The sequence below is a fragment of the Salvelinus namaycush genome, chromosome 22 (assembly GCF_016432855.1).
Source record: "Salvelinus namaycush isolate Seneca chromosome 22, SaNama_1.0, whole genome shotgun sequence".
NCBI lineage: Eukaryota > Metazoa > Chordata > Actinopteri > Salmoniformes > Salmonidae > Salvelinus > Salvelinus namaycush.
The window spans coordinates 16,064,689-16,203,225 of NC_052328.1; the positions used below are offsets into that span (position 1 = coordinate 16,064,689).

At 42.1% G+C, this 138,537-nt stretch overlaps 3 protein-coding genes across 7 annotated transcripts; 2 read left to right on the forward strand and 1 right to left on the reverse strand.

The window, feature by feature from the left end:
• Positions 1–9,381: 9,381 nt before the first annotated feature.
• Positions 9,382–15,276, forward strand: LOC120017612 (core histone macro-H2A.2-like). Its single transcript, XM_038960494.1, has 9 exons — positions 9,382–9,562; positions 11,508–11,699; positions 11,866–11,972; positions 12,429–12,623; positions 12,744–12,854; positions 12,995–13,094; positions 13,194–13,283; positions 13,545–13,719; positions 14,689–15,276. Exons 2-9 carry the CDS (start codon positions 11,528–11,530, stop codon positions 14,852–14,854), a joined length of 1,116 nt encoding a protein of 371 aa, XP_038816422.1. The 5' UTR covers positions 9,382–9,562; positions 11,508–11,527; the 3' UTR covers positions 14,855–15,276.
• A 59-nt stretch (positions 15,277–15,335) lies between these two features.
• On the reverse strand, positions 15,336–95,677 carry LOC120017611 (Golgi-specific brefeldin A-resistance guanine nucleotide exchange factor 1-like). Of its 5 annotated transcripts, none has more exons than XM_038960493.1 (41): positions 95,415–95,677; positions 91,632–91,697; positions 91,264–91,367; positions 90,763–90,829; positions 54,512–54,643; positions 48,794–48,912; positions 48,376–48,484; positions 47,894–47,954; positions 44,635–44,689; positions 42,465–42,612; positions 41,676–41,884; positions 41,389–41,560; positions 39,080–39,291; positions 38,892–38,990; positions 38,582–38,776; positions 38,165–38,360; positions 37,882–38,022; positions 37,675–37,763; positions 37,315–37,517; positions 34,814–34,937; positions 33,543–33,668; positions 32,095–32,177; positions 31,608–31,844; positions 31,385–31,478; positions 31,121–31,297; positions 30,796–30,860; positions 30,473–30,596; positions 30,182–30,253; positions 29,961–30,055; positions 29,643–29,796; positions 27,998–28,223; positions 27,737–27,894; positions 27,268–27,514; positions 26,106–26,296; positions 22,968–23,118; positions 20,134–20,264; positions 19,699–19,800; positions 19,338–19,451; positions 18,674–18,857; positions 18,304–18,471; positions 15,336–18,198 (listed from the first exon to the last, which is right to left on the reverse strand). In XM_038960493.1, the coding sequence occupies exons 3-41, from the start codon at positions 91,357–91,359 to the stop codon at positions 17,924–17,926; spliced, it is 5,601 nt and encodes a 1,866-aa protein (XP_038816421.1). In that variant the 5' UTR covers positions 91,360–91,367; positions 91,632–91,697; positions 95,415–95,677; the 3' UTR covers positions 15,336–17,923. The 5 variants fall into 5 exon arrangements, with proteins under 5 accessions (XP_038816421.1, XP_038816418.1, XP_038816419.1 ...); XM_038960490.1 differs by having other exon boundaries at positions 26,094–26,296; XM_038960491.1 differs by having other exon boundaries at positions 41,380–41,560.
• A 16,322-nt stretch (positions 95,678–111,999) lies between these two features.
• Positions 112,000–121,593, forward strand: LOC120017918 (pituitary homeobox 3). Its single transcript, XM_038960876.1, has 3 exons — positions 112,000–112,108; positions 118,056–118,261; positions 120,173–121,593. Exons 1-3 carry the CDS (start codon positions 112,000–112,002, stop codon positions 120,737–120,739), a joined length of 882 nt encoding a protein of 293 aa, XP_038816804.1. The 3' UTR covers positions 120,740–121,593.
• The last annotated feature ends 16,944 nt before the right edge of the window (positions 121,594–138,537 follow it).

A 138,537-nucleotide genomic window follows, 5' to 3' on the forward strand; every position in this document is an offset into this window, starting at 1 on the left:
CCAAAAATGATGCAGAAAAATTAATCCATGCTTTTGTTACTTCTAGGTTAGACTACTGCAATGCTCTACTTTCCGGGTACCCGGATAAAACACTAAATAAACTTCAGTTAGTGCTAAATACGGCTGCTAGAATCCTGACTAGAACCAAAGAATTTGATCACCTTACTCCAGTGCTAGCTATGGGCTTGCTCCTACCTATCTTTCCGATTTGGTCCTGCCGTACATACCTACACGTACGCTATGGTCACAAGACGCAGGCCTCCTCATTGTCCCTAGAATTTCTACGCAAACAGCTGGAGGCAGGGTTTCTCCTATAGAGCTCCATCTTTATGGAATGGTCTGCCTACCCATGTGAGAGACGCAGACTCAGTCTCAACCTTTAAGTCATTACTGAAGACTCATCTCTTCAGTGGGTCATATGATTGAGTGTAGTCTGGCCCAGGAGTGTGAAGGTGAATGGAAAGGCTCTGGAGCAATGAACCGCCCTTGCTGTCTCTGCCTGGCCGGTTCCCCTCTCTCCACTGGGATTCTCTGCCTCTAACCCTATTACAGGGGCTGAGTCACTGGCTTACTGGTGCTCTTCCATGCCGTCCCTAGGAGGGGTGCGTCACTTGAGTGGGTTAAGTCACTGACGTGATCTTCCTGTCTGGGTTGGTGCCCCCCCTTGGGTTGTGCCGTGGCGGAGATCTTTGTGGGCTATACTCGGCTTTGTCTCAGGATGGTAAGTTGGTGGTTGAAGATATCCCTCTAGTGGTGTGGGGGCTGTGCTTTGGCAAAGTGGGTGGGTTTATATCCTGCCTGTTTGGCCCTGTCCGGGGGTATCATCGGATGGGGCCACAGTGTCTCCTGACCCCTCCTGTCTCAGCCTCCAGTATTTATGCTGCAGTAGTTTGTGTCGGGGGGCTAGGGTCAGTCTGTTATATCTGGAGTACTTCTCCTGTCTTATCCGGTGTCCTGTGTGAATTTAAGTATGCTCTCTCTAATTCTCTCTTTCGGAGGACCTGAGCCCTAGGACCATGCCTCAGGACTACCTGGCATGATGACTCCTTGCTGTCCCCAGTCCACCTGGCCGTGCTGCTGCTCCAGTTTCAACTGTTCTGCCTGCGGCTATTGAACCCTGACCTGTTCACCGGACGTGCTACCTGTCCCAGACCTGCTGTTTTCAACTCTCTAGAGACAGCAGGAGCGGTAGAGATACTCTTAATGATCGGCTATGAAAAGCCAACTGACATTTACTCCTGAGGTGCTGACTTGCTGCAACCTCGACAACTACTGTGATTATTATTTGACCATGCTGGTCATTTATGAACATTTGAACATGTTCTGTTATAATCTCCACCCGGCACAGCCAGAAGAGGACTGGCCACCCCTCATAGCCTGGTTCCTCTCTAGGTTTCGGCCTTTCTAGGGAGTTTTTCCTAGCCACCGTGCTTCTACACCTGCATTGTTTGGGGTTTTAGGCTGGGTTTCTGTACAGCACTTTGAGATATCAGCTGATGTAAGGGCTATATAAATACATTTGATTTGAGGTAGGGATCAGGAAATCTGGTCACAATGTGGACGTCTAAAGCTACATTTACACATACATCCCAATTCTGATCTTTTTTCCACTAATTGTTTTTTTTGACCAATCACATCAGATCTTTTCACATAAGATATTTTTCAGAGCTGATCTGATTGGTCAAAAGACCAATTAGTGAAAAAAGATCTGAATTGTGTAAACGCATTTCTGAAAAATGTGGGTACAGCGAGGCCACAGGCACAGGGAAGACACTTTATACAGGAATCACTATACTGTTTGACCAAATCATGGTTTTATCCACCCAACAAATAGGATGTTTTGAGTGAGGTGACAATGTAGAATGTGCTATGTTTATAGACAGCTTTCCGTTTTTTACGATCCATGATTTTGGCAGTCTAACTGATGACAGAGTTGGAGCTGGTCTCTTTGGTGATGCAGAGTTTGACTTTGAATGTAAGTTTGCGTGACCTCAGCTCATCCCATCAGAAAATCAGGCAGGCCCATCTTGGTTTAAAGGGCCGGCTGTTGCCCACTGGTCAGCCAAAGGCTCATTATAGATTAGTATAACAGAGAAATTGCGCAAAAATTGTACCAGGCTCATGGGCCATCGGCCATGTCACCTTTTTGTTTTATTTTTATATAACAAAAAATATATATTTGTGTGTCAATTTCAACCAGCCCACCCAACTAATAAATGGTCCAACACATCTGGCATTTTCCAGAATTGCTAGATGGTCAATCTGCCCCTGCACTCTGTAATTCTGTACAAAATGATAACTTTCTGGTACTACTGTACTTCATTTTAAATCAGTAAATGGGTGAAGTTTTATGGTCAATTCAGATCATTGAAATGAAACAGAGGACATGAAATTACATTTATGAATTGACCCTATCAATCAGAGGCACTCATTCGTGAAGTCTAGCCCAATGGGAACAGGTCCAGTCGTCTCATCACCAGGCACAGGGTCTGTTTGGATGGTTGCATCCAGGTGTTTTCACCATTCCTCTGGTGAACGCTGACTAAAACTGTACATGCCTCTGTTGTGCAGATACTCTGGGGCCTGTTCTCCCCCCAATGCTTCCTCTAACAGTCCAGACACACAGACCTGGGGAAACCATCTCTTCTGCTCCTCCTGAGGATGCAACAGGCATCTGGCAAACTATGGTTGTTACAGACAGGACCATCCTGTGAGCTGGCTACAGTAAAGGTTAGGTCAGGGATGGGCAACTTTGATGGAGGTGGGGGCCACAAAAAAAAATGTACCAACATCCATACCCACACATGCAGTCAGAGCCGGCCCTAGCCTTTTGGGTGCTTTAAGTGAAATTGTATTGCACCTTATGTATTGTACTATTTTTTGATACGCAGGCCTGAAAAAGGTGGCCCATCCCTGGGTTAGATCATTAAACGAGATCCAGCATCCTTTTCTGTGAATAAGGCCAATTTTAACGCACAGAAATGTCTGCATCCTCTCTGCTTCTATCCATATATCTGCCATCTGGTCCTGCTTTATTCCACAGGACCGAGGGGTAAAAAAAGGACAATCTTCTTTATCATTGTGTGACTGATTTTGGGTTGTCATTATCGACGGCAGATACAAAAATGTCCCATTCCCCTATCCTTTATACTGAATAATTCATAAGTTTAATGGCATTATACTATATTTCTCAGTTTGATGGGGGTGTGGTGTGCTGGAGGGTGCACAATTCAAATATATAAATCGTAAAAATTATGGATATTAAACATTTAGGTACATATAAGTGTCTTATATCGGTTGAAAGCTTAAATTCTTGTTAATCTAACAGCACTGTTCGATTTACAGTAGCTATTACAGCGAAAACATGCCATGCGATTGTTTGAGGACGGCGCCCCACATCAAAATATTTTTCCACCGGCACAGGTTTCATAAAATTTTCACTTACTTTTTGAAAATCTTCCTCTGATTTGTCATCAGGAAGGGTCCGAGCTATAACATTTAGTGTCGTTTTGTTAGATAACATTTTTCTTTATATCCCAACAAGTCAGTTTAGTTGGCGCCATCGATTTGAGTAATCCACTCATTCAACATGCAGAGAAAGGAACCTGAAAATCTACCCCTAAACTTTGCTTCAACAAGTCAAAATACATTTCTATTTACTCCTCAGATACCCTAAAATGTAATCAAACTATAATATTTATTGCGGAAGGATGTTCAATAGGAAACCAATTTTAGCAGGTGCATCCTGTCTTCACGGCGTGCGCAAACACGAATTTCAAAGACTGTGTCCTTCTACTAAAACTGTTATTTCTTATTCGTTTTTGAAGTTACAAGCCTGAAACCTTGAACATAGACTGCTGACACCCTGTGGAAGCTATAGGAATTGCATCCAGGGAGCTAATTTTCAGTATGACCTTATACTTGCCATTGTAAGAGGATGGTCTCAAAAAAAAAAAAAATTTTTTTTTTTTTTTTTGATTTTCTCCTACATTATTTGAACATTTCTACAAACTTCAAAGTGTTTTCTTTCCAATGGTACCAATTACATGCATATCCTGGTTTCAGGGCATGGGCTACAGGCAGTTTACTTTGGTCACGTCAATCAATTTAGAAAAAAGGGGCCTAGCCCTACTAAGTTAAGGCCAATCTAAACTATATTTCATGCTAATAACATAATGTTTTCTAAATAAGCCTGCAGCTGTGTGAGCTTGGATGTTTGGGAGTAAATTGCTCTAGGTAACACCCATTTCCCTCACAGTGATGGCATGCATGAGAAACATAATAGTGAAAGATCTATAATAAACAAATCAGGTCATCACTTAAGTGTGATTCTATTGATTGTCAAGTGTTAGACATTTTAAAAGTAACACAAAAGGTAAGACAAAAATATTTTACATTACTGTCTTATTAACCCATCAAATCTAATTTTATTTGTCACATGGCTCGTAAACAACAGGTGTGGACTAACAGTGAAATGCTTACTTACGGGACCTTCCCAAAAATGCAGAGTGAAAGAAAATAGAGATATCATAGAAATGTAAGACACGTAATTACAAAAGTAATGCACAATGGGTAACGATAACTATGCCTATACAAGGGGTACCAGAACCGAGTTGATGTGCAGGGGTACGAGCTAATTGAGGTAGGTATGTACATATAACTAGGAATAAAGTGACAGATGGTAAACAGTAGCATGAGTAAAAAAAGTTTGTGCAAAAAGGATCAATGCAGATAGTTAAATAGTTAACCAAATGGCTACCCGGACTAACTATTTAGAAGGCTTATGGTTTGGGGATAGTAGCTGTTCAGGGTCCTGTTGGTTCCAGACTTGGTGCATCGGTAATGCTTACTGTGTGGTAGCAGACAGAACAGTCTATGACTTGGGTGGCTGGAGTTTGACAATGTTTAGGGCCTTCCTCTGACACTGCCTGGTATAGAGGTCCTGGATGGCAGGGAGCTCGGCCCCAGTGATGTACTGGGCCATCCGCACTACCCTCTGTAGCGCCTTGCCAAGCAGTTGCCATACCAAGCGGTGATGCAGCCAGTCAAGATGCTCTCAATGGGGCAGCAGAATAACTTTTGGAGGATCTGTGGGCCCAAGCAAAATCTTTCAAGCCTCCTGAGGGGGGAAGAGGCATTGTCGTGCCCTCTTCATGACTGTGTTGGTGTGTGTTGACCATAATAGATCCTTCGTGATGTGCACACCGAGGAACTTAAAGCTCGACCCACTCCGGACCCGTCGATGTGAATGGGGGCGTGCTCGGCCCTCCGTTCCCTGTAGTCCACAATCAGCTGCTTTGTCTTGCTGACGTTGAGGGAGAGGTTGTCCTGGAACCACATAGCCTATTGGGAGGTCAGAGACCTGGCAATCTCATCATCGTCGGTGATTAGGCCTACCACCGTTGTGTCGTCGGCAAACTTAATGATGGTGTTGGAGTGGTGCGCGGCCACGCAGTCGTGGGTAAACAGGGAGTACATGTCTATGTAAGACATTTAAAATATAAATACATTAATAAAGCCTGTGTAATGTGCATATCAGATCAAAATTTCCATCACAATCTCAAGGCCTTATATCAATAGATTAATTTGAGAGTTTAACTAGTCTGCTGTGACCCAATGCCTGAAACAATTACATTGAATGAATCAAAAGTAGACATGCAGGTGCTGACCTCTACTGGGTAGCAAGCGAGATACAACAGGACAAGAAGAGAGACAAAAGCATTCTTTCCATCTGTATGTGAATCTCTTGCAAGCTCTTATTCACAACATCATCACTTTACACTACCGGAGATTATTTTTACATAAAACTGTATCAATAACAAAACCATTACTTCCTTAACCGTTATATAGCATAAGAGGAATAGGAATGATGGGCCAAATAATGGTCCGATAGATAAAACATTTTATTTTACTGCCCTCTGTTGAAGGATAAGTAATGGGCACTGCAAAGGGAAGTCGTTTCTCCAAACGTAATTTGTGATGACTATATTGACTGCTATAATAGCTCAGGGATTGTGCATTGAGATGCATCAACTCTAAGCAATAAGGACATATGGTGAACATGTGTAAATTAAAATAATGAAATAGTGGCAATAGAAGGTCCCTTAGATATTTAGAATGAGGAAGAAGGTAATAATTTAATATAGGTAACTGGTATAGTATCACCATACGAATTAACTATATTATAACAGGCCAGGGCGGAAGATGCACTCTGAGGATGGCAGGGCTGATGAGTTTAAAGGTTTGCATCCATCCATCCATCCATCCAATTGATGGTAAATTGACATGCGGTAGCTCAAGGCGGCTGCGGGGCATTGGTCTTTGGACAGACACAGGCCTAATCTTGACCTTGGGAACAAGAGGAAATATCATTAGAATAAGGCTGGCGCTGTTCAGGATCACAGACAAGCAAAGTTGCAGATGATGGAGACAACAATTATCAGTGGTATACCCTCACTAAAACATTTCCAGTTTTATTTGAACATACAGTGTGTGAAAACCTTGTGAAGACTTACAGAAAACGTTTGACCTCTGTCATTGCCAACAAAGGGTATATAACAAAGTATTGAGATCAACTTTTGTTATTGACCAAATACTTATTTTCCACCATAATTTGCAAATAAATTCATTAAAAATCCTACAATGTGATTTTCTGGATTTTTTTTTCTCATTTTGTCTGTCATAGTTGAAGTGTACCTATGATGAAAATTACAGGCCTCTCTCATCTTTTTAAGTGGGAGAACTTGCACAATTGGTGGCTGACTAAATACTTTTTTGCCCCACTGTATACAGTATTGACACTTTCTAACTCAAGAACTTGTAAGGTGTCAGTGTGTCAAGGTATTATGAGATTTGACAAATCAAGCCTGGGAGTTGTTTGGAAGTTAATTCAGACATGGCTCCATTTAGCAATTGACTTTGGCAGATCAAAGATGGAGTCACAGATTCTGATTGGTTCATCTGACAACCTAGTCCCATGTGATTAGCCTTGATGCATAAAATAGCTAGTCATACAGGCTGTAATAGGTTTTCAACTGCCTTCATTTCATTTTTAATGAACTGAAACTCTCTCTCATACATACACCTTAGCCAAATACATTTAAACTCAGTTTTTCACAATTCCTGACTTAGGTCAGTTAGGATGACCACTTTATCTGAAGAATGTGAAATGTCAGAATAATAGTAGAGAATGATTTATTTCAAGCTTTTATTTCTTTCATCACATTCCCAGTGGGTCAGAAGTTTACATGCTACCAAATACTAACTTAGTGTATTGCCTTTAAATTGCTTAACTTGGATCAAATGTTTCGGGTAGCCTTCCACAAGCTTCCCACAATAAGTTGGGTGAATTTTGGCCCATTCCTCCTGACAGAGCTGGTGTAACTGCGTCAGGTTTGTAGGCCTCCTTGCTCGCCCACGCTTTTTCAGTTCTGAACACACATTTTCTATAGGATTGAGGTCAGGGCTTTGTGATGGCCACTCCAATACCTTGACTTTGTTGTCCTTAAGCCATTTTGCCACAACTTTGGAAGTATGCTTGGGGTCATTGTCCATTTGGAAGACCCATTTGCGACCAAGCTTTAACTTCCTGACTGATGTCTTGAGATGTTGCTTCAATATATCCACATAATTTTCTTTCCTCATGATGCCATCTATTTTGTAAAGTGCACCAGTCCCTCCTGCAGCAAAGCACCCCCACAACATGATGCTGCCACCCCCGTGCTTCACGGTTGGGATGGTGTTCTTCAGCTTGCAAGCCTCCCCCTTTTTCCTCCAAACATAACGACGGTCATTATGGCCAAACAGTTGTATTTTTGTTTCATCAGACGAGAGGACATTTCTCCAAAAAGTACGATATTTGCCCCCATGTGCAGTTGCAAACCGTAGTCTGGCTTTTTTATGGCGGTTTTGGAGCAGTGGCTTCTTCCTTGCTGAGCGGCCTTTCAGGTTCTGTCAATATAGGACTCGTTTTACTGTGGATATAGATACTTTTGTACTCGTTTCCTCCAGCATCTTCACAAGGTCCTTTGCTGTTGTTCTGGGATTGATTTGCACTTTTCGCACCAAAGTACGTTAATCTCTAGGAGACGGAACGCGTCTCCTTCCTGAGCAGTATGGCAGCTGCGTGGTCCCATGGTGTTTATACTTGCGTACTATTATTTGTACAGATGAACGTGGTACCTTCTGCTCCCAAGATTTAACCAGACTTGTGGAGGTCCACAATTTGTTTTCTGAGGTCTTGGCTGATTTCTTTTGATTTTCCCACGATGTCAAGCAAAGAGGCACTGAGTTTGAAGGTAGGCCTTGAAATACATCCACTGTTACACCTCCAATTGACTCAAATGATTTCACTTAGCCTATCAGGAGCTTCTAAAGCCATGACACAATTTTCTGGAATTTTCCAAGCTGTTTAAAGGCACAGTCAACAGTGTATGTAAACTTCTGACCCACAGGAATTGTGATTTTGTGAATTATAAGTGAAATAATCTGTCTGTAAACAATTGTTGGAAAAATGACATGTCATGTACAAAGTAGTTGTCCTAACTTGCCAAAATGATAGTTTGTTTACAAGCAATTTGTGGAGTGGTTGAAAGGGGAGTTTTAATGACTCCAACCTTAGTGTATGTAAACCCCCGACTTCAACTGTATTTTCACAGTTTCAATAGCCTGTAAATGTCAATTTAACATATGTTTTATGACTATTGCCTAATTATTTTAGGAATATGAGATTTTGCAACATTATGGCAACATGGGATTACACAGAATAACCAAATGGCCAATATTTAGATATAGTACTTTATTAATCCCCATGGGGAGATTTGATTGCACCAGCCAAAACACATTGCTAATAAATACACCACAAAAACACAACAAGGACACACAGACACTAAAAGCGGAATATCAATAAATAAACAAGTGTTTGTGTTAAAAAGCCTATAATATGGTAAAAAGGATCTGCGGAAACGTTCAGTTTTGGACCTGGGGAAAATAAATGTATGCCATTGCACTGCGATGCTCATGGCAGGTAGACCTGTGGAGGGGGTGGCTAGTGTCGGCCTCTACAGTATACTCCTGAGGGTTTTTTTGCCTGCTGTGCAGAATTTACACAATGAAGGTGGGCAACCATGATGCATATTTCTTGGTCTACTACACAGTAGCCTTTACACTAGGATGGACTGGAGTGTCTATGTATTCATCCACAATTTATGTTGTACACATAGCCCAAACGTATCTCTAGGTATCTATAGGTATACAAAGCCAAATCCTGTCATATATTTAAGCACATCGAGTTCATTTCAACCAACATTCTTCTCCCCTGGAAGCCATGTTAAGGGGGCGTTTCATTCTATTTTCCCCTGGAATGATTTTTTTTCCACTTTGCAGCATCAGTAGTAGCGTTGAGCCAGCCTCCTATGAATGTACGGTGGTTGTGGCTGTAGTTTTTTTTTAGGAACAGGATACGCATAAGGACAGCGAAGAAAAAAAAACATATCAATTCCTCGGGGGATTTGTGAAAGGGAAACTCAGGTCTGCATTTATTCGTGTAAAGGACGACAAACAGGTACAAATTTCACGCTCACGCATATCCGGCTTATTTCGTTTTGTGGCGAGCTGCGTCTCCGAAAGAATTTCTTTCCATGTCTGATGAGATTACACATCCAATGCAATGAAAACAAAATGGGGGTTGCGCTGTAGCATGTGAGCAACATAATTACAAGAAAGGTTACGGCCCGATGTCCCAGACCTTTCTATTTGAGAACAGCCGCGTATTTATAGTGGACAGGCGACCAACTGAAGCGAGGCCCTTGATTAGATAGGTGTCCATAATGCTTTTTCAATACGCGTACCCTATCCGAAAAATACACGTAGGCCTACCAGCATGTGAATTTTTATTCCTGCAGAATATGTATACACATGTATTTAAATTTGTCCTATATTCATGGCGATTTGTACATTGTTTTGTTATGTCGGTTAGGATCAAATTTTAAACGTCACATTTGACGAAAAACATGAATTAAATGACATACGTCGAGTATTGTAGGTTACAGTAGGTGTCACGATCTTTTCCCTGTTCTTTTATTTTGCCCTTTCATGGGAGCAATCGAGGATACAAAACGCATTCAAGATGCACAAGAAAATGTAATGCATTCAATGCAATAGGGCCTAGCTATCCGAAATAATATATCGGTTCTCAGATTGCAAATGGAATTTCTAAATCTGTGACTCTACTGTAGGCCGCCGCGGACCTCTTCTGTACCAGTATTATTGAGTTTGTTTACAACCTCTGGCAAAGTAACCTTCCCATCTTGAAAATCAAACTAATACTAATGCACAACTTTACAATTCCTCTGAACAATGCTTCGTATTTGGCAATTTAATTGAATTCTTAAAAGTTCCAATGCAGCCGTTTTTATCTCAATATCAATTCATTTCTGGGTAACAATTAAGTACTATAGTGTGATTGTTTTCAATTCAAATGTAATTAAAAATAATTTTTTTTTAAACCTTCGCAAAGAGCAATTTTTCAAGCAAGAATTTTGCTAGGAAGGTCTGGGAGTGATTTGAGAGGGGACGGGAAACCTGAAAATCAGCTCGTTATTGGCAGAGAGGTTTGGAACTCTTTCTTATTGGCTTAACTAATTTGCCGGGTAGTGATGTCACCATGGAAGGCCAAAACTCTTCTCCCCCCACGGTCTTTTCAAACGGCTCTTGCATTATAATTTTCACAGTATTATTCAACCTCAGTGTTTTAAATGTTGTAGGCCTTTTATTCCTTCATATTTTGGAATAATATGCTAATCTAGTGTGCTTTGCTTGTTTTATTCATTCTCTGTTCTTATCAACTTTCCAAAGTCAAGGTATAGGTATTTTCTTGCCTACATGAGGACAATATGATGCCCCTGATAGACCTCTACATCTCAATCTTTGTTCTTCAAGTGTTTATGCATGTTTTATCAGTTTAAAGAATGATAAGTCATATAGCCTGCGGACACGTTGGTTTACTTTTCACACCCAGACTTCATATCTTGATTTTGCTACCTGTCAAAAACACCTGCCTCTAGTCATTCTGCTCCCACCACAAACCCTTACCATTTCAATGCATAGAAGCTTCAAAATGGCACAATTATAGGCTTCTGCAGGAGTAAATCAGTGGAGGCTGGTGGAGTAGCTATAGGAGTACGGGCTCATTGTAATGGCTGGAATGGAATAAAAGGAACAGAGTCAAACGTCTTCCATTTGTTTGATACCGTTCCATTAATTTCCTTTCAGCCATTACGGTGAACCTGTCCTGCTATAGCTCCTCCCACCAGCCTCCACTGGAGTAAATGTAGTCTTTACTAAATTCCTTTTGGCATGTGGGCATTATAAAAACAGTTTTGCACAATAGGGTCTAGTGTATTTCAATTGGTTCATTGTTGCATGTATAGTACAAATAACCAATTGAATGTAGTTGCAATCTCCATCCTGAACACTAACCATGGTAATATGACTGCTGTCCTCCCCAGGTAGACATAGCTGAGGCAAGATGTCAGCCCGAGGAGGAAAGAAGAAGAGCACCAAACTGTCCCGCTCCGCCAGAGCAGGGGTCATCTTTCCTGTGGGGAGGATGATGAGGTATCTACGCACAGGGACGCACAAGTACCGCATCGGCATGGGGGCACCCGTCTACATGGCAGCCGTCATAGAGTACCTGGCAGGTTGGTATCTCGCCTGAGGGAAAACACACACCAATGTCGTCAAACACAAAAACAATGTTCATAAATTCACTTGTGTATTAATTACAGGATTATGTAAAATATGAAAATGTATATTTTATTGGTAAACGGTGGCAGAACATTTTTCTAATGACCATTTCTTGTTTAGCTGAGATTTTGGAGTTGGCAGGGAATGCAGCAAGGGACAACAAAAAAGGCAGAATAACTCCTCGGCACATTAAACTGGCTGTCGCCAACGATGAGGAGCTCAACCAGGTACAGTATTATTCCCCTTGAAATTGACATTAAAAAAAAAAAACTCAGCAGAGTACATTTTTCATGTTGTTCCACTTCACTTGCACAATCGTTACACCATATTATATTACAGTATATTAGTGCCCAATAGGGATCCATAAAACTTTATGATGAAGGTAGTCCCTTTGTCTAAGTGTTCAGGAAGGTGCAGTTGATGCCAAATGGCATCTGTACCAGGTAGGATTTCATCAGGCATGAACTGCCACCGCTTCGTGGTTAACCTTTTTTTAGACAGTGGGGACATTCCGCCTGTATTCAAATAAGTGGGGATCAAATAATGATGAAATAATTACACTTAGACAATGATCTTTATTATTTTAGCAGGATTTTTACCACTTGCCTAGTATTTCTCAGAGGGAAGAAATTGACCAATGAGACGGAATAGTCAACTGATTCACCTGTTCTGTGGCCTCTCAGCTTCTCAGAGGGGTGACCATATCAAACGGAGGGGTCCTGCCTCGCATCCACCCTGAGCTGCTGTCCAAGAAGAGGGGCAGCCGAGTGAAAGTGGACACTCAGGTGACTGTGCCAGAGAAGAGGGCGGAACGCGTCAAGAGCATCAAGAAACCTACCACCAAAAAAGGCAAAGGCAAACCAGGCCGAAAGCAGAGGGTAAGTACACATGATTGGGCATCGTGAATGACAGCAAACATCTCAATATTTGTCAATGTGTTTGTTATAGTGCTATAAGAAGCATGAGTGTGTTCTGTTTTTCATTGATTCTATTCAAAGAAAAACACGGAAAACGACAAAGAGGCTGTTGTAGCTAACTCAACAGTGGAAGATGGGCCAGGTGATGGATTCACTATCCTCTCAGCGAAAAGCCTGTTCCTTGGACAAAAGGTATCATTAAATGTAGGCTCATGTCAGCAATGACGTGTCATTCTATGACACCTTTTATAAAGATACCTCAGAAATAAGTGACACGAGTCAAGTTTCTAAGTGATTTTGTTATAACTTCAACTCTACATCCCCTAAAACAGCTTTCACTAACAGAGAGTGAAATTAGCAAAATTGGAACCATCAAGGTGGAGGGAATCATCAACCCCACAAATGCAGAGATGGACCTCAAAGAGGGAGTGGGTGAGAATGCCAGACCTGCTGGTCTTTTCTTCTTAGACGTGTGAAAGGCCCACGGCCCATTATAATTATCCCTCTTACCTGTTGTGTGCTCGTCTGCAGGCAGTGCCCTGGAGAAGGCAGGGGGGCGAGACTTCTTGGAGGCAGTGAAAGAACTGCGGAAAGCACAGGGACCTTTGGAGGTAGCATCAGGTATGGCGATCTGGAAACTAGAGTAAAATCTGCTGAATGAGAGGTTTGAGAAGTTTCGCATGCAATGGTAATGAAATTGTTATTACCAAATGTGTTTATCCAAAGACCCACATTCAGCATGCACATAATAAACATCATTGACACATGATAGTCTCGCCCTCACTCACCTGTCTAGCCTCAAGTACACTGTCAATGCGTATATTTAAACCTACAAAGAAAGAGGGAAACATCAGTGTGTGTTTCCGTGTCTTCCTCCTGTAGTTGCGGTGAGCCAGGCCAGTGGGATGCCAGCTCGTTTTGTCATCCACTGTAACATCCCTCAATGGGGCTCAGAGAAGTGTGAGGACCAGCTGGAGAAGACTGTCAAGGCCTGCCTCTCTGCTGCAGAGGAGAAGAAACTCAAGTCTGTTGCCTTCCCCTCACTTCCTGCTGGCCGGTGAGACTACTCAACTACAGCTTTAAATCTATACCAGTAACAAGAAAAACAGTGATACGACTAAAATACCTTTTAGTCTTAGTCACAATTTAATAATTTCATCCTTCTTTGTTATCAGTCGACTAAAACTCTGAACAATGTCACATATTAGTCAGTGAATTTAATAATTAGTGTACACCTATAACTTCCATGTGTACATTGAGATAGTCTTGTCCAACTAGGCCTACTATCCCCTCATATAGCTGGCACATTGTTATTGTGGCAGATTGTAACCAATGCCAGCAATGATTTACAACAGGCTACAAAGCCTTGGCTACATGTTAAACAATTTAGGCATTCAGCTTTTATCTCCCCTTCATAACCTTGGGGTGGGGGTAAATAACAGTGATTCCCATAAAAATGGAAGAATCTGAGCTTTCCACAGCAATGCCAGAAATATTACTGTACTACTAATATTCAGCAAATAGTATGAGAGAGTTTAAAAAAAAGTCTACTTTAGGTTACTTACAATTGAAGTGTCCTTGCTGCCAGTTAAAAAGATTGATGAGTGACTGAAGTGACCACCTGGGCAGATCAGCTCAATCAGACTGTGCTTAAAAAAACGTTAATTCTGCCAATGAGAGGATTGCATTAAATATTCTGCAAAGGCATGCATGCTTATAATTAGACGTGGAATTTTCATCCACTAAAATTAAAACTCAGTAGTTATGGTCATTTTCATGGCATCTCGTCAGGAAAAAATGGTTGTTGACATTTTTTGTCAGTTATTGTTGACTAAATTAACATAGCTCAACATTCTGAACCAGGGCTCTTAATCTTTCCTTGATTCCTTCTCAAAATGCATTGAAGAAGGTCAAAGGAGGGAAGGACCTTGAACCTATCTCCTCCAATAAAGGAGATAAGGTGTGAGGAATTGTAGAAAGTCAAATTGAGATTGAGCCCACGTCTGTGTATCTCTCCTGGTTGTAGGAATGGATTCCCAAAGCAAACAGCCGCCCAGCTGATCCTCAAGGCCATCTCCAACCATTTTGTCTCTGCGACGACCTCCTCCCTGAAAAACATTTACTTTGTACTGTTTGACAGCGAGAGCATCGGAATATACCTTCAGGAAATGGCCAAGCTGGATGCCAAGTGAAGAGATGCTTGATTTGAGGTGTTTTTTTTAACAGTTGTATTTCAGATGGATCTTTGTTTTTTGCAGCTGATATAGTGTGATCAAAAGGTGCTGTAAGTAGGCGTTTTTGACATTGGATAGCCCTTGGAAGGCGTAAAAAAATATATGTTTGTGAGTGAAGTACTGTACGCATTTATGTTACACTGTCTTCCTTTTACAGGATTGCATTCTTTCTTTTTAGACTAGACTCAATGAATAATCCCATGGCTTGTCATTCTTATCCCTCATTTACTGATATTGTTTTCACATTCCATGTACAAAGACAATTTTGACGGTTGTTTTTTTCTGCTAGAATCCCTCTGTAGTTTCTGATACAGTTAGTTTACTAAGAAAAGTGTTTCTCATTCTGCTTTGAAATAAAAATCCAGATGTTTTACACCACAGATCCAGTTCTGATTTGATTAATGCATCATTTACCAACACCCATGAATAGCACAGCAACCCAGTTTCATTATATTTATTACATTGTAAAAAGTACATGACCTTTTATTTATATATACACATGTAATTTCCTGTTCACTCAAGAATTAGCGCCTGGTATACCTAACAATGCAGTACAACAAATGAACAGCTTACAAAAAGACTTAACAACCCTGCGAAAGAGGGGCTCCACTTCATTGTATTGTATAGTGTTGGTGCAGACAGACAGACTAATGCGTTTCTAATTTCTCTGACATAAGGCAGTGGATTAGGAGAGTAATATAACCTGACCTGAAAGCAGTTGCTCCCAACTGTACTTCAACAAGAGTATTCATTCCCCAACAGCCCATTCCTAGCGGAATAAATAAGATTACAATTTTAAACTGATAACGGCCGAGAAATAAACTGCACTGAAGGTTATGCAAATCACAAGGTTGGGCATTGGAAATAGACACCACAGGGATATTACTACAAAGCAGCATCAACGAGTTAGCCAGCTAACTTTAATAAACAACCAGATATAACTATTCATTTTCTGTTTTATTCATTTAATAAACCTATACTTACATATGCATTTTTTGGTTGTTGAGTTAATTAGACCATGCCCATTTCGAATAAAGTTATTTCCGAATATTTTGGTAAGTTAGCTGTCCAGGTCATTGATCTTGCTTTGTAGTATACCGCTCTGAAATGATGGGGGTGGGGGCCACAAAAAATCTTAACTCATCATGAGGCGATGCAGTTGCTCTTAACAACCCCCCTCCCATTGCGAGCAAAACATTTTAGTGGCCCCCGTCTTGACAGTGGAGATCATTTTAGTTTGAGTTAATTTAGTGCAATTCTACATATTTTAAAGCACGTTTGCTGTAATTCTACAGATTTCTGCCATGGGGTGGAGAGAAGATTTAGCTTTTTATAACTAATTTCATGCAATTCTACACATTTTGCCATAGGGTGGAGAGAAATGTTTGCAGTTGTTAATATGATATCCGAGTGAGACTGACTAACAAAATCAATGGGGGCCCCCCAGCCTGTAATTTGACCGTGATAACAAGTCTGGGTAGCTGGCCGCTAAATTAACTTGGCAATCAAACATTTTAGCTGACATGGGCTAATTGACTTACTATCAGGAGATAGAAAAACAGCTGATGCACAACCAAATTTTGAAATTGCACCTTGTGTATTCTACTATTCTAACCCACAACAGTAAGTTGAGAACCCGACTGTGGCGGGGGGCAGTGATCCGAGGGCCTTTCAAACAGGGGCCACGGGCCGCCGTCAGTTGCCCATCCCTGTTCTAAGTGGTTGATGCTTTTGAAAACATTCTTCTTCCATCATCACATGCAGCGAGGTGTCTGGTTTGGGTATAATTTGACAGAAGATCAAGACTCTAACTTCAACCTACCAATATCTGAACTCCTCTGCAATCAATAAATAAGCAGTACAGACAGGGACATGCAAGAATACTTTCAGTGTCAAGTGGGATAAAGTAGTCCCAAATGAAAACTTGCAAAGATGATCCGGACCATTCATCTCATCACTTGAAAATGAAAACTGAATTTAATATCAGCTTGTCCCAGATTTACTGATGGCTGTCTATGCTCAATCTGCTAGTCAATACTGCACTCGTTTAAATAATCTCATTAAGACCTTCCTATAAAACTCCCCTAACCTGACCGATAAAAGCGGACACGCCCAGGCCAGACCAGTCGCCACATTCGGAATGTTCTAGGTGCTGTCCTTGTTAGCAATGGCAGCATCTCAAATCCATCTTTCCAAGGCAAACCATGCACACCTCTGTCCCTCTTGGGTATAACAGTGTTTAGAGGACTTAAGAAAACATATTTTTGTTATTTTGGGCATTGTAATCAACTTTTTGCGAACAAGCTTGTGACATGTTGGCAAATTTCTCCCTCTTTGGAAATCTCAGGATATCATATAATATAATTATTTTCAAAAACCTCTGACACTATTTTATAATGGAAATATATAAACTGTATGCTTTATATTACTGTACACTTATATTTCGACCTTCAGATACAAGAGTTATGATATAGCTAGTATTTCACTCTTTTGTTTTAAGACACAGTGCCCTGATACTTTGACTGGAGTAAATTAATCTCTGTACATCCTATTCAGTAAACAACATGCAGCACCTAAAACCAAATAAGTTATTCACTATGATTTATTTCTGGCAGGACCTCTAGATGAATGTTAAGCACAGGCATACTAACAACGTACTTAACTTTGTAGGTCTCAAGTTGAAACTGACTCAGTAGGAAAAGTGGGAAAGACCGAAGCGAGTCAAATAGGTGCTGTCCTTAACATCCATGCAGCATCGTATATGTATATTATAAATATGTATTTTCTGATGAATACGTGAATATTGAAGGACAGCAGGCCCCAGGATGTTAGATAAGACCAAAGCTAGATGTGTCTGTGGTTGTTTAGTGTTGTCTGAGAGGTGACCATGCATGCCAGGGTATCTCTGTCAGAGTTGGTCTATCCCCTCCTGTGAAGGGGTGCAGAGCCTAAGGAAAGCTATGTTGTTTAGGGGACAGGTGGGGGACAGTGTCCCCCTGTGAGAGTAGGCATAGGGCTATGGTGGCTCTATTTTACCTCCGGGGTGTCACTAAGGTCGGTGGGCCTGGGGGCAGGGAGCAGGGGGACAGGGGAGCTGGCCTCAATGAGGGCGGGGTTGAGGATGATGGGGAGGGCCATGGGGGGCACGCCCCCCACCTGCAGATGGGAGGCCAGGGGCTGCAGGATGAGGGGGGACTGACTCATGTGTGAGTGACTCAGGGGGGTAGAGATCTGGGGGGACATCTTCACTGGGGTGCGCATGGGGGGAGTCGATGGGGGCACTGGAGATGATCTGTCAGTTCCTGGAAGAGAAGAGGACATTGATTCGTTCATTTATTGTTGGCTATGAAACTGATAATGACCATTGGCCAGATTTCATAAATGACTGGCCATGTTAACATGGTTACCATTGGCACTAGGTGGTGGGGGATCTTGGGGCGACGCTGGTCTGCTGGAGGTCTTTGGCTCTGTGGGGGCAGCTGGCACTGGAGATGGGGCCTGAGCTGGGGGTGGCGAGGCTGGGGGGGAGGGGGCAGCCGGCTGGGCAAGTTCCACTGGGGGACTGGGAGCAGGATCTATGGACACAGAGCACCATTGCATTTCAGTGATCTGGCTTTATGTAGCTATATAGCAGAAATAACACTGAAGGTTAAGTACACATGAAAAACATGTAGGAAGTGTATTCTAACTAACCTACATTCATATATTGTTAATATTCAAAGCATATTGGAGAAAACAAGGCCTTAATAGATGCAGGTATAGTGTGTGGTCCTCTACCTGGTTGGGGTATGACTGTCTGTTTAAAGAGCTCTTCCCGGAGGTTAGGCAGGAAGCAGTTGATGCGTTCCCAGGTGATCTCCCACAGGTCAGAGTATCCCGTACGGGAGTCAACGCTGTGGAAGATTCCTGCTGTGTCCATCACCAGCAGCATGTTCTTCAGAGACTCTGGAATGGCTTCCAGCTGGGGTCGGGGGGAGGTAAAAAGAAAACCCAGCCCATCAGCCGTGCAATCACACACAGAAGGAAAAAACACGGAATGGAGCTGAATAGGAATGAACATGAACTGTTATTTTTCTTGTGTGCCCTCCTTTGCGTTTGACCACTCGTTGTTGTAAAGTGATGGACTTTTTAGACTAGCTATAGGTAACTGCCAAAATAAAGGAAACACCAACATAAAATGTCTTAATTAGGACGTTGGGCCACCACGAGCCAGAACAGCTTCAATGAGCCTTGGCATAGATTCTACAAGTGTAGAATCTCCCGTAAGGCATGGAATGTTAACTGCTTAATTAACTCAGGAACCACACCTGTGCTTTCAATATACTGTGTATCCCTCATTTACTCAAGTGTTTCCATTATTTTGGCAGTTACTCGTAGAAACACCTGAGCTAATAGGAGTTGAAGTCGACATGTGATACTGTGCAATATTAGGCATCTTCACCAGTAGGTCACTGGAACCAGCGTGCATGTACTTGTCCATGAAGTCCAGGATGGTGAGCCACAGGGCAGCGAAGGTGGGCAGAGACAACAGGGGAGAGAGGTGCTGCAGGAACACCTGGTGTAGAACAAAGCAATAGAAAACAGTGAGATATTCAGATATGACATGGGTAGGACAGGCACTACCTGACACAGCATATTATACTATCGCTCTTCAGATGGATAAGCAATGCTAGACAGCGGATTTAGCAACTTTGTCAATTTCTCAACCCCCAAAAAACACCAAAGTGAACCCTACGGTCTGAACACATAACAGATTTCACACTTTGAAATGGCTGCCTGTTGTGTGTTGACTGAACTCTGACCTTTGACAGCAGGGTGCAGGCCCTCATCCTGGTCTCCTCCATGCCTCCCACATCTGCAGGGCTAATATTGTCCAGCAGCTTGGTCAGCAGAGGGAACAGGACCTGGCAACACAGTACACAGTAATTAGAATACAGTTAACACTGATTTTAAAAAATCCCACTTATTTTCGAACTTGAGATTGTTTTGCATAATACTGCATTGTATTCAATGGGATATTTGCCATAAAATTCTAAATAAATGCCCATGGCAAGCTAGGATTTGGCCCCAAGTGCCTACTCTTTTAATTAATCATATATTTTACTATATATTTCAGAGGAACCATTCAGCAGCCATTCTCATGACCCACCACTCTCCTTACACACACACACACACACAACCACCATTTCACAGTAATCCTCCTATAATGTAAAAGATGTTCAGCATCCTCCTCTCACCTTGTTGAAGCAGGACTCCCACTCCACAGCATCTAGTGTCTGCAGGTCATGAACCAACAGTGCCCTCTGGAGGTAGGTCAGGGCCTGCATTCGCACCTGCCGCCTGGCATCACAGCACAGCCAGGCTATCCCTATGGGATTCACACAATGTATGGATACTTATGTCAGATATAAAGCGTTAAGACCGGCAAGAGTGTGAAGTGGAATGCTATATAGTGGAGTGAGAACAAGACAACTAAGTCCACTCTCTCAAGGGTCATCTCAGTGAATTACAGGGCCTTCAGAAAAGTATTCACACCCCTTGAATTTTTCCAATTTGTTTTTGCATTACAAAGTGGGATTAAAATGGATGTCATTTTTTGCCACACAAAATACTCAAGTGTTAAAGTGGAAGAAAAATGTAACTTTTGTTTAAAAAAAATACAAAAGAAAAATTAAAACACTAATATAATCTTTATTACATAAGTTTTCAACCCCGAGTCAATACATGTTAGAATCACCTTTGGCAGCAATTACAGCTGAGTCTTACTGTTTAAATCTCGAAGAGCTTTCCACACCTGGATTGTGCATCATTTGCCTATTATTCGTTTAAAAATTCTTCCAGCCCTGTCAAATTTGTTGTTGATCATTGCTAGACAACCATATTCAGGTCTTGACATAGCTGCTTGAAAATCTATGTCAAAACTAACTCGGCAACATTCACTGTCTCTTAGTGAGCAAACCGAGTGTAGATTATTGTCCTGCTGAAAGGTGAATTAATTTCCCAGTGTCTAATGGAAAGCTGAGTGAACCAGGTTTTCCTCTAGGATTTGGTCTGTGCTTAGCTCCATTCCGTTTAACTCCCCAGTCCTTGCTGATGAAAAGCATACCCATTAGATGATGCAGCCACCACTATGCTTGAAAATATGGAGAGTGGTATTCAGTAATGTGTTGTATTTGCCCCAAACATAACACTTCATATTCAGGACATAAATGTAATTTTATTTTTTGCAGTTTTACTTTAGTGCCTTGTTTCAAACAGGATGCATGTTTTGTAATATCTTTATTCTGTACAGGCTTCCTTCTTTTTACTCTGTCAATTATGTTAGTATTGTGGAGTAACTACAATGTTGATTTATCCTCAGTTTTCTTCTATCCCAACCATTCAACTCTGCAACTGTTTTAAAGTCACCATTGGCCTCATGGTAAAATCCCTGAGCGGTTTCGTTCCTCCGCGGCAACTTAGTTTGGAAGGACGCCTGTATCTTTGTACCAATCTACCAATAGGTACCGCCCTTTGCGAGGCATTAGAAAACCTCCCTGGTCTTTGTGGTTGAATCTGTGTTTGAAATTCACTGCTCGACTGAGGGGACCTTACAGATAATTGTATGTATGGGGTACAGAGATGAGGTAGTCATTCCAAAATAATGTTAAACACTATTATTGCACACAGTGAGTCAATGCAACTTGTGTGACTTGAAGCAAATTGTTACTCCTGAACTTAGTCTTGCCATAAAGGGGTTGAATACTTATTGATTCAAGACATTTCAGCTTTTCATTTTTTTATTAATTTGTACTAATTTCGAAAAACAGAATTCCAGTTTGACATTATGGGGTACTGTGTGTAGACCATTGACAAAAAAATCTCAATTTAATCCATTTTAAATTCAGGCTGTAACAACAAAATGTGTAATAAGTCAAGGGGACCGTGTGAATATTTTACTGAGTTAGTTCATATGAGAAAATCAGTCAATTGAAATAAATTCATTAGGCCCTAATCTATGGATTTCACATGACTGGGAATACAGATATGTATCTGTTGGTCACAAGTATCTTAAGAAAAATGAATCTCACAATGGGCCTCAGGATCTCTTCACGGTATTTCCGTGCATAAAAAAAATTGCCTAATCTTCAAGACTAATGTTCAAACTTAGACGTCCAACAGTATCAAGGTAAATGACCAGGATAAAGGACATCACTAGGTTAAATGACCAGTGTAAAGGACATCAGTAGATTAAACCCATTGCCCAGTGTCCTTCCTGTCCCAACAGACCGAACAGAAAAAGAAGACTGTGCCTAAGAAAATAACGATAGCTCAAATCCCCCGCGCCAAGAAGAAATACGTCACTCTAGTCTGTGGAATGAACACCTTTGACATTGATAACACTCAGATTTATGAACATTATGTTTGGGATTCTGTGTTTTTATATATATTGATTACTATTCTAATGTTACTATACTTTTGTACCCATTGTTTTCAATGCATGTTCAGTAGTACCAGGAGAGGTCATGTTCAGTAGCTCCTACTATAACAGCCTCTACTCTTCTGGCAACGCTTTCCACTTGACGCCAGATTTTTTTTGTCCCCAGCACAAGGTGCACCTGTGTAATGATCATGCTATTTAATCAGCTTTTTGATATGCCACACCTGTCAGGTGGATGGATTATCTTGGCAAAGGAGAAATGCTCGCTAACAGGGACGTAAACAAATTTGTGCACAACATTTGAGAGAAATAAGCTTTTTGTGCGTATGGAACATTTCTGGAATCTTATTTCAGCTCATGAAACATGTGAACAAAAATCTAAATGCAACATGTAAAGTTTTGTTCAGTGTATATGACTCTCCTCTAAATACTAGTCATTAGTTCCAATATAAGCAAAAAAGCATTAACATGTAAAAACCTTATTGTCCACGAAAACAGGAAACGTGCCTTTGGGTCCGCACAATGACATTGAAAACATTCCTCAAATGACTAGGAAACAATTATGAATTGTGTTTAACCCCTATTAATAAACACAGAGTTGAATGGTACCTATATGCAAATATGTTTTATAGATAGCTAGGGGTCTCTGACCTTGGAGAAGTGGGCACCAGCAGCTGGTCCACAGTGTCTGGGAGTCAGCCTCAATCTTCTTCCCTGCGACCTCCAGGTGGCGCTGTTCCTGTGCCCAGGAGCTGTAGATGCTGGCGGCCCTCGTGTGCAGCGTGTGCATCAGGTCTAACAGCTGAGCCAGGGGAACTTCATGTCATTATGATGTGGTCATAGATATTCTAATCACAATACAGCTTGATTCTAAACATGAGTATGACATAATGTCTGTATTGGCTGCAAGACATTTCCTCAATAACATTTACATGTCTAAGTACTTTATTCTCATGCTGACAATATATTTAGGTAATGATCTGTGATAAGAGTATTGATATTTATGTCATTTTGAAACGCTGATGGAGAAGAGGGGTATATTGTATAGTACAGTATTTTCCATGTCTAAATTATTTCATTTATGTTACACAGACGTAAGGTTGCAAAACTCCCTGTAATTTACCAAAGACATTTAGGAAATTTGGGAAATCTATAAATGTATTTAATATTCTTAATATACGTGTCCATCTGATCCGTTCCATGAGTTTCTAGTAGATATCCCATATGGTTCTGGAGAAAACATCTTATGATATAATTTGAAATTAACTCTGCAGCTCTTCCAACTGACTTTTTTCACAACCGGCACCAGTTTGACCCCAAAACATTTACAACAAATACACTGCTCAAAAAAATAAAGGGAACACTTAAACAACACAATGTAACTCCAAGTCAATCACACTTCTGTGAAATCAAACTGTACACTTAGGAAGCAACACTGATTGACAATAAATTTCACATGCTGTTGTGCAAATGGAATAGACAAAAGGTGGAAATTATAGGCAATTAGCAAGACACCCCCAAAAAAGGAGTGATTCTGCAGGTGGTGACCACAGACCACTTCTCAGTTCCTATGCTTCCTGGCTGATGTTTTGGTCACTTTTGAATGCTGGCGGTGCTCTCACTCTAGTGGTAGCATGAGACGGAGTCTACAACCCACACAAGTGGCTCAGGTAGTGCAGTTCATCCAGGATGGCACATCAATGCGAGCTGTGGCAAAAAGGTTTGCTGTGTCTGTCAGCGTAGTGTCCAGAGCATGGAGGCGCTACCAGGAGACAGGCCAGTACATCAGGAGACGTGGAGGAGGCCGTAGGAGGGCAACAACCCAGCAGCAGGACCGCTACCTCCGCCTTTGTGCAAGGAGGTGCACTGCCAGCGCCCTGCAAAATGACCTCCAGCAGGCCACAAATGTGCATGTGTCAGCATATGGTCTCACAAGGGGTCTGAGGATCTCATCTCGGTACCTAATGGCAGTCAGGCTACCTCTGGCGAGCACATGGAGGGCTGTGCGGCCCCACAAAGAAATGCCACCCCACACCATGACTGACCCATCGCCAAACCGGTCATGCTGGAGGATGTTGCAGGCAGCAGAACGTTCTCCACGGCGTCTCCAGACTCTGTCACGTCTGTCACATGTGCTCATGTGCTCAGTGTGAACCTGCTTTCATCTGTGAAGAGCACAGGGCGCCAGTGGCGAATTTGCCAATCTTGGTGTTCTCTGGCAAATGCCAAACGTCCTGCACGGTGTTGGGCTGTAAGCACAACCCCCACCTGTGGACGTCGGGCCCTCGTACCACCCTCATGGAGTCTGTTTCTGACCGTTTGAGCAGACACATGCACATTTGTGGCCTGCTGGAGGTCATTTTGCAGGGCGCTGGCAGTGCACCTCCTTGCACAAAGGCGGAGGTAGCGGTCCTGCTGCTGGGTTGTTGCCCTCCTACGGCCTCCTCCACGTCTCCTGATGTACTGGCCTGTCTCCTGGTAGCGCCTCCATGCTCTGGACACTACGCTGACAGACACAGCAAACCTTTTTGCCACAGCTCGCATTGATGTGCCATCCTGGATGAACTGCACTACCTGAGCCACTTGTGTGGGTTGTAGACTCCGTCTCATGCTACCACTAGAGTGAGAGCACCGCCAGCATTCAAAAGTGACCAAAACATCAGCCAGGAAGCATAGGAACTGAGAAGTGGTCTGTGGTCACCACCTGCAGAATCACTCCTTTTTTGGGGGTGTCTTGCTAATTGCCTATAATTTCCACCTTTTGTCTATTCCATTTGCACAACAGCATGTGAAATGTATTGTCAATCAGTGTTGCTTCCTAAGTGTACAGTTTGATTTCACAGAAGTGTGATTGACTTGGAGTTACATTGTGTTGTTTAAGTGTTCCCTTTATTTTTTTGAGCAGTGTATATATTGACATGGAAAACCCAAAAATATATTTTTTTAAATAAATAAATGAAGGATTTTCCATACTCATATTAAAACAGCAACAGTTTTAACTATGTTGATGGGTTACATTTAGCATAATGTTTTACAGCCTTATGATTCTATTTTTATATTATAAACATGTTCTTTTTGGGGGGGGAAATCTTTTACATTTCATGAAAATTCCCTAAAAGTCTTGAGTTTCCAAAATTCCTAAAGTTACTGGTAATATTCCCGCTCTTTGCAACCCTACAACAGCCCTAAATATCTAATATACCTATCCAAGCAATTAATTAGTCAAGGTTTGAAAGTTTAATTTCATTTAGAGTAGCTAGAGCAATGAGCATTGAGAATTCCCTATTCAGCCTTTCCAAAAGTTAATTTGTGAATAGGCAATACAAGAGGTGAATATTAGCATTAGTCGACTGAGCATGAATGCCTGATTAGTGCCAAATTAGTTCTGAAAAGAGATGGCAGACAATGTAACTTCTTAATCACACCTCAGGAAATGAGAATAGTAGTTCAAGAAGAAGAGGACTAAACACCGCCACAACATTGCTTAATTGCCATGACAACCATAATGTGCCAAGAGAGGGGAAGAAAAAGCTGAAATCTCCCCAAAACCCCACCTTCCCTCCGCAACCCCACCTCCCACCCACACACACACACACCTGAGGCAGAGGACACCTGGGGCATATTCAGGAGGGTACAACATTACAGGACCTTCAGATAGAGAAATATATTGTGTAGAACAGACATGGTCATGTAGTTCGGAACGTTTCACCCAACTGAACAGAGCCCCTGAGCAGCACAGGGACCAAGGTAGAAGGGAAAGAGGGCTGCGGTACTTACGTCCTGACTAACCTGTAATGACACCGTGTGGTAGCTGGCCGGGACTCCCTCGTCCTCCTCGTCGTCGCTATGGGAACGGGAGGGCCTCTGGCTGGAGGCCTTGGCGCGGCGGGATGCCCCCTCTTTCTCCCGAGGCTTCCTCCTCACACGGGACTTCTGGGAGTCGTACTTGTGGTTCTTCTTCTTCTCATGGGTCCTGTAGCCTGTAGGTTAGGGACTGTTTTTAGCCATTGTTACAGATATATCCTGAGGGTGAAATTTCCTCCTAATAGTTGACTGATATCTCTGAACAGAGAATGAATGCCCACTGTTTGCTGCTCCCAAAGGTAATCCATTTTAGCAGTACAGAGATCATGAGACCATGCCTTTACCCTAAGGCTGCGTACAGTACCAAGACCTGAATGAGTTCAGGACTGGCCATTCTAGTGTAAGACATTGTGCAGTATGATAGTAATTATCTTAATTGATAGGTCTATAGGGTATGACTTAGCGCTTAGGAAACTCTCCAGGAAAAAATACATTCCTTTCACGTAAACCCCAAAGGCTATATCAACTCTAATTGAGTAATAGCAGGTTTTAGGGCTGTGCGGTTTCCATTTGCTTCCCATATAGATTAGAGTGGTGCTTAGCGTGAAGTCTTTGATCAACCAAACATTATTGTTAAGTGTGTAAAGCAGTGTTGACAGCAGGTATCTAAGGGTCTGGAGCACTGGGAGGAATTAAAATGCTCTCAGTGGTGCCAGGCTTGCACAGTGCACCAGCACCATCTCCCACTGTAATCCCTGCTTTACTCTAGAGTCTGGATCACTAACAGACTGCTGTTGCTGAATGAATGGGGAGAAGGGCAGCCGAGTGACACAGTCCTCAATTAGGGTTGGTGTGGGAGAGGCAGGGAACCCGGAGTCAGGTTAGTCACTATATAGACATGCCTTGAGATCCCCTTCCAAAGGCTTTTAAGAGTAACCACCCAAAATGCCAAACTATCAAAGCTTAATTTAGAAATTACTCAAACATAGTTTGATGACATGTGTTAGCTTGGAAAACAGCATTGATGTAAGGCAAATACAATGCCGAATTCATTGTTGGAAGATTAAGAAACACTTTGGAAAAAGACTGAATATAAAATGGAATTGATTTGTCAGTCAACAGGAAGTGATGAAAGAGGAAGTCGTACCTCCGTTAAGGCTGGCCTCCACAAACACCCGGATGGCCTTGACACACAGCTCAAAGTTTTCAGGGGTGACATGTGCAGCATCGCGTACTATGAAGGAGAGGGACTCCACACACTTGATGAGGGACTTGGTGTCGTGGAAGCCCATGTCTTGGCCCAGGGTCAGGCTGTACTGGTTCACTAGAGGGTTGAGCAGGGGCTTGGAGCCAGAGACCGGTACCTTGTTGATGTCCAGGTCATCTTTACCAACCTGCCAATTTAAACACCGTGTGAGATGTGCCGTATGTTGAGGCATTAACTGACATTGATATGACAAAATAACACAAGCTTAGCTTTACTATTATAGTGGGGCGTTCCACAATAAACAGTGTAAAATAGTATTAACGCTATGAAGATCTCTGGAGTTGATCATCTGAGCACTCGAAAGAAAAGTGTGTGCAGGTGACGTGAGTGTGTGTGTGTGGGCTCTTACCACCAGCCATCCGCTGCTGGCCACGTCCACATCAGTGACAGAGCGGGGCATCCTGGACTTTCCGTGCTCCGTGTAGACCTCAGAGTCGGAGGTGTAGCCCCGGTCCAGACTCACTTCGCTGTGGTGGTGGGACGACAGCTCACTGTCCGACTGGGCACCTGGAACAAAGGTGGAAACAGGACATAGATTATTTATTTTTTTACCAGGCATGAAAAAAGTAGGCTACCATTCCACGTGATGCTGTACATGTAAGAGGCTGACCTGTGTCGATGTCGGGACTGGTGGAGGTGACCTGGAAGGAGGCGGGCGGTTTGATCCCGGCCCCGATGCACTCGATTAGGGAGAAGAGGGTGAACCAGTCGTCTGCGCAGTGGATGTTGGCAGCATTGGTCTTGAGCAGCTCATGGAGGCCGTAGGCCACCTCCCGGCTAACCCGGGCCAGGACGTGTGATTTCATCATCAGCAGGAGACGCAGGGACAGCAGCACCTAGAGATAGGGTGGCAGAGGGGTTAAGTGGACGCCAACGTTGTATAAGACCAATTGCTTGAACTGCCGGTGACCTCGATCTCACTGATTAGGGAATTGAAGTACGTTCCCGACATTCGGCTCACAATTCCTAATACAGTTCACTGTATATACTGCGCTAGGTTTCACAGTTCTTGGTCTCACTGCACATTTGAAAGGAAAAGATTAGAAAAACAAATGTGGGATTTGTGGATTCAAGTCCCTGCAACATAAGATGTTTACCCTGATCGCCACGGTTCACAGAAAAGGAAGAAAACACTATTAGTTGGCTGTAACAACATCCATCTGGGTTAGAGATCAGATTGAAAGCCAATTAAAGACCTTACAGAAGAAATGGGACCAAAAGTTGATGCTCCATTTACAGTTTTCCTCCATTTCTTAAACACAGTGAAGGAAACTGAGATCCATGTGAGTGAAACTGGGATCCGCGTGGCCAAGACTATAACCTGTTTTGCACAACAGTCATTTGTCATTGGTTAAACACCAATGCAAATGCTAAACACTTTTTTGCAAAGCAGTAGACGGAACTCTTTATCACAAGACACTTTTTGCAAAACAGCAGATAACTCCGTAAATAAGACAAAATAAATAAATAATTAACCTTAAAAAAAAAAAGATTCCCCCCCCATGGTTAATAACAATCACTCTCAAAACAGTAGGGTTTTTACAACCAACATGTAAACCCCCTTTACATAACTGGGAGCTTTTAACTCCTTCACAATCAATCCATAAATACATATGAAAGTGTTCACTAGGGACTTGTTTGGTTTTCCAATGGGTTATAAAGTAGAGCACATTTCTATTTCCTTTACATTGCCGAGAAACTGTAATGATATAATAGTTCAAGGTCAATAGGACAGTCACATAATAAACGCTATTTAGGTTACAGGCCAGGTCACCAAGAAACCAGGTCCCTCTCGGAAAAAAGATTAGATCAGTAAAAACTTGGCTAATTAAATTGTCCCACTGATCAACACAGACTAAGAATACTGATAGGTAGTTCATCCTGTGCCTTTAAGCCAGAACAAATTAAACATCTGATACCAGTCTGATAGCATGAAACATCCTTCTTTTTTTAAACTTGTTATACAACAAATTTAAGCCTCCTTTATGATTGCTGTTAAGCTCAGGCCAGATAAGACCGATTGCAATGGCTAAAGGACACTGACCTAACAAAGTTGGGTGTGTATGTGTGTGTGTGTGTGACCATCAAATGTAAATCCCATTGGATCAACAGTCCAATCATCCAATCACTCAGTGCTATCACTTGTCAGAAAACCTGCGTCATCTCTGCATTATCTGTTTGACAGCACAAAACATGCATTAATGCAATGATGCACGCCTAGATAGTTTGGTTTCCCCTCTCGTGTGTGTGTGTACCTGTGAGCTGATGTCCTCTCTGCGCAGCAGGCGGATGGCCAGTCTGATGAGGCCCACCACGGCCCTCTCCACCAGGAAGCAGCTCTCTGTAGCCTGGACACACAAGTGGCACAGGTGGTCCCGCACCGTCTGCCATACACACGACACGCGGTCCCTAAACACACACACAAAATATAAGGACTCAATAGCATAACAAAGCCTGATGTTCAAACAGCTGATTTGACTGATGTAATTCCTACTGGACTTGGGACAAAACATAAAACGGGCGATCACACGGTCCCTGACTCAAAGCAAACACCGCACCGTTTCCTGCCGTACCTGTTCTCCATGACGATGCGTAGCAGCATCTCCAGGCAGAAAGCCGCGTCCTCCTCATCATACGTCTCCTCGTCAGGTGTGACTGAGATCAGAGCCTGTCCACAAGAAACAGCTCTTAGTAAACAACACCAGAACATTCTATACTTCCTGCATATCAGAAATTCATATTCAGCCAATCACATGTTAAGATGGACAATATTTGCCTGGACTCTTATGATTACCTTCATCAGCTCCTGTAGAGACTCCAGCTGCAGGAATTTACTCTCTGTGATCAGCTTCTCTGGGTCACATTGCTGGCGCGGGAGTGACAGGTAACAAATCAATATACCAGACTGACCGTGTATACAAAAAGCCACAAAAATGTATTAATAATTTAAAAAAATAAAAAACGGCACTATATGAACCATACAGTTGAACTAGAACGTACAGTATACTGGTCACCAGAGGCAATTTGAATGAGTGTGACAGAGACAAAGCAGTAGGATGAGGGATGATTGGTTTAGTTCTGGTACCTTGATACAGAGCATTGCTGCCTGCTTGGCCTCCTGGTTCTCAGTAGAGGGCCCACGTAGACCAGACTGCTCCGCTCCACTCAGAGTCAGCCAGTTCACAAAGCTCAGCACCGCAGACTCGCCCCTGGGAGAGAGAGAGGAAGATGGAGAGGAGATGTCAAACTCTTAAAACACATTTCATGCTTAATGATAGCCACCCATTTCACAATATTACTGGAACTGGGTTTAAAATGTCTGAAAAACTCAGAGGTTTCACAAGTGAAAGAGCTCAGCCTGCTATTCGAGCGTAACAGATTGTGTGACAGGATTGTGAGGTGACTTACCGATTTGAAGGCGTCTCTTCTCTTTGAAGCGAAATCTTTCCATTTGGCTCCACAAAATCCTCCACCTGTATGGACATAAGCAAACAAACGCCACAAGGAAGTTATTTCTGGTTTTATACCAGCAGGTGGCAGTATAACACCCAAATTCAAAAAGACCCATTTAACCCAACAAAATGAATGGAAGGTTTCTGTGTTCCATAGATACTCAAAACATGATTGAGGCCATTTGTTTTTCCCGGACCATAAATTAAAAAAAATAAAAACTCAGTCTTTCCTGATTATGCCTGTCCCTGACCATTGCTAGTTATAAAGAAACAGTTCTGACCTCCACCATGGCCTTGGGCAGCAGCTCGGCTCTGAACAGCTGCAGCATGGAGTCCATGATGTTCTTCCAGCCCTCCCTCAGGATGTCACCGTGCCGGTGGGCCAGGTGGAACACGGTCTTAGCAGCTACCTGGGCCTTCCCGTTACTCCCAAACACCGTGGGCAGGTTCTCCGCCGACTGTATTGAACACACCCAGTGGAACATGTTAGAAAACTCCAGTAGGTGTAATGCTAAAGGTTCCCACATTTGAAATTAAGCACTTACCTCGCTGCTGAGCGTTGTAAACTTGCAGAGGGAGATGATCAAATTATCAAACACGTCACTGAATCCATAATGAGCTGATATCATGGCACATTTCCTAAAAAGAGAGAGACAAGCAGATTATCATCGCGACTCGCTCTCATTGCTTTCCCCAATATATGCTTCGTCAGCATCTCCTCAGAACCACAGTGCTGGGTCCAGAAACCCCTGGGGATGCCTAGTGTACCGGAAGCCAGCGATGGCCTTCTGGACGATGGCGTCATCTAGGCTCTTGTCGAAGACGTAGGAGAGGGCAGCGATGGTGGGCCCCCAGGTCATGGTGAACAGGTCGTGGTCATAGCTGCCGGCGGGCACGTGGAGGAAGACCCCCTCGGAGGTGGCCCCCCGGTGGAGCAGCACGCTCCACACGTAATTCTCTTTCACCAGGCCTGACTGCTCGTCTGGCATCACTATCTCGTCATTCCTACAGGACAGAGAATACCACGGAGTGTGTGAACGCTAAAACAACCTTGATCATCTGGGGTGGATTGTTTGACATAACTTACCGTCAAAGCTCAAACGCTGATACAAATATATCCTTTTGAAATTAGATAGATTTACTTAATCTTTGTGTGTGTGTGTGTGTGTGTGTGTGTGTGTGTGTGTGTGTGTGTGTGTGTGTGTGTGTGTGTGTGTACACGTCACAAACATTTCTATATAAGACTACGGCTTACTTGATTGCATTGTAGATGTCCTCCAGCATATCCTGATCGAAGTCTGTATTTCCATTCACACCCTTCAGATTCTTCTTGAATTGCTACATGAACGAGAAGGGGGCGGACATTAATACTGAATCAGGGCACCATCAACACATCAATCATTGCGGAGCTCTGCCAGCTGGCCTGGCTCTGGCATCCAACCCTTAGGCATGCAATGCGCTTGCTAATTGAGCATCCAACAATTAAGGGGGTGGGGGGGCCAAGGAGCTTTACCAACATATGTGTCACTTAATACGGTTAGGTGTGATGTTAGACAAACAGGATCGAGGCCAAGAGCCACAGCAAATAAACAGATCCGCCGTGTGTTGACGGATCGAGTCAAGGCTCCTGGTGGGCTGCGTGCTTTGGCTAATAGCAGGTAAAACAGAGGGGAAACACGAGATGCTTTGCAGTGGGATGGACAGACAGAGAAATGAACACAATGAAGGCTCAGGGTTGTGTTTGTCATACCAGTCCCCCTCCACCCGAGCGGAGCAGACGACGGTAATAATAGCCACCACAGACACAAAGCAGCTGGCCGTGTTGCCTGCCAAGTCATCATAGGACTGACATCCAGAGAGCAGAGCTGTTCCACACTTATGGATTTGTTGGGGAGCTACAATGTGCTATGCGGTAGCTGATAGTACAATTCAGAGCAATAGAATCTTGCCATGATGCCCCGAATCCATTTTATCCCACATAATATCGTATCATGGCATTTGTATGACACTTGGAGACGTCCCATCGTAAGGACTTTAATCTGTAATTATATACTGTGCCGTAAACAGTCAGCAAATTGAACAGTAGGAATTTCATTGCCCTCTAGAAAAATATAAGGTAAAACAAATCAGTTGCTCTCATTGCAGCTTAGAATTTCATAATGGCAACTTGGAATACTTCAAACAAAATTGTGTGTGTGTGTTTGTGGCCCACCCGCGCTCTCTTCAGAGCCCTGCCCATGGGACTTGTGTTTAGTCTTCAGGCGCTGTCACTCACACAGAGAGAGGGAGCCAGGACAGCAGAGGACGCCCCCCCCCCGTCCTCTCCTCGCTCACTTCTTCCACCCCTGCCGCCTGTTCACATGACTAACCAGGATGATCTCATCCCACAGACCACCACTGGGCACAGCTGTTACAGGAGGTCTGTCAGACCATCAGAGGGTCTGAAAGAACCAGTATAACATACTAATGTAGGGTGTCTAAAAGGGTCTTAACAGGGTCTCTGGCAAAACCCATCACTGCCCGGCACAAGTGTTCATAAGAAGTGATTGAAATCAGATCTAACATATGTGGTTGATGAGTGCATTTCTAAGACAATTTGTAGAAGTAGTAGAAAACTTACTATACTTACGAATTGAAGTTACTTTCTTTGAAATATAAAACATTGTGATGCATCTTCATGGGAAATAAATAGTGCGCGTTTACCTCAACAGTCATGGGGATGTTCTGCTTGCGCACGTTGTTGTTGTGCTGGTCCGTGTTGAGCATGATGACAGCGTAGGCCAGGGCGAAGCCCGCGTCGTTGGTCATGAAGGGAGAGCCGTTCACTTTCTACACACACACACACACACACACACACACACACACACACACACACACACACGCAGAGGAACACAGACTAAAATAACCCTCTGTCCATCCATATATACATCAACAGCTGAGTTGCAGGCACTATTTCAGGTATAGTTCCAGATACATATTATAATATAACTACCTTCGGCATAACGTTCAAATATCTATACTGAACAAAAATATAAAACGCAACATGTAAAGTGTTGGTCCCATGTTCCATGAGCTGAAATAAAAGATCCCAACAGCCCTCACAACCGCAGACCACGTGTAACCACGCCAGCTCAGGACCTCCACATCCGGCTTCTTCACCTGAGGGATCGTCTGAGTCCAGTCACCTGGACAGCTGATGAAACTGAGTAGTATTTGTCTGTAATAAAACCCTTGTGGGGAAAAACTTATTCTGATTGGCTGGGCCTGACTCCCCAGTGGGTGGGCCTATGCCCTCCCAGGCCCACCCATGGCTGCGCCGCTGCCCAGTCAAGTGAAATCCATAGATTAGGGCCTAATGAAATTATTATAATTGACCGATTACCTTATATAAACTCAGTAAAATCGTTGAAATTGTTGCATTTCGATTTTTGTTCAGTATATATTTGTGCTGCTGAAAGTGCAGTCACGACGTATGACTGCTCTATAGTGGAAAAAGCCAAGTGTGTATTAAGAATATCTGTAAAGTCATTCAAGGCGATTGTGTATGGAGAGAGACTATGAAAAGACATTACTAGGAATACACTCCAAGGTCACGAGGACGACCCTCTCCGGTTATTTAAGGAGCAGCCAGTGGCACCATTGGTTTGTCCCCCTGCCTTTGATCAACAGGCCGGCTCTGTTATGCCAACCTTGCCGTTGGCACTGCTACATTTTACTATTCCCCTAATTACTTGAGTGATTAATGTCCCTGTCCTTGATTCAGATCTGGGTCGGCGTTCCACAGGAAGTAATTACCTGATGATAGGGACAGTTGGTGACAAGGATAGGGACAGTTGGTGGCAAGGATTGCCTTGCCATGCGGTAATGGAAGAAGTGTGTGAGTCCCTCCGGGTGCCCCGTGCGTGTGTGTGAGAGAGAGAGAGAGAGAGAGAGAGCGAGAACGCATTTCAAGGGGGGTAAGGCAGCTGACTTACATGCCAGGTGTCTGTGAAGGTTTCCAAAAGTCGATGGATGACCGGAGCCTCTCCTGGCAGTCTGAAGGCCTCCAGATACAGACGCAGCGCCTCGTCAATACGCAGTCCTTGGAAAGTGAACGTGCTGCACGTGGGAAGGGGAGAATGAGTATAAAGCACTAATATGTAGCGTACCAGTCAAAAGTCTGGACACCTACTCACTCAAGATTTTTTTTAATAGTGAAGACATCAAAACTATGAAATAACACATATGGAATCATGTAGTTACCAAAAAAAGTGTTATATCAAAATATATTTTAGATTTTAGATTCTTCAAAGTAGCCACCCTTTGCCTTGATGACATCTTTGCACACTCTTGGCATTCTCTCAACCAGCTTCATGAGGTACTGTAGTCACCTGGAATGCATTTCAATTAACAGGTGTGCCTTGTTAAAAGTTCCTTTGTGGAATGTATTTCCTTCTTAATGAGTTTGAGCCAATCAGTTGTGTTGTGACAAGGTAGGGGTGGGTATACAGAAGTTAGCCCTATTTGGTAAAAGACCAAGTCCATATTATGGCAAGAACAGCTAAAATAAGCAAAGAGAAATGACAGTCCTTCATTACTTTAAGATATTAAGGTCAGTCAATTCTGAAAATGTCAAGAACTTTGAAAGTTTCTTCAAGTGCAGTCACAAAAACCATCAAGCGATATGATGAAACTGGCTTTCATGAGGACCGCCCCAGGAAAGGAAGACCCAGAGTTACCTCTGCTGCAGAGGATCAGTTCATCAGAGTTAACTGCACATCAGATTGCAGCCCAAATAAATGCTTCACATAGTTCAAGTAACAGACACATCTCAACATCAACTGTTCAGAGGAGACTGCGTGAAATCAGCCCTTCATGGTCAAATTGCTGCAAAAAAACACTAGTAAAAGGACACCAATAAGAAGAAGAGATTTTGCTTGGGCCAAGAAACAGGAGCAATGGACATTAGACTGGTGGAAATCTGTCCTTTGGTCTGATGACTCCAAATTTGAGATTTTTGGTTCCAACAGACGTGTCTTTGTGAGACGCCGAGTAGGTGAACGAATGATCTCCGTATGTGTGGTTCCCAACGGGAAGCATGGAGGTGGTGGTGTGATGGTGGTGTGATGGTGACACCGTCTGATTTATTTAGAATTCAAGGCACACTTAACCAGCATAGCTACTACAGCATTCTGCAGTGATACGCCATCCCATCTGGTTTGCGCTTAGTGGGACTATCATTTGTTTTTCAACAGGACAATGACCCAACACACCTCCAGGCTGTGTAAGGGCTATTTGACCAAGAAGGAGAGTGATGGAGTGCTGCATCAGGTGACCTGACCTCCACAATCACCCAACCTCAACCCAATTGAGATGGTTTGGGATGAGTTGGACCGCAGAGTGAAGGAAAAGCAGCCAACAAGTGCTGAGCATATGTGGGAACTCCTTCAAGACTGTTGGAAAAGCATTCCTCATGAAGCTGGTTAAGAGAATGCCAAGAGTGTGCGAAGCTGTCATCAAGGCAAAGGGTGGCTACTTTGAAGAATCTAAAATATATTTAGATTTGTTTAACACTTTTTTTGGTTACTACATGATTCCATGTGTGTTATTTCATTGTTTTGAAATGCAGAAAATAGTAAAAATATAGAAAAACCCTTAAATGAGTAGGTGTGTCCAAACTTCTGACTGGTACTGTATATTTTGAAGTATATTCTTAAATTTCCTGTCAGGTCTTTTTTTTACACAACTATACATACACTGAGTATACCAAACATTAGGAACACCTTCCTAATATTGACTTGCACCTTCCCATTTTGTCCTCAGAACAGCTTCAATTCGTTGTGGCATGGACTCTACAAGGTGTTGAAAGCGTTCCACAAGGATGCTGACCCAAGTTGACGCCAATGCTTCCCACAGTTGTGTCAAGTTGGCTGGATGTCCTTTGGGTGGTGGACCATTCTTGATACACACGGGAAACTGTTGAGTGTGAAAATCCCAGCATCGTTGCAGTTTTTAACACACTCAAACCGGTGTGCCTGGCACCTACTACCATACCCCACTCAAAGGCACTTAAATATTTTTTCTTGCCCATTCACCCTCTGAATGGCACACATACACAATCCATGTCTCAATTGTCTCAAGACTTAAAAATCCTTCTTTAACCCCTCTCCTCCACTTCATCTACACTGATTGAAGTGGATTTAACAAGTGACATCAATAAGGGACCATAGCTTTCACCTGGTCAGTCTATGTCATGGCGTTCTTAATGTTTTGTATACAGTTGTGTACTGTATTTGATCATTGTTAGGGATTGAAGACAAATCAACTCCTAGGGTTCAAGTAAATAAACTTCACTGCTTCACTATTCATTGCTTCACTAGTAACTGACAAAACCAAGCTTCAGTACAATTAAATGAAGGAGAAGATCCAGAAAAGGTCTTCTTTTAAAACCAACTGGTTGTACAGCACGCTGCCAGGAAATGATAAAGACTCGTACTTGACGAAGCTGTCCAGTAGCTCCATGTGCTTGCGGTCACTGATGAACTCTCCGATCTGCTTCTTGTCGAGGCGGGGGTTCTCCCGGAGCCACTGGGCCACCTCGTTGTTGTCCATGGGGCTGCTGAGGAGACCCTTTTCCTGCAGGAACTGGATGCCTTTCTTAGGCTTCTGGTTGAACTGCTCTGTGCCGCTGTTCAGCAGCTGTAATCATACAAATAAATACTATCACTTCACTTTAGAGAGACAAACCCCATTGGCATCAATGCATGATTCATGTAAAAGTCAGCGTTTACAGTATGTGTTCGACTGCCATGAAAGTTATTTAAAACAGATATACAACAAAATGATAAAAACCTACCTTCTTTTTATTTCTGATGTCCAACAGCTCTTGAGAATCAGGTAAACAAGACGAGAAGCGTTGAGGCTTTGTCGATTCTTTCTTCTCAGCTAACAAAAATAAAATAAAGACAATTTTCACTTTTAATTCAATTTCATTCATGGCTATAGACCGGAATTCAAACCCAGTTCTCGAGACCTGACCACTGGTTAGTAAAACCAAACCTACCAGATGGCTCTGTCTCTTCCTGGTCTTGTCTGCCCAGTATCATCTTCTCTGCCATTAGGTGCCCGCTGGTAGGTGGAAGGGGCACGCTGTCAGCCTCTGGAACATTCTGACCGTTGGCACGGTTCACCTGCCTGCCTGCTTCTACAACCACATGACAAATATATTCATAACTACCCCTCTATACACATCTGATACAACTGTAGTCAATGTTGAACAAAGCCCATTAAAGTATGAGACTATCATAGCAGAAAGTACATCAAATGTTTGATAGAAATCCGCATACCTGTGGTTGTGTCTACACGGTCATTGGTTGAGCCCTCTCCTCCCGCCAACACAGTTTCTGCTGATTGGTCCTGCTGAGCTGTGCTGTTGAGCACCTTAGCCTGGCAGTGGGCCTCAGTGCTGTCAATAACAGTCAGTAGGGCCTCTAGTGAGAGGAGGTGAGTTGTGTAGAGCTGTCCGGACACAGGGAAGGCATTCTGCAAGACAAAATGATACAAACACACCATAGGTCAACAAAAGAGAACAATGTTCCCCATAAAATGTAAATTGTGGAGCGTGCATCAAATTGAAATAAATAAAAGTATTAAGCCCTGACTGAACGGGACAGTAGACACTCTAATGCAGATTTCAGAAAGTCAATAAAACCCTAAACTCTCTGGAGTGAGAGTGGCCAAAGAGCTGGCGCCCCAGTTCCCACCTTGGAGAGCAGCTTGGTGAGGTCTTCAAACAGGTTTGAGCAGTAGAAGTCACAGTCGTGGTTGATGTAGAGCTCGGTGACGAAGCTGGGGATCCTCCAGAGCTGCACCAGGGCCTCCAGGGCCATCTCCTTCATCTCATAAGGCATCTTCATGTTCTCTGACGTGATGATGTCCATCAGCTTCTTCAGATACATCTGCACACAACCCAGGTCATTCGGTTTAGTTGGTTATTTTACAACGACTCGTGCGGTTGTGTGAAACAATTGTGTGACAATATCGCAAACAAAAGAAAAGAAACACTCCAAATACCTCAAGCTGAAACTTCAAATGTCCTCGCATGCTCTCAAAGAGCAAGAAGCAGGCTCGTATGGAGGCGGTACACAGGTTCATACGGTCCACATTTAGCAACTGAAAAAGGAAACATGTTATGTCATATTGTGGAGACACAATAGAAGGGTCAAGTTCCCCCTCCTGAATAAGCCTGTGGTGTACAGTACCTGGAAGAGGTGTCTGCAGAGCTCGTCTTTGACCAGACCCAGCAGTGACTGGTAGGGGGCAATGTGGGCTGCTTCCAGAGCCACGGTCAGCAGCTGCAGGCCCATGTGCATCATGGCATCCGTGTTGTGGCGGTCATGGGGGTTGGTCAGCGAGATGAGGAAGCGGAAGAGCTCCCGCAGACAGGGCAGACCGTAGGGGATGAGAGCCGCACCTGGGAGGTTAGGAAGAAACACAAAACAGGAAATTATTGACAAAGCAGGATCAATGAGTTAGCCAGCTAACTTCGATAAACTTATGTTTTAGGTTGTTGAGTAAATAAGATTTGTTTTCACAATATGTATATTTCACAATATTTAGGCAACGCCTTGATCCTGCTTTGTGGTATAACCCTCTGGTGGCGTGAAACACGAGTAGAGTTGCAAAATGTTGGTAATTTTCCCAAAATTCCATGGTTTTCCAGAATCCTAGATTTCCAGCTTATTCCCTCGTAATTTGAGGAATCTTCCAACCAGGATTTCTGGAAAACCGGGGAATATTGGTACAGGTACCCGATTTTTGCAACCCTAGACATGAGATATAAAATAAGACATGGGTAAAACTGAAGGACACTCAAGCAGAGACAAGTTGTGGGACATACAGTGCATTCGGGAAATATTCAGACCCCTTGACTTTTTCCACATTTTGTTACGTTACAGTCGTATTCTAAAACGGATTAAATAAATAAATATCTACACACAATACCCCATAATGACAAAGCGAAAACAGGTTTTTAGACATTTTTGCAAATGACAAATTATAGACCCTTTGCTATGAGACTCGAAATTGAACTCAGGTGCATCCTGTTTCAATTGATCATCCATGAGATGTTTCTACAACTTGGAGTCCACCTGTAGTAAATTAAATTGATTGGACATGATTTGGAAAGGCCCCACAGTTGACAAAGCATGTCAGAGCAAAAACCAAGCCATGAGGTTGAAGGAATTGTCCGTAGAGCTCAGAGACAGGATTGTGTTGAGGCACTGATCTGGGGAAGGGTACCAAAACATTTCTGCAGCATTGAATGTCCAAGAACACAGTGGCCTCCATCATTCTTAAATTAAATAAGTTTGGAATCACCAAGACTCGTCTTAGCGCTTGCCACCCAGCTAAACTGAGCAATCTTGGTCAGGGAGGTGACCAAGAACCCGATGGTCACTCTGACAGAGCTCCAGAGTTCCTCTGTGGAGATGGGAGAACCTTCCAGAAGGACAATCATCTCTGCAGCATTCTACCAATCAGGCCTTTATGGAAGAGTGGCCAGACGGAAGCCACTCCTCAGTAAAAGGCACATGACAGTCCTTGGAGTTTGTAAAAAATGCACCGAAAGGACTATCAGACCATGAGAAACAAGATTCTCTGGTCTGATGAAACCAAGATTGAACTCTTTGGCCTGAATGCCAAGCGTCACGTCTGGAAGAAACCTGGCACCATCCCTACGGTGAAGCATGGTGGTGGCATCAACATGCTGTGGGGATGTTTTTCAGCGGCAGGGACTGGGAGACTAGTCAGGATCGAGGGAAAGATGAACGGATCCAAGTACAGAGAGATCCTTGATGAAAACCTGCTCCAGAGCACTCAGGACTTCAGACTGGGGTGAATGTTCACCTTCCAACAGGACAACGACCCAAAGCACACAGCCAAGACAACACAGGAGTGGCTTTGGGTCCTTGAGTGGCCCAGCTCGAGCTCGGACTTGAACCCAATCGAACATCTCTGGAGAGACCTGAAAATAGCTGTGCAACAACGCGCCCCATCCAACCTGACAGAGCTTGAGAGGATCTGCAGAGAAGAATGGGAGAAACTCCCCAAATACAGGTGTGACAAGCTTGTAGCGTCGTACTCAAGGAGACTCGAGGATTTAATCGCTGCCAAAAGTCCTTCAACAAAGTACAGAGTAAAGGGTTTGAATACTTGTGTAGATGGGATATATTTTTCCATCAAATTTGCAAAAATTTATTAAAATCTGTTTTTGCTTTGTCATTATGGTGTACTATGTGAGATTGATTAGGGGGGGGGGGGAAACTATTTCATCCATTTTAGAATAAGGCTGTAACGTAACAAAATGTGGAAAAAGTCAAGGGGTCTGAATACTTTCCGAATGCACTGTAGGTTGAGACATGGGGTGAGACGTGTTGAGACATTTGAACAGACATGAGACAAAGTGAGACAGAGGGCGAGATGTAAAATGGAACAGGTTGAGGCACGGTGAAACTCAAACTGAATGCTGGTTGGTAGTGGTGGTGGTGATAAGAGGGCTCACCATCCTCACCGTCTCTCTGTGTTTGCTGTGGTGTGAAGCGGACACCTCGGGGGTTGACGTAATCCATGTCGTGTATTGAGGCTGAGTCTGACTGCTCCGTCACAGAGTCTCTGTCCTCCAGGACCTCAGGGATGGACTCCACCGAAGCTGACTGGGCACGATGCACCTGCCTCCCCTCAGACTGGCAGGGGAAACAGAAACAGAGTATGAACATTGATGAGCTCCAACAGACTTAATTAAAATATGCACAAAATGACAGACAACATTGCTGCTTCCAGTGCCCCCCCCCACCCCACCTGAGCATCCAGGCATCCAGGCTCTGTGGAAGGGCTAGTTGCTGTGCCTGGGGTGGTGGCGACAGAGCTGCTCTGGTCCAGGTCTGTCAGGTCTTCTCTGGAGGTGGCCTTGGAGCAAGTGTCAAGGCCGCTGTCTGTGGGGCTAGACATGGAAGAGGCCATGCTGTCTGGGACAGACAAACTAACCTGCTCGATGAAAAGGACACCACCTGGTAGACACACACAGCGACCATGGTTAGCTACATCAGATGTTTTGTGGTTGGAGACCGCCTCTATAGACGTATTCACAATTTACATTTTTTCCACTTTAGAGTGCCTGACAGTATAAACGTTGATATATCTATGATGTTTAAATTTGATAGACATAAAATGAAGCCACCTTGGACCAAATATGATTAGATTTACAGAAGAGGCATTTGCTCATTACTAAGGAAGCGTTTGTTATTGATGTTGTGGCGTGGCATGCATTGATATCGTCGGTCAATGGTCTGTTTTCCGGTTATTGCAACGTGGTAGCAGTAATAGATGAAAAGTTCATTTAAAAGATCATAGAAGTGCTGGAGTGGGGTGCAGCAGTCCCGACCTCTGACCACTTATGTCCCCACGGCAACGGGGGTTCAAGCTTCTGCTCGGCAGACTATCCTTCCTTAATGTACCACCTCCTATGTCTATCCCCACGACCTGGTTTCTAACTCAGTCTGAAAAACCAATAAAAATGTGAAAGATGTTCTGAACTCCGATAAAAATATATATATATTTTTTAAAGCTCTTAAGAAGATGGGGTCTCACCAGTGAGGTTGTTGTTGCTAAGGGTGGCGGGAGGGGCCTGCTCCAATCCGCCCGAGGCGCTTCGTACCATGTGATGGGGGGGCCGGGGCGAGCGCTTCTGCTTCTTCCACTTTGATGACTCACTCATCCCACCAGCACGCATCTTCAGCTGGAACCAGTAGAACACACTCAGTATACATTCACACACAACCGCTGGCTATGCGCTTGGCTAGGGTGTGTTGTAATATCACATTGTACAGATGAGGGTATTGCATCAGGTTGGACTTTTAAAAGCAATAGGATCCTTCTGGATCATTTACACACTTGGACAGTGACCGTCTTAAAACGGAAAGTAACAGACAGACATCTGAAAACACAAGACAGTGACCGTACACAAAAACGCAGCCACATGCTTCATTCTGTTTAGCAAATGCTGAGACTGCATATAAGTATCCCCAATGACAAGACACAATATACCTATGAGGGTGAATTATAAGACTATACAACAAAAAGTGACAATCACAAGAAACAAATTCAAGCAACCATCAAAGAAATGCACGCAGTAAGATCGGTTTCTTTCTACAAACTAACCCCATGGCATGGCTTTGTTTGTGTACTCTACACATCTAACAAAATCAATACATCTATCATTAGATGCATCTACAATATGGTAGACAAATATTTTTACAATTTTGACCCCCATCGCATTGTGTATGAATCTTCCAAAGGGGGTGGCAAATGGGTTCTGAATAAGAAGGGAGGAGGGGCAGGGTGGATAGGAAGGAGGGATGGTCATTCTCCAACTGAGGCACCAGAGTCTCCTTACCTGCACTCGTTTGTTTTTCCACAAGATATTGTAAGCCTCAGGAGAGAAGGGGGCAGGTGCCCGTGATTAGTGATGGACGACATTTTAGCAGCAGCACACAGACAAGAGACTCAGTCAGTGATGCATGGCAGGGGGGGGGGGGGGGGGGGGGGTCCGAACAGAGCACCATGCAAACTCCCCAGGGATGGGTTTGTTTGGGGAAGGGGTGGTGGGTTAGAAGGCTCCATACGAAGACGTTCAAGAATGAGCAGACAAAACAGTGAAGGGCAGGCAATCAGACAGAATGGCAGGCTTCATATTGAAACTGCTTCAAGCCCATTGCTATTTTTATTTTACGATTTGTACATTTGGAGTCTAGTTTTGATGAGGTAGGATAGTCAAACAAAAGTCACTTGTGGAGTTTTTTTGTGGTGTGAGGCTAAAACCAGAAATGTCAGCGAAATGTCCAATCTAAGCTACACGATGCAAATATACAAAAATGGGTATGACCACAAAAACTTTAAAAAATGAAGTAACTTATTTTGTCGTACAGCCTGAAACTATTAGCCAACATTTCTTTTCCATTAAATTAAGTTGAATTAAGTTGTTAAGTGGGAAAAACTATTTGAATAATGGATGTAAAATATGTGTTATGGAAATATGAAATTCCTTGAAACCAGTTCTAAGAAGTTCCAAGAAAATGCTGAAATATCCCACAAATGCACCTTCATGCATTCACTCCAGAAAGCCATGCTATCCTGGCCCATTTCAATGCACTAGCGAGAGCCAATTGAAAGTTGTGTCTTTATCAAGTACCCTCTCTAAGCCCCTCTGATTGGTGTTTATAGGCTGTTCTGCACAAATAAGATCCTGTGTGTCCAGGATACAGGATGGGATCTGTGGGAGGGAACACAGGCAAATGAGCAGTTTGAAAGGAGGAACGCAAAGAAAATCAACAAAGGACACTTTAAAAAAAAAAAAAATGTTTTAAGGCAGCATCCGATGAGATAGAGGTGATATTGGGAAAGAAATGCCATCTTGATGGGTGGAAGCAGAGGGAGGGAAGGGCATTTAGGGTATCCAGTTTCAATCCTGTACCACAAGACAAGATATTATTATTGTGTAAAGACACTTTTCTTTTTAGCTGAGGGAGTAGAGACCCAGTAAAAAAGGTTTAATTTCTTCCCTGTTGGATACATGCACTTTAGTTTCAGAACCAATAGAGGGTTTGTTGCGGTGGCCATCCCTGCAGAGTACAATGATTATTCACAGCACCATGGGGATGACAGGAACAAGGGGGAGACAAAGGGAGGGGGTATTGCAGGCAAATTAGTCATAGCCAGAGAGTAGTGGCACATTCAACATCTAGGCCTAATTTGAGTTTACCTTCTTCATGTTAGCACCCACAAAACTTTTGGCCTCTTCTTTAAATTGGGGTAGTCTGGAAGAAAAATGGGAAATAGATGTCAATTGTCTGACAAATACAGCTACATTAATGTAGCTATGTGATCAATTGATTATTTCCTCCCTCTGTGTTGAGCCCCTGTGCCTTCTCAACTTCTGTCAATTCAAGGTAATTCATTCATCAGCCACCGTGAGGCGACAGGAAACCTGATATCCACACCAACAAAGCAGTTTGTCCATTTGCAGACAATATTTAAAGATAAGTCACTTTCATTTCAACCTGCACACTGAATATGCAGGGTGAGAGCACAGATGGTTTTAAGCCCTAGCAAACTTTGTGACGCCAAGGGAAGTAGCTACTTGCATAACACCGTTTAGGACTAACATGGAGACTACTCTGAATGTTCTTAAATACCACTCTGAAAGAAATCTATTGTGTAACCTCAATATCCATGCAGGGACAAAGAACCTGTACATTTGTTGGTAATCTTAGCTGAAATAATATGTAATCTCTCAAAGGCTTGCAGACAGAAGAAGAGAAACAGCTGGTGTACAAGTTTACAATTGCTTAACAAAGTTATTTTTTTAACTAACCAAACTTCCATGAAAATAATCATAAACAGACAGACAGACAGACAGACAGACAGACAGACAGACAGACAGACAGACAGACAGACAGACAGACAGAGACAGACAGACAGACAGACAGACAGACAGACAGAGACAGAGACAGAGACAGAGACAGAGACAGAGAGAGAGAGAGAGAGAGAGAAATGCTTATGAGGCACTAGGCTGACAGAAGCAATCTGTCTCGGAGGGCATTCATTCCCGGACCCAGATGATGAGCTTCTCAGTGGCTTGGTGAGATGAGCTGTGCAGCGTAATGTTCTCTAATGCATCACACATTGTCTGAGAGCCTTGTGCTCTGTGGACTCTTGGGCTTTGCGGCGAATGAGATGTCACTGGCTGTCTCACACACACACACACAGAGAGAGAGACGGGCCCCTGACGTTAACTCCCGCGTTAATAGTCTTGTCTTGCAAGCTCGATTATTGGATGATCTGTGGGTCCAACAGATTAACATCCCTAATACTTTCAGCAGGCGATCTAAGCCTCCTTGTGAGCACTCGATGAGATCCGCTGCTCATTACGCCCAGCCTGGGGGGGCTGCCCAAGGCGCTCACATCTTTATTATGGACGAGCTGTGGACAAGAGGGGGGGGGCCTGGCCAGCCAATAAAGACACCAACAAATGAGGGCGTGGTGTTATAGGCATCCTCAAGGTACTTGCATGTTGGGAAAAGGGCAGTAATAGGCCTACTTTTTTTTTACCATGGACACAGATGCCTCCTTTGACTGCAACGGCTGTCATTATTTTCTATTTGAATATCCAACAACCAATACACAGTGCTGTAAGAAATATGATAACAAGCTGCTACAGTGCATAACAACTCCCAGCACTGACACAAATGGACTAAGAACGTGCTGACGGTGACTTGGTGATATCAACTGGCTCTATTGTGAAAGACAACACCATGTTTTTTAACAAATCCTGCATCAAATAGCCTCGTCTGACATCCACGTGCCTCCAAGACAGAATTACACCGTGACTATATTTTGAGCTCGGTTTGTTCTCGCGATGGCGCCTAATACATTTAGAGAATGAGACGACTCTATTCCGGATTATTTTCAGATAATTTCTGGCAGGATTAATGGCCATGCTAATTCTGCATGTGTGTGTTTATGGGGGAGCCGCTCCTCTTCATCTATATGCAGATCATACAGTCTGGCGCTCTGGAGGCTCATCCCCTCGTCTGTGAGACGATGTGACTGGAAGTCTAATGTACGGGCCTCTGGGAGAGGAGGTGGGGAAGCGATGTGGAGCCACCCTATGCTAAATGCCGGTATAAAAAGCATGTTATTGCATTAGTGAACCAGTGACCTCTGAATGCAGAGGCAATTAAGATGCAAAGTGTTGCTGAGGACGTTAACGTATTTAACGATAATACCTATTGAGGCTTCCAAGGCATTATACACCATCACCAGTTGATGGTAAACCAACTTTAGTATAAAAAAAATCTTGAATGATGACCATTGTTGCTTTAACGTCAGTGGTGTAGTGGAGGGTATACACAGGTATATGTCGTATACCCACTTTCTTCCGGTGGGCATTGCGTATACTCACTTCTTAATCCCCACTGATGCGTATCAAAGTGGAGGTATACGCCTATCAATTATTTAGTACAATAGAGAAATCATGCACAAAGTAGCTAACACAAAGCACTTGAAATATATGAATGTGCTGCACACATAACGGTAGCCGAGTTTCAGCGGAATATCATCTGTGGGCAGCAAGACAGCACGCAGCTCTCAACTGGTTGTTGCATTGAGCAGCTCACACAAGAACGACATTGGTAGCCGGTAGGTAGGAAAGACGTTTCAACTTATATCTACTAGCAAATGGTAACTAAGGCAACAATGGGTATGCAAACAAGGTACTGAAAAAGTTTGGTGTGAAGTCTTGGTTGAATCTTTGCGATGTGCACGTCAGTCATCATGGGCTGTTTGAATAAACACGTCTAAAGGATTTCCCAAAAAACCTTCCCAATTAAATGTTGACTGAAGTAAGCCTACCCTGTCAAGATGCTAGTGATGATTTGTATCAATCGGGAAGGCATTTGTTTTGCAAACTCTGCAATTGGATATTGTACAACACCTAAAAAAGTGTATCCTGATGTGGTTTAAGAATTGTGGTAGAACCTTATTTTAAAAAAATAATAATTTAAAAAAGTTAGATTGAGAGTGAAAACCTGATAAATCTATAGGATTTTTTTTAATACCCTTCCTTTTTGAATTGTGGCTAAATTTGAGTATACCGACTACTCTAGGTACCACTACACCACAGTTTACCAATGTTGTTTACAAAAACATTGGTTCGCAGGTCTTATGAGGGCAGGGACTTTCATATGGAGTTTAAGTTTACTAAATTATCTTCAAATTAAAGTGTCCCATACTTGTATAATTAAACAGATTTGCAATTTAAGCAGAGCACAGTGAAGTAAGCCCTAACCCTACACCTTTCCCTCCCAGTGGTTTCTGGGTAGGTGCTCTAATCCAATAACCTAATAGAAATGGGTCTCTATAGACAAACTGGAAGTTAATTTCCTGAAGGTTTCCAGTCACAGTGTACAGTGGGGGGGGATTGAGCTTGTCACACACACACCCAACCCCACCCCGTTTACCTGGAGAACAGCAGCTGCACCATGTCTACCAGTGTGTGTTCGGCTGATTTCCTCAGGAGCTCTGTGGAGAGGGCAAAACAAACAGGGCAGGTGCCATTAGAGCCCAGAGGAAAAGAGGAGAGAGGGCAGGCTGGGACCTCCTGTCTGTATGTGTTTGGCCAGGATTAGGAGGGTGTTCTGTTAATGCACATCTCAGGGACTGGGGAGGAGGGGTAAGGGGTGTTAGTGAACTAGGGGCAGAAGGCCTGGAGGGGGTGAGAGTTGGAGTTGAGCGGTAGAACTCATATTGTTAGGCTGGTGTGATGGAGGACCCCGGAGGCCATGGAAGCTAAACGTGCGAATCAGGTTCATATCTACGAGTTCCTGATATTTTTCCCCTGGAAAAGCGTCATAGAAAGGAACGCTAAGCTGTATTTTAACACAGCATGTGGACTAGAAGTGTGTATCAATCCCTGGGAGAATTACAGAGACAGAGAACTCACCGCTGAGGCGCACCTCGAAGCAGATGCGGAAACACGACTGCATGATCTCGCACACAGACTCGTTGGTCAGGTGGGCTCCGACGGGCGTGAGCAGCAAGGTCCTCAGGACCTGTCACGGCAGACGCAGTGTGTGTGTGCGTGTGAGTGTGTGCGTAACATTGAGTGGTCATCTCAGTTATTTTACAAGGTATCATAAAGTAAATGTTCCACCTCAAAGGGAATCCAGCCAGGGTATTCATGCACGTTAGCGACTTGTATAAAATTTCAAAATGACAACATGACAGTAGTACTATGACAGAGTACTACTGTAAACAGGGTGACATTTGATATGCAGCCCTTAGGCTTGTTTGAAATAAACACGTTTGATTAATCATTTTCTGGTACACCGTTAGCTGAAAGATTTTAACTAGAAGATTACCTGTAGGATTTTCATGAGCACCACTTCATCGCTGGCGGGGTCCGTCCCTACGAATCTGGCGTGTGTGACGGCATCTGCCATGTTCTCAATGGCCTCCGCTGCCGCCTCATGGTTAGCATCTGCATAGGACAGACAACAAGAAGTCCGCTGTCGTCGTCATCGTCTTTTTCCGCAGACATTTTATAAAACAGCTTCTTTCATACACTGCTCATTAAAGCTGCCAAGTTCCCGTCAACACTTTAGCTGAATTAAAGTGACAAATTCATCTGAATCCAATCCAGGTTGTATCACAACCGGCAGTGATTGAGAGTCCCATAGGGCGGCACGCAATTGGCCCAGCATTGTCCGGGTTTGGCCGGTGTAGGCAGTCATTGTAAATAAGAATTTGTTCTTAACTGACTTGCCCAATTAAATAAAGGTTAAATAGAAATAAAATGAAGCTGTGAGAGGCACATTACACTGTTCAAATATGGATAGCAGGTAGCCTAGTGGTTGGAGTGTTGGGCCAGTAACCGAAAGGTTGCTGGATCGATTCCCTGAGCTGACAAGGTAAAAATCTGTCGATCTGCCCCTGAACAAGGCAGTTAACCCACTGTTCCCCGTTAGGCCATCATTGTAAATAAGAATTTGTTCTTAACTGACTTGCCTAGTTAAATAAAGGTTAAATAAAAAATCAAATAAAAAAAGCATTGTCCTTCAAAACAAAATAGAACGGAGAAGGGAAAAGTTGCAGTAGGTGGCCAGTTCAAAGAAGGCAGGTCGAGGACAGTATTATTGAGAGGAATGCACATTGATATTACCCTCTTTTTAACAGATGTCAGCACTGTGCAACAAGACAACCTGTGAAACGTTTGATATTCACGAAATCAGAGGCAGAAATTGTTTTCCAGACCAACTAAACCACAAATCCTCCAATATGATCAGAGGAGACACATTTTGGTCAATTGAAGCGATTGAATCATTAAAAATGGCTAAAAAGCCAAGTAAAATACCATTCTAAGGCAAGAGGGGAAACTAAACAAATCTAGGAGTGCATCATTACATGAATGCATGTTTGATGCAGAGACAGCTGCTGTCAAACAGAAAATGCAGCGAGAACACAGGTTTTCTGACAAGTGATAGCACTGCATGACTGGACTGTTGATCCAATAAGTCTTACACATCTGATGGTCACACACACACACACACACACACACACCAATCTAGCTGGTCCATCCAGAAGGTCCTTCAAAGCCTGGAGATCTAATCACCAGATGTGGCCTTTTGTGGGCAGTGCTGGCCAATTGGCTGTCTAGGCAACAGGAGCCAGTGTTTTGAAATCCAACCGGAGCCAGATAGCAGCCTGGAGCCAGCATGTTTTTCTTTCCCCATCGCTCTTAAAGGAGCATTTCATTAACTAGGCCTAATAAGTGCAGAGTATACTAGGGGAAGGAGTGGGATAATAAGTGAAAGCTTTTCCAGGTAGAGCCATGACGCCACACAACATTCCATCTATTGATATAAACAATAGGAGTGGTTTAGGCCGGGGAGGGGTTTAGCCTGACCGTCGATAATCGCTGTCATTAGCAAAATGAAGAGGGAGAAGTGACTTTCCAGTTGAGATGCTTAACAAATGATTGTGTGTAAAGTCCTGGAGCGTTTGTCGACGCTTTGAGAAAACTTGAGTGAATGATACGAGTCACCGAGTTGGGCGGACGCCGAAACGCGGTTAGCAGACTGAAACTGAGTCATGCCAACGTCCCTCAAGAGGCGAGGGCAACAACAACCGTGGAAGTTGCGCTGAAAACGTCTCTTACCCACCACAGAAACTGGAGCCACGGGCTATCCAGCAGAATGTCAGAAGTGATATAAAATACTAATCCCTCTTGGCAGAGTCTCCAGAGGATGGCCTAAGAAGGGATGGACCATTGTTAAAATAACACCAGAGACTGGCTGTGTGTGTGTGTGTTTGGAGCGAAGTGTGTGTGTGTGGTTGTAGGGGGGCTGGAAAGGCTGACTGGAAATGCTGCCGAGTGAGAGAGTGGCTTTCAGAATGCCACACACACACAAACTCCTCAACTTCTCCTCAAACCAAGCAAAAGGACTGGTGCTATCCCCTGGTCTAAGTGAAGTCAGGTTTGCTCACTTGTTCCCCTTCTGAAAGCCACTACAACCCATTGTCAGCCAGCCCAGGTAACATTTTAATAAAATACCTCTAAGATCGCCAAATGTTGCAATAATAGTTTCGCTGCATTCAAAGTTTACTTTACTGGCCTTTAGGTGAAACAAATTTGAAGTCCTATAAAATGCCTTTGATGTAAAACACTCATTAGAAAACCAGCGTGATATTTTACGCCTCTTCTAAGCGGGTAATGGTGGCAAATGCTCAGTTGAGCCGTCCTATGAGCCCTATAAGGCTGTTGTGGCCATGGCTGCTTTCGGCAGGCTGAGTGGAGCTGCCTCTGGGCTCTGAGGGATGTGGTTGAGGAGCGGAGAGGAGAAGAGACGGGTGGGGATCGGGATGTCTGTCAGTGGAGGGGCTTAGGCCAGCACTCCCTCCATGCCAGCAGACCTCAGGCCACAGATTGAGCGGAATTAGCCCTCACTAAATGAAATGTCCCCCTCTTTTCTTCTCTGGACCCCCCAGGGAGACGAGGGGGGGGGGGGGTCAGGCAGGGCCCATTGCTAACAGAGGATGGGAGACATGGGACAAAGGGACAACGTGAGGGGGAACATGTTCGGTGTGACACAGGGTTAAAGGAACAAGGCTACATGCTGTGATGTGGTTCTCCTGAGAGGAGCCTTGGAGGGGATATTAAGTAATGTGTGCAAACTTGCACAGCGCCCTCCTCACCACATCGCAGGCACAGGAGACAGCAGAGCTCTGTAATCATTCAAAGACAAAGCAAAACCACGACGTCTATACAAGAAAGCAGACAGACTAAGAGGGACGTATTTAGCATGCCCACCAGTGGCCGCATTATCCCTGTTATTAACATGTTTTGGCAATTGGACTTTATAGTCGTGATACTTGAAGGCAACTCTTCTTTGTTTCCATATATACTGTATAGTGAGGAAAAACTCAGTGAATCGATCCCTATTCAAGGTAATCTGATTTTGCAAAATGAAATGAGATTCTATTTAGTGATAGTTTTACCATACATCTAAATGGGAAAAAATATAATTTACAAATTCCCATAAAATAAATGATCAAAAACTAGTGAGTGACAGACCAGGAAATCTGAACATAATTTGCCACTGCAGCCAGCAGATGGCAGTGTTTATCAGGATCAGCCCTCTGCCTGTCTTCATGTCAGCAATTCACTACTAACAGAAGTCAATTTAAACCTCTTACCTCAACTACCCCACTTGTACAACGGAGTGACAAATGGACAATTGAGTAAAAATGACTTTATTTGAGACGTTTCCTTTGGCTGGGATTTCAAAAGCAAGAGGCGTTTTCCCAAAGTATGCTAGATGGAGTAGACCTACATGTGCAGTACTAATACATGCTACAGGTCATATCTTTAGCTAATATAGATAGCCAGCTCTCATAAATGTCTGGACTACAGAGGGATACTAAGCTGACTTTTCACTGGAGATAATCAGAATAAACTGGTGGTGCAGTCTCATTAGTATAAAAGCCCTTCGACTCTGAAAGGTCATTCATTCAATCTCATATTCCTCTATGTACATGATATAGACCGTCTCTTGTTCACCTGGTTATTAAGGTAACAGGTTGCTCTCTGACTCGGCAGTCAATTCTAAATTACTAGCTACTGGCACTTCCTCTAAATGACTGTCGTAAGTACCAGAAAACAACCTGGGTAGTATTAGGAACTTTTTGGTCTGAAATGGTAATTAAGCCGTGTAATTTGGCACTACTTACTGGCTAATCAACGAGACCTCAGAACCAACTTGATTACCAGCCTTTGAATAAGTTATTCTTGTGAATAATGTTAATATCTAAATAGATGACATTTCTAAATCAATTTCAATAGGTTACAACATTTTCAGGAAGGCGTAGAATTTATTTGACAATTTAAATCACAATACAGTATAGATAAAAATCTGTCGCAACTCTTATTTCACATTTCAGTAAAACGTTTCCAAGTATTTAACTACAGCTACACTACATTTACTGTACAGTAATATCCAGTTGAAAAACTAATGTATTGATGTCCAATACAATCAGTACCTCGTAACCATTATCAGTTTCTTAATATGTCCAACGACTGTGTGCTCCTACTAGCCACTCGCCATGTGAGCAGACTAAGATGGAGGCTAGGGGAAAACAATGCCTTTGACTTCAGTGTTAACAAGCTGGGAAAGACCTCACAGCATTTGAGGAACACGGGTTGAATTCAAACGGAAGGTAATATCTGAGTGTGTCATATCTTTCTCTTCATTCTGCGCTGGAGGGCCATTGTCTTGAGAGCCGCTGGGTCACGTTTCCATGGTTACCCGTCCCTTTGAAACCCGCTGATGAGGTGTGCGTGCGCGCGCGCTGGGGGGGTTTACAGGATTAGGAAGCAGGCGTTGGGTTTTGAGTGACGGACAGCGGCTCTGGGAGTAGGGAAGTGATTTGTGAGGGGGTGGACTGTGATGGTGTGTGCTTGTGACTGATGCATGTGAGTGCTGTGTGGTGTGTGTATGTGCGGGTTGTGTGTTTGAGTGCGTTCATGCGTGCGTGTGTCTAGATTCAGTTTGCCAGGTATTCTAAGAGCTTGTTGGATCAGTCAGAAAAAGACATCGTAGCAATGGTCATGGAGCTGAAATCAAATTACACCTAGCCTACCGTTCACATATGTTTTATTAACTGAATATTGGACAACAAAACAGCTGAATGATAAAAATACAGCTCAATAAAAAGTTCAGGACAGGGATGCGTTAAATTATGTTATTCAATGTCCCAATGGCGCTTATTTGGTTTAGAGAGGGGTTGCAGCTGTTTCAACGGTCAGAGATGTACTGTACCATCATTTATTCACCCCCTGCCATTAAGAATAACATCTGGTGATGCTTATTTCACACTTTTAACAACAACTGGCGGACACCTGCCATATTTTCACGATGATGCTAGCAAGGACAGGCTGTGCTATTTGTGTGGTAAAAAACAAGTCCATTTAGGCATTGCTAGTGAGAACTCATCATTCTTGGTTTGCCTAAAGCCAGAGGGAGTCCATGAGGACAGTTCTCATAGATTGACAACAGTGTTTCCCCAATATTCATTTAGCAGAGACGCCCTGTTGCTGCTAAATCGTTGCCGCCACTCCAAAAATAAAATAACAAATATTTTTAAATAGTTCTGCTGAGACGCGCTTTTAAAAGGATAGTGCGAGGTTTTAGCAATTAAGCCAAATGAACTCATGGAGACAATTTTTATATGTGCAGATTGATGGACGTTGCTAACTTGCGTTAGCGCAATTGCTAACTAGCGTTAGCGCAATGACGAAGTCCTGCTGGCCCCTCCCCCGCTACGTTTTCACCACTGCTGAAAATAAATCCTAGGGGAAACACTGACAATAAAACCAACTCACCCTCTTCATGGAAAGCTGTCTTTAAGAACAATGTAGTGGTCCCACACATTAATATATGTAAGTTTTACATTACTTACAATATTTAGGCTAAATAACTGACATCACCGTATGTATCATCAATGCTTACCAATAGGACAACAGTGTTGTTTTTTACCCTGACCTGTCTGTCCGTCTGTATGAGGACAGCTGTTCTGCTCACCTATGAGGCCGTAGGACAGGAACTTGTTGACAGAGGTGAGGGCCAGGCCTGTGATTGGTCCGGTGGTGTCTTCAGATCGTACCACCTCCAGGAAGGGCCGCAGGAATACGTTAGGCTCCACATCTGACAGCTCTGTGGAGACAGAGAGAGGGGACAGGTCAGTCAACATATTCAACCCTGAACACTGATACTGCATATATATAGCAGTGTACTGTACCAAATAGATGTCCTTTTTTCAGAGTTACAGATCACATATTTCTTCCCAATATCTTAATGCTCTCAGTTATCTTCCCCTATCATGGCAGTGGGATCTTCAAATCCCAAGTGTGGTAAGTCTCGGTAGGGCCTTAGCCTCAGTTCTGCTGTTGTGCACAAACATGCAGAACAGAGTAGTGAACAGCAGTGTGAGGACTTTTCTGTGCTCTCTATAAAAAGGTCTGTGTCAACAGCTCTGGTGCCCCAGGGCAGATCAATGGGGAATTAGCTGCTCAGGAGGTTGTAACCTTCTCCCACTGCTGCAGCACAGTAAGAGATGAGAACAACATGGAGCGAAGTGAGTGTGTGAGTGAGAAAAAGACAGAGGGAGTGAGAGGCATTCAAGAGCCGCCTCTTATTCACCTTGGCAGCACACGGTATCTTATTACAACTCAATTTCCAAAAGCTTTTTTTTAAGGCAGCTGTGTAGGATGTGGGATTTAGCATTAATGAAAATGACTGGAGAGTGACTGGGCTTGGTGTGGGGGTGAGGGTTGCTGGTGGCTCGGAGGGGTCACAGCGACTGGAAGAAATCCCATAACGACCGACAGTGTTTGCATATTTACATATTCCATGACAATCACAAAACATATGGACAAAAGACATGGAGTGAAAGACATTGAACAAGCATATTCTAAAGCACCCACAAGAGGCAGATTGTGGTGTATAAATGAAAGACTGAAGCCGGGTTACACCACAGACAACAAAACACAACTGGAGAGGAAGATGCCCCAAATCTTCCTCTTAAATCAAGTCACAGAGAATCAAAGATCGCTTTGCATCTTTCGCGATGGGAAACCACCTCGGGCCAATCCGAGGAGGTAACCGCTCCCTCTGAGGGTAACCAAGAGAAAGAGATGGAGGTCGAGAGGGGCTGCAAAATACAAACCAGGTAAAACAACAAACGGAAAAATTTGTGGAGTCACGAACACCGTTTGGCGTGTTGTCGAAACACTGCTTGCCGTAGTAATACCACACGGATTAGGCTTCCTCTAGAGCAGCTACTCTAAACTCCAAAAAACGACTTGTGACTTCAAAAGGCTGAGACGAGCCTTGACCAATTTCCAAGATTGCACGTGACCACCGCGCATTAGCTTGCGATATCCAATATCCCTGCGGCTTGTTTGGAAATCAAATATTTAATAATTTGGACATTTCCACAACCTTTCATCGGACGCCAGGTCGCTCTTAGACTTGCTTCTGAAAGTAATCTTCTCCCGTTTGCATTTTCTTTTTCTTCATTTTTTGGGGGATCTGATGTTTTCTTTGTATTCCCCATGAAAACCCTCAATGCTCCTTTGATGGGGAAGGTCCATTTGGTGTAAATTTAGCCACAATGCTGAAGTACCTGCCTGAACAATGGTCTCAAAACAACCACAGGGTCACCTGAACGCTTCTGAAAAGTAATCCCCACCCCCATCAGATATCAAGGCAGAAATAACAAAAACAAACTTAAAAGAAGAGGTTGTGTAAACTCCAAAAAGAGAAGGCGACCTCCGTTGTGTTCCTATCTATCAATCCATCAGCTCTTAGAAACTTTTAAAGGAGGGGGCTTAGTATCCATTACTTTACAGTTGGGAGAGGAGAAGGGAACGGGGGTGGAGGGTGCTCAAATTAATCCGTCAATAGAGGCTGATAAAGACTTCATCAGAAGCGATCACCCTGTAAGTGCCACGGCTACGTCGCAAAGACCCTCAAATTGGAGAACTCAATTGTGTTGTATTGATCTGGCTGGCCATCGGTGAGTAGGGGCTAGCCCATCAGACAGCTCTCCTGGCAGACCAGCCCAATCTTCTTAAATAAAGGCTAAATATGGCTCTGTACTTCAGCTCAATCTCCAGGGCTTGTGAAGTGAAATAAATAAAGACAGCCGCTGCACCACCACAGTGAGACAATCACACCATAACCAGGTTGACCTCTGGCTGACATTGGCCAATATAAAAAAGGGGATTAAAGTTCCTTACCCATCCATGTATGTATAGCCTATTGCCTCCCAACTCTGTGTGTGCGTTAAATATCAGCCACATTAAATACGGTATGGCATAATAGATTTTACCATTGTTTAAGTCCAATTTGTCTAATACTAAAAAGCACAGCTAGGACATTTGGCCATGTTGGAACCATAGTCCAGTGTTGCATGGTTGCTGTGAGTACATAGGGGAGAGTGAGGCTAAATGTAACATGGGTCAAATGTAGGGTAACTTAGGGTAAAACACCTCCCTACTTGGCAACCAGGGAACGTTTTTGGGGGGGAAATTGTGACATAAAGTGGTTTCTGTGAGAAGTACAGGCAGTATTACCCCGGGTGGCAGAACACCTGAAGTTACCCTAACATTGTATTCACTCCGTTTATGCAAGTTTATTGGGACATAAATGTCATCAATAGGATGCTAACTAGTTCAAAAATCACATTTGGGATCTAGCTAATGATTAGCACCATAGGGTATATGCAGATAGGCAACCCCATGCATCAGCCTATTTATTTATAGACACTATGCTACATCAGTTTGGCTACAGGTGATAATACTTATTGCTAATAGCATACCTGATAATATCGACAGAAATTAGCCAAATAACATATTGGTAAAATAATTTAAAATGTGTTTTACATATTGGACCATGCATATAGCCTATGCATGGTCCAATATGTAAAACACATTTTAAATTATTTTACCAATATGTTATTTGGCTAATTTCTGGAGGTGGAAATTATTTTAGATGGTGTCAGCTTAATTTTATTTATTCATTTATTTTGGAGTAGAATGTCCTTTTAAAAAGTCACCAGAAATGAGTTACTCAGTCCTTCTACATAAAAACCACACTGCCTGGTGTGTGCTGCCATGTGTGGCCTACCTCTGCAAACGACCACAGCAGGGAGCGCCTGAACCGTTGCCCCCAGGAGAGCACCTCAGTCCACACCATCTAACGTATGCACATCTATTGGCAGTGGAGCAGAAAGGGCTTATAACACAGGGAATACTAGGAGGGACGAGGAGCTGTGCTCCAACTGTAAACTGGCACTGTAATGTAGACTCCAGTACAAGTTATTCACAAGCCCACTAAGAGAATGTCCTGATAAACATTCATATCAGTTTGTTTTCTTTAATATATCAGTCTACCTATTTGTCGCTGATTTCATATGGTGAATCTGAATAATACTGTATATGGTGGTGAAGTCGAGTAGAAAAACTGCTATGCCTTATCAGCAGAGTGCAGCGCAAGATCAAGGCAGAACTTTATATATGAGAGGGCTGCTTCAACAGTGAAGAGCCAAAAAATGAACACACACAGGCAAATACAATAACTATTTATTTTCATACCCAATACATCAAAGCCAAAGAAGATTACATTCTTAGTGCACTGGCAGTAAACCTTGGTTAATTCCTTGACCGATTACAGTAAGTTAAAGGTCCAGCGCAGTCAAAAGAAAATCTTGTTTTATACAGTACCAGTCAAAAGAAGTTGACACCTACTCATTCAAGGGTTTTCTTCATTTTTACTATTTTCTACATAGTAGAATAATAGTGAAGACATCAAAACTATGAAATAGCACATATGGAATCATGTAAGAACCAAAACAGCGTTAAACAAATCAAAATATATTTTTTATATATTTGCGATTCTTCAAAGTAGCCATCCTTTGCACAATCTTGGCATTCTCTCAACCAGATTCATGAGGTAGTCACCTGGAATGCATTTCAGTTAACAGGTGTGCCTTGTTAAAAGTTAATTTGTGGAATTTCTTTCCTTCTTAATGCGTTTGAGCCAATCAGTTGTGTTGTGACAAGGTAGGGGTGGTATACAGAAGTTAGGCCTATTTGGTAAAAAAACAAGTCCATATTATGGCAAGAACAGCTCAAATAAGCAAAGAGAAATTACAGTCCATCATTACTTTAAGACATGAAGGTCAGTCAATTCTGAAAATGGCAAGAACTTTTAACGTTTCTTCAAGTGCAGTCACAAAAACCATCAAGTGCTATGATGAAACTGGCTCTCATGAAGACCGCCACAGGAAAGGAAGACCCAGAGTTAGCTCTGCTGCAGAGGATAAGTTCATTAAAGTTAATTGCACCTCAGATTGCAGTCCAAATAAATGCTTCACATAGTTCAAGTAACAGGCATATCAACATCAACAGCGTGAATCAGGCCTTCATGGTCGAATTGCTACAAAGAAACCACTACTAAAAGGACACCAATAAGAAGAAGAGACTTGCTTGGGCCAAGAAACTGGTGGAAATCTGTCCTTTGGTCTGATGACTCCAAATGTGAGATTTTTGGTTCCAACCGCTGTGTCTTTGTGAGACGCACAGTACATGAACAGATGATATCCGTATGTGTGGTTCCCACCGTGAAGCATGGAGGACGGTGTGATGGTGCTTTGCTGGTGACACTGTCAGTGATTTATTTAGAATTCAAGGCACACAACCAGCATGGCTACCACAGCATTCTGCAGGGATACACCATCCCATCTGGTTTGCGCTTAGTGGGACTATCATTTGTTTTTCAACAGGACAATGACCCCAACACACCTCCAGGGTATGTAAGGGCTATTTGACCAAAATGGTAGAGTGTTGGAGTGCTTCATCAGATGACCTGGCCTCCACAATCACCAGACCTCAACCAAATTGAGATGGTTTGGGATGAGTTAGACCGCAGAGTGAAGGAAAACAGCCAACAAGTGCTCAGCATATGTGGGAACTCCTTCAAGACTGTTGGAAAAGCATTCCAGGTGAAGCTGGTTGAGAGAATGTCATGAGTGTGCAAAGCTGTCATCAAGGCAAAGGTGGACTACTTTGAAGAATCTCAAATATAAAATATATTTTGATTTGTTTAACTCTTTTTTGGTTACTACATGATTCCATAGGTGTTATTTCATAGTTTTGATGTCTTCACATTATTCTACAATGTAGAAAATTGTAAAAATAAAGAAAAACCCTTGAATGAGTAGGTGTCCAAACTTTTTACTGGTACTGTATATATTTCCACACTAGAAGATTAGAATAATAATATCAAATTGTGATAATGCCCTTTTAGTGTAAAAGCTGGTTTGAAAAGACCACCTGAAATTTCAGCCTGTTTTGGTGGGATGGAGTTTTGGCCTTCCATGGTGACATCACCATGCGTTAAATAAGACAGAGTTCCAAACCTCTCTGCCAATAACAGCCAATTTCCAGTTTCCCCCTCCCAGACAATCCTTGCTTTGCTAAGACGCTATATGTTTCTTTTGACCATTTTAATTGAAAACAATCACAGGTACTTAATTGTTACCCAGAAATGATTTGAAATTGAGATGTAAAAAAAGGCTGCATTGGACCTTTAAACAAATAAATACATTGGTTATCACCTAAAGAAAATTACAAACATTTTCTGTAATATCGTATAGCTTTGGAACCGCGAGATTAAGTACTTTGGAGGATAATAGGCACGTTTCTCAATATATACACTAACTTTGAGAAGGGATTGTGTGACTATTAGCTTAGCAACCGTGGAACGCAGCATGACAACGTGAACATGATTAGTCGACAGTCTGCTGGGTGTGGCGTTATACATTCCTTCATTGGATTCCTATCTCCTTCCTATAAAATCTCTGGCAACGAGACCTTGCAATGCACCCTGGACTAAAGAGGCAGACAAATAGGAAATTACACATTCCTCGAGGTAGGAATATCGCGAAAATATGATCAACGTCTCTTTCGAGAGAATACATTCTCCCGAGTTATGACATCGGCCAGTATTGAAATCTGACATGTATGATAGATGTTTTTGCGATCTAAAAGTCATATTCCTATTAACTTCCAGTGTAGTGAGAAAGACTTTATCACACGTCATACCGGACAGATTTCTGCCTACTTGAATAGCTCAGATACACATGAAATGACCCTGGGAATTGATAGAACATCGCACAGAGATGCACAAAAACAATACAACAATCAAAATGGGTGAACCTTTACTTTAACATGCAGCTCAGTCTTTGGGATTAGGTATTTGTTCATGATTTCAACATCCAACTTCAGGTGTATAAAACACAAACTCAGAGCTCCAATAGCCATCATATCCAGTTTCATTAATTGTGCTAGATTTCCCTCTTGTTGTGCATGCCACTGAACCAACAGAGAGAAATCTGAATTCCATGAGAACTATGCATTACGCTCTACAAACACAAAGCCAATTTTCAAAAACGTGTGTGTGTATGTATGTGAGAGTGAGAGACAGAGAGTGCGAGAGACAGGCGGAGGGAGGGAGGGGGACAGCTATTCAGAGCAGCACATGATTACAACACCAGAAATACAAAGAAATACTGTGGGCACTGGGGCTGGTAGCCCCTTTGTATTTGCTTAATTTAATCACAAAAGGATGAATAACTTAATTTGTCAGACTGCTGTGTCACATATTTTATACAATCACACAGGCTTGGTGCCCTCCGCCCAGTCTAAAACAGAACCCTGTCCACCTTTCCTTTAAGACCCTCTCTGTTAGTCACTGAATTCCCAACTAAAAAGCCTTTTTGATTCATGTAAAATATTTTCTCACAAACGTATCTATTTAAATGCAAAAAAGGTTATAAAGTAACAATGGTTAAAATGTGGAAAACTGAAGACTATGACTGAATTGTGCTGACTTGAGAGAAAATGCATACTGTACATTCTAAAGGAAGTAGGATACGGAGAGTTGCCAATGGTGCCTGTTTGTGAATGGGAGAGCCAAAAACGTGAAGAGAAGAATGTGTGTATGATACGTGCTAGATTTATGACATGGGCATTGCACACATTCTGCTCTTCCCCTCCATGTCCTGACATTTTAAGACTCTTGGCTCCACAGCTAAAAATGTATTTAATTTTACGCCTTTCATGAGCTGAACAGGACCGTTGTGTGTGCGCATGTGAGTGTGTGTGTGCATGCATGCGTTTGAGCACGCACATATTGTAGTGCATGCCCTGCACACAACCTAATGCTAACGTGCCCTCACAGTAACAGACAAAGGGAGAAAAATAACTGTGCAACAGCAGACCTGTCAAATCCCTAAGATTCTACTACCCCCCCCCCCCCCCCCCCTCACACACACACACACACACACACACTCCAATTCAGACAGTCCACAATCTCACAGTGAAAATTACCTCAAAACAAAATAACACCATGGGTGCGTGAGTGAAGAGCAGGGGTGAGGGGGGGTTAGTCACCCTTGTGACCGGCGCAGCGGCCTAAAACCAAACACTGATGGTTATTGATCTTGAGCCCCGCTCCTGGAATTAGAGTCAGGGGCCTTCCAGCGGCCGGCTCTTAATGCTGGGGGAGAGGGGACGTTTTAACAAGGCCAGCAAGGCTAAATGAAATCCAGGGAGAATTTTCATCTAGCGCTGGCAAGTCCTGGACGACAGTCTTATCCATCTGTCGGGAGAAGTTTGATGCATGTCAACTTTGCAAGCCCTCCCTCCTTCGATCTTTTCCCCCCCATCGCTCCCTCCTCTTGAAGGAAATTGGCACTTGTCAAAAGGGGGGCAATTAGGATGTACCAATGTTATGAAACTCCATATGGTTGTTTCGTCCAACCCGCAGCGGTATTTTATAGATGCTTTGAACAATGCCTCGGCACAACCTAAACAGGCAATTTAAAAGCCCCAGAGAAATTAAAACTTTTCAAAGTGCTTCGGAAATAACTCACTGTAGCTTTTGCAGGGCTACAACACGAGTGTTTTCTAGTGGGGAATGGAATATAGTTTGCATTTGTATATATACACACACACACATACCTTGTCTTAGGTTGCTAAGTGGCCAGCGAAGGTAAGATAGAGCCAATATTGTTCAAATAAGGACAGATGGAAGTGACCTTCATTTCAAGAGTTTTAAATTAATTGCTACAATTGAGTGTTAATTATTTTCACTGAAAATCGATTTGTTATCCTCTTAAGGATCTACCCCTTTCTTTCCAATTATCGCCTAAAAATGACATACCCAAATCTAACTGCCTGTAGCTCAGGCCCTGAAGCAAGGATATGCATATTCTTGGTACCATTTGAAATGAAACACTTGGAAGTTTGTGGAAATGTGTAAGGAATGTAGGAGAACATAAACACAATAGATCTGATATAAGATAATACAAAAGAAAAAAGCATTTTTTTTTTGTACCATCATCTTTGCAATGCAAGAGAAAGGCCATAATGTATTATTCCAGCCCAGGTGCAATTTACATTTTGGCCACTAGAAAGCAGCAGCATATGTGCAACATTTTAGACTGATACAATTTTTTAAACATAAATGCAATGGTTCATTGTATCGAGACTGCCCAAATTTGCCTAATTTGTTTATTAATAACTTTAAGTTCAAAACGGTGCGCTCTCCTCAAACAATAGCATAGTAAATAACACCACCACAAAGTCAAAAAGCTTTCACAGAAATCAATAGGCGAATATCACAACCAATCACAACACTGGCGGGTAAGTAAGTGTGAAACTATCAGTCCACTATTAATGCAGGTATATTAGGGACATTTTCTGAAATTACAAAGCAAAAATTCAAAACAAATCCTGTGTTGAACCTTTAAACAACAAAGTTGGCCAATACATATAAAATGTTTCTCTGATATTAACAATAGAGGCTTGTTGCAGTATTTGCTGTACACTCTTGGATTCAAAAGGAATCCCTCAGTCATGTTGCACATATTTAAACACCAACATGATTATTGTGAACAGAGAAGTCAAAGCATGTGATTATTATTATCTAGTCTAGAGGGAAACCCATTGTGCCTGGTGGTGGCTTTGTCACCGCTTGCCTACTTGTCCCCTCACTGCTGGCTGGGGACAGAGGTGGAGCTACGCAGTTTGACTGTGCATACGTTTGTGTGTGTGTGTGTACGTCCGTGCATGTGTAGGGGGCTGCGAAAGAGACAGCACAGCATAAACTTTAATTCACACAGATAAACAAGAGGCCTGTTTGGTCTCCTAATCCAGGCAGTCTTTCATACGCTCTCCTCTTCATCAGTCTTTCAGCAGGTCACTGAAACTAAGGCCGCTGGCCACCAAGGCTTTGTTTGCCACATCTTGGGACAGATATTAAAAAAGGCAGTGCAAAAGACCAAGCAAACACAAACAGCCTGGCCAGCACCTCTGACCCACGGGGCTCTGTTCAAACTGCCCTCTGGATTTATAACGACCAAAAACAGGAGAGGGCCTCACTAGGGAGAAATACCCCTGTTTATATGAGAGAGAGCGAGCATGCTCAACAATGAATATTGAAGGGGCATACAGCCACAGTAATAGCCAGGCAGTGGACAAAGGCTTGAGGAATGTGGACTACTAATTAAACCACACTATTCCATTGTCAATCAAGCCCTAAACTCATATTTATAATCAAATAAAGTTGTATTGCCTTTCATCTAGGCCAAACAACCAAAAATACCTATGTTCTCAGACGACCTGTAGCTAAAAGTCTATTTAAGAGTAACTCAGCTCTGCTGATATAAAAAAGAACGCCAAGCGCATTCAAAAAGCATGACTTCATTAGTAAACCTTCCCGGCCCAGGAACCGGCGCAGCCTTGCACCTGTTATCCTGTACACAAAATGTATTTTCTATGGTGCATACTTTGCACAGAAGCAGTATTATTCCAGCCGAGGGCTGGCCAGGCTCCGGCGTCCAGTTAATGTGTTTCACAGCCTGCCGTCACCACTATGATGGATGGACATATTTTACACTCAATCAACTAATAAATAACGGATGTTTTATCATGCTGAATTAAAACATTTGAGAGAAAGAGGGGGAAGGTAGGATGAAGCACATTGAGTTCAGTTCCTGTGTTTGTGTGTCTGTCATACACCGTATTGATTGTGTAAGAAAAATCTATAAAACTCATGAAAAGATTCCTTATGTCCAACGTTTTAAGGTCTCGCGACACATCTCATTATAAATCGATGATCTTGAGTTTGGTTTTCAGGACTAAGTTGCTCTATAAACCGTTTTCTCCCAATGACATAACTCGAGGTAAATACTGTCCCCATTAACTAATCCAATCCATTTTATTTCAAAGTCATAGCGCTGTCATACGCTGCCCTTCAGAAGAGGTGGCCTGGTATTATCACCTCTATTTCCAGAAAAACAAACAGAGAGCGCAACACTGAATTTCCATCCGATCCTTCGACCATGTACCCTTGCCGATCCTGGTGCGAATCATGGGAAAGATGTGGGGGGGGGGGGGGGGGGGGTTAGGATGAGGCTCTCTGTTTGGTACAGTAAAGGGTTAAGCTGCAGATGGCGGTCAGCTCGGCAGGATAAATCGACACACATGCTCCAGCTCGGACTAGATTTCACACCCATCCTGATGAGTACTACCATCCACAACTGCATGGAAAGAATGAGGGGTGGAGGGAGAAAGAGAGCGAGAGAAACGAGGGGGGGGGGGGCTCCACTCTTTTTCACCTGCTGCATTCCTTCAGCTCCCAACTAATGGCATTCCCTGGGGTCTGAAGGAATCCTGCAACCACGCACTGTAGATTTAGACAACAGGCCCCGGCTACTGTGTTAGCAAGACACAAGACCCACCGCCACACACTAAATCAGCCGAGCAGTGCGAGCTCAGAGACCTATGCTTTATATGTGAGGAGTGCTGTTGAATAAGAGCGTCTTCAAAAGGCTCTATTTTCAACACCATTCTATTCTGAAATCAGTCCTGTACTTTACTTTTCCATTTCACATCAGTAGCAAAGAGAGAGTTTGATTATCTTAAGAAATATTCTCTACTGTGCCAAATACAGCAATTCAAAAAAAAAAAAATTACGATAAAACCATCAATGACGACAACTTCGAAATATATTGTGTCAATCTTTTTGGTCTGTTCTCAAGACGTATGGCTTTGTAAAATGCATAGCCTACATTTAGCCGGTTAGCTCTACTGGAGGCAACAAATTATTTACCAGCTGTTTAGAGAAAATCAGAGCAAGTTGACCAGTGATCCAATACATGCATTGTACTCTCACAAACGTCTCACTCTTTCTCTCCCTCTTTCTCAGTCCATAAAGGTAGATTTTAGGGCTAGAGTATAAATCGAACACCCCAAGTGGTTTCTTTACCATTCAGCCATCAGATTTGTCACCAATGCTCCTTATTAGGACACATCACTCCTCTCTATACTCCTCTGTAAACTGGTCATCTCTGTATACCTGTCACAAGACCCACTTGTTGATGCTTATTCATAAAACCCTCTTAGGCCTCACTCCCCCCTATCTAAGATACCTACTGCAGTCCTCATCCTCCACATTCAACAGCCGTTCTGCCAGTCACAGTCTTAAATGTCCCCAAAGTGCACACATCGCTGGGTCACTCGTCTTTTCAGTTCGCTGCAGCTAGTGACTGGAGCAAACTGCAAAAAAACACTCAAACTGAACAGTATTACCTCCATCTCTTCATTCAAAGACTCAATCATGGACAATCTTATTGACAGTTGTGGCTGCTTCGCGTGATGTATTGTATCTACCTTCTTGCCCTTAGTGCTGTTGTCTGTGCCCAATAAAGTTTGTACCATGTTTTATGCTTCCATGTTGTGTTGCTACCAAGTTGTCATGTGTTGCTACCATGCTGTGTTGTCGTGTTAGGTCTCTTTATATGTTGTCTCCCTTGTCCTGATGTGTGTTTTGTCCTAGATTTTTATTTCTAATCCCAGCCACCGTCCCCGCAGGAGGCATTTTGGTAGGTCAACATTGTAAATAAGAATTTGTTCTTAACTGACATGCCTAGTTAAATAAAAGGTTAAAAAATATATTTTTTTTTTATAGTGAAGGAAGCAGTAGCCGGTGGATGGTTAGGACAGGAGTACACTGTAGAGGAGTCACGGCATGACAAGAAAACCTACTGCCTGCCAGCATGAGCCCTTCAAGGTGCCATTACACAGTCAGAGCTCTGGCTGCTCTCCAGACAGAATTCCCAAGGACTACTGTTGAATTATCTCCAGAACATGGTCACTTCCTCTGCACTTTGACATTACTGGAAGGACCAGCTGTGCTTCGGCTGCCGTGTTCACACAACGGAGGGATGGGTAAACCATGAATGAATGGTTGGATAAATCACCACAAAGAATACATTCTAATATTTGATCTAGAAAAGGTGTTGCGTGTTATGCCTAAACTATGATCGTTAGGCTATGGTCATCATTTTAGAAGGTAAAGGATTCAGTCCTGTTTTTCCTATATATGTAAGGTGTTGGGCACTGAGCAAATATGGAAATATGTTTAGAAAATGTTTGAAATAACTAGTGTGGGCTTTGATTTACCAATAGCGAAAGCATTACCTTAATCTTTGCAAGTCTGACCAAGGATTCACATTTTCATCACTGTTTGAGCTGCAGGTAAAACAGACTGTGGGGATTTGTAATAGAGACAACATGCAGGAAAACATGATTCAATGGAAAGGCCAGTCATCCCTGCCCCCTCATTTCAATGTACTATTCAGCCCCAGCTTCATCAGTATTAATAGTCTGATACCACTGTATTCAGACGTGATGCACTCTTTATGCCCGCCCTGCATTGACAGAAAATCCAAAAATCCTCTGTGTGTGTTTAATAAATCGCAGCAGTTAGGTGAGACGGATTAGTCTCAAGTCACCTAATGACTATATTATGAGCCGCAGCATTAAGAGGGATTAATGCTAATCTTGGCTGTTTCAGTTTACCCTGGGCTGGAGGGTGGGCGGGTCGAGAGGACAACGGACCCACCGCGCCCCAGCCAGTCAGCTCCTAAATACAGCAAAAGCATATTAATGAGCAGTTCCCTATGCTGCCTCTTGTTCTGCAGGGAGTGGACTAGCCAATACACCATCACTCGGCTAGTATACTGTTTAGCCAGTCTGTGGCACACACATGAATAACTAGTGCTGACAACTCCTCCTCGGCTAGCAGTAAACACTGTACAGCTGGAATAAACTCCCAAACAAACAGAGGTTGGAGACTGTACACACAGCTAAAAGCCTCTTCAGTCCATCTAGCCGTCAGATCTGCAGCCCATTGACAGAGCTGAGAGAATCCCTGAGCCCATTGCACAAGGTCAGCTCCTTCTGCTAACAGCACCATAAACAAGTCTACAGGGGGAATACAGATGAGGGATGAAGTGGGTCATATAACCAAACATTGAAATTAAGAAATTCGGATTCAAGTGTGTACTTACAACTTTTTTTTTTTTACCGTGTTGACTTGGACCACTTCACTGTCACTAAGTCTAATATTATCCAGCGATATGACACAGAGTTTTTCCTTACACCTTAATATACATCCAACAAAGATTGTGCAAGTTTGAGATTTCATAACAAGATTTCATAAAATACATAGAGATTGAGTCTTGTCCAAAGTGTCACGTAGCCACCATGTGCAGCACTTCTCCTCTCCATGGCAACGCATGGTGACTTTAGACAACAGTGACTTTGGGGCCGGGGAACATTTCTGTCCAGTGATGCCACATGGGCTCCATGGTGGGGAAACATTAAAGCCTATCGGGTTTATCCCCACTGGGGCTCTGAAATGCCCCGCTCAGAGTGGCTGGAGATGCCCTGGCTGGCTTATCAGACCAAGGCGACAACTGTCATAAATTACTCCCCAGTGGGTCCACATGTTTGCGATACTGTAACCAGCTTTGGGTAAATGCAGAGGCCAGGGGCTGGGCCAAGAGGGTACGCTATGTGTCCCGCCATCCCGCAACGAGGCTCTTGGCATGGCTTACGGCTCTATGCCTCTTCTCCTGTAGGGGGGTGTCAGCGGGATAGAGAAACGAACCCTCCAGTCTTCTCTACAGCTACCAGGAGATGCAATCCTTCAAGTTTCCCTCAGCATTTGTGCAGTGGGACTGAGGGGTTGAAGAGCAAAAAACAGAGCTACTCTATCGCAGTTCAGATGGCAGGCCCTTCTAGTGATGTATAAAGTGCACTTCCCTGAGGCTTGCTGTTTGTCATAAAACATCTCTCAGCACATAATTGACCCAAACCAGAGAGGCAAAGGGAAAAAAGGAATACAAACACAATTTACAAAAAGTGTTTGAGTTTAATACTGAGGCCGTTTGCCAGGAGTGCAGTAATTTTAAACCATGCCGCGTTAAGTGGCTCCTCCAAGATACTGTGGGGTACTGTTGGACAGCTGAGCAAATGGGATTGGATCCAGCAAGTGCATTATCTTTATGAATTCATGACAAAATTCTGGTCTGACAGCAGCGGCGGGCTAGGTGTTTGTAAACACTTGAGGCAGCTCTCACATGAGAAAGTCAAAGATCAAAAATGTAGATCTAAACGCAGGGCCACAGCACTTCCATCCATACGATTTGTGGCCTCTTCTCGTCTCACTTATCTTCCGCCTTGTCAGCCTCCGCGCGCTGCTTGAGTGGATGGTTCAATGCCATCTAGCCTTTTCATTCATTACAAGGCCCTTGCTTTCATCCACAATACACCAGGCTCTGACTTGATCAGTATTTATTTAGAGAATCAAAACATTCAACATGGTAAAATGGAATCTACCAAGCTTTCTAGTTTATGTTCTGTTCTTTCTTTTCTCCATATGTTTTATACCACAAAATGCCTTGATCAGGAAAAAATGCTTTAGTCTAAAACAGACAGCTTTGGGTTGGTCCCTCCTAGGCAAGGGGAAAAGAGTGCCAATGGTCTATTTTTATTAACTTCAAAATAATGTGACACAAAAACAATAGAACAGGGTATTTAAAGTATGGTCTTGCCAGTTCAGTTGGTAACGTAGTACGACATCATTTGGATCACAGAGCAAACGCTGAGAATGTTGCTTACATTACAGGCTTTACAGGGATTAGCTCCAAACCACTAAATGGAGGTCCACACACTCTTTTACAATCTTCCACTTGTCCAACTGTAGAAATAAAGTGAGTATACCAGTACTTTCACATCAACATTTTCTGAACTAGGCTATATCAGGTTAAAAGTATTTAAAGCCCAACCAACATTTAACGAACTAACGGTCTGGGACAAAATAAAGCTAATTTTAAAAAGATTTGTGATACAAAATATAATATCTGGATTTCCTCCATTTGTTGTTTTTTTGCTATTCCAAACCCATGGCCGAAATTCTTGCCCATAAAGTGTGTTTCTGCAGCGCACTGCGTCTCCATCGGGCCCTGCTCGTTCTGCTCACGCAAGGCTGCGCCTATCCCATCCGACTGGCATCACTGCCATGGAATGCTGAAGTCCACATTTTTCCCATTCAGCAAGGAAAAACGGCCTTTCAAAACCAATCAGCTAGAAATGTTGCTTTGTTTTTATTTTCGACTGAACTTCCTGAAACCCATTATGGAGCTGTCAGGGATGTATACTTAGCTATGGCAACACAGGGCCTCCTCGCCCCCTTGCGCCACTGGTCATGTCACCTCTGATAAACAGAAAAACAATCGCCAATCCCTTTTGTCACCTTTAAAGAAAATGGCTGTGTGAGTGAGTGTGAGTGTGTGTGTGTGTGTGTGTGTGTGAGTGAGTGAGTGAGTGAGTGTGTGTGTCGAGCAGACAGAGGTGGGGCATCTCTCTGTGTACACAACTGCAATGGGTCGTTGGCTAAACGTGCCCTCTATACATCTCTACTCTCCTGCCCTGACAGCACCTGATACTACATTCGCCCAATGATAAAGGAACTGTTAACCTATAATTATGAAAGTATCTGTCACAATTTCAATGGCCCTAGAGATCCCGTTCAACTTGTCCTGTAATGGCTCGGCATACATGCGTGTTGAGAGATGGCTGAATCGGTTGGATTGTCTACTATACAGCTGTACATTAAGCTAGTGCCTCAAGAGTGAACAATAGAATAAATGTTTAACATAAAAATGGCCGACGTTAACACCGTACCCAAACCGGCTGCGCATGTGCGCCATCGTGCACAAATAGATTTTGTCCCCCCCACACCAAACGCGATCATGACACGCAAGTTGAAATATCAAAACAAACTCTGAACCAATTATATTAATTTGGGAACAGGTCGAACAGCATTGAACATTTATGGCAATTTAGCTAGCGAGCTTGCAGTTGCTAGCTAATTTGTCCTGGGATCTAAACGTTGAGTTGTTATTTTACCTGAAATGCACAAGGTCCTCTACTCCGACAATTAATCCACACATAAAACGGCCAACCGAATCGTTTCTAGTCATCTCTCCTCCTTCCAGGCTTTTTCTTCTTTGGACTTTGTGGCGATTGGCATCTAACTTTCATAGTTACCACGACAATCGACCGAACTCAGTTCCTTTCAATCCCCCACGTGGGTATAACCAATTAGATGGCACGTGGGTATCTGCTACTATAACCCAATGAGATGGGAGATGCAGGACTTGCACCGCGTTCAGCGTCACAAATAGAACTGACTTCTATTTTAGCGATTGGCAACGCAGACGCTCGTTGGCGCACGCGAGAAGTGTGGGTGCAATAATTGAATAACATGTATGTTTACATTTATTTTGCAATGCTCACGCACGCGACGCGAGCGTTGTGGTCAGCATGTTATGCTGGTACAAATGCAGACACTGTTCTTGAACTACATCAATATAACACACCAGAGTATAGACTTGAATTATGGATTAGTAAACCATATTGCAATATCACAAACATATGTATTTAGCCCAAAACCTGTAAAACTATTGATTGCCCTAGGCGCTTCATAAAACTCCATAAGGGAAATGTGACAAACCACACAAAACAACGAAGTGATGAAAAGAAAACGTGAAAGTCAAAAAGACATGAGGGCCAGACAACGTTACGTGTGATCGGAGTCTTGAGAAAGCAAACCCTAGATTTCAGGATTTTGCTTTCTTATCTGTACCATATAGGTCGGTTAAACTGCCAACCTTCACACTAATGCCATTATACCTACCAACAAAACATTAGTCACCATCTGTATTTATTTTTTCTAGACATTTCTTTTCCTTTGAAAAGAGTGGAGGCAATGTCAGCGTGTGGCGCGTCCAAATAAAGAGCAAACCTAAAGTTCAGAGGAATCTGTGCTTTGAGCCTTGGATTAGTTTGATCAATACTCGTCTCAACAGTAACAGTGCTGCCCACTGGTTCACAAGTTCAGTTCCCCCCTGACCTCGGTGTCTGAGATACAGAGCAGCACCAACCCCCTTCTCTTCGCACACACACCGCAAAAACAAGACGCAATACTACGCCGCAAGTGTTCCCAGGTCGTAAATTCAGGGACCACATTTCACCCCTCATAACCTGCTCCACTACTGCCAGTTTAGCATTTTTACTATTTAAAACCAACATGGGTTTATGTGCATAGCTGGAATGGCTGCAGTCTGCCCTGTGCGTACAAACCCTACTCTGACTGAAGAGAGGGGCTACAGAGTTGGAGCCACCACATCCCTCTCACACAGAGATTAGACTAAAACAGACAAATCTGGGTATGTTTATCTCACGCTGCTTTTCACTAGATCAGTGGTCACCAACCTTGAGTCAAGATCACTGAGTAAAAATGCACGCAGAGAACTACCGTCCAGATTTTTTTTAAAGACGACTTAAACGTAAGCCTATGCAACATTAACAAATTAAAAACAGTCCTGTAGCAATGAGGTTTGTGCAGAAGGCTATAGGTCCAATATTTTATCACTGCATGCATTGGCTATGCTTGAATGTGAGCATAATATTATTACTACTACTACTGATGGCCTGCATCTGATGGTCAGTGAGGGGAGCTCTCCCTCCCTCCGCTGAGAAAAGGGGACAGTCTTCGGGCTGATGGCGAAACTCAAGTCGCACTGCATTATTTCTGCCTCAAGCACCAATTCATATTACTCCCATGACCAGAAAACGTGAAATATTTCTCAATATTAAAAAAGACAATAATAACTTTGCAAGCTTATCAGAACACTTTGCTATACTCATTAATTGCAGCTGCAGTGCTGGTTGTAGCATGACGAAGTAGGGAGGACACATTTTATGGCTTATAAAAATGTGTTTAACAAAGTGTTGACAGTGCTGAATAACAACAAACATGAACTTTCTCAAAAACAGCAGCTCTTTGCTGTATTCGTTGAGCTTCTAGTCACGATTTTAAAATCTTACAGTATCAACTTTGATGTGTGTTCAAGACTTATTTTTACAGTCTACGGCTCGAGGAAACTGTGCAGACATGGAGCTCTGAGCTATCTGATTGGCCAGCGGTAGGCCTATAGGTGCACTTGATTTGGTTTCTGGGACGGCCGGGTAGACTGAGTTCTACCTTCAGACACATTAAATGGTTCAAAATGGGAACACTTTGCAGTGCTAGGGCTGCTGAATCAAGTGCCCCTACTGCCAACAGCATAAAATGTTTCTTTTAAATAAGGCTTTATCGTTTTTTACAGAAATGTTTGATGATCGACTAGGAATGGCGTGGAGATCAACCAATCGATCGTGATCGACCAGTTGTTGACCACTGAACTACATCAACACCTTGGAGTGTTTAAGAGGCTAAGACACCTTGTTTTGTCACTGTACAATCTAAAACGATACAGCCACGATATTTTACATTCAATCGGGAAGTCCAGTTTCTAAAGAAAAACTCACCTCTAACTTTAAAATGTCTCAAACTTCAGTGTGTGTGCGTATATATAAATAAATGACCTAAAAAAAGTGACCGAAATAGCTAAAAAATCTAAAGCCATTTACGAGAGAGATGAGGGGTGGGGCAAAGGGGGGCGTCTGTCGGCAAGGTGAGACTTTATTCAATACATGAATTACCCAGGATCACCTTGTCCCTTGTGTCCATGTCACAGTCACATCAGTCAGCCAGAGGAGCGCCATGGCCATAACAATGGGAGCCAGAGGGAGGGGTAGACTGGCAGTATATCAGCAGTTCTATTTCGCTTTCAGACCAATCAACACCTCCTTGTTGTCTCAGGTTGTTAGCATGTCTCATCGTCGGCTGCGTGGGCCGCCAGGCCCGGCCGGCTCCCTCCCCTGTCAGCAGGACGGCTTTTGTCAAAATGTGTAATCGTCAGTGCTGATCCCATTCTATTTTAGAAGGACGCGTCAACAGGTTTAAAACGCTCGCCACATATGCCACCTTTATTCAATTCAATATTTATGAACCCTGAAACACTGGCAGTTGTTTAAATCACCCCTCCCCAAGCCTGTTCCACCCCTCCTCGCCGCCATTCCCCCCCAGTCGTCCCGCGACAAGAAAGTTGACCCATGTCACCTTGACAGCACACACACCCTTCAAAACCCAGCTGCGGCCCAAAAATAGGCAGTCTTTTTTATTTTTTTATTTGGGGCGTCCACTTGGAAGCTATTGCCTTTTGCCAGTGCCTCTGTTCCATGCCGAAACAGGAGGGGGGGTTGACAACCCAATGGATGTACTCAAGAGTTTTGACAGGTGATTTCATTGAAGTGTAATCGAGTATCGGCTTGGCATGTTCAATGAACAAGGCAATGATCTTAGCCTCCCCCATCACACACAAGTTGCCATAACGTTGAAGACTCAACAGCAACATGCAGTCTCTCCTGGGAACTACATTAGGTTTTCCAAAAGCGTCAATACAGGAAGTTAAAATGTTCCTAGAATAAAACGTTCTTTAAAAATGGTACCTATAAATTAGTACAATATAATTCAGGGATTGGGAATGAGGGTGAACTTGATTTACAGTCTTATTTTGCAAGACTGAGAAAAAACTAAAAATGTGAATTCTATGTATCAATGTGTGTGCATGTATGTGTGAGAATCACAGTTGGAAGCTGAAGCACACAGCAATGCTTATCTAATTGGATATGTGTATTAGAATGTCCGTGGTCACAGGGCCATTATGGGGCATGAAATAACAAGCAGCTGTGTGTGGAGAGACTGAATGTGTGTGCGCGCGAATGTGTGTGTGAGGGGGGTGTAGGTCTGCAGGGAGGTTTATTAACACAGTCCATCAAGGCAGTCTGGGATTCGCACTGGGACGCCCAAGGCTTAAGATGTGAGCGCCACACAAGCAAGACACTGCCTCCTCGCAATACTAATATCGGCCCTTATTTTCTACAACAATAAAATCCCATTCCACCAACCCCCCCAACACCCAATAGCAGGGCCGCTTCCACAGCTAGTCGAGTGTGCAGTTTGATTTCTCCAGCTTTGCTGTCCTACTGAGGAGATTATCCTGGCCACTGACAGTCAGTGGTCCACTGCTTTATTTCTGACTTTCCAAATGTACCCTTCCAGTAAACAACCTTGTGTCCACCGTTAACCAATTGAATGCAATATTTCACATTCTCTGTCAAAGGTGTTCAGGGTTGAGACCCTATATTTGTCCATGCTATGACTGACAAAACAGGTTTTACAACCAGGCATACCCTACAGCAGACCGACTTACTCAGAATGAAGAGGAAAACACTAATAGGTACTATGATTTATGTACGGTCCACACAACAGAACCCCCTGACAAGACCAGCCAGAAGCTATAAGCTAAATGTAGAAGCTGTAAGCTAAATGAAACTAGCTAAAATATCTAGCCCACATAATCCACAGCATTTGCATGGGGTAAATATTCATCTAGAAGATTGAGGTGACGTACTATATAGACCTATCATATTAATCTATACATGAGAAAGTCTCAACACACTGTATGTGAACTAGACTAGAGCACAGATCCCGTTTGGCCAGGCACCCCTGAGATTTATTGGGATTGTGATGAGCCAGGGGTCATTCCAGCCACCCAACAGAAATGCAAATAACATCACGCTGGAAAGTGACCTGCTATAGAATGACGAATTAAAAAGGTTAAAAAATGCTGTCCGTGAGGCGCCAACAATACACAGGGCAGAAACCGCCGCCACACAAACACAATTCTGAGCCTCGTCTAAAACGGTGTCAGCCTTGTGTCGGACTATACATAGCGACACGCTCACTTACACATTGAAAGCGAACACTTGGCACCTCAAAAAATTGTCAATACCGGGTCATATTGTCAATCTGCAAAATGCTGTCCGCCCCATCAAAGTGTCACCACATGCGCTCCCGGGTTGTTTTTAGAGCAGACCTCCAGTGTGGACGGGTGCAGGAGGCAGAGGTGTTGAAATGTCCCAAACCCCACCTTAATACCCCCTGCTTTAATAATGTTCTCAGCTCCCAGTGTGGCGTCATTAAAGCAACATTGAACTTAAAACCTATTACCTCCAGGCTGAACAAAGACAGGGGAGGTCCTGTTGGAGATCTACCCCACACCGAGCCAATTACCACTTCATAAGAATATGCTTAACAGAACATTAAAACCCAATCCAGGTAGCAGACTGGAAAACACTAAATCCTCGGCATTGGTTCACGGCTGACAAACACACATTAGGTAGGCCTAGACCTGAATTAAACTGATCGACTCTAGACTCCGTGGGCCACAGCTAAACCTAGAGGAATTAAGAGGACCCTATAGGTTAAACCTAGAGGAATTAAGAGCACCCTATAGGTTAAACCTAGAGGAATTAAGAGCACCCTATAGGTTAAACCTAGAGGAATTAAGAGCACCCTATAGGTTAAACCTAGAGGAATTAAGAGCACCCTATAGGTTAAACCTAGAGGAATTAAGAGCACCCTATAGGTTAAACCTAGATGAATTAAGAGCACCCTATAGGTTAAACCTAGATGAATTAAGAGCACCCTATAGGTTAAACCTAGAGGAATTAAGAGCACCCTATAGGTTAAACCTCGAGGAATTAAGAGGACCCTATAGGTTTGCTTAGACATTAACTGTAGGCTAGACCCCATGACACTTAATGTTATCTTTACCTGAATATCTACTGCCATTATGTCATCTTATTTGTCCCTCTTAGGACATAATGCCTGAAGTGGTATCTTGGTGAAAATCTATTTCTAGCCAGAGCAATGTTTGTCTCAGGTCACCATTAATGCCGGTGGCAAAAAGTAACTAGCCAGCCATGTTTCCTTATCATAGACTGCACCTTTCAAAACAAAAGCTGTGCATCAAAGTACATTTCTTGCCTTTGCCCTTCAATGAGCTACATAAGATTGGATTACTCGCACCAAAAAGGTTCTACGGTAAATTGGTAGTTATTGATCGATGTCGGCTATTCGATGACAAGAACATATTTGTTATTCACATCCTTAGTGAGTTATTTTGAAGCACAGAGAACTTGACAAGTCAATGACAAGTGTTCTGATGCAAACTTTCAGGAAGCAATGCTCTACCAGAGAGGAAGAGGTGAAGCGAGAGGTTCCACTCTCACCAAAATCTGACAAAAATAAGCCCAAAGCGTTTCTATGGGCTTATTTTGGACTCAAGCTTGTCACCGGCCTTCCCGCCTTTGGGACAACGACATCCATTTTTAGGACGGCGACAAGCATCTCGTCATTATATACAGATCTCTGGCTCTACTCCTCTCCTCTTGCTTAACCTTGCTGGCAGAAGGCCAAACAGAGTACTCCTGTCTCCCTCTTTTTTGGGTCTGTTGTTTTGCTCCCGTCTTGCCCTCTGTTCCTGTCAGCACATCCGGATCCTTCACGCCACCCTCACCCATACACCCCAGCCGATGCGCACCCCCGTCCCAGGCCAATATGATTAATGGCCCTTTGGTGGGACTCTCCATCCACTCAGCACATTGTTGAAGCTCTGAAACAGGACAACAGTTGCCTAAGCCCTGCCTGTCAGTCCCCGGTTAGAGCACTGTTAACTGGCCAGATTTACAGCTACTAACCAGCACTAGGTGGCAGCCTGTCTATGGAGAGGACCCCGATTAATCATGGCCATTTGATGGGCGCTTTAACGACGATGGACCAAAAGGCCTAACGCACCCACAATGGACCACATCCCGACAAACACTGCTCTGCTGGTCATAGTCAGCTTGCTTACAGGGTCTAAACATAAAATGGCCCATATTACTTTTCTACTGTATTGACGCCTCAAGGTTTCAACTTCCTATGACATATTGTGAAAGTTGTCCAACATTTTGCCATTCCTTTGGCTTCATAGTGAACCCGATAAACTTCCCCAAGCACCTAATAATGAAAGCTTGAGTACTGTTCCTAAAAAAGTTTAACCCTATGCCCATCCCACCTGGACTGGGGCATTAACCCTACGAGGGTGCTAAGCGTCCCACCTTTCCCATGGACGGGGATAGATGAAAGGTTGGGAGAAGTAGCGGACAGGACACCATCTCTCTGTAATGGAAACCAGGGTCTCAAGTTTTTGGCGCAATGGAAAGGAAGCCTCGCTCCTCAGGGGACAGCAGTTGTAAATTCCTCACAGGGTCAAACACTTGCTGTACTTCAGCTCTGGGCCCACACAATGTTTCCTTGTGACATTCACAGTCAAAGAGTAAAATGTTCCCCTTACCTTTAAGTCCCCGGTATAGCACAAGGGTTAATGAGAATCCACATGCTCTCAAGGGATGGAGTAAGCAAATATAGGCCACTTTACAGAATTAATTTCAATAGCACACAACCGGTCTTTAAAATACCTACACTCAAGAAGACTAGTGGATTGGGTGTTATAAATAGGTAAAATATCAAACGTCAGGAAAATGACCAGGGTATTAATGGCTCTGACAACACTATCCTTAGTAATTATTGTCTTTTTGACTGAGCAATAAAAATAACTTCAAAGCTGGGACTGAGAATAAAACCCTCTCTCATCACAATCTCAGTGGTAAGCCCACAGCGTACTGGGGAAATGTAATGAAGTTCACACGGGCAATTCCACCAGGCAAAATGCTTTCATATGTAAACATATTTGCATAAGTGACTGAGCGATATGAATTACGGCTCTTCTTCTTACTTGGCATTTGCTAACTGCATTCTGGCGGTTCAATTGAGTATGATATATGTGCGGATATCAGGTGGCGGAGGAGCGCAGAGGACCTAAAGGGCACAGTCGGTTCCCACGTGCACAGGCTACGGTCCTCAGAGGCCTGGCCACGGCTGCCTGAGCACAGCTGTGTGGCCAAGACGGCACACACGAACACACTTGACCTTGAACTGTGAGTGTGTGTTTGTTCCTACTTATTGATGGACGAGACTGTACAAAGAGTGTTTCCCTGTATGAATTTAACAGCGGTGCTAAATGAATAGGAAAATTCATTTAGCGCTGGGCTGGGATAAAAAAAACGCTTTAAGTAAACTTCCAATGAGTAACACAAGACAAAGTCTGTAGAAAAGACAATTGACCTAAATATTTTTCAATAATATAATCTTTGAGAACTAGCAAGCACCAAAACTAAATCTAGACATTCAGGGAGAATGGAAAAATTCTAAGAACCATGACTTTAGGAGAATTTTTGGCATGGCTGGATTACTGACCGGTCACACCGGCTACATTTTTTATTTATTTATTTTTTTATTTAACCTTTATTTAACCAGGTAGGCAAATTGAGAACACGTTCTCATTTACAATTGCGACCTGGCCAAGATAAAGCAAAGCAGTTCGACACATACAACAACACATAGTTACACATGGAGTAAAAACAAACATATAGTCAATAATACAGTGAAAAAAAATAAGTCTATATACAATGTGAGCAAGTGAGGTGAGATAAGGGAGGTGAAGGCAAACAGATATATGTATAAATAAATAAAAATATAAAAAGGCCATGGAGGCGAAGTGAGTACAACACAGCAAGTAAAATAAAAACTTAAAAAAACACTGGAATGGTTGGTTTGCATTGGAAGAAAGTGCAAAGTAGAGACAGAAATAATGGGGTGCAAAGGAGCAAAATAAATTAATAAATAAATACAGTAGGTAAAGAGGTAGTTGTTTGGGCTAAATTGTAGATGGGTTATGTACAGGTGCAGTAATCTATGAGCTGCTCTGACAGCTGGTGCTTAAAGCTAGTGAGGGAGATAGGTGTTTCCAGTTTCAGAGATTTTTGTAGTTCGTTCCAGTCATTGGCAGCAGAGAACTGGAAGGAGAGGCGTCCAAAGGAAGAATTGGTTTTGGGGGTGACTAGAGAGATATACCTGCTGGAGCGCGTGCTACAGGTAGGTGCTGCTATGGTGACCAGCGAGCTGAGATAAGGGGGGACTTTACCTAGCAGGGTCTTGTAGATGACCTGGAACCAGTGGGTTTGGCGACGAGTATGAAGCGAGGGCCAGCCAACGAGAGTGTACAGGTCGCAGTGGTGGGTAGTATATGGGGCTTTGGTGACAAAACGGATGGCACTGTGATAGACTGCATCCAATTTATTGAGTAGGGTTTTGGAGGCTATTTTGTAAATGACATCACCGAAGTCGAGGATTGGTAGGATGGTCAGTTTTACAAGGGTATGTTTGGCAGCATGAGTAAAGGATGCTTTGTTGCGGAATAGGAAGCCAATTCTAGATTTGACTTTGGATTGGAGATGTTTGATGTGGGTCTGGAAGGAGAGTTTACAGTCTAACCAGACACCTAGGTATTTGTAGTTGTCCACATATTCTAAGTCAGAGCCGTCCAAAGTAGTGATGTTGGACAGGCGGGCAGGAGCAGGCAGCGATCGGTTGAAGAGCATGCATTTGGTTTTACTTGTATTTAAGAGCAGTTGGAGGCCACGGAAGGAGAGTTGTATGGCATTGAAGCTCGCCTGGAGGGTTGTTAACACAGTGTCAAAAGAAGGGCCAGAAGTATACAGAATAGTGTCGTCTGCGTAGAGGTGGATCAGAGAATCACCAGCAGCAAGAGCGACATCATTGATGTAAACAGAGAACAGAGTCGGTCCAAGAATTGAACCCTGTGGCACCCCCATAGAGACTGCCAGAGGCCCGGACAACAGACCCTCCGATTTGACACACTGAACTCTATCAGAGAAGTAGTTGGTGAACCAGGCGAGGCAATCATTAGAGAAACCAAGGCTGTCGAGTCTGCCAATGAGGATGTGGTGATTGACAGAGTCAAAAGCCTTGGCCAGGTCAATGAATACGGCTGCACAGTATTGTTTCCTATCGATGGCGGTTACGATATCGTTTATGACCTTGAGCGTGGCTGAGGTGCACCCATGACCAGCTCTGAAACCAGATTGCATAGCGGAGAAGGTGTGGTGTGATTCGAAATGGTCGGTAATCTGTTTGTTGACTTGGCTTTCGAAGACCTTAGAAAGGCAGGGTAGGATAGATATAGGTCTGTAGCAGTTAGGGTCAAGGGTGTCCCCCCCTTTGAAGAGGGGGATAACCGCAGCTGCTTTCCAATCTTTGGGGATCTCAGACGACACGAAAGAGAGGTTGAAGAGGCTAGTAATAGGGGTGGCAACAATTTCAGCAGATAGTTTTAGAAAGAAAGGGTCCAGATTATCTAGCCCGGCTGATTTGTAAGGGTCCAGATTTTGCAGCTCATTGAGAACATCAGCTGACTGTATTTGGGAGAAAGAGAAATGGGGAAGGCTTGGGCGAGTAGCAGAGGGGAGGGCAGTGCTGTTGTCCGGGGTAGGGGTAGCCAGGTGGAAAGCATGGCCAGCCGTAGAAAAATGCTTATTGAAATTCTCAATTATAGTGGATTTGTCGGTGGTGACAGTGTTTCCTATCTTCAGAGCGGTTGGAAGCTGGGAGGAGGTGTTCTTATTCTCCATGGACTTTACGGTGTCCCAGAACTTTTTTGAATTTGTGTTGCAGGAAGCAAATTTCTGCTTGAAAAAGCTAGCCTTGGCTGTTCTAACTGCCTGTGTATATTGGTTTCTGGCTTCCCTGAAAAGTTGCATATCACGGGGGCTGTTCGATGCTAATGCAGAACGCCATAGGATGTTTTTCTGTTGGTTAAGGGCAGTCAGGTCAGGAGAGAACCAAGGGCTATATCTGTTCCTGGTTCTAAATTTCTTGAATGGGGCATGCTTATTCAAGATGGTGAGGAAGGCATTTTTAAAAAATGACCAGGCATCCTCTACTGACGGGATGAGATCAATATCCTTCCAGGATACCCCGGCCAGGTCGATTAGGAAGGCCTGCTCGCTGAAGTGTTTCAGGGAGCGTTTGACAGTGATGAGTGGAGGTCGTTTGACCGCTGACCCATTACGGATGCAGGCAATGAGGCAGTGATCGCTGAGATCTTGGTTGAAAACAGCAGAGGTGTATTTGGAGGGCAAGTTTGTTAGGATGATATCTATGAGGGTACCCGTGTTTACGGAATTGGGGTGGTACCTGGTAGGTTCATTGATAATTTGTGTGAGATTGAGGGCATCAAGCTTAGATTGTAGGGTGGCTGGGGTGTTGAGCATGTTCAAATTTAGGTCGCCTAGCAGCACGAGCTCTGAAGATAGATGGGGGGCAATCAGTTCACATATAGTGTCCAGAGCACAGCTGGGGGCAGAGGGTGGTCTATAGCAGGCGGCAACGGTGAGAGACTTGTTTTTAGAGAGGTGGATTTTTAAAAGTAGAAGTTCAAATTGTTTGGGAACAGACCTGGATAGTATAACAGAACTCTGCAGGCAGTCTTTGCAGTAGATTGCAACACCGCCCCCTTTGGCCGTTCTATCTTGTCTGAAAATATTGTAATTGGGGATAAAAATGTCTGAATTTTTGGTGGTCTTTCTAAGCCAGGATTCAGACACGGCTAAAACATCCGGGTTGGTAGAGTGTGCTAAAGCAGTGAACAAAACAAACTTAGGGAGGAGGCTTCTAATGTTAACATGCATGAAGCCAAGGCTATTACGGTTACAGAAGTCATCAAAAGAGAGCGCCTGGGGAATAGGAGTGGAGCCAGGTACTGCAGGGCCTGGATTCACCTCTACATCACCAGAGGAACAGAGGAGAGGTAGGATAAGGGTACGGCTAAAAGCTATGAGAATTGGTCGCCTAGAGCTACTAGAGCAGAGAGTAAAAGGAAGTTTCTGGGGGCGATAAAATAGTTTAAAGGAATAATGTACAGACAAAGGTATGGTAGGATGTGAATACAGTGGAGGTAAACCTAGGTATTGAGTGATGATGAGAGAGATCTTGTCTCTAGAAACATCATTGAAACCAGGTGATGTCATCGCATATGTGGGTGGTGGAACTGAGAGGTTGGATATGGTATAGAGAGCAGGGCTAGAATCTCTACAGTGAAATAAGCCAATAAACACTAACCAGAACAGCAATGGACAAGGCATATTTACATTAAGGAGAGGCATGCTTAATCGAGTGATCAATAAGGGTCCAGTGAGTAGAGGTTGGTTGGGGTCGTGGCGATCCAGACAGCTGGCCGGGTATATGGCTATCGGTAGCAGCATAGGATGGAGGTCTGTTTGTAGATACCTCGTGCGTTTCCGTCGGTAGGTTCCGTGTAGTGGGGTTTTGTTCAGATAGCAGCCGATAAGACAGCTAACGATTAGCGGGCCTCAGATGAGCGTTCAGGTAACGTCGGGACGGAGGTGCCGGTTGGATAAATCCCTCGGGCAGAATAACGTCGGCAGTCAGTCGTGAAGGCCCGGTGGGGTTCCGTATCTGCAGCAGCAACAAAAGAAACGGGTCCGGATGGTGATGGAACTCCTCAGCTGGCTAGCTCCAGCATGATTTGAGTTTGCTCCGGGGTCGACGTAAGCCAATAGTCACACGGTATGCAGCTAGCTAGCTGCGAAATCAAGGTGCAAGTGTCCAGAGCCTGCGGTTGGAATCCGGGGAAACTGAGAGAGAAAAAAAAAAAAAAAAAAAAAAGTCCCGGAATGCTCCGGTCCGAGTCGCGTTGCACAAAAGTGCCGGTAGATTATCGAGCTAAAGGAATAGCTGATGACCGCAAAACGTGGGCAGCTGAAACACCAACGCTAGCCAGCAAACCGGCTAATTTCGGGGCAGCTACAGATTAGCTTCTGGCTAGCTATCGGAGTAGCTTCTGGTTAGCTTTCAGGCTAGCTTCTGAATTAGCCCCTGGCTGTCTTCCACGATGGATTTTCAGATTGAGGTAAATAATACTTATTGTAATTGGTGAAGCGGGTTGCAGGAAAGCTTTTGCAGGAAAGCTTTTGTAGTTGAGTTCTTGGATAATAAAATAAATTAAAGATATGTGAAGAAAAGGTGTAAATATATATATATACAGGACACGACACGACAATACGGAAAAAGACGTCTGAACTGCTAAGCCACCTTGGAATGCCCACGGGCCCTGATTTGTTATAATGTTTGAGCATAAGAACACAGAATTGGCCATGTCAAAATGTGTAGAATTGCAGGAAATGTACTTTCACACTGCAACATTCTCTCAGCTCCATAGGAAAATGCATAAAATAAAAAGGAAATTAGCTGACAAACAGCACATTTTTCTCTCTGCCGCCAATTCCGGACCAATTTAAGGTGCGCCTAACTCCGCACGCGCAACCCGTTGACACTGCTGCAACAACAACAAAAAACGAAGGGAAACACTGATTGAGGTACATGTGTGGGATCATATGCATTTCATGGATAAAGTAAAACACATACATGACTGTTAATCCTTCAATAATGAACTATAGGAATAAAATAGCCTTATAAAACAACTAACCTGCGGACCCGGATAGTAGCTTAAGACACTAAAAACATATATTTTAAATAAATATCAGTATACACTTCAATTACCATTAAAAGGGATGAAATCATGAACATAATGTGTTTTAGACTAAAATAACAATTAAAATGTGCTCCCTTTCCTAATCTTACCACTCCTAGCAAAATTGTCTCTGCATTGTCCTTTGCTCATGGGACAGTGAGGTAATTACTGAAAAGGTCAGTCTGCGAGTGATCAAATCATCGCTACGGCATTCACTCTACGCTTCCACTATCAACCACTGGTGCCTTTCTGGTGATTCCAGTCCATTAGAGGTGTGCCTGTGAATTTCGTTAGTGTTTGGAAAAAAGGGAAAGAGCTGTCAGTCAAAGGCCGGTCTGGCTTTGGATCTTGTGGGTGTTGAAATCTCTAAACCTGTATTTGTATGAATAAAAATGAGATTTAGACCGACTGCTTTCTCTGAAGACTTGTCAAAAATCTGACCTTCGCTGGAAAGGAAAAGGGAGATGAAGAAAAAAAGATTTAAAGATTTAGAAAGCTGAGGCTGGGAATGACTTGTGCATAACAAAATCTAGAAAATAAGATGGACGAGGGGGAGAAGAAAACCGTGTGAATGAATGTGTTCACCCTGCTCTCTTCTTTCCTAGCGCTCAGAGGTATAGTCGACCACTGTACAACCAATATAAATCCACAGAATTATTCAACGGGGGATTGAGACGGATTTGTCTGTTTGATGTTAAACACGGATCCTTTATAGAACCCTTCCCTGCCAATGTCACGGGAGAGATCCGATTCAATCTACACATCAAAACAATGCTTTTGCCTTTTTGGATGTTGTAAAACATGGCTTCAATTAGAAAATATGGACAGCTCATCTTAATAGGCATTACCAAATATGTCACAGTGCCAATTTGTCACTATTAGTTGCTTGTAAATCCAGTGTAGTGCCGGGATTACCCAACACAAGTCCTCATGGTTATCCTTGTCATCACTGGACAGCACTGGCAAACAAACCATAGCTACATCTCATAGGCGTTAAGGCAGACAAGAGCCCAAACCAGGCTTGGAGTGAATATAGAACATTCCAATTTAACATGTAAATATGATCTACAATGACCGCTGGAGACATTTTATGTCATACCCAAAACAGTCAATGATAGTCAATGACAACACAAAATGGTATTTTGTTGCGGTACAGACAGTTGACTGAATCCGCTGGCTTTACACACATATGCATACATACATATATACATATATACATACATACATATACACATATATATATATATAAAATGAATGACATTTTGAATAGTAAGCAGGGAAAGTTTGGCTAAATAAAGACTCCTTATTGAGATACTCAAGTACAAATAATTCCCCTCCTCGAAACTGTAGATTCAACAAGTCATGCTGTGTTTCATTCATGTTTAGAAGACATATCCTATGAGACAAAGAGGGAAAGTCTACCCTTTCATTGTTTGCAAACAAGCAGTTCAAGTCTAAAGACGCAGATGCAGATCCTAAATCTGTGGAAAGCACTAAATTATATGGGTTGAATGAGCTTAGTGATGGAAGATTAAGCATTTGGAACAATCCAAAACATCCCATCCAAAGAGGAGATATTGGGCCTACCTCCCCTAGGGAAGAGAGGGGTGGTGTGAGAAGGTGGGGTGAGGTGGGGTGGAGGCATGGCAAATGCTTCACCACTGGCCCAGGCTCCATAACTGTTCTCTTTGTTTGAAATAAAGAGAAACCCTCCTTCCAGAAGTTGTAGGAAACTTTTTTTTCTTCCAGAAAGAGAGACAACACTTCCTTTCCCAGAACAATTTATCTCTCTGCTTGACAAGACTCCCTGCTATATTTACCCAACTAAAATTGCAGATGATATACTTCCAGCTGCACTGTGCCATGGCACATGGCCCTGCCAATCACGCTGGCAGAATAGAGGAAGGAGAACAGAACCTTTAACGGGGAGAAAGTGGCTGAGAAACCTTTCGGGACTAATCCACATTTCCTTCGCTGGTTGCTTTTGTTGTTAGAGGAGCTAAGATACACAGTGTGAATGGAATTACTGGGCTTTCATTAAGCAGACAGCTGGACCACTGCAGCCTCAGAGCACCACTACACAGCCCACCCAGAAGAATTCACACAGAAACAAAAACACATTGATCAGTCAGTCAAACACAGAGTTGGGCTTTGGTCCGGTTATTTGATGTGCTTTTCTCGCACTAGGACAGGTGCATACCGTGTAAGAGAGCCAAATACGCACGAGATTGAGGGTTAAGGAGGCAATAACATCTCTTAACCCCCCTACTGTTTGTCCATTGGAAATGTCATATCAAACCACATTAGAACCACAAAACAAGATGGAAAAACAAATGCTGTACAATTAAGTCAGTCTGCTCAAACACAAACGGAAGTCACAACATGGGATAACAAAAGAATATTCAACCATTACAATAATATTCCAGCATTGTCAGAAGTTTCCCAACATTTTTTTAAGAATGGCAACTTGGGCTGAACTTAATCTATAAACTAATCTAACTGGCAACCAAGAGACTACAGCAGCTACCTCTGACGAATCAAAGTAGCTGAACATAATATAACAACACTTGCCAATGCTAGCTGTGGAACACTAACAAGGCCTTTGGTGTTCTTGGGGGGGGGGGGGGGGGGGGAGCGTGGCGGATTCCTCCCAGGCCTCTGTCGCAGCCGTGCCTGTCCATCTCGAGGCAGTGGCATTCCCTTGAGGAAGCGCTATGCCTGGAGGGGGCTGAGACCGTGGCCGCAGGCTCCATGTGTTCTGTCTCTCCACTAGCTGCTACTGCTGCTGCTGCGGCTGGGGCTGTGGAGCTGCCAGAACTCCCATTGCAAAGGCATGACGACACAAAGGCTTGACCGCAGAGTTGGCTCACTGGAGACCATCAGCTAGCACCACTCCATTAAATCCACACAACACAGCCACTCCAAATGATCAATCATTACAGATGTTGATAGAGACAGAATGGGGGTCAGGGGTTCTAATGGGGTTGTTGCATGTGAACCCTATATGGCACTAGAGATACCAGTTTAATAGAGATGCCGTAGACTAGTTACCATAAACGTTTGAATAACTTGAAAGCAACTTGCCATCGCATACTCTACTGACCGACTGATCAGTAAAGTAGGGAAAACCACATCCCTGGTGGAAACAAGTGAACTCAGGACAGCCAAAATCTGTATGTCTAGCATTTCCAAACTATAGCCCCAAGATGAGGAATATGAGCCAAGCCATACATGCACCACTCACAGTCTAAGCTGATTGCTTAAACACATAGCCATATCTATGAGAAGGGCAATACAAACACACCTGTGAAGATACAATCTCTTGTAGACCATCTAGAATGGAACATCGAAAAGATGACTTCATACAACATTTTGCATCCTTCTCCCAACATATTTGTAAAACAAATATAAAAATTATAATATGTTCCTACTCAACTTACCTGGAAAATAAGGGTTCAAAACTCACTTGCTTTTTTGATAAATAAGCAGATCAACACTTGAAGTTGATGTGAATTTACACTACAATAACTTAGTAGGCAAAATAAGTGAAAAGTAAAGATTCTAACCAGAAAACAAATCGGATGAAGTTAGCATACAGTAAATCTGCTATGAAACCACACACTGTCTTCAAAGTATTCACAGCCCTTGACTTGTTCCACATTTTGTTGTGTTACAGCCTATATTTTCAATTGATTACATTTAGATTGTGTCACTGACCTACACACAATACCCTAATAATGTCAAAGTGGAATTATGTTTTTACATTTTTTTTTCAGTTAATAAAAAATGAAAAGCTGAAATTTCTTCTTGAGTCAATAAATATACAACCCCTTCATCATGGCAAGCCTAAATAACTTCAACTGAATTGTGTCTTCCGCATTTAACCCATGCCCTCCGTATTTAATTTTTATGGCAAGCCTATATAAGTTCAGTTGTAAAAATGTGCTTAACAAGTCACATAAGTTACATGGACTCACTTTTGCAATAGTGTTTAACATTCAACATTTTGAATTACTACCTCATCTATGTACCCCACACATACAGATAATTGTACGGTCTCTCAGTCAAACAGTGAATTTCAAACACAGATTCAACCACAAAGACCAAGGAGGTTTTCTAAAGCCTCGCAAAGGGCACCTATAGGTAGATGGGTAAAAAAAATAAGCAGACATTGAATGTCAGTTTGAGCATGGTGAAGTTATTACACTTTGGATGGTGTATCAATACACCCACTCACTACAAAGATACAGGCGTCCGGAGTCCTTCCCAACTCAGTACCGGAGAGGAAGGAAACAGCTCAGGGATTTCACCATGAGGCCAATGATGACTTTAAAACTGTTGCAGAGTTTAATGGCTGTGATAAGAGAAAACTGAGGATGGATCAACACCATTATAGTTACTCCACAATACTAACCTAATTGACAGTGAAAAGAAGGAAGCCTGTACATAATTAAAAAACTCCAAAACATGCACCCTGTTTGTAATAAGGCACTAAAGTAAAACTGCATAAAATGTGTCAAAGAAAATAACTTTGTGTCCTGAATACAAAGCTTTATGTTTGGGGCAAATCCAACAACACAAACTGTGTACCACTCTTCATATTTTCAAGTATGGTGGTGGCTGCATCATGTTATGGGTATGCTTGTCATCTGCAAGGACGTTTTTTTTAGGAAACAGAATTGAGCCAAGACCAGGCAAAATCCTAGAGGAAAACTTGACAAATTCACCTTTCAACAGGAAAATAACCTAAAACACAAGACCAAAAATACACTGGAGATGCTTACCAAGACGAAATTGAAATGCTCCTGAGTGGCCTAGTCACAGTTTTGACTTAAATCAGCTTGAAAATCTATGTCAAGCCTTGAAAATGGCTAGCAATGATCAACAGCAAAAGAATAATGTGAAAATATTGTACAATTCAGGTGTGCAAAGCTCTTAGAGACTTACCCAGAAAGACTCACAGCTGTAATCACTGCCAAAGGTGATTCTAACATGTATTGACTCAGGGGTGTGAATACTTACGTAAATTAGATATTTTATTTGCAACAAAATTGCACACAAAAAACAAACATGTTTTCACTTTGCCATTATGGGGTATTGTGTGTAGATGGGTGAGAAAAACTATTTAACCGATTTTGAAATCAGGCTTTAACAATAACATGTGGAATAAGTCAAGGGGTATGGATACTTTCTGAAGCCACTGTATGGCACTGTAGGAGACTAGGTAGACTAACCAACCTAGTGTATGTGAAACAACTAAACCTCTTTTGCTCAGCAAACTATATGAAATTTAAAATTGTCATATGCATCATGTTGGCAACCATTCTGCAAAGAATGCAAAGTGACATCATGGAACGTGTTGCCAACATGGAGGATAGTTTCGCAAACTCAGTAGGCCTATAAAAGGTTTATTCCACCAGCATAGTATAGATCAAGACGGGCAGGATTCGATGGCACAGATACGTGCACTGCGGAGGATGCCTCAAGAAAATGTCCACGTCGAATGGACACCTACGGGAAAGCATAAGCGAGGTAGGCCATATATAATGTGGCGATGGACAGGGGTGGCTGAACTGGAAGAGATGAGTCTCATGGGACAGGGCACAAACTGTGGCCCAAGAGACTCCAGTGGAATATTGTTGCAGAATTATGTCCACCCCGGAATAAGAGGACTAAGTAAGTATAAAAGAATAGAACATTCTTATGTCTGAGTACAAGGAGAATATTGCCCTGCAGAGGAAATATAGTTGATAGAAGTAGTACATATTAAGAACAAAGTATTGTCACAACCAAAACCGATCAAGGAATTCTTGACAAGAATATTAAGACATGCAGGGAAATCAAATATAGTATTTTATATTTTTTTTACTGAATTGCAAGTTGCTAGAAGAGCTCCGAGGTAACAGTGTCTTGTGAAGCGTTGTGCATCGCCTCATAGTTGCACACATCTTCCAGTCTTTGTGCAGAGTAGAACACTTGCACAACTTAGCTTAACATTTACCTTCGCCGCCTCGTTCATAATGAGGAATTTGGATAAAAGATTAGCAAACAGTGATATCGTTTCAATGGGACTTCTTAAAATTATTAAGCTGAGTAGTCCCCCCAGTAAGACATTGGGAGAGATAATATTGACAAACGTGAAAGGCCAGCCTATTTCTCTGTGGAAATCTGCTGCACACCTGATTAAATATGCTCTTACTCTTCAGGCTGGAGAAGGTACTTTGTGATAACAATCTGAATGTGTTTAGCCCCAAGGTCCCAACTGGCTGAGGTTTATCCATGTAACGTATTGGCGAAGGGAAAATTGAAAATGAAAATTTGTCTTTTGTTTTAAGCTTGTCCGCTTCCATGGACAATGACAATTATCGTCATTCTCGTATATTGAATAATTATTATAAACTTTCACGTGTTATCATATCCTCTGTATCTCTGTATAATATGCTGTTAGGGAGGAAATGGTGACCTCATGGGTCAACTATACAGAGAAGAGGGCTAGTCAGGAATTAGTAAAGGAGACTTCACTACAGGCCTATGGCATGACAATTTCCCCAAAATTCAACAACACTTATGTGATGTGTTGTGCTCGTCATTATGACGTAATTACCTTTTATATTGTTGAGAGTCTCCTTCAGATGGCTGAAGCTGTGAAGCAATGGATCTTGTTCTTCATCCTGTACAAAGGTGAAACAATAAACAATATTGGCATCAACTAAAATTAATGAGAGGACTTTGAACCTCAAAAGTGAAACTATTCAAATGCTGCAGATTTGACCAAATGAACACACTGCCTACAATTTTAATACAATGGCTGTCTTCTACTCAGAGTATGTTCATATGTAGAGCTACGGTATAGTTTTTTTTATGAAGATTAGGCCTGAACACTACACAAACACATCCATGACAGCATTATGAAAACACAATTTTCCCCCCATCTATCTCTTAACTTTTTAATCTTTCTTCCTTTTGTACCAAGTCTGTCACATTACTTCCTGGAGCAGGTAATTCTACAATTAAAACTAAACTGTTGTCTTATGTCAAACTAAGCCTAGATTGGTAAATAGCATTGTGTTACTCCATTTTTCTTCACCAAGACAAATTAACTTACCAAAGGAGTGTGGGTATTCCACCTTGAATTCCTCTTGATGGCACTTACAACAGTAATAATCTCCCCTTGGACAATGTATATATTCTTGTCGACCATCCTGATATCTGAGAAGACAAACTATAAATTATATCAATTTGCAGTAGGCCTACTTCTTAATCTAAAGCAATAAAATGAATTAATGTAAAATAGCTCGGTAGTCAAAGACCAGCCAGTCAATGCAACTGTCTACACTGAACTATTTGATCCTACAGCTAAATCAGCATAAAGTAGAGGGTATCTCTGGACACCACCTCAAGACAAAAATTGGGCAAGCAGAACATTATCAGATTGACGTATGTTAATATTTGAGTAGCAGTGTCCCCACGTACCTCAAAATGGTTGGATTAACCTTTAAGCCGGCCAGAGAAAGGTACTGTAGAAAAAGAATACCCTGTCTTTGCAGGGAGATGTTATTGGTACAGGGGGTGGGAGTGCTGAAATGCAAGCTTTGAATGATAGACTTAAGCCTTGTTCACACTGCAGGCCTTAATGCTCAAATCAGTTATTTTTCAAATCGGTTTTGGAATACTGACTGTCCAAAACAGCAAGTTACAAGTGACCACATCCGATGTGTGTGTTCTGACAGCAGTCATTTTCTGACATGGCTACGCTAGTTGTCATAGTAACGACTGGTGTGCGAGCAGTGGTGTAGGCTGATAGGAAGCACGAGCAACACCACCAATCACTCAGAAGTTCTATAGCAAGCTAAGCTGAGAACAATGCCTGCCATGGACGTTTCCCAGATGCTTTCAATGTTCAAAATTATAGGTTTAAGAAAATGTTTAATAAAGCCTCAAAGGATAAAATGACCCAACTTTCAAAATTAGTCCTTTTTTGCTAGCTAGGTATAGCTGTTTAGAGTTCTAACACATTCACTCATTTGTTTGTAAACAATTAACAAGCTAATTAGCTACTACATGTCCTTGTCAAACTGTCAGAGTAGCTCGTAAGCAACACGATATGCCAAATAACAGTTTAAAACCACTTGAGGGCAAATACATTAGATTTGACCATTCAGACAAATCGCATGGCCAGGAATCAGATTTGCATGTGGTTCCCGATTCCATGTGCTTTTTAGCTGTTCAGGCTGAAAAAAAGGGCTTTATAAATACATTTGATTGATTAAAAGGCCAAGCTAAAAAGGCTGGTTGCCAAATGGGATTAAGACCTCAAGCAGTTTCACAGTACAATGTAAAGTTTAATATAACAAACAGATACTGTTTCATACTTTTGTTTTATCAAATAAACAATGATGAATTATCAAAAGTTCTTTCCGCTAGAATTTAAGAAATGAACAGTAGCTTTGCTCTCAACTTCCGAATGCTATGCCCCTTGATTTCAAATAGTTTCATCTCTAAGTAGCCTAATTCCTAAAAAGCAGCCCTGCTTGAAACTGGTACTACCACATTTACTGTCTCTGTAGTCCTGGCAAACTGCACAGCGCTTCATAATTTCGGTAAATTTAAGCGGTGGCTCTCCCATAGACACCAATGCAATAGCAGCTGGGTCTGGTCTACTTGTATATGAACCAGGAAAAATTAGCCAGTGAGATGTCTCGCTTCCTCTTCCGTTTCTGCTGGAGTGACAATATAAAGTAATTGTGAGCAACGCACTTGTACCAGAGGTCCTGTTTTGATGGGACAGGAAGTGTAGTTTCATGAAACACCAGGCACAAACTCAGCCAAACAAATGCACAGGAATAAAATGGAGAGGCGTAGCGATTGAAAGGAAAACAATTCAATCAAACAAACAAAACCAGAAGTGAGGACGTGACGGTTGAAAATGACCAATCAAATGAACGCAATTTAAAAGCTCTGCCATACCACTTCCTTGGGGGTGTTTTATACTGACGGTCATTTTAAACCATGAACAACTCCTGGAATTTTTACTTGTCGCACCAAGCCATGGAAATGGTTATGGATAACTTTATAAACGGTACTCGGAGTCCGCAATACTCTACACCCCAAGGACACAACCTTCCGAATGCGATTCCGCAATAAGGTAAGAAGCAGTCTTATTATTTGTTAACAACGCAATCTAGCTAGATCACTAAGTTAAATTACTACAGCCAATACCTAATGTTAATAGCTAGTTAAACTTTGTAGTTAACAGGATCATGTTACATGGATTTTAGTTATAAGAGTAAGAAATTGCATGTTGCTGTTTTGACTAAAAACAAGCTAGCTAATTTTTATTTGTATATGTTTTAGAGGGTAATGTTAGCTGGAAAGCAAAGAAAGCTAGCTAGCTACCAAAACATAGTTGGTTACCCAACAGCTAGCTAGCTAACTATGCCTAGTAAAATACAGCAAAGGAGACAAGCGGCTATTGACAGTTAATTTTTCTCATTAGCTCATGGGACCCTCGGGCCTGCCAGGAATCTCTTCGTGCGAGGGAACGACGCATCACCAAACGAGGGCATGGATTTCTAACAACTCATAGCCAGGCTGAATCCGATGCCGGACTACAACACAGTGGTTGATATGAACGAAAGGCTAACACAAGTAGCTCAACTATTCCAACAGCAGCAGCTACAGCAGAGCTCTTCTCCAGTGACTGCACCAGGACAGGCATTTGTCGGGCAAGATGGAATGAGCTTTAAGTTAGTTAATTGTTTACTTCTACAACTTGCACATTAGTGGTAGCTAATGTTGAATATTTGAATCCTGTACATTTGCTAATGATGGTATTTTCTGTTTTAATAGCGGACAGTAAGGGATCTACACATTATGCTGGCAAGAACAAATATATGCCGCAATAAAAAGTGAGGAAAAATTTGTTTATGACTGACAAAAGTTTCCAAGCAATGCAGGGTAGGTTGTTGTATGATGGCTGTCTTAGCATTCTCAAATATGTTACATTAAATAGTGGTATAAACTGCATAAACTTAAATTCATGTCTTAGGAAAAAGTCCTCACAACACCTGTGTATTGTCTGTTGGTCAACCAGCTGAGATTAAGGTAGACAGATGGAGAGTGGAGCATTGCAGAGTTTGAAGGTGAGGAGTCTCAGAAAGACATGGACTGCCTAACAGAGTTCTACATCTTACATTTTCAAGAATTTTGATACATATAATCATTGCTAATACACCACACTGACTGAATTAGCATCCATTAGTGTGTGTGTGTGTGACGGTCAGGATAACTACATAGTATGTCTAGGGCTGGACATATTGGCAGTCAGGATCTCTAGTCCCCACCGAGTGTTGTTAACGCCCCAAGGCTCCCCTTATCTAACAGTCCGTGGAGAAACCATCTTGAGTGTTCAGAGATAAAACACCTAACTTCTTCTTACTGGTATGGAAGTAGCTAGAGTCTTCGGTCTTCTTCTCAACTGAAATTAGTTATCTACTTGAAAATCCCCATGTTTTAGACTCTTTTATCAGTAATATCCGCGCGACTGGCTACCTGTCATTTTGACAACTACGCTACTGTGTCAACTGTGGACGGATTGATAACCTAACAGTAGCATCACTAGCAAGCTAGCTACTCACCTAGCCTTGTAATTTACAGGCCTGGCATAGATACGATGATTAGGCTAGCCCAGCTAGTTAGCTGGCTGAGAAGTAATAAAGGCTTGCTTACATGTTGGGATTATCTTCATTTTAAACATGAGTTGCTGATTTACAACAGAATATTCCTAATGCTGCAGTGAATTTAGTTTTGATCACCAATCATGTGATGGGTGATACAAGTTAGCTAGATAGTTAAGTAGCTAACTAACTAGGGTAATTGACTTGACACCAATGCTCCAATCTAGCTAGCTAGCTAAATAACTAACCAGCTAACGTTACATAGACAAGTGGCTTGGGAAATTATTGTATACCGCTATCGATATGCTTTATCTATTTTCACGACCAAAGATTAAACATTAACTTGGTGAGACAACTAGCTAGCTAACGTTAGCTATCAAGTTACGTAGCTAGCTGGGCTCAGTCAAATTGGACAGGTCGGCTAGCTAGTTCTGCCGTAGTTTACATTTTTGACGACACACAGTCGGGGTGAAACAATGACTGTGTGAAGTTAGCTTTTACTGGATTTATGACTCATCAACTAGCAAACTAACATTGCGCAAAAATGTGTAGTCCAAACTGAACTGTGAAAATAGCCTACCTGTATGGTTGCAGTTCCAAGATGGAGTCCTGTACAATTTCAACTGATGATAGCTAACTTAGTTAGCTAGCAAGCTAACTGGCCAACAGTGATGACCAAAAATCAATTACAACATATAGGACAATTCAAATATTTTGACATCCCAGTACGTGAGTCATATTAAAACCCACAACTATTGATTCATTCGGTAATTTGTTCCTAATATGGACAAATGTAACACATAAACCGGCTGTCAATCTGTTCTTGGTAAACACACTGACGTGGAAAACCTGGGTCTTCACAACCGAACATGCTGCACTGGGATGGTTTGACAACTCTAAGCCAATCGCATGTTATGTTTGACAGCTCTCTAGGCCGACGAAATATAATTCTTATTGGAAAAAATACCTTGAATCACTAGAAGACGGAAGTTTTTTTTAACATTTATTATAACTAGCTACATAAACTTCTGTTGACTTATCCATAAACGAATGTATCCAACTACTCTAGCTACATGAAATCAAGGAATCTAAATGGGCGGGACTAACCGTAAGCAAGGTTGATTGAGTGTTCGTGATGACGAAAGCATTATGGTCAGCATCCTTGGAAATGCCAAAGACTGCAGCACAAGGCTACATCTTTGTAATCTGGTGTAAACAACAACACAAGCTGTTATTGCAGCCCATGTTCCCAATACTTATATGGTTGGTTCATCTGTTGATACACATGTATGAAGGTTTTGGTTGATTGATTCTGTTGGTGGCCCAGTATGATGAAATGATCATACAAAATTATTTCTGGAGCCAATGTTTCCTTATGCATTTATGGCTGTGCTGTTCTTTAGAATTAGAAAATGTAGGCACTAAAGTTATTCCATAATGATTAATGAATCAATAGATAGGCCTATTAACCGTGTAAGGAGGGACAACTTAATGTAAAAATATAAAAATTAAAATTTAACGTTAGGCTACAGTGCAGCATAAACTGCATTTTTGTGGAAAATGAAAGCATTTATGTTTCTATGTGCAGTGTAAAGATGTTGTAGGGTTTTCTATAACTATATCAAAACCCTTATCTCGCTGTGTGATGTCAGTGGCCCGTTTCTAACCTGAAAGTATTACTTTCTGTTTAAAACATGCAGCAGCAACTCCTTACAATCAAAGCCCTCTATTTGCTCTTTTGCTAAGTGTTTGATCACCTGTGGGGTTTGTAATTGCAACATTTCATCTGCAAATAAATGCACGTCATAGACACGGCAACCCCACTGAGGCAATAACAAGACAGTTGAGCATACCACAAATGTCATGTATGTACAGGTGTATGACTGACATCTTTATGGATGTCAGTCATACACCTGTACATACATGACATTTGTGGTATGCTCAACCAATAGGTTATATTTTGTACAAATTGTAGTGAACATCTGTCAGATTAGCACAAATAAACACCTGGAACCTTTTTAGATGATCGTATTTCATCAACAAAACAAAAATTGTTCAACAGTTTGCACATTGAAACAATGTGTTGATGTATTCATCAAACAGCAGAATCATGCTTCCATAATCATGGACAACGATGTAAAAGAAGTAGGCTATTGAATGATCATTTATGATGGAATGTTGCGCTGCCTGCGTATTATGATGTGTCCTCATCTGACCCATAGTGTGATATGTTTTGACTGAATGTCCCCGTCATTCTGTTTCCACACTTCTTCTCCACACTATGTGAAACATCTGGATTTCTTTTGATTACATTTACTTCATCCAAACTGCAAATATTTACTCAAGATATCTGGGAAGTGGTCCTTTGTAGCTCAATTGGTAGAGCATGGAGCTTGTAATGCCATGATATTGGGTTCGATTCCCGGGACCACCCATTCCCAAATGTATGCAGACATTACTGTAAGTTGCTTTGGATAAAAGCATCTGCTAAATGGCATATGTTATGTAAGTAACACAAATCATTATTCATAGTTACCCTATTACAGACTGCTAAAACTAATGCCAACATTTGGAATCAGTTGACAATGAAACCTAGGATGTTATCCATTGCAGAGTTGCTTGTAGAATTCCTTTGTCATATTTCTCAGGCGATTGAATCTAACTCATATATTTTGATTATGTATTCATTTTAAGGCAGCGGTGGCCTCATTTGATGGAGTTCGACATAGGCATAGGCCTTGTTTGCCAGGTGATTGTAAGAAATCTGACAAAATCCGGTTTAAGGCACAGTAAGCCTATTGGTGCTGTAATAAGATACAGTATATAGCTTAGGCTATTATCAAAGGCATTTGTGACTACAAGCTAAAGACACATTTGGAATTCTGAAGACAATACTCGTAAAATGGTGATGGACCTTCAAATCAATTAGCTTTCGCCAGTGACTAAATCCTATACCAATATTGGCTACTTGACATAAAATTATGAATATGTACAAGGTAGTCCTTCTATACAGTTTGGATTGCCATTGGGTAAATGACAAAGGACACATACAGCAAATTGGCCAGTGTTAACTAGTGTTGATTTTTCAGTTTAACATTTCTAGTTTTCATTCAGGAGTTAAATTAACTTTGTAAGAGTTAAATGAACACTCAGTGGCGTAAAATAACCACAGTGTTGGTGTTAATAACCAGAGTTGAACCAAAGCCAGGCCCATCATTATCATATTTCCCATAATGTTCTATTGCAGGTTGATTTTTAGAATTGTTTGTTTCAATATCTTTGTTTTTGCATATATTTGATTGAGTAATTAATCTTATGCTACTCAAATATAAATAACATAGATTTTTCTAAACTAATCCAATCTGTTTCTTGGACTTATTGCACCGGTTACTGAAATGGTTGTTCCAGTTTACATGCTTGAGGTAATCTATAGTCTTCCCAACCCTGCAGTCATTCTGAATGTAGATTGTGGGTGAATAGAAACTATAAATGTTGGATATCCCCACTCTGGCTGGATTCCAATAGGAATTTCACATCCCTTTGCAAGCCAGCATAATGTGACTTGCAGGTCTGATGTGGAATGTAAACCATGAGTTTCAGGCCACTGTATTAGGGTAAAACTAGGCCCTCAAAATAAGGCCTTGTGAAATATCTATGGTATTGTCTTAAAACCATTGAATTTTAATGATAACATATTCACTTAGGATCTCACTTGGTGAAAGCCACAGGGCTAGAAATTAATGAATGCAACAACGATGTCTCTGTCACTAACAAATACAATCATGGGTAGTAACTGTACCATTCACTCGAAAGGCAAGGGCAAGGAAATATGCAAATAAGGCTTTACACTAATCGCAGTGTTAATTTAACACTGAAAAATGTGGACCATATAGACACTGGGACAGTGTTAAATTTAACACACTCGGTGTTGATTTGACACTGGAGAATTTTCTGTGCAGGAAGAATTTGTCAGCAGTGGGTTCAATACACACAATGTCAACAGGAAGTGCATGGGTGTTGTTTGGCTGATCATCTTATTCTGGAACTTCCATATTGGATATCCTAAGTTTTGAATTAAAATGCTTTGGCAAACTTCATAATTTGCATCATCAATTAATTACTTAATCACAGATAGGGGAAAGCTGTTTATCTGGATTTTTTTTTTAATTAAATAAGATTAGTAGGTTCTATTAATGCACAGGAGTACCAAATATTATTTTAGTCCATGTTCTCTCCCCTCCTCCCTATGGCACTGAGCGTTCCTCCGTGCGTGGAAGGTTGACAACCCTCAATACCTGTTTAACCTACACGTAGCTGTCACGTTATTGCCTTATTCACATATCAATAATGATTCATCCAAGAAAGAGACGTCGTTATTCTAAAGTATTTGTCGCCATGCGTTTGTCGTAATGATGAAATTGAAATACAATAAAATAATTGGCTACTTTGACTCAGCTCGATATCACCTGGACAAAGCGAAGCGAAAAGCTACGCAAGCCGAGAATACAGAGAAAAGTGGCGGGGATACGTCGCAGTCATGTGAGGGTGCATGGCTGCAAGATAGAGAGAGAGAGAGAGAGAAAGGGAGAGAGAGAAAGGGAGTGTGTGTGTGTGTGTGCGTGTGTGCGCGTGTGTGCGTGTGTGCGTGCGTGCGTGCGTGCGTGCGTGTGTGCGTGCGTGTGTGTGTGTGTGTGTGCGCGTGTGTGTGTGTGTGTGTGTGTGTGTGTGTGTGTGTGTGTGTGTGTGTGTGTGTGTGTGTGTGTGTGTGTGTGTGTGTGTGTGTGTGTGCGGGTTGCTTGCGCCCGAGCGCGCACCGTGGAGTTGGTACCGGGCAAGTAAAAGCGGTGAAGTGGGCAGTCCTTTCTGCAGTGGACCTGTCGCACAAGATATTTAGCATAAAGTCAGTCCCACCGCTGTATGGGGATCAAGCCTTCACTCTTCGACTGCCTTCATGTCTGACAGCATTGAAAGAGGGAAACTGACGATTTTTTACTTTACAAACAGAGGAACTTTCTTCATGTCAGCAACATCTCATTCGGACAACCATTAACCCACATCAAGCTTGCCTTTTCGGGGGATTAATTTAACCAGACCGGGATTTCATGTAAGTGCAAGTAGGATAGTCTCTCAGTACAACTCCAAATGTCGTGGTTGTGTCTGTTATGACAGCATGTGCAGTAGGCAAGCAAATGAGTAGATTGCCCTTGTTTGAAGTATCAATCAATAACGAAGCCTATACATTGTTGTACTAGTGTTGCTAGTCTGAAACTGCCACCTTACAAACTCAAGCGTTACCAGCAAATTACTCTAAATTTATTGACCAAAGGTTTAGGATACTCGGTAAGTCCGTTAACATGATTTAGGTAAAACTTTCATTGCGTGGTTAAACTTTCATTGACCAAGGTAAAAGAAATAGACTCATGTTAAAAGTTTAGTTCATTATTAATGATGATGATGATGTGTCACATCTGGCTTTACAAACTCAAAGTTAGGTTCCATATAAGAGTGCACTCTGTTACTATAACCATAGCCATAATGCAAACCCTTATCTGAATTAAACATACATCTATTAGGCCTAGCCTGTATACCTTGACAATAACATTGAAAGTGTAGACCACAATGTATCTAAAATGATCTCTAATATTGGACTTGATTAATGTCTTAGTGGGTAAAGGCTAAACGTTTTTAAACCTTGCCTATGCTCCTCTTGTGAAATGTAAATTTGCTTTAATTCAGGTGAAAAATAAGTCTGTTTCCATCTTTCTAAAGCTAAATAAATATATTTGTTTACCAGCATTTAATATATCAGAATTGATATACATGCTAACACATTTTTCCCATTGTTTGTCCAAATGATAAACTCTTTCGAAATGCAACTCGTATGATTTTGTCTTGCATGGGAGGCGCTTTCTGTGAGACTATTTCAGAGGTCAAACATTTTTGGGGAACTAGCCGAAATTGATAGGTGGCAGGTGCTCCCGAGCGACAAGAGACCTCAGAAAGAAAAACAGAGCTACCCTCTCCCGTCTAAGCCTCGGAACTCTCTCCATACAAACATGCGTGCGCTCAATCATCCCTGAACATGGTTTGTTTTCGAGCATATATTTAAGTATAAATCACTGCTATTGTTTCATATAGGCTAACAATCCTTTGTTGGGTCCATGTTTGTGGCCTTTTTAGTCATGGAAAACATAGGCCTTAAAAGGATATAGGCTATTACGAATTCAACTATATTACTTCATTCTAACACTATAACCTAATATGTTTACAATAATTGAAAACTTCTTTAGATATATGTCATGCAGAAATTTGAATGACAATCATCATTTATTTAATTGATTTGATAGTAACGTGTCTTACACATCTTGGCCTATTCTGTATGGTGGGCTTATACAGGGGTATTTTAAAAGTGGTATATAAATTGGCTTTTTAATATTTATTCTGTGGGAATAAGAAAATAATACTTTCAGTAGTAGCCTACAACGTTGAACAACAAGTGTCAATCTATTTTTTCGATTTTAAGAGGTCAAATGGCAAACCATTATATATATTATATAATATATAATATATAATATATAATATATATATTAATAATATATATATATTATATATATTATATTAAGAATCGATGATTTAGGCCATGTCATTTTTTATTGCATGTTATTTTGTAGTTTTCAGTCTGACACGTGTTCCACATCACATGTGAAGTTAAAGATCAAGATAATATTAGATGTGATCATTTGTGTATTTGTGTACTTGTAAGGTACCTCTAGATTTAGCATTATTTAGCATTATACATTTCACTCAAAATGTAGATATAGGACAATTGATATTTTTAATTGCTCCTATTTCAGATTGCTTTATGTTTATTAATTGAACAATTTATTGTGAATCTGAACGTCCAGACAAAGCTATAAAGTTATTCACATGGCCTACCAGCTCAGTCATTTCAGTGGCAAATAATCTGTAATAAAACATATATGCGCACGTTTAAAATGTTCTGGTAAATACAAAATATAATAGCCTAATAATGATAATAATAATAAAATGGACTTCATAACATCGAATAAATTGCTCCGAAAATAACTTGGGACATTGAGAAATCCGAGTTCATGCTTTGCCACTCCCAGTAATATGCAAATTAATGTTAGGAGGGGAGAAATTAACATCTACAAACATTGGGCCGAAATTCCATCTGCCGCCTCCTCGAGAAGGCCCTTAATATGTTCTCAGACAGCAAAGTGACACACATCTTAATCAAGTCTTAATCCAAGGAATTAATTCTCAACGCGTTTATGAATAATTCCAAGGCTAATGCACAAGTCCGTGGAAATGTAAGCAGTCTGCCTCTGCCGTAACAACAGATGGAACCAGCAATCTCCTGAAAAATGAGAGGATTTCTGCTTCCATTTTTATTATTATCAGATGTATATTTTAATGAGACCGATTTCGTATAGGCAACTGCTTATGCAAAGCGCTCTGCTTGTGCAAACTAGAGACCCCAACTCCTACTTATGTTGATTTGCGCAAAGAGTTGAACACGAGTTAAACTTCATTCTGTTCATATGAGTGAACGTGCACTCCCATCTGTGCTTACAGCAATGTTTTATGCTCTTAAAGCGCATTGTGGAGACAGAAAACAGAGGGACACAGAGGTTGAATGTGGATGGTGAGTGGTGGTGCACTGCTCCCAATTTAACAATGCATGGCGCACGAGCACGAGACCAAGTCCTTAGAAAACATCACAGTAATTCTAATAAAGTTGTTGAACTACCAAGGTTACACAGTCAATCGCTACGGGTTATGTTTGTCAGACAAGCAATTTGCCTGTAGCATTTCAGCATGTCAGGTTACGATCAAGTATCTGATATAGCCAACAGCTATATCAACATTAGTAGGCCTTTTTGTAGACTATTGAACAAGAAAAAAATAATGATTTATAATCTGACTATGAATAGTATCATGATTTGTTGTAATTATTCCTATTATAATACATGTATTATTACCATTGTACACATTTAGTGACTAGCTTGACTTCACTTATTTCAATGGGTGAACAATTGGTTATATACAATATGTCTTAATTATGAGTCATTTATGGATTGAAATAGAGTGCATGCCTTTTGACAACATAATCAGGCATCTCTGATTTAACTTGTAGGAAAGGATACATTCTCAACTGTAGGCCTACACATTTATGCACATTTCTATGATAAATTAAAGGAGCCACCATAGGGAAAATGTTATATTTTCAGAGATGTTAGGTGAAGTAATTGATTGATATTGTGACAGATGTTGTCAAATATAAAGCAGATAACAATGAACGAAATGAATTGGTAATTAACTAAGTCATCATCATAACATACCCTATAAACATATAGGACATTGCACCTATAGTCATTAGGTTATGACTAAGGATAACCTTTATAATATGAATGCACATGCACTAAATAACACAACATTATTGTAAATCTGGGGTGACCTCGGGACATTCCATTCAGTGTCTCTTGAAATTCAAAAAAGCTTAGTGTCCATTTTATCAATGTGTCCTTGTTAGACCCATGATGGGTTGTTGGCCTTATCTAATTCTAGGGAAGGGACTTGATTTGGAATATGAAATATAATAATGTCGCGGCTCTGAAGGGGACACTGACACCTTGTTCTAGGCAAAATGACGGGTGAGTGTTACCGCACTCCCGGCCAAACTTCCCAACCTCTCTCAGCACTGCTCTGACACGGTCCCATACATCACTGTCAAAGTGGATATGTGTCTGACTGTGTCAAATTCATATTTCTGACCAAAATACTGTTATTCTCTGGTGGCATAGCCCTACACACAAAGCAAAGGACAGCACCTGTTGCTCTCTGTCAGGCAACTATTCTCTGAGTTTTGCTGTGGGTTGCTTTGCAATGAGACTGGGTTATTTTTCAGTTTAGGACTTTGTTGTAGACCAAACAGATATGTCCTATAAGGCACATATTGACTTTTGATTTCAACAAGCTTACACAATAGAGAATCAAAAGCAATAATTATATTTGATTACTTACCTTTGACAAGTAATTGTATTGATTTCAGCATAATCTTTTATATCATTTTAGACTGGTTGTAAAGTACAATCAACTGAAATACCATTAGACCTGCAAGTCAACTTTAGCCCACAAAACCATATCAGAACCTCATTAGTAATATAGCTAGCCTCAACGCAGAAGCAGTACATTTTGGAAAGCAATCTCTCTGTGAGAATTGACCTTATCCTCCATCTCCCTTCTCTCCTTCAGGGGCAGAACACCGCCACTGGGAAAGATACTAACACCATAGAATAATATATTCCTACATGCTTTATACTTTGTGAAGGATAAATATCTATTTATCAGCTTTTGCACGGCACTTTTCACATGTATCATTCTAACCTGTATTAGAGCAATACGGACATGATCACACCACTGCCTCCTGTGTCTCCCAGTTTCCCTCATTGTGATTGGATATGGGCTTACTTGGTCATTACTCTTCAAAAGCTTTCCTGGGGTGTTACATTTATAAGTCATGGATGTCATGTGGGAGTCTAAGGGTGATGGTGTTATAGTTTGAGTATAATACACATGGGAATAAAGATTCTGACAAATTGAGGAGAGAACTACATTGGCATAAGTATGTATTTATCATTGTCTACTTGTACCAAACAACATCAAGTTTTATATTTGATATCCAACCAGTACTTTTGAAAAAAATGAGATAGTCATTTATAACTTCAAAAAACATGATGCATGGCAACTTTAAACATGCTTGAACAGAAGGGATTGTAAGTGTATCGTTTTTGTTGGACTCACTTTCTTTTTCTGTCACGGTGAATTCCAATCTTAAAGTCTCGACCAACACGACATATCATAAACACTTTGTTTTATCCGTGCAGTTCTTTAAACTTTTGAAGTGGAATACAAATATTTTTGTTAGGCTTATCTGTATGGAGATGAGGTTTCATCATGTAGGCCTTCTTCTGAGATGTCAAGGGCAGAGGCATTCACATCGATGAGCAGAGGGCTGTCAGGAATGTTCTGAAGAAATGAAAAGAAGGGGAAACGGAAGTACAGCCAGTGTTTGCTTGATGTGGTGACTCAGTTTGAGGACTTATTGAGTTTACCTTTCAAACTGACAACGAGCTCTCCATCAAGTTAGTCTGCAAATGTTGATGGTCAGCAAGTTGGTTGATCAGATCAGAGCCCCTAACCAGTACAGTACTTGAATGAAAATGACTGGGAAATGTGTACCACATATAATAGCAAGTCTCCCCAGTAAGTATTCAGCTTATGTGAGTGAGATTCAATGTTATGCCACTATGGGCCACCATGTGACTCGTTCACATCATAGTTCACAGAGACACACCAGAGGAGTTAAAGGGTGCACAGCCACAGAGGGGCTTATAGAGTGACAGAGATTGGCATGAAAATGTTGATTTAAACACATACACTCAAACAGTCCCTTATGGCACTTATGGCAGTGTTACCTCAATAATTCTGGTACAAGGCAAAGACCAATTATACTGCTGTTATAATGTAAATATACATACAGTACCAGTCAAAAGTTTGGACACACCTACTCATTCAAGGGTTTTTCTTTATTTTTACTATTTTCTACATTGTAGAATAACAGTGAAGACATCAAAACTATGAAATAACACATATGGAATCATGTAGTAATCACTTTTTTTTTCTTTTTTTAGATTCTTCATAGTAACCAACCTTTGCCTTGATGAAAGCTTTGCACACTCTTGGCATTCTCTCAACCAGCTTCAGCTGTAATGCTTTTCCAACAGTCTTGAAGGAGTTCCCACATATGCTGTCCACTTGTTGGCTGCTTTTTCTTCACTCTGTGGTCCAACTCATCCCAAACCATCTCAATTTGGTTGAAGTCTGGTGATTGTGGAGGCCAGGTCATCTGATGTAGCACTCCAACACTCTCCTTCTTGGTCAAATAGCACTTACACAGCCTGGAGCTGTGTTGAGTCATTGTCCTGTTGAAAAACAAATTATAGTCCCACTAAGCGCAAACCAGATGGGATGGTGTATCGCTGCAGAATGCTGTGGTAGCCATACTGGTTAAATGTGCCTTGAATTTAAAAAAATACATCCCAGACAGCGTCACCAGCAAAACACCATCACACCTCCTCCTCCATGCTTCACGGTGGGAACCACACATGCCGAGATCATCTGTTCACCTACTCTGCAAAGACACGGCGGTTGGAACCAAAAATCACACATTTGGACTCATCAGACCAAAGGACAGATTTCCACCAGTCTAATGTCCATTGCTCGTGTTTCTTGGCCCAAGCAAGTCTCCTCTTCTTATTGGTGTCCTTTAGTAGTGGTTTCTCTGCAGCAATGAAGGCCTGATTCACGCAGTCTCCTCTGAACAGTTGATGTTGAGATGTCTGTTACTTGAACTCTGTGAAGCATTTATTTGGGCTGCAATCTGAGGTGCAGTTAACTCTAATGAACGTATCCTCTGCAGCAAAGGTAACTCTGGGTCTTCCTTTCCTGGGGCGGTCCTCATGACCGGATTGACTGACCTTCATGTCTTAAAGTAATGATGCTGTCGTTTCTCTTTGCTTATTTGGGCTGTTCTTGTCATAATATGGACTAGGTCTTTTACCAAATAGGGCTATCTTCTGTATATCACCCCTACCTTGTCACAAGACAACTGATTGGCTCAAACGCATTAAGGAAAGAAATACCACAAATTCACTTTTAACAAGGCACACCTATTAATTGAAATGCATTGCAGGTGACTAGGTCAGGAATTTGGTTGAGAGAATGCAAAGAGTGTGCAAAGCTGTCATCAACACAAAGGGTGGCAACTTTGAAGAATCTCAAACATAAAATATATTTTGATTTGTTTAACACTTTTTTGGTTACTACATGATTCCATATGAATTATTTCATAGTATTCTACAATGTGGACAACCCTTCAAAAGTATGTGGACACCCCTTCAAATTTGGCTATATCAACCACATAAAATTGAGCATACAGCCATGCAATCTCCATAGACAAACATTGGCAGTAGAATGGCCTTACTGAAGAGCTCAGTGCTGTAAAGTACTGTAAAGTTTGGTGGAGGAGGAATAATGGTCTGGGGCTGTTTTTCATTGTTCGGGCTAGGCCCCGTAGTTCCAGTGAAGGGAAATCTTAACGCTACAGCATTCAATGACATTCTAGACGATTCTGTGCTTCCAACTTTGTGGCAACAGTTTGAGAAAGGCCTTTTCCTGTTTCAGCATGACAATGCCCCTGTGCACAATGCGAGGTCCATACAGAAATGGTTTGTTGAGATCGGTCTGGAAGAACTTGGCTGGACTGCACAGAGCCATGACCTCAACCTCATTGAACAACTTTGGAATGAATTGGAACACAGACTGCGAGCCAGGCCTAATCGCCCAACATTAGTGCCCGACCTCACCAATGCTCTGAATGGAAGCAAGTCACAGAAGCAATGTTCTAACATGGATAGCCTTCCCAGAAGAATGGAGGCTGTTATAGCTGCAGAGGGGGGACCAACTCCATATTAATTCCCATGATTTTGGAATGAGCAGGTGTCCACATACTTTTGACCATGTAGTGTATATATACAGTGCATTCAGAAAGTATACAGACCCCTTAGTTTTTCCCACATTTTGTTACTTTACATCCTTATTCTAAAATTGATTAAATAGATAGTTTTACTCATCAATCTACACACAATACCCCATAATGACCAAGCGAAAACAGGTTTTTAGAAATGTACATAATGATTTAGACCATTTGCTATGAGACTCAATTGAGCTCAGGTGCATCCTGTTTTTATTGATCATTCTTGACATGTTTCTACAACTTGATTGGAGTCCACCTGTGGTAAATTCAAGTGATTGGACATGATTTGGAAAGGCACACTCCTGTCTATATAAGGTCCCACAGTTGACAGTGCATGTCAGAGCAAAACCCAAGCCATGAGGTCAAAGGAATTGTCCGTAGAGCTCTGAGACAGGATTGTGTCAAGGCACAGATCTGGGGAAGAGTACCAAAAAATGTCTGCAGCATTGAAGGTCTCCAAGAACACCGTGGTCTCCATAATTCTTACATTATGCTAAATTGAGCAATCGGGGGAGAAGGGCCTTGGTCAGGGAGGTGACCAAGAACCCGACAGTCACTCTGACAGAGCTCCAGAGTTCCTTTGTGGAGATGGGAGAACCTTCCAGAAGGACAACCATCTCTGCATCACTGCACCAATCAGGTCTTTATGGTAGAGTGGCTAGACAGAAGCCACTCTCCAGTAAAAGGCACATGAGAGCCCGCTTGGAGTTTGCCAAAAGGCACCTAAAGGACCCTCAGACCATGAGAAACAAGATTCTCTGGTCTGATGAAACCAAGATTTAACTATTTGGCCTGAATGCCAAGCGTCACGTCTGGAAGAATGGGAGAAACTCCCCAAATACAGGTGTGCCAAGCTTGTAGCGTCATACCCAAGAAGACTCAAGGCTGTAATCACTGCCAAAAGTGATTCTACAAAGTACTGAGTTATGGGTCTGACTACTGAAAAACTCTGTTTATCACAATTCCTGACATTTTAATCAGGTAAAAATTCCCTGTCTTAGGTCAGTTAGGATCCCCACTTTATTTTAAGAATGTGAAATATCAGAATAATAGTTGAGAGAATGATTTATTTCAGCTTTTATTTCTTTCATCACATTCCCAGTGGGTCAGAAGTTTACATACACTCAATTAGTATTTGGTAGCATTGCCTTTAAATTGTTTAACTTGGGTCAAACGTTTCTGGTAGCCTTCCACAAGCTTCCCACAATAATTTGGGTGAATTTTGGCCCATTCCCCCTGACAGAGCTGGTGTAACTGAGTCAGGTTTGTAGGCCTTGCTTCCGCACGCTTTTTCAGTTCTGCCCACAAATCTTCTATGGGATTGAGGTCAAGGCTTTGCAATGGCCTCTCCAATACCTTGACTTTGTTGTCCTTAAGCCATTTTGCCACAACTTTGGAAGTATGCTTGGGGTCATTGTCCATTTGGAAGACCCATTTGCGACCAAGCTTTAACTTCCTGACTGATGTCTTGAGATGTTGCTTCAATATATCCACATAATTGTCCTGCCTCATGATGCCATCTATTTTGTGAAGTGCACCAGTCCCTCCTGCAGCAAAGCACCCACACAACATGATGCTGCCACCCCCGTGCTTCACAGTTAGGATGGTGTTCTTCGGCTTGCAAGACTCCCCCCTCCAAGCATAATGACGGTCATTATGGCCAAACAGTTCTATTTTTGTTTCATCAGACCAGAGGACATTTCTCCACAAAGTATTATCTTTGTCCCCATGTGCAGTTGCAAACCGTAGTCTGGCTTTTTTATGGCGGTTTTGGAGCAGTGGCTTCTTCCTTGCTGAGCGGCCTTTCAGGTTATGTCGATATAGAACGCGTTTTACTGTGGATATAAATACTTTTGTACCCGTTTCCTACAGCATCTTCACAAGGTCCTTTGCTGTTTTTCTGGGATTGATTTGCACTTTTCGCACCAAAGTACGTTCATCTCTAGGAGACAGAATGCGTATCCTTTCTGAGCGGTATGCCGGCTACGTGGTCCCATGGTGTTTATACTTGCGTACTATTGTTTGTACAGATGAGCGTGGTACCTTCAGGCATTTGGTAATTGCTCCCAAGGATGAAACAGATTTGTGGAGGTCTACAATCTTTTGTCTGAGGTCTTGGCTGATTTCTTTTGATTTTCCCATGATGTCAAGCAAAGAGGCACTGCGTTTGAAGGTAGGCCTTGAAATGCATCCACAGGTACACCTCCAATTGACTCAAATGATGTCAATTAGCCTATCAGAAGCTTCTAAAGCCATGACATCATTTTCTGGAATTTCCCAAGCTGTTTAAAGGCACAGTCAATTTAGTGTATGTAAACTTCTGACCCACTGGAATTGTGATACAGTGAATTATAAGTGAAATAATCTGTCTGTAAACAATTGTTGGGAAAATGACTTGTGTCATGCACAAAGTAGATGTCCTAACCGACTTTGTTAACAAGAAATTTGTGGAGTGGTTGAAAAACGAGTTTTAATGACTCCAACCTAAGGGTATGTAAACTTCCGACTTCAACTGTGTGTGTGTGTGTATTCTCTCTCTCATATATATATATACTGAGTGTACAAAACATTAGGAATACCTTCATAATATTGAGTTGCACCCCCGTTTGCCCTCAGAATAGCCTCAAATTGTCGGGGCATGGACTCTACAAGGTGTCAAGTGTTCCACAGGGATGCTTGCCCATGTTGACTCCAATGCTTGCCATAATTGATCAAGTTGGCTGTATGTCCTTTGGGTGGTGGACCATTCTTGATACACATGGGAAACTGTTGAGTATGAAAAACACAGCAGCGTTGCAGTTCTTGACACACTCAAACCGATGTGCCGAAAAGATTTGGCATGGGCCCTCAGATCCTCAGAAAGTTCTACAACTGCACCATTGAGAGTTTCTTGACTGGCTGCATCACCGCTTGGTACGGCAACTGCCTGGAATCCGACCGCAAGGCGTTACAGAGGGTAGTGCGTACGGTCCAGTTCATCACTCGGGCCGATCTCCCTGCCATACAGGACCTCTATACCAGGCGGTGTCAGAGGAAGGCCCTAAAAATTGTAAAAGACTCCACCCACCCAAGTTATAGACTGTTCTCTCTGCTACCACACGGCAAGCAGTACTGGACCACCAAGTATGGGACCAAAAGGCTCCTGAACATCTTCTAATCCCAAACCGTAAAACAGCTCAACAGTTAATCTACCGGCTACCTGGACTATTTGCATTTACACCCTTTTTATTTTCTCCAACACTCCAACACACACACACACACACTGACACTCCAACACATACACACACTGCATATGCCCACACACACAAAATACACATATATATTGATGTATTGATGTCACACACACACACTCTTCACATATGCTGCTGCTACTCTGTTTATTATCTACCTTATTGCCTAGACACTATTAGCCCTACCTACATGTACATATTACCTCAATTACCTCAGCTACCTCAATTACATCAACTACCTCATACCTCTGGACATTGACTAGGCACCTGTCTGTACTGGTTGTACATAGATTGCCTCATTATTTTAATTGTATTGTCTTTCTATTTCTTTTTTTCTTTTAATTTTTCTTACTTTTTAATTCTGCATTGTTAGGAAATGCTTCCTAAGTAAGCATTTCACGGTAAAGTATTCAAATGTTGTATTCGGCCTATTTGACAAATACAATTTGTTTTGAACATTTTATTTTATTTGGTATGAACCATGCACGTTAGGTGCAGCTCCCATTTTGGGAGTGCCCATAAACGAGTTGAGAGGCGGCTAAGTGGATTGGAACCTACCCCGTCGTTAAACCCAGCCACGACATCATAAATCTCAAGAAGCTTTGAGGGAGTGATTGTGTCCCCATATCTTCAAGGTGTTAACTGCGCTTGTATAAATAAACGACCTGTTATTTTAGGCTCTATTACGTATCAGTCTCCCTCACGAGGTTGCTATTTAGATCTGAACGGTCACCATATATTTTAACTACATAACTGCAAAGGAACAAAAATAGAACTAACAGAACACATTCGTAGTAATTACCACGGAATACAGGCCTACATTTAATCAAATAGTTATTTCACAGATGAACCGTTTCATGTCCTTAATTCGATAAATAAAGGTTAAATAAATAAAACAAAATAAAAATAAAGTCAATCAGCAACCTGAATGTTATCAAAATATGAGAATATTATAAAGCCTGCTCAGTAGGCCTATAGCCTATGATTAGCACTAGCAGTTTGTCACATTTTAAAAAGTTAAGAGAATTGTGATATTCATAGACAGCAGATTCCCTCGTTAATTTGTGTTGACATGGAAATGTCAGAACTGCAATTTCTTATATTACATATCTAGGCTTATTATTAAATGATTATTAACATAATTATTGTTGTCATTAGTTGTTCTTTCTGATGTTATTTTCTATTCTTGTTATTTATTTGTCATGCCAATTCGGTTGGAGGTCTAAACTTATGAGGATACTTGTATTATTTTGCCATATTGACTAATATTGAAATGTATTGCCTTCCTTTTGCAGAGCCTGGCGGCCGGGGTTATGGATTTTAACCTTCTGACAGACAGTGAAGCCCGTAGCCCAGCGCTATCGCTTTCGGACTCTGGAACGCCTCAACATGATCTGGGATGCAAAGGCCAAGACAACAGCGGTCAGTTTCCACGTTTACCTTGCAAATGCTTTGTCTACAGGAGTGTTTGACCGATTAATAGTCCTCAGACTGACATTTTGGATGAAGAATATGCATATATGTTAATGCATGTGGGTCTAAACCAATCGAATAATTTGATAATAATAATGGGAATCATAATGTCCTAATAGGCTATAATAATAATAATCATAATAATAATAACACCAGGACGAATTTCTAGCTTGCAATAGCTATTAGGCTATTCATTGTCGCCTTTAATGTGCGTGATTGTGTGGATATCACTTCAACCATAATATTAATTGGCTTGCTATTATTTTGTAGACCTACAGCCCATATTCCTATGATTCACATTATATAATTGTTATTTTCCTTAATGAACTCAAGTTGCACGTTTATTCTTCTCGTTTGGCTTTTATAAAGCAAGAGTTATTAACTGTAGCGACTATAGACTTTAATGGAAGCTATTGTAAACATTTGGCATGGACCCCTTACGCTTTGGCGGAGCTTTTTGGCATTTTGTCGTGCGCGTGTCTTTACACGCCGATATGCTGTAGGTCTATTAATAACTCTCAATTGAAACCTAAAAAATAAGCTAAAACATACCTGTGCGTGATGAACGGAATATAGCCGAATATCATAGGCCTAGACATACAATAATATCCCGAGCAACTACGATTGCTCAGGCTTGAAAGCTAAATATCTACCTCTGCATTTTAACCGCCTGCATGCCAATTTATAACAAATTAGGCATTTGACAGAGAGACAAAGCTAATATTTGTGATACCCGTGCGGTCTAATAGATGAAATCTCTGTGGATCCAGGGTCTGCAACAGACTCCATTAGTGTGACTAATGTAAACTTACTCCGAAATGGACGGCCCTGAGTGAGTGCAGGGATTTAGGAGAACCCGCATATACTGTATATGAACCACGGATTACGCACTAAAACCATCAAGATAACGAGGTGTGTGGGGGCCAAATATCAAGAGGCAATATGTCCAATGTACTGTACCGTACTTGTATTGTTCACTGACTATGGAATATTCATTCTAGAAAAGTTTGATCTAGTTGAAATTAGATATTGAAAAATAAACCATAATTCATTCATTGTTCTTTCTTGTGATATTGACATAGTTAAAGTTAAACAATGAGTTTCTTTTTCAATGTCCATTTCAGGTTAGGGTTCTCATAATATGTATCCAGAAGGATATACATGGTTATTTGTTCAGTGTAGGCCTATATCTTTTAAATAAACTGGATCCCCATGACGGTGGACACCTGGGCCTCACCTCTAAAATATTATAGTACCTTCAAAAAGTATTCACACCCCTTGACAGTATTTTGTTGTTGTGTTACATCCTGATTTTAAAACTGATTAAATTTAGATTTTGAGTCACTGATCTAAACACAATACCCCTTAATGTCAAAGTGGAATTATGTTTTTAGAAATGTTTACAAATTAATAAAAAATGAAAAGCTGAAACGTCTTGAGTCAATAAGTATTCAACCCCTTTGTTATGGCAAGGCGTAAAAATGTGCTTAACAAGTCACATACGTTGCATGGACTCTGTGTGCGATAAGTGTGTTTAACATGATTTTTTAATGACTACCTCATCTCTGTACTCGAGACATACAATTATCTGTAAGATCCCTCAGTTGAACAGTGAATTTCAAACACATATTCAACCACAAAGGCCAGGGAGGTTTTCCAATGCCACGAAAAGAAGGGCACCTATTGGTAAATGGGTAGAAATGAAAAAACATCAGACGTTGAATATCCCTTTGAGCATGGTGAAGATATGTATTACACTTTTGATGGTGTATAAATACACCCAGTCATTACAAAGATACAGGCGTCCTTCCTAAATCAGTTGCTGGAGAGGAAGGAAACCCCTCAGGGATTTCACCATGAGGCCAATGGTGACTTTAAAACAGTTGGAGTTGAATGGCTGTGATAAGAGAAAACTGAGGATGGCTCAACAACATTGGAGTTACTCCACAATGCTAACCTATAGGCTCCCGAGTGGTGCAGCGGTCTAAGGCACGGCATCTCAGTGCTAGAGGCATCACTACAGACCCTGGATCGATTCCAGGCTGTATCACTACTGGCTGTGATTGGGAGTCCCATTGGGCGGCGCACAATTGGCTCAGCGTTGTCCCGATTAGGGTTTGGCCGGTGTAGGCCGTAAATAAGAATTTGTTCTTAACTGACTTGCCTAGTTAAATAAAGGTTAAATAAGAAATTAACATTAAAAACCTAACTGACAGAGTGAAAATAAGGAAGCCTGTACAGAATAAAACATTTCTAAACATCCATCCTGTTTGCAACAAGGCAATAAAGTAATACTGCAAATTTGGCAAAGCAATTAACTTTTTGTCCTGAATACAAAGTGTTATGTTTGGGGCAAATCCAACACAACACATCACTGAGTACCTCTCCATATTTTCAAGAATAGTGGTGGCTGCATCATGTTATAGGTATGCTTTTCATCAGCAAGGACTGGGGAGTTTTTTGTTGTTGATAAAAATAAATGTAATAGAGCTAAGAACAGGCAAGGTCCTAGAGGAAAACCTGGTTCAGTCTGCTTTCCAACAGACACTAGGAGACAAATTCACCTTTCAGCAGGACAAAAACCTAAAACACAAGGCCAAATATACACTGGAATTGCTTACCAAGACAACATTGAATGTTTCTGAGTGGCCTAGTCACAGTTTGGACTTAAATCAGCTTGAAAATCTATGTCAAGACTTGAAAATGGCTAGCAATGATCAACAACTAATTTGATAGAGCTTGAATAATTTTGAAAAGTAATAATGGGCAAATGTTGCACAATCCAGGTGTGGAAAGCTCTTAGAAATTTACCCAGAAAGACTCAAAGCTCTAATCTCTGCCAAAGGTGATGCTAACATGTATTGACTCAGGAGGTGGAATACTTATCTAATCAAGATATATTAGGGTTACATTTTTCATTCATGTTTTCCAAATGTTAGAATTGTTCTTCCACTTTTACATTAGAGTATTTTGTGTAGATTGTTGACAAAAAATGACAATTAAATCAATTTTAACCCCATTTTGTAACACAACAAAATGTGGAAAAAGGTCAAGGGGTGTGAATACTTTGAAGGCACTGTAATATTTCAGAGTTGAGACCCAGGTGTCCACCGTCATGGGAATCCAGTTTATAAAAAAGATATAGGCTTACACTGAACAAATAATCATGTATATCCTTCTGGATACATATTATGAGAACCCTAACCTGTGTATCCACTAAATGCAGAAATGTAATACATATTGGCGATTTTTATTAAATTAGGCCTTATTAAATGACAAATGGCACATGGGCATTAGCACACTCACTCAAGTGGCATCTGAAGTTTCAAAATGAGTAAAACTTCTATAAATGACAAACACATACTGTACCTGTACAGTATAGATCTAGAGGCTTGGTTACAATAGGCATACTTTACCAATAGGCATCATTTTTGATTATGTAGCTGGGAATTTTATAATTTCTTTCACAAAAGTATAGTTAGTCAAAACAAAGCCTCTCAATTCTCAAGGAGACTCCTAGTGATTAGAATATGCCTCAGATTGCTGGGGCCTTAGTGCATAATGAAAAGCCTAGAGAGGCAATAGCCTATAATATATGTCATACATAAGCATTTGTGGGTATGTATGCATGCATTTCAAAGCATGTGTGCATGCATTTGCATAACACAGTATGTATGCTGCTACATTGGTGCTTTTTCACCTGCCCAAGGGATTAAGCTTTTAAATTCAGATTGAATTGCCAAACAACTGTGTCTGGCAGTGTGCTTGGCGTTGATAAATCCACAAGGCTTCAGACATTCTCAAAAGTCTCATCAGTTGTGCAAGTGGTGGTGGGCATTAAGAACTGGCTGTTAGTTTGTTGGTTTGTTTATTGGCTGGCTGATTGACTAGCAGTCTGACCCAATACGTTGCTGTCACAAAATCTGCAAGGGTATATTTGACAAACACACACACACATACATTATATATATATATATGCCTTCTACTATACATTTGTACACCGCCATCAATATCAGCCCATGTGCTATAGGTGTGTGTAGTGTAGCCAATTGATTTTTATAAACTGGGTGGTTCGAGCCCTGAATGCTGATTTGGCTGACAGCCGTGGTATATCAGACCGTATACCACAGGTATGACAAAACATGTATTTTTACTGTTCTAATTATTTTGGTAACCAGTTTATAATAGCAATAAGGCACCTTGGAGGATTGTGGTACATGGCCAGTATACCACGGCTAAGGGCTGTATGCAGGCACTCCTCGTTGCGTCGTGTGTAAGAACAGTCCTGAGCCGTGGTATATTGGCCATATTGTTACGGTAGTCCTCCTCCTCTTCAACCGAAGAGGAGGAGTAGTGATTGAACCAAGGCGCAGCTTTGTGAAATGACATGATTTAATAAAGACACGACCAAACAACTAAGACAGAAAACGAACTAGACTTGAATAAACTACAAAATAACAAAACCGAAATGTATAGACAGACCTGAACAATACGAACTTACAAATAACGCGAAGAACGCACGAACAGGTAAAAATAGACTACACAAAATGACGATGTACAAAACAAACCGAACAGTCCCGTATGGTGCGACAAACACTGACACAGGAGACAACCACCCACAACGAACACTGTGAAACAACCTACCTAAATATGACTCTCAATTAGAGGAACGCCAAACACCTGCCTCTAATTGAGAGCCATACCAGGCAACCCTTAAACCAACATAGAAACAGACAACATAGAATGCCCACCCAAACTCACGTCCTGACCAACTAACACATACAACAAACTAACAGAAATAGGTCAGGAACGTGACACATATACCACACCCCCTCGGGCATTATTGCTTAAAAGTATACCCTCAGCAATGTATTACACATTAAAACAAAACAGCTATTCACATTCATTGTATTTGCGGTATGTCAGTGAGTAAAGTTAAAATGTTGAAAGATTTATTCTATTTGGAGATCAACTACAACGTAATCAGAAAAAAGCTCAATAAATTTACTTTATTTACTCCCATCAGTGAGATTCTTTATTGTAGGTTTTCGAGGTCTGCCCTCTCTCCTGGATTGTGACATGGGATGGAAAATGGTTTTTGGTCTAAGTGATGGCTAAACCAGTGTCAGTTTACTGGTAGATAGCAGCAAAAGTCTGGTCCTATTGGTTTTGCCAGTGGCGCTGCAGAGTCTTTTAAACCCTGCTGATTATTTCTTACTGCTCTCAGAGAGATAAACCCTTGCCAAACAGTCCAAAACCTGCCTGGTAACAAAAGCCTGATCCCTGGGATTAGGTAGCCAACTAATTTCACTCTTTCTGTGGGGTCCTCAAATTGCGGAACTCAGATGAAGAGAGAAAGGATCTCGGGCAGACAAAACATGTCTGTTTGGTTCTGGTGTTAGTGCCAGATGTGTTTCAGGGCCAATTTAAATTATTGATCTGTTTTTTGACAACTCTGAGAAGAGGATACATACAGTCAATGAATCTTGAAATATTCCAAACAGAACTGCACAAATCTAATACAGTAGGTGTAACTGTAAACAATTTCCATATTATTTGAAAATATGTTAATACATTATTTTTCAAATAGCATGGGATAAAATGTCCATTATATTAATTCACTTAAAATAAAAGAGGACAGTGGAAAGTGTGATAACTTTTTAATGGGAAGACACTTCACTCTGTAGAGATGATTGCTGCTCTTGTGCAAAATACTTGATATTGGATGGGAATGGAAATGGAAATATGCAATTTTTCAAAAACATGTTTGAGCAAGTCTGGAAGTATTGTAAACAAATATAGATAGTTATGATGTGATACAAAATGAGGATTTGCTATGTATTGGGCCCACATTTTGTTCTGATTATAACTACTGATCCATGTTGTTGCCTCCCAGACACAGAGAAGTCCCACCAGAACCAGACAGATGAGTCGAATGCAGAGGACGGCTCTCTGAAGAAGAAGCAGCGCAGGCAGAGGACCCACTTCACCAGCCAGCAGCTTCAGGAGCTGGAGGCCACCTTTCAAAGGAACCGCTACCCCGACATGAGCACACGGGAGGAGATCGCCGTGTGGACCAACCTCACAGAGGCACGAGTTAGGGTGAGTCCCCACAGAATCACTACTGAGCCAGTGAAATAATCCAAACCCACTTTCCTTAGGGGGTACATTTGTGGCACTCAAACATATGATTTCAACATAATTCTGAAGGTAAAAAGGCACCTGAAGGTACATATCTAAAAGATGACAAATTTACCTAACTAAGCAGAGATTTAAAAATGTTGCAATTTGACTTCAACAACCTAAAACTAGGCTTCACATGTCACAAAGGTCAGAAGTGTGTCGATCTGCTCCTGACCCTGAAATGTCCCCTCAAGCCCAGAGGTTTGGTCACCACCAGTCTGGAGCAGGTGGGCTCACATTTTGATGGATGACAATACAATCGTTGCCTTCCTGCCTAGTAATGGATCAAATTCATGTTGGCTAGATTAAAGGTCACATAGCACACAGTCTTGGTTGTTATTTTGAAAGAACAACAGACCACACACGTCCTAATGCCTAGCAGGACCCCACTTGTTCCCTGCTAATCCCACATGGACGCAGATTCCCCCTGCATATACAGAATACTTCTCCTGTCATCTTGATTTATAGCATTTAACACAGAATGCGTTTGTAATAAATGTTTGAATAACAAACCACTTGCTCTCCCTCTATATCCATGCTGGCTACTTCCTTGCCTACAAATGTGTATGTACAGTACATAACTGCATACAATGTGCTTAATAAAACTCAAATTGCTATTGCACATGTATATTTACAGTACAGAGTCCTGAGTCCAATGAGACTGGATTCTAATAATATCAATACAGCTCAGACTAAATTAAACCAACACAGTATTATAAAATGAAATGTATAATATGAAATATGTCAGAGCTTGTCCGAATTCTGATAAATAGATTTTAGCAGAGTCGTAAGCAATGAACGTGGGTACTTAGGTTACAGCGAGTCTGATTGTGGCAATCATTTGACAGTTTTAGGGAAGTGAGGTAAGGTTTGCCACAACCCCCCCCCCCCCCCCCCCATCCAACTACCATTTGACCTTCAGATGTTTCCATGAACACCTAAACAACATTGCCCCAGAGTCATGTTAAAAGGAGAGAGAAATCTTCCTCAACAGTGGGGTTTCCCCTACTGTCAATGGGTACCATGGAAAACTCACTGCTATATACACTGTACATTCAATAGTCCAGAGCATTCTATTACTATCACAACAGATGCTTGTTCTGCCGGCTGGCAGACACAGACTAAGGGTTTGGATTAGATACTGTATGCCTGGCACAGCAGTATTAGATGAGGAAGGGAGGGAGGGAGATGAGAAGTGTTGGTGGCTTTTTAATAATTTTTATTAGAATAACTAAAATGTGAGTAATATTATTTTGATTAATACAATTAGATTTTTAACTTTACACAGTCCGTTTATATCATTTTTGTATTGGATTCTTATAATAAAGGTATTTTGCTTCTCAATTAGTTTTGAAGTCTTTATGAGAATAAAGAGAAAGTTCCACCACAAAATGAACGCTCAGGGACAAATTCATATTTCCCCAATTGGGAACTGAATTAAGTACCTTCATTTTAGATTTGCCATTAAAACTTTAATCCGTTTTATACCCTCCAAAAATAGGACCTTAAAATGACAAAATGTGAAGACCGCTCCAGCTTGACATTTCTTTCACTGGGAGCTCATAATTCAAATAAGTGAATAATTTGTTTTAATAAACCATGGCTAATATGACTGTTTGATTATACACTTCAACTTATTCTTTCTTTTAAAAAGTCTGCAGCTACAGTATACTGAATCTTGCCTAAACTATTTGAAAGGAATCATAGTGTCAGCCATTGCAAACCAAAATGTTATTGTGTTTCAGAACAATTTTTACCACCTCAGATTAGGTTGAAAAGAAAAGCCCATATCTATTTTCCTTTTTTCCCTTTTCTGTCCTTCTCCCTCAGGTATGGTTTAAGAACCGCCGTGCCAAATGGAGGAAGAGGGAGAGGAACCAACAGGCTGAGCTGTGTAAAAACGGCTTTGGTGCCCAGTTCAATGGACTAATGCAGCCCTATGATGACATGTACTCTGGCTACTCATACAACAACTGGGCCACCAAGAGTCTGGCCAGCAGCCCACTGTCAGCCAAGAGCTTCCCCTTCTTCAACTCCATGAATGTAAGCCCCTTGTCCTCCCAGCCCATGTTCTCCTCCCCCAGCTCTATCCCCTCCATGAACATGGCCTCCTCCATGGTGCCCTCGGCGGTGGCCGGGGTGCCCGGCTCGGGCCTCAACAACCTGGGCAACCTGGGCAACCTCAATAGCTCCACGCTGAACTCGGTGGCGGTCACCGCCGCCACCTGCCCTTACGCCTCCACCGCAAGTCCTTACATGTACAGAGACACCTGCAACTCCAGCCTGGCCAGCCTCCGACTGAAGGCCAAGCAGCACGCCAACTTTGCCTACCCAGCCGTGCAAAACACAGTGTCCAACCTAAGCCCTTGCCAGTATGCAGTGGACCGGCCGGTATGAAGACATGTACCCACTCCCACCCAGCCTGCCCTGTACCCCCCGACCTCTCAGACCCATTGCCCCCCTCTTCCTCTCCTCCTCCCGGTCCCTGCTATGCTCCATCAGTGAATCAAAGTTAACTGCACACATCGTCATCACCATGGACTAGTTAACAAGACACTGTTTGTCTAACTGATGCTACACAACAGGAATAAGCTTTAACAGTTAGAAGAAAATCCCCTGATGGACCACCACGCTTCAAAGAACTCTCTCAAATACGCTGAGACTTTGTCGCTGAACCGACCAACTGTCAAAAAGGATTTCTAAGTTTAATCCAATATCATTTTTTTGGGACTGCATGACTAGAGTGAATTTAAAATGAAGAAAACCTGGATGCTTCAATTGCAATGGTGGTCAACATCTTGGCCAAACATGAAATCATTGTGACGCTTGCCACCATCACGGGAAAATGACCTGTGGTTCCAATATGAGGATGTATATAATGGACTTTTTTTGTTTTGTATGTGACAAAACTATCCATGAAACGTAGTACTTTGGAAATGAGAAAAGCATGTTCTTCAAGAGCAGACCCTAGGTTGATGTACTATGAGTACCTCCTTTAGGAATTGTAATTTTGTTATGAATTCCAATCCCCTCAGAAGGTCAGGTGTCAAAGGTCAGATCAGAAAGGAGAGAGGAGCTAGCACAACGTAGTCTCAAACAGAAGAAATAATATCCAAAATCAGAACCTTTTTAAAGAAAAGTCTAAAAAAGCCATTGAATATATAGATTTGTGTGGTGTTATAAAAAGGGAGTCCATGACTGTAAAAATGTATGTAAGAGTGCAGTTGTTATAAAACAAGCCTTTTTTCCTGGTGTAGCCTGCTTTGTCTCATTAACATAATAAAAATGTGTTTTTATGAACAACACATGGGCTAAAAGTGAGTACTATTGAAAGAAAGTCACCAGTTTCCCTTACAGGTACTGCATGACTTCATCTATGTTCTATCAGAGGAGGTTGGATGCACCTTAATTGGGGAGAACGGGCTCGTGGTAATGGCTGGAGTGGAGTGGAATGGTACCAAATACAAACACATGGTTTCCATGTGTTTGATGCCATTCCATTTGCTCCGTTCCAGCCATTATTACGATCCGTCCTCCCCTCAGCAGCCTCCACTGTGTTCTATGACATTAGACTGAGTTATAAACAAGTCCTACACACAATGTTCCCCTTGAACAAGCGTCAACGCCATGGAAACACTGTCTCACATCCCTGGCAACGTTATGCAACAGGGGACGTGGGGACTGGAGAGAGATGGAGAGATATAGATGTTCCTGCTGCCTGGTCAATGATACGTTTGACCTAAACGTAACAGGAGGAATTCTTGGGGCCGTGCCTTAGATCTCTCAGGCCGGTGCCAACATTATGTAAGCCTTCAGGAGGAGTCCCTGCGGACTCACCAAGGGGACTGTCGGCTGAGCCTGGAACGCCCAGCTTGTGGCAATGCAGCCTTTTACAACAATTACATTTTCACATTTTAGTTGTTCCTTTCTGCGTAGGCTTACTATTTTCTAGTTAATATCTACAATGTTAGACATCAGTCTCTAAAACGTGCAGGCATAAAGCAATGGAGTTATCAAATCTTAGAACTACAAGGCAGACAAGAAAACAATTATTTTAACATGGCAACTATATGTGTAGTTCTTTATTAACGGCTACTTTTTCAACAACATAACTCTGTGTGTATAAATCTGTCTCTTCTCCCAGCAGTCCAAAGAGCCTGTCCATGGGACTACAGTTGTCTGTGGAGCGAGGTGGAGCAGTCACAGTATTTGGTCTCCCCCTCCACACAACACATAGAATCAATATTCCATTGGAGGGCAAACAACCCATTCCCATTTGTTCATACTGCCCAGCACAAGGAGAACACATTCACAATGGTTCAAAGCCATTGTCTGGAAAAATCCATACAACTTGAAGTAATAACGATTACCTTTGAGAATACAGAGGGAATGAATAGAATAACTGTTTTTGTACTCTGACAGTATCCTATATGGTTCAGTAAAATATTTCAAGGGCCCACATATCATGAACACATTTAGTTCAAGCATGCATTTCAGCGTCAAGAAGTCCAGCAACATCAGTAGGTTATAATTTATCTGTCACTTCAACTTCCTTGGGACCAATATCACTTGAATTACAGTCAACAACAGCTTAGCATTAAGCAATCCACATCTCCTTTTACCCACTATAAATATCCAGGAGTGCCTACAGTCTCTTTGTGGTAGTGGAAAGAATAATAAATATTATGAAAGAATATTTGCATTTATTACTGATGAAGAATCAATCATCACATTTTATGATGATGATAAGCTCTCTGGGTAGCCTACGGACGTCAATGTGTTTGTCACGATCGTTGTATGGTGGAAGAGAGGAGGACCAAGGCGCAGAGTGATAACAATGCATTCTTCTTTTAATGAAACGAAACGAAGAACACTTGACAAACTAACGTGACACTACAAACAAATAGTGCTGACACAAACACTACACATAGACAATCACCCACGAACTACCTAATGAATATGGCTTCCTAAATATGGTTCCCAATCAGAGACAACGATAGACAGCTGTCTCTAATTGAGAACCAATCTAGGCAACCATAGACATACATACACCTAGACTAGACACTGCCCCATAAACATACAAAACCCCTAGACAATACAAAACACATACATCCCCCATGTCACACCCTGACCTAACTAAAATAATAAAGAAAACAAAGATAACTAAGGCCAGGGCGTGACAGTGTTGAACATTTTGTTTGATCTAAGTCCCTATGACCGCCTGTGTCCAAAATCGATAAGGTACATACAGTGGGGCAAAAAAGTATTTAGTCAGCCACCAATTGTGCAAGTTCTCCCACTTAAAAAGATGAGCGAGGCCTGTAATTTTCATCATAGGTACACTTCAACCATGACAGACAAAATGAGGGGAAAAAATCCAGAAAATCACATTGTAGGATTTTTTATGAATTTATTTGCAAATTATGGTGGAAAATAAGTATTTGGTCACCTACAAACCAGCAAGATTTCTGGCTCTCACAGACCTGTAACTTCTTCTTTAAGAGGCTCCTCTGTCCTCCACTCGTTACCTGTATTAATGGCACCTGTTTGAACTTGTTATCAGTATAAAAGACACCTGTCCACAACCTCAAACAGTCACACTCCAAACTCCACTATGGCCAAGACCAAAGAGCTGTCAAAGGACACCAGAAACAAAATTGTAGACCTGCACCAGGCTGGGAAGACTGAATCTGCAATAGGTAAGCAGCTTGGTTTGAAGAAATCAACTGTGGGAGCAATTATTAGGAAATGGAAGACATACAAGACCACTGATAATCTCCCTTGATCTGGGGCTCCACGCAAGATCTCACCCCATGGGGTCAAAATGATCACAAGAACGGTGAGCAAAAATCCCAGAACCACACGGGGGGACCTAGTGAATGACCTGCAGAGAGCTGGGACCAAAGTAACAAAGCCTACCATCAGTAACACACTACGCCGCCAGGGACTCAAATCCTGCAGTGCCAGACGTGTCCCCCTGCTTAAGCCAGTACATGTCCAGGCCCGTCTGAAGTTTGCTAGAGAGCATTTGGATGATCCAGAAGAAGATTGGGAGAATGTCATATGGTCAGATGAAACCAAAATATAACTTTTTGGTAAAAACTCAACTCGTCGTGTTTGGAGGACAAAGAATGCTGAGTTGCATCCAAAGAACACCATACCTACTGTGAAGCATGGGGGTGGAAACATCATGCTTTGGGGCTGTTTTTCTGCAAAGGGACCAGGACGACTGATCCGTGTAAAGGACAGAATGAATGGGGCCATGTATCGTGAGATTTTGAGTGAAAACCTCCTTCCATCAGCAAGGGCATTGAAGATGAAACGTGGCTGGGTCTTTCAGCATGACAATGATCCCAAACACACTGCCCGGGCAACGAAGGAGTGGCTTCGTAAGATGCATTTCAAGGTCCTGGAGTGGCCTAGCCAGTCTCCAGATCTCAACCCCATAGAAAATCTTTGGAGGGAGTTGAAAGTCCGTGTTGCCCAGCAACAGCCCCAAAACATCACTGCTCTAGAAGAGATCTGCATGGAGGAATGGGCCAAAATACCAGCAACAGTGTGTGAAAACCTTGTGAAGACTTACAGAAAACGTTTGACCTCTGTCATTGCCAACAAAGGGTATATAACAAAGTATTGAGATAAACTTTTGTTATTGACCAAATACTTATTTTCCACCATAATTTGTAAATTCATTAAAAATCCTACAATGTGATTTTCTGGATTTTTTTTTCTCATTCTGTCTGTCATAGTTGAAGTGTACCTATGATGAAAATTACAGTCCTCTCTCATCTTTTTAAGTGGGAGAACTTGCACAATTGGTGGCTGACTAAATACTTTTTTGCCCCACTGTATGCAACGGTATTGCTAGAGAGATGTTATCATGAAATAGAGGGGTGTGTTGTTATTGAACATCTCTCACACCAAATATCTGTAATTAGAGAACAATAATGAAAATGTGTTATTAAAAAGCCATATACTATGAATGGTGTAGAATGTAATATCAGTATCCATTCCAGGTACACTGTGTTAACTCATTTGTTAATTGCATACCTCGTTGGGAACTATGATTTAATTACATATCATTATTCCACCTTTTTCTATGATTAAAGTAATGGGCAAGAGTGACTTAATTCAGGATCGGTCGTGGGGCCTCCCTGGGTGCACGTTTTTGGTTTTTGCCCTAGCACTACACAGCTGAATTCAAATCATCAAAGCTTGATGATGAGTTGGTTATTTGCATCAGCTGTTTAGTGCTAGGGCAAAAAACAAAACGTGCACCAAGGGTGGGCCCCCAGGACCGACTTTGGGAAACCCTGACTTAATTAAAATTGTAATTTGGATTTCAGCAGAAAGTACGGTAATTAGTATGGTAATTAGTGTTAATAATACAAACAGAATGGGGAAGGAATCTCAGCTTTTTTTCACAGTTTGTTTCCAAAGAGGATTAAAGAAATTAAAATATGTTGAGATAGCTTTTCAAAGTTATTAACAATAAAAATTGCTCAAGATGGGAAGAAAGCTCCCAGCGATGTTTATTTATTTTTATTAAAACAACAACACCTCAATACAATACAAAGACAATATGAATGGTCGTTCCCATAAGTGGCTTCTCTTGTCCGTGGGTGCACTCGCCGCCACCCCACCCCACCCCGAGATGCCGGCATGTCGAAGCCCCCGTCCACTGGCCCAAAGGCATTTTCCAAGGCCGGGAAGGACCAACCCGACGGAAGCGATCGCACCAATAACGACCAGAACCAGCACACACCGCTCACAGCATAAAACCAAAATAGAAAACATAAATAACTAAAAGCAAAACATACAATAATCACATCCCCACCCTTACCCCTGATTAGAGGACCTCAAACATTTATACTGTGTATATATTTATTCCCACACTCATGAATTCCAACCTTCTGATAGCCACAGTTCAACCCATCTTTCCCAGTAAATTATCATTCTACAATTTCCTCTTGCAATACATCCCTACATTCTACCATGGTGTCTCACTAGGGACTTGAACCTCCCCATCTGCAACATTTCTGCTGAAATTGCCCCCAAAATAAACATTTTACCCAAGAGCACAATTATATTTCCAATTGACTGAATGTGGTCCTTCAAATCCCCAACAATACAGTTTGCAGGTCCAATATTATGACATGACAACGATTCCGGGACCTGACTCCAAAAACAAGCCACCGAAGGTAGTACCAAAAGAGATGTTCTATTGATTCTGTTTCCTCGTGGCAGAGTCTGCACAGGGCTGACTGTTCAATGCCCCATATTTGGATAATTTGTTTTGTAGTGAGAATTTTATATAATAGCTTAAATTGAAAAGAACGGATTGATGCGTCAATTGTTATTTTCTATGTCAGTTCATAAACCCGGTGCCATGGTATTAGGACATTGAAAATCTGTTCCTAACTTTCTTGAATTTTACGCGGTATAGTTCCACTAGATGTTGGAACATTGGAGCGGGGACTTGATTCCATTCAGCCACAAGAGCGTTAGTGAGGTCGGGCACTGATGTTGGGCGATTAGGCCTGGCCCGCAGTCGGCGTTCCAATTTATCCCAAAGGTATTCGATGGGGTTGAGGTCAGGGGGTAAGCCGTCATTGTAAATAATAATTTGTTCTTAACTGACTTGCCTAGTTAAATAAAGGGTAAATAAAAAATACAAGTATGGATCTCGCTTTGTGCACAATGGCAATGTCACAGGAAACAGGAAAGGGCCTTCCCCAAACTGTTGCCACAAAGTTGGAAGCACAGAATCATCTAGAATCTCATTGTATGCTGTAGCGTTAATATTTCCCTTCACTGGAACTAAGAGGCCTAGCCCAAACCTTAAAAAACAGCCCCAGACCATTATTCCTCCTCCACCAAACTTTACAGTTGGCACTATGCATTTGGGCAGGTAGCGTTCTCCTGGCATCCTCCAAACCCATGTTCGTCCGTCAGACTGCCAGATGGTGAAGTGTGATTCATCACTACAGAGAATGCGTTTCCACTTCTCCAGAGTCCAATAGTGGCGAGCTTTATACCACTCCAGCTAACGCTTGGCATTGCGCATGGTGATCTTAGGCTTGAGTGCGGCTACTCGGTCATGGAAACCCATTTCATGATGCTCCCAATGAACAGTTCTTGTGCTGATGTTGTTTTCAGAGGCAGTTTGGAACTCGATAGTGAGTGTTGCAACCGAGGAGAGACGATTTTTTACGCTCTACGCACTTCAGCACTCGGCGGTCCCGTTCTGTGAGCTTGTGTGGCCTACCACTTCACGGCTGAGCCGTTGTTGCTCCTAGACGTTTCCATTTCACAATAACAGCACTTACAGTTGATCGGGCAGGGCAGAAATTTGACGAACTGACTTGTTGGAAAGGTGGCATCCTATGACGGTGCCACGTTGAAAGCCACTGAGCTCTTCAGTAAGGCCAATCTACTGCCAATGATTGTCTATGGAGATTGCATGGCTATGTGCTCGATTTTATACACCAGTCAGCAAAGGTTGTGGCTGAAATAACCAAATCCACAAATTTGAAGGGGTGTCCACATACTTTTGTATATATAGTGTAAATCATGGAATGAGCAGGTGTTCTTAACGTTTTGTAAATCAAATCAAATCAAATTTTATTGGTCATTGTATACTCAGTATATTGGTCATTTTAAGCCATTTATGATTTTGAATTGGTTGAAGACAAAATAATTCATTCCTTTCTCTTTCAAGTAATTGCCTCTTCCATTTTTGTGGCGGAGCTGCAATGAATTGGTTATAATTTTGTATTGAGCATACATCTCCATACACTATGATTAATTGCTTGTGTTACCGTCGTTGTTTACAATATCATTCATAAACATAAACAATGTAATTCATTCCTTATACATTATCTTCAAGAAAATTGGTTTATCCACTATCAGTACATTGGAGTTTAGCCATATTATTTGCTGTAATATGTGTTGTGCCTCTTCTGGAGGATAAAATTAGAATTATACGGCTTCATTTAAAAAAGGGGATACTTTAAACAGGGTTCCATTGTCAATCCACCGCAAATGGATGGTTTTATTCGGTATAACATCTAAGAGCCCCCGTTTTAAACATCGGATGTGCCTCTCTTAGTAGCTTACTGGAAAACCAGTTTGGATTTAGATACAGTTTTGGTAAAATATAAGCTTTAAGAAAGATGCCTTGATATTTAATAGTTTTAACCATCCAAACTCATATTCATTATATGAATATACCCATTCAACTTCATCTGGTTTGCCATTCCAAATAAAATGAATAGATATGTAAACCGCTATATCACTAGACAATTAATCAGGGTAATTTTCCCATAGATGGACAGGTGTTTCCCTTTCCATGGTTTCAAGATCCTATCTATTTTGCTAAGTAAACATTTTCTGTGACCAGCTTTAATTTAGTCTGTTTTTTCAGAGGGTGGGTTACAGGTACAAAAACAATCAAAGAAATGCATACAAAGATAACCCAAACCCATTCCCCCCTTCAGTCCCAATCTTCCCTCCCACCCCACCCGGGAGCCATGTTCGTAGCAGTACTGCCTGCCAGCAGTCATCTTCTCTGATTGATTGAGAGATTCAAGGGGCTATCATCCTTGAGTAACATAATAGATGCAAAGCATTGAATACTTAAATGTACGCACTTCTAAATGAATTTTGTAACTTTGACTCAGAAGCATTTAACTGCAGGGCACTCCCACATCATATGATTTAGGAGACACAGTGAACAGTTGGGAGTTGGTGCCAATTTCATTGTAAAATGTTTCTTTGGATAAATACAGTCTGTGAACAAACTTAAACGGTATAAGTTGATTGTTCGGATTACCGGGTGCCAAGGTCATATTTATCCATATTCTGTTCGAGTTAAAGGGTTGTTCAGATTCAATTAGATCTGTGGACCATATTTTTTAATGGCTAGCTCAGAATATGAGCTTTCCAAAAGTCGTTTATATATTATAGAGCCCAGATCATTTATTTATCTGTGATCTTCAACGCATTTGGGAGTAATTGAGATAAATTGTCTATATATAGTAAATTATCGTATGCATATAATGAGATGAAGTGATCAGTAGATTTGTGGGAAATGTGTGTCATTTCTTTCAATTTATGAATTGCCTGGGCCAGGGGTTTCATGGATAATAAAAATAGCAAAGACGGTCCATGGTCTCGAGACAGAACGACAACATTTTGGAAAACAGTTTCATATTAGTGTTTATCAAAGTAAAGATACTTACCTTTTTTTATAAAAGTAAAATTCGTGCTGTAATCACATATCTCCCAAATGAACATTTGTGAACAGCTGTATTAAACATTTTGAGCAGTAGTGGACCTAATTGATTCCAAAATGTTAAAAAGACCATCAAATCAAATGTTATTTGTCAAATGCGCCAAACACCTTACAGTGAAATGCTTACTTACAAGCCCTTAACCAACAATGCAGTTTTAAGAAAAAATAGATAAGTAAAAAATAAAAGTAAAAATAACAAATAGTTAAAGAGCAGCAGTAAAATAACAGTAGCGAAGCTATATACAGGGGGTACCGGGACAGAGTCAATGTGCGGGGGCACAGGTTAGTGAGGTAATTGAGGTAATATGTACATGTAGATAGAGTTAAAGTGACTATGCATAGATAATAACCAGAGAGTAGCAGCAACGTAAAAGAGGGGGTGGGGGACAATGCAAATAGTTTGGGTAGCCATTTGATTAGCTGTTCAGAAGACTTATGGCTTTGGTGTAGAAGCCTTTTGGACCTAGACTTAACACTCCGGTACTGCTTGCCATGCAGTAGCAGAGAGAACAGTCTATGATTTGGGTGACTGGAGTCTTTGACAATTTTTAGGGCCTTCCTCTGACACCGCCGAGTGTAGAGATCCTGGATGGCAGGAAGCTTGGCCCCAGTACATGGCCCGGTGGCTGTGTGATCACGCTCTCCTCAGCCGATGTGAGTAAGACCTTTAAACATGTCAACATTCACAAGGCCGCTGGGCCATACGGATTACCAGGACGTGTACTCCGAGCATGCGCTGACCATCTGGCAAGTGTCTTCAATGACATTTTCAACCTATCCCTGTCTGAGTCTGTAATACGAACATGTTTCAAGCAGACCACCATAGTCCCTGTGCCCAAGAACACTAAGGTAACCTGCCTAAATGACTACCGACCCGTAGCACTCACATCTGTAGCCATGAAATGCTTTGAAAGGCTGGTCATGGCTCACATCAACACCATTATCCCAGAAACCCTAGACCCACTCCAATTTGCATACTGCACCAACAGATTCACAGACAATGCAATCTCTATTGCACTCCACACTGCCCTTTCCCACCTGGACAAAAGGAACACCTATGTGAGAATGCTATTCATTGACTACAGCTCAGCGTTCAACACCATAGTGCCCTCAAAACTCATCACTAAACTAAGGACCATGGGACTAAACAGCTCCCTCTGCAACTGGATCCTAGACTTCCTGACGGGCCGCTCCCAGGTGGTAAGGGTAGGTAAAAATACATCCGCCACGCTGATCCTCAACACGGGGGCCCCTCAGGGGTGCGTGCTCAGCCCCCTCCTGTACTCCCTGTTCACTCTTGACTGCACGGCCAGGCACAATTCCAACAATGATGAGACAGTCTATAGGGAGGAGATCAGAGACCTGACCATGTGGTGCAAGGACAACAACCTCTCCCTCAACGTGATCAAGACAAAGGAAATAATTGTGGACTACAGGAAAAAGACAGAGCATGCCCCCATTCTCATCGACGGGGCTGTAGTGGAGCAGGTTGAGAGCTTCAAGTTCCTTGGCATCCACATCAACAACAAACTAACATGGTCCAAGCACACCAAGACATCCACATCAACAACAAACTAACATGGCATCCACATCAACAACAAACTAACATGGTCCAAGCACACCAAGTCGTGAAGAGGGCACGACAAAACCTATTCCCCCTCAGGAGACTGAAAAAATTTGTCATGGGTCCTCAGATCCTCAAAAGATTTTACAGCTGCACCATTGAGAGCATCCTGACGGGTTGCAACACTGCCTGGTATGGTAACTGCTCGGCCTCCGACCGCAAGGCACTACAGAGCGTAGTGCATATGGCCCAGTACATCACCGGGGCCAAGCTTCCTGCCATCCAGAACCTCTATACCAGGTGGTGTCAGAGGAAGGCCTTAAAAATCATCAAAGAGTCCAGCCACCCTAGTCGTAGACTGTTCTCTCTGCTACCGCACGGCAAGCGGTACCGGTGCGCCAATTCTAGGTCCAAGAGGCTTCTAAACAGCTTCTACTGCTGTTACTTCTCTCTGCTATTATCTATGCATAGCCACTTTAACAACCCTACCTGCATGTACATAATTATCTCAATTACCTCGACACCGGTGCCCCCACACATTGACACAATGACTCTGTTCCGGTACTCCCTGTATATAGCCCCGCTATTGTTTACTGCTGCTCTTTAATTCTTTGTTTTTCTTATCTCTTACTTTGAATTATTTTTATTTTTTTAGGTATTTTCTTAAAACTGCATCGTTGGTTAAGGGCTTGTATGTAAGCATTTCACTGTAAAGTCTACACCTGTTGTATTCGGCACATGTGACAAATAAAATTTGATTCGATTTGTGTCTAAATCGATGGATGGCAAATTCAAATCTATGTCTTATGAATAAATCAAGTTATGTTTTGACTGTGGAAAGAGTAATAGCTACCTGGACTGAAGAGTGTTTCTTGAGAATGTTCTAACACATCTTATTTAATTGTGATTTGTTCAACCAGGTCGCAATTGTAAATGAGAACTTGTTCTCAACTTGCCTACCTGGTTAAATAAAGGTGGAAAAAAAAGTAAAACCCAGATGCAATGCAGTTGCATTCTTTTTAATAAAACCTTTCGTGGCATCCCATAGAATCCGTGGGGTCATCGACTGAATTTTTATGTATTATTATTAATTAATTTAGTTAAATTTCAAATTGATCACAGAATGTAAGATTTTGTAGTAATGATACGTTGAAACGCCAACTTATGGTTATTGTAGGAGATTCTGGCATTTTAAGTTGGAAGTAGTATGTTCGGTGGTCAGACAAGCTCATATGTCGAATTTCTATTTTCTTGACTAAAGACAACAGAGGTGTAGATAATAGTATGACATCGATTTGTGAGAATGATTTATGCCTGTTTGAGTAGAAAGTGTCATCTTTTGCTTTAGGATTATGTGCTCACCAGGCATCAAAGAGGTTGTAATCAGAGCGTATATGCTGGAGGGCAGGGCCTTGGTTGCATGTGGATTGTAGTTGGTCTTATACGATTTCTCCCGCATGTCCAAAATGGCATTCATGTCTGTCCCAATAACCAGATGGAATTTAGTTAATTCTATTAATATGCTGTTCAGAGAATAACATATATGAATTTGGAGCGTACACATTAATAAAGGCAATTTTCTTTCCGTTACAGAAACATTTAAGGTAAGTGATTCTGCCTTCTTGGTTTTTGCCTTCACCCAAGATTGTGATTTTGAGATTCTTATGTGTCATTATGATTACACCTTTAGTGTCGTTTGGGGCTGATGAAAAAACAGCCAGTTTGTACAAATGGTTATCTATTCTTTGCAAGTCCTTTTGGAGCAGGTGTGTTTCTAGGAGCATTGCTACATCAACATGGTTTCTTGCTAGGATATCAAGACAGCTGGAACATTTAATAAGAGTGTGCAGGCCTTTCAAATTCCAAGTGAGAATAGCTAGCGTTGCATTGTAAAAAAAAAAAGAGTGTATTATTAATGATGTAATTGTTATCTTAGTGATTCTGTTTTCTTTTTAGGAGATTGATTTCCCCTTCTAGCTTAGTTTGTGCTGTTTCCTGGTCATGGAGTTGCTTTCCACTTTAGTTGAGTAGGAATCCACTTTAGAAGTGGGCAGTGCAAGAGATTCAAAATAGGTCAGCTACTGGAGCGAAAGAGACTTGCTATTGTTCCTTGTAATCCAGTGAACGTTCCACACCTTAATGTGAAGTTACAGTTGAAGTCGGAAGTTTATATACACCTTAGCCAAATTCATTTCAACTCAATTTCACAATTCCTGACATTTAATCCTAGTAAAAATTCCCTGTCTTAGGTCAGTCAGGATCACCACTTTATTTTAAGAATGTGAAATGTCAGAATAATAGTAGAGAGAATGATTTATTTCAGCTTTTATTTCTTTCATCACATTCCCAGTGGGTCAGAAGTTACATACACTCAATTAGTATTTGGTAGCATTGCCTTTAAATTGTTTAACTTGGGTCAAACGTTTCGGGAGCCTTCCACAAGCTTCCCATAATAAGTTGGGTGAATTTTGGCCCATTCCTCCTGACAGAGCTGGTGTAACTGAGTCAGGTTTGTAGGCCTCCTTGCTCGCACATGCTTTTTCAGTTCTGCCCACAAATTTTCTATAGGATTGAGGTCAGGGCTTTGTCATGGCCACTCCAATACCTTGACTTTGTTGTCCTTAAGCCCTTTTGCTACAACTTTGGAAGTATGCTTGGGGTCATTGTCCATTTGGAAGACCCATTTGCAACCAAGCTTTAACTTCCTGACTGATGTCTTGAGATGTTGCTTCAATATATCCACATAATTGTCCTGCCTCATGATGTCATTTATTTTGTTAAGTGCACCAGTCCCTCCTGCAGAAAAACACCACCACCACATGATGCTGCCACCCCTGTGCTTCATGGTTGGGATGGTGTTCTTTGGCTTGCAAGACTCCGCCTTTTTCCTCCAAACATAACAATAGTCATTATGGCCAAACAGTTCTATTTTTATTTCATCAGACCAGAGCACATTTCTCCAAAAAGTACGATCTTTGTCCCCATGTGCAGTTGCAAACCGTAGTCTGGCTTTTTTATGGCGGTTTTGGAGCTGTGGCTTCTTCCTTGCTGAGCGGCCTTTCAGGTTATGTCGATATAGGACTCGTTTTACTGTGGATATAGATACTTTTGTACCTGTTTCCTCCAGCATCTTCACAAGGTCCTTTGCTGTTGTTCTGGGATTGATTTGCACTTTTTGCACCAAAGTACATTCATCTCTAGGAGACAGAACGTGTCTCCTTCCTGAGCGGTATGACGGCTGTGTGGACCCATGGTGTTTATACTTGCGTACTACTGTTAGTACAGATGAACGTGGTACCTTCAGGCGTTTGGAAATTGCTCCCAAGGATGATCCAGACTTGTGGAGGTCTCCATTTTGTTTCTGAGGTCTTGACTGATTTATTTTGATTTTCCCATTGATGTCAAGGAAAGAGGCACTGAGTTTGAAGGTAGGCATTGAAATGCATCCACAGGTACACCTCCAATTGACTCAAAGTGTGTCAATTAGCCTATCAGAAGCATCTAAAGCCATGACATAATTTTCTGGAATTTTCCAAGCTGTTTAATGGCACAGTCAACTTAGTGTATGTAAACTTCTGACCCACTGGAATTGTGATACAGTGAATTATAAGTGAAATAATCTGTCTGTAAACAATTGTTGGAAAAATTACTTGTGTCATGCACAAAGTAGATGTCCTCACCGACTTGCCAAAACTATAGTTTGTAACAAGAAATTTGTGGAGTGGTTGAAAAACGGGTTTTAATAACTCCAACCTAAGTTTATGTAAACTTTCGACTTCGACTGTATATGTTGACAATTATTTGAAGATAAGTCTGTTAATTCATACAGTGCCTTCGGAAAGTATTCAGACCTCTTGACTTTTTCCACATTCCACATTTGTTACGTTACAGCCCTATTCTAAAATGGATTAAATTGAAAAATCCTCAGCAATCTACACACAATACACAATAATGACAGGTTTTTAGAAATGTTTGCAAATGTATTATAAGTAAAAAACAGAAATACCTTCTTACATAATTATTCAAACCCTTTGCTCTGAGACTCGAAATTGAGCTCAGGTGCATCCTGTTTCCATTGATCATCTATGAGATTTGATTGGAGTCCACCTGTGGTAATTTCAATTGATTGGACATGATTTTGGAAAGGCCATGAGGTCGAAGGAATTGTCCGTAGAGCTCAGACAGGATTGTGTCGAGGCACTGATCTGGGTTAGGGTTAGGGTTAGGGTACCAAAACATTTCTGCAGCATTGAAGGTCCCCAAGAACACAGTGGCCTCCATCACTCTTAAATGGAAGAAGTTTGGAACCACCAAGACTCTTCCTTAAGCTGGCCACCCAGCCAAACTGAGCAATCGGGGGAGAAGGGACTTGTTTAGGGAGGTGACCAAGAACCCGATGGTCACTCTGACAGAGCTCTAGAGTTCCTCTGTGGAGACGGGAGAACATTCCAGAAGGATAACCACCTCTGCAGCACTCCACCAATCAGGCCTTTATGGTAGAGTGGCCAGACGGATGCCGCCACTCAGTAAAAGGCACATGACCTAAAGACTCTCAGACCATGAGTAACAAGATTCTCTGGTCTGATGAAACCAAGATTCAACTCTTTGGCCTGAATGCCAAGCATCACGTCTGGAGGAAACCTGGCAAAATCCCTACGGTGAAGTTTGGTGGTGGCAGCATCATGCTGTGGGGGTGTTTTTCAGTGGCAAGGACTGGGAGACTAGTCAGGATTGAGGGAAAGATGAACAGAGCAAAGTACAGAGAGATCCTTGATGAAAACCTGCTCCAGAGCGCTCAGGACCTCAGAATGGGGCAAAAGTTCACCCTCCAACAGGACAACGACCCGAAGCACACAGCCAAGTCAACACAGGAATAGCTTTAGGACAAAACTCTGAATGTCCTTAAGTGGCCCAGCCAGAGGCTGGACTTGAACCCGATCAAACATTTCAAATCAAATCAACGTTTATTTGTCACGTGCGCTGAATACAACAGGTACCTTACCTTACAGTGAAATGCTTACTTACAGGCTCTAACCATTAGTGCAAAAAAGGTATTAGGTGAACAATAGGTTGGTAAAGAAATAAAACAACAGTAAAAAGACAGGCTATATACAGTAGCGAGGCTATAAAAAGTAGTAAGGCTACATACAGACAGTGGTTAGTCAGGCTGATTGAGGTAGTATGTACATGTAGAGATGGTTAAAGTGGCTATGCATATATGATGAACAGAGAGTAGCAGTAGCGTAAAAGAGGGGTTGGCGGGTGGTGAATGGGACACAATGCAGATAGCCCGGTTAGCCACTGTGCGGGAGCACTGGTTGGTCGGCCCAATTGAGGTAGTATGTACATGAATGTATAGTTAAAGTGACTATGCAAATATGATAAACAGAGAGTAGCAGCAGCGTAAAAGGAGGGGTTGGGGTGGGGGGGGCACACAATGCAAATAGTCCGCGTAGCCATTTGATTACCTGTTCAGGAGTCTTATGGCTTGGGGGTAAAAACTGTTGAGAAGCCTTTTTGTCCTAGACTTGGCACTCCGGTACCGCTTGCCATGCGGTAGTAGAGAGAACAGTCTATGACTGGGGTGGCTGGGGTCTTTGACAATTTTTTGGGCCTTATTCTGACACCGCCTGGTGTAGAGGTCCTGGATGGCAGGCAGCTTAGCGACAGTGATGTACTGGGCCGTACGCACTACCCTCTGTAGTGTCTAGCGGTCGGAGGCCAAGCAGTTACCATACCAGGCCTGGAACAGCTGATGCTCTCATGCATGCCTCAGTGTTGCTTGCATCGAAGCGAGCATAGAAGTGATTTAGCTTATCTGGTAGGCTCGTGTCACTGGGCAGCTCGCGGCTGGGCTTCCCTTTGTAGTCTGTAATAGTTTGCAAGCCCTGCCACATAAGACGAGCGTCGGAGTCGGTGTAGTATGATTCAATCTTAGCCCTGTATTGACGCTTTGCCTGTTTGATGGTTCGTCGCAGGGCATAGCAGGATTTCTTGTAAGCTTCCGGGTTAGAGTCCCGCACCTTGAAAGCAGCAGCTCTACCCTTTAGCTCAGTGCGAATGTTGCCTGTAATCCATGGCTTCTGGTTGGGGTATGTACGTACAGTCACTGTGGGGACGACGTCCTCGATGCACTTATTGATAAAGCCAGTGACTGATGTGGTGTACTCCTCAATGCCATCGGAAGAATCCCGGAACATGTTCCAGTCTGTGATAGCAAAACAGTCCTGTAGTTTAGCATCTGCTTCATCTGACCACGTTTTTATAGATCGAGTCACTGGTGCTTCCTGCTTTAATTTTTGCTTGTAAGCAGGATTCAGGAGGATAGAGTTGTGGTCGGATTTACCAAATGGAGGGCGAGGGAGAGCTTTGTACGCGTCTCTGTGTGTGGAGTATAGGTGATCTAGAATTTTTTTCCCTCTGGTTACACATTTAACATGTTGATGGAAATTTGGTAGAACTGATTTAAGTTTCCCTGCATTAAAGTCTCCGGCCACTAGGAGTGCCGCATCTGGGTGAGTGGTTTCCTGTTTGCTTATTTCCTTATACAGCTGACTGAGTGCGGTCTTAGTGCCAGCATCTGTCTGTGATGGTAAATAAACAGCCATGAAAAGTATAGCTGAAAAATCTCTAGGCAAGTAGTGTGGCCTGCAAACATATCTGGAGACTTGAAAATAGCTGTGCATGATCGCTCCCCATCCAACCTGACAGAGCTTGAGAGGATCTGCAGAGAAGAATGGGAGAAACTCCCCAAATACAGGTGTGCCAAGCTTGTAGCGTCATACCCAAGAAGACTCAAGGCTGTAATCGCTGCCAAAGTTGCTTCAACAAAGCACTGAGTAATACTTATGTTTTTTTATCTGTAATAAATTAGCAAACATCTCTAAAAACCTGTTTTTGCTTTGTCATTATGAGGTATTGTGTGTAGATTGATGAGGGGAAAAACCAATTTAATACATTTTTGAACAAGGCTGTAACCTAACAAAATGTGGAAAAAGTCAAGGGGTCTGAAAACTTTCCGAAGGCACTGTACATGTCATCATTCATGAAGTTGGAAGCTGCATCAACAGTCTCTCTAATAGTGTATAATCAATATATTGTGATGATTAATTAATGGACAAAACTATAACAATTAAGGGCATGAATTAGTTTAGAAAAACATCCCTAGCCATATTCTAAAAGATAGATTAAGCACTGGTTTAAACATCTTAATTCCAAACTAATTTAAACATTAAATCCACAATTAACCAACCTAAAAGTTTTCCTCATCAACATAATTATTCAGTGGTGTAAATGGGCAAATGGTTCATAAAGGAGTATCATATTAAAACATCA

Excerpts from the sequence above, each read along its gene's own strand:
- LOC120017918 (XM_038960876.1), top strand. The coding sequence starts at position 112,000 with ATGGATTTTAACCTTCTGACAGACAGTGAAGCCCGTAGCCCAGCGCTA. Across the intron at positions 112,109-118,055 it reads CAAAGGCCAAGACAACAGCG|ACACAGAGAAGTCCCACCAG; the intron begins GTCAGTTTCCAC and ends GTTGCCTCCCAG. Across the intron at positions 118,262-120,172 it reads TCACAGAGGCACGAGTTAGG|GTATGGTTTAAGAACCGCCG; the intron begins GTGAGTCCCCAC and ends CTTCTCCCTCAG.
- LOC120017611 (XM_038960489.1), bottom strand. The coding sequence starts at position 91,359 with ATGGTCGACAAGAATATATACATTGTCCAAGGGGAGATTATTACTGTT. Across the intron at positions 37,518-37,674 it reads ACATCAGAAATAAAAAGAAG|CTGCTGAACAGCGGCACAGA; the intron begins GTAGGTTTTTAT and ends GTATGATTACAG. Across the intron at positions 34,938-37,314 it reads CTACTGGACAGCTTCGTCAA|CACGTTCACTTTCCAAGGAC; the intron begins GTACGAGTCTTT and ends TCCCACGTGCAG.
- LOC120017612 (XM_038960494.1), top strand. The coding sequence starts at position 11,528 with ATGTCAGCCCGAGGAGGAAAGAAGAAGAGCACCAAACTGTCCCGCTCC. Across the intron at positions 11,700-11,865 it reads CGTCATAGAGTACCTGGCAG|CTGAGATTTTGGAGTTGGCA; the intron begins GTTGGTATCTCG and ends TTTCTTGTTTAG. Across the intron at positions 12,855-12,994 it reads GCCTGTTCCTTGGACAAAAG|CTTTCACTAACAGAGAGTGA; the intron begins GTATCATTAAAT and ends CCCCTAAAACAG.